The 103,775-nt window shown below is 39.7% G+C and overlaps 4 protein-coding genes and 3 long non-coding RNA genes across 13 annotated transcripts; 2 read left to right on the top strand and 5 right to left on the bottom strand.

The window, feature by feature from the left end:
• Positions 1-23,242: 23,242 nt before the first annotated feature.
• Positions 23,243-24,921, bottom strand: LOC148850016 (uncharacterized). The gene is made up of 3 exons (XM_088947156.1): positions 24,658-24,921; positions 24,388-24,517; positions 23,243-24,246 (listed from the first exon to the last, which is right to left on the bottom strand). The coding sequence occupies exons 1-3, from the start codon at positions 24,791-24,793 to the stop codon at positions 23,406-23,408; spliced, it is 1,107 nt and encodes a 368-aa protein (XP_088803282.1). The 5' UTR covers positions 24,794-24,921; the 3' UTR covers positions 23,243-23,405.
• Positions 24,922-29,636: 4,715 nt separating this feature from the next.
• On the bottom strand, positions 29,637-41,527 carry LOC148850015 (uncharacterized). 3 transcript variants are annotated; one of them, XR_016099958.1, is made up of 4 exons: positions 40,627-41,527; positions 38,812-40,444; positions 36,759-37,792; positions 29,637-30,154 (listed from the first exon to the last, which is right to left on the bottom strand). It is a non-coding gene; the product is annotated as an uncharacterized LOC148850015 (long non-coding RNA). The 3 variants fall into 3 exon arrangements; XR_016099957.1 differs by lacking the exon at positions 40,627-41,527 and having other exon boundaries at positions 38,812-40,596; XR_016099959.1 differs by lacking the exons at positions 36,759-37,792; positions 40,627-41,527 and having other exon boundaries at positions 38,812-40,614.
• Positions 41,528-45,632: 4,105 nt separating this feature from the next.
• Positions 45,633-51,274, bottom strand: LOC148850014 (branched-chain amino acid aminotransferase 2, chloroplastic-like). 4 transcript variants are annotated; one of them, XM_088947072.1, is made up of 11 exons: positions 51,068-51,274; positions 50,739-50,942; positions 49,968-50,029; positions 49,166-49,346; positions 48,730-48,906; positions 48,446-48,577; positions 48,267-48,365; positions 47,913-48,029; positions 47,115-47,210; positions 46,438-46,550; positions 45,633-45,949 (listed from the first exon to the last, which is right to left on the bottom strand). In XM_088947072.1, the coding sequence occupies exons 2-11, from the start codon at positions 50,805-50,807 to the stop codon at positions 45,823-45,825; spliced, it is 1,173 nt and encodes a 390-aa protein (XP_088803198.1). In that variant the 5' UTR covers positions 50,808-50,942; positions 51,068-51,274; the 3' UTR covers positions 45,633-45,822. The 4 variants fall into 4 exon arrangements, with proteins under 4 accessions (XP_088803198.1, XP_088803199.1, XP_088803197.1 ...); XM_088947073.1 differs by having other exon boundaries at positions 50,575-51,274; XM_088947071.1 differs by having other exon boundaries at positions 50,739-51,274.
• LOC148850013 (uncharacterized) lies at positions 51,266-53,429 on the top strand. Its single transcript, XR_016099718.1, has 2 exons — positions 51,266-51,540; positions 53,241-53,429. It is a non-coding gene; the product is annotated as an uncharacterized LOC148850013 (long non-coding RNA).
• Positions 53,430-60,782: 7,353 nt separating this feature from the next.
• On the top strand, positions 60,783-64,934 carry LOC148850012 (uncharacterized). The gene is made up of 3 exons (XR_016098913.1): positions 60,783-61,976; positions 62,046-62,110; positions 62,180-64,934. It is a non-coding gene; the product is annotated as an uncharacterized LOC148850012 (long non-coding RNA).
• A 1,946-nt stretch (positions 64,935-66,880) lies between these two features.
• On the bottom strand, positions 66,881-67,369 carry LOC148850011 (pathogenesis-related protein 1A-like). The gene has a single exon (XM_088944134.1). It carries the CDS (start codon positions 67,367-67,369, stop codon positions 66,881-66,883), a length of 489 nt encoding a protein of 162 aa, XP_088800260.1.
• Positions 67,370-68,883: 1,514 nt separating this feature from the next.
• On the bottom strand, positions 68,884-89,524 carry LOC148850010 (Serine carboxypeptidase S28 family protein). Of its 2 annotated transcripts, XM_088944977.1 has the most exons (10): positions 88,557-89,524; positions 88,242-88,428; positions 88,014-88,147; positions 87,813-87,925; positions 87,531-87,654; positions 85,424-85,579; positions 85,144-85,299; positions 82,385-82,464; positions 82,244-82,293; positions 68,884-69,270 (listed from the first exon to the last, which is right to left on the bottom strand). In XM_088944977.1, the coding sequence occupies exons 1-10, from the start codon at positions 88,971-88,973 to the stop codon at positions 69,128-69,130; spliced, it is 1,560 nt and encodes a 519-aa protein (XP_088801103.1). In that variant the 5' UTR covers positions 88,974-89,524; the 3' UTR covers positions 68,884-69,127. The 2 variants fall into 2 exon arrangements, with proteins under 2 accessions (XP_088801103.1, XP_088801104.1); XM_088944978.1 differs by lacking the exons at positions 82,244-82,293; positions 82,385-82,464.
• Positions 89,525-103,775: the final 14,251 nt, after the last annotated feature.

Here is a 103,775-nt window from a genome sequence, read left to right as displayed (position 1 = left end):
ATGCTGATGATGGTGGGGAGATGAGGGATGGGAATTCAATGGGGATGGATGATTCAATTGAGCTCTTTATGCATGGTGAAAGCAAATCGAAAGGAGACGCAGGGAGAGATTTCTTACTACTCGATTGGCTGCTGCAGGAACTTGATGTCCTGATGGTCAGAGGCTTAGTTGGAACTGCAGATAGCTTGTGGGCCTCTCAGATTCAAAAGTTCAAAGCCAAAAACTTTTTCAGCCACGGAAGAAGATCCGAGTGGAGAAACAAAAATAAAGCACATTTCCCAAATGGGGCACACACTAATGACCAACCCGATACTCTTCCTCTACATCCACATCTCAAAGACTCAAGTTGACGTAAGGATGAAGGTCACAAGTTCGCGGAAATCTAGTTCAAGGAACAAAGAAATGACCAATGGTTTCCCTACTTGGTCCCCATGATGCAGAAGCAAAGATGATAAACAAGAGTACATCATAAAAGATCCATCATCAAACAAACCAAAATATTACAGAATCTACCTGCAACTTTCTTCCAGTTCAGGCATAAGGATAAAAGAGAGAACCCTTCACTTCAGCAGTCTTACAAAACTATTCTCTCTTTCTCCGTCTCTCTCTCTCTCTAGTGAAACTGTAAAATTTCTAGGGACAGGGAATCTAATTCCCGGGCTCGATCCATTAGTATTTGAAATATAAAATAATGAAGCAGTGCTTGGAAACGAGTAGCAGAGGGGTAAGAAGATGTAGTCTTGAGTTTTGTGGGAGCCAGAGAGGCAGCCATGGATAAAATTGTTTTGGATGAGACTGCATTGTTTTCAGAAAACATCGTTTCGACTTTTGAATCACGACTGGGGCTTGAGTTATTTGAAAATCACTTCAAAATTAATTCAAATAGTGAAACACCTCTCTCTCTCTTTCTCTCAATCCATCTGAATCAATCACTTACGGATAAGAATACCGTAAGTGAAACGGAGCAGGATTAAATTAAATGAGTTCAATCCCGAGGTTGTTAAGGGGAATGGAAAGAAGAGAGATCAGGGGAGAGAGATAAAAATGTGAAAGAATCTGAGGTGGTAGAGGGGATTATCGCCGGTCCGCCGCTGCTATTAGTGTTTTGTGAGATAGAGAAAGACGAATAGTGTTTTTCTTGTCCAAATAGTTATTACAAAGGTAATATGGGGATTAAAATATATTGTAACGACATTTTTAGACAGAAGACTAACCAAAAGGGTCTTTGTCTGGCAGTGATAGTACATGGGGTCTTTGTTGCAAAACAAAGTACAATAATAGGGAGGGGTCTTTATAATTTACTCTAAAATAATATATATATATATATATATATATATATGTATATTATATATCAATAAATGGCCCTAGGTTTCTATTCCACAACCAAAGAGTATCCAACACGTGAGACAAATGCTGCTTGCTGCACTGTGATATTTACAGAAATAAAATTAATAAGCAGAAAAAAAGGAACAAATTAATAAGCAGCACAGTGAGATATTCTAATGCTTTTTTTTTTTTGGATTTATCGTCTATTTTGAGTTCTTAAAAAGCCTTTCCTTTTTAGTCAACAAGATATGAGCCAACCAAAAAGTTGAAAGATCATCAGATCCCACCTCCACAGTCTGAAACACAAGTCTTTTCCTTTGTTTAGAGCATTTCTCCATATCCCCAAAAAGGCATTGTATACCACCTGCAACAGGTACAATTTATTATTTTCATTGTCATTCTTATATTACAACTCTCATCATATTTTCTATATTCTTATCTGCTTAGCATTGTGAAACTCATTTCATCGAACATCCGGGGGCTAATGACCAAAAAATATATATATATCAGAGATCTTACAAAATTGCGTAAACAAGAAAAGCCAGATCTATTATTCCTATCACAAACGAAACTCTCCTCAAATAAAAGCTCCTCCCTGGCTAGGAAGCTGGGATTTACCCAGTTTGTCCTTCACGAAGCTTCTGCGCAATATGGAGGTATTCTTTGTTCCTGGCTAAATTCTATAAATGTAAATATCCTTCAAGTGGACAGTCATGATTTAGTTAGAAATAGTAAATTATCCTCCGGATAACACGTGGCAACTGTTACTGTTCTATGCCCATCCTGTTCATCACCTGCGCAATTAGATGACAAATATTAATTTACCATAGCTTCTAATGGGTGATATCAATGATATCTATAAATTAGATGACAATAGATCCTTTAGGAATACTAAGCCTTTTCTCTCCAAACATATGCAAAACTTCATAAATAACTACAACCTGATTGACTTCGATTTTGTTGGGCCTCCTTTCACATGGACTAATGGTCAACAGGGTGTAGCAGAAAAACTGCAAGCAAATATTAATTTACCATAGCTTCTAATGCGTGATATCAATAATATCTATAAATTAGATGACCATAGGTCCTTTAGGAATACTAAGCCTTTTCTCTCCAAGCATATGCAAAACTTCATAAATAACTACAACCTATTGACTTCGATTTTGTTGGGCCTCATTTCACATGGACTAATGGTCAATAGGGTGTAGCAGAAGTCTTGGAAAGACTGAATAGAGATTTAATTGTCCCATCTTGGTATCAGCTATTTCCAAACTCCCTGCTTCGGCATTTCCCAATAACTACCTCAGACCATGGTGCTATCTCAATTAACACTGCACCAGCTCCACCCCAAAGGAAGCCCTATTTTCACTTCTTGCACTTCTAGGCAGATCACCCCAATATAAGCAAATTGTCTTTGATTCCTCGAGCCAATAAATACAAGGATCTCTCTCACCAAATCATTACTAAGCTGAAGTCCTACAAATCCGCCCTCAAATCCTGGAATAAAATCCAGTTTGGTCAAATACAAAATCACATCCACAAATTCTTTGACCAAATTTCATCTCTACAAATGAATGCCACAAACAACAAGCTCCAAAAATAACTCCAATCTCTCACAAAGCAATACCATTATTGGCTCTTAAAACAAAAACAATTGTGGAGAGTTAAATCACGTTAGTTGTGGCTATAGGAGGGGAAATCTCAAAAACACAAAAAGCAATATAGACTGTTAAAAACTTTAGACGGCTCTTAGACATCAAATTGTGTCTCCATTGTTCAATCATCTAAACAATCAATTTTAGATATCGAAGGCCAACAAGAGGCTTTTGATCCAAACATATTTCTGATATTTTACTTCCTACCTTATCCCCATCAAAGTGGGACTCTTTGCTACTTCCACCTACATTTGAAGAACTACTTGCAGTAGTCAAACAGTTGCACCCACACAAAGCCCCTAGACCTAATGGGTTTACCCCATATTTCTACCAACACTTCTAAGATCTTATTGGAACAGATATCTTTGATATGGTACTGAAATTCTTCAACACAGAGTTCATGCTGAAGGAAATTAACAATACAAATTTGGTCTTTGTGCTCAAAAACAATCAGCCAGTGGATACTTCAAGTTACCGTCCCATCAGTCTATGCAATGTACTTTATAAAATAGTAACCAAATGGATGGCTCTTTGTCTCCAGCCTGCTCTCCAAGAACTGATATTTCCTTTCCAGTCAAGGTTTCTCAAAGGAAGGCAAATCTCAAATAGTATCCTATTGGTAAAAGAGATTCTACACAAATTGAAACTCCAACAAAAGGAAAGGGTTTCATTGCCCTTAAATTGGACATGCCCAATGCATTTGATAGAATGGGGTGGTTGTTCTTATTTCATGTTCTTCAAAAGATGGAATTTCCCATGAAATGGTGTAACATGGTACATCAATGCATATCCACCGTTACTTTCTCAATCAAAATTGTAGATGAATCCCATGATCACTTCAAACTGAATCGTGGAGTCCAAAAAGGTAATCCCATCTTCCCATATCTATTTATTATAGGCATGGAAATTCTTACCCAACTGCTAAGCCAAGATTCTATCTCAGGGTAGATCGATAGAGTCAAAATTATCGAAAGGGTACCCCAAGTACTCATCTCCTTTTTGCAGATTATTGCACTCTCTTCTGCAAAACTGATTCGTCAATATCCTCCAAACTTTTGAATCCATGTCTGGCCAAAAAATAAACTACTCCAAGTCAAGCATCTATTTCAGTAGGAATGTTCCCCGCCAGCATCGTAAGTTTTTCTCTCATATTCTTCAAGTCAAAAAGTCATTAATAGGCACCAAGTACCTTGCGTTCAAGTGGGAACAAACGCCCGCCTCTGTTGTTTCCACAAAGAGGTTATTGATAGAATGTACTAAAAAATAACTTCTTAGAGTTCCAAACTATTATCACAAGTCGGTAGAACTACTTTAGTCAAATTGGTCCTACAAGCTATACCTACCTACTCCATGTCAACATTGACTTTCCCAAAGTCAACAACCTCCAAACTCGACAAAATGGCCAGAACCTTTTGGTGGGGTGATTCTTATAAAGCTTCCAAACACACTATTCCTTGGAGTAAATTATGTCAGCTCAAAAACCAAGGAGGTCTAGGCTTTAGGTCATATGGTATTATGAATCAAGCAATGTTTGATAAACAAGTCTGGAGATTGTTAACAGATAGACAAGAGCTTTGGAGTGTGCAAACAAAGTCCAAGTACTTCCCTCACAAATCCTTGTCTGCTGCAAAAAATAAAAAAAAGGTGAACGTAGTTTACAAATGGTGGCAACAAGCCCATCAGATGTTACTAATGCTACACTCAAACATGTTGTAGTCAATCAAGGATGGCACGGAAGTCTCAACAATTTCAGACCCTTGGATTCCATCATTACCAGGTCACATACCACTTCTGAATACATCAGCCCTTCAACTTCAAGGGCCTGACCTAAAAGTTTAGGTTCTTGAAACCTCTCAAAGTTACAACAGGTGTTTCAAGCTTCCACCATCCAACATGTTCTTATAGTGACTCCGAAGCCAAGTCAATCCACTGACCTACTAATATGGAAATACAACGCTTCAGGTATTTACTCAGTTAAACCAGTTTATCATTTCCTATCCTCATTGGGGGCATCAAAATCGAGCACCTATTTCAACTAGAAGCTAATATGGAAGCACAAGGTACCATTCAATTTTCAAGTCTTCCTTTGGAAGACTCCTTGGGATGGTTTACTTACAAAAAGTAAGTGTTCAATATGGTTGAGTGAGCCAGATTGGCTTTGTGTCTTCTGTAAGCTTCAAGAAGAAGCGATGTACCACCTATTCTTTCAATGCCTGTTCACGCGGGCTGTATGGTGTGGAGCCCAGATTGGTTTGAACCCTTCCTCCATATCTTAACATCCCATGCATACTATCATCATGAACTGGTTTACTTTTTTAACTACAAATCTGGGCAAGCAACAAGCTCTACTGAGTCTCAGTAAATTCACTTTAATCATTTATTATATATGGGAAACAAGAAATAAGCAGCTATTTGAGAATATCAACCAAGAACCTCTGCAAGTGGTAAATTCAGCACTGAATTTCCAATTGGAATACCCATCATCTCAGCCAACGCAACCTCGTCTTCAACTGTTATGTTTCAATAATATTCTCTCGTTGTTTATTGATGGCTCTTTTGATCTAGATTCAGGTAATGCAGGACAAGGTTTCATCCTCCAACACACCATCGAACAATATACAATTGCAGAAGATAGGCCTTCTTGGGCTCTCACCAGCTATGATGCTGAAATTTGAGCCTTGTTAAGAGGATTACATGTGGCCCTCTCTAATGGCACAACACATCTTTTGGTACATTCAGATAATGCTGCCCTAGTAGATTTTGCAAATATAGACCGAGTAACTCACTGGTTCGAGCAGCTGCATATAAGTCATCTGAGATGACTAATAGACTCATTTGAATCTATATATTTTGTACATATCTTAAGACAATATAATCAGACAGCCCATCTTTTTGCTTACATATCCTATAAGGGGCAGATCAACTTACACTATAACTCCAAACACTCCCCACATGTAACATTTTCTATATGAATAGAGTTACCTTTTTTGTCTTAAAAGAAATACCATGCACCCTTGTCATCAAAACACCAATCTCAAGCTCTTTCCTCTTACTTTTCCATCGACCTTGGCAACCATCTAGTTCCTTTCCTCAATTTCATAGGCTGTGTTTGGTAAGAGTACAAATGCTGAATCAAAGCGAATTTGCACTATGAAGGTAAATGTAAATGTAGAAACAAAGCAAATGCAGCACCTGCAAATTTGCAGGTGTTTGATAAGAATGCATTTTTTTTCTTTTTTGCACTAAATTAAAGTGAAAAGAGTATATTTGTTTTTCTTCAACCATTTTTATGAAGAGTTCTAATACAAATATATATATATATATATATATATATATATATATACTTATAAATACCGTATTTAAGATTTTACGTTGTATATATTTATATTTATACTCTCCCAAATTGAACATATTTGAAAAAAGTATATATACAAATATACACAGTGCAAACACAACGGTTTAGAAATATTATATATAAAGTTTTGCAATCAACACTTTTGTATTTTTCCAAACTGAGCCTTCAACATTATGTTTAGTTTCTTTTTTTTTTTGTTTCTAATATGTAGAGATTTTAAGTTTTAATTTATTGTCTTTACTCTCCAATAACTCGTGTTATTGAATACCTACTCTATCGTAATACAGTAAGGGGGTATTGAAAAACTTGTAATGATAATACACTCTAAATCTAAATTTCTAATCATAATGAAATAAATATTATCAATATCTCTAAAATGGTCAAGCTAAGGGCCTGTTTGATTCAGCGGAATAGGGTCTGGAGTCGGAATCAGAATGGGCCATTAGTATCTCCTTCCCAATCCTGATGGAATGTCATTCCTCCATTTAAGAGAATGACTACTCCCTCCCCCTTTTTTGGGAATGAATCTCATTACAGTTGATTCCAACTTCTATGTTGATTTCCGTCTTAACCAAATAAATTATAAAAATAGATCATTTCTGATGATGAAGGAAGATTTGGTCCGACCTCGTAACCACTCAACACGTGGAAAGGTAACAGCTCGGCACAGTAGCACGCCCAAGGCGTGAACTCCGAAAAAAGGAACCTGCGGTCCGAACTCCCCGCAAGCAGCACGAGCTCCTCCTTGGACCCCGAGCCTTACAAAAGGCAACAACCCGAACTGGCCCACCCCATGGCAGTTCGGGCCACATCTCTATCCGAACTCAAGACTTCACCTCGCACACCACTCCAGCACTTCACCTCCGGGATGCCGAACTAAACTACCGCATCGTACCTAACACCGAAGGAGTCCGTATCTAGAGGCGACGCACCTAACTGACTTGGGACCTGACGCTTGACAGTCGCACTTCAACAACCACCTGCCACTGCCATCTCCAGTTACAAAGACGGCTTCGACAAAGAGAGCGGTGGTGGTTCTTCCCTAGCAGAGGTGAGGACACCCGAACTGGCAGAAGCGCAGGTAATCATACCCAAACTGGCAGAAGCGCAGGAAATCATACCCGAACTGGCAGAAGCGCAGGTAATCATACCCGACCTGACAGAAGTTTAGGAGTGAGTAAGCAAAGTGGTTATAAAAGGCTCTCTACCTCCCCAAGAACGAGGCATGTGAACTTTGCGCCATCTGGTTTATCATCTTGCCTTTGAGAATACTAACTTGAGCTTCGGAGCATTCTCACCGGGTCCCTCCCCAGAGATACTCACTTTCTTCCCTGTTTCAGGCACCTTCTGCTCCAGCCAGAGGCAAGATCATTGATAGCTAGGACCAACCAAATTGCGCTCCATCAATTGGCGCCGTCTATGGGAAAACGCTTCTAAAAGCCTCCCTCTAAAACTCTCATAACCTCTCCTTTTCCAAGAAACCCCAACACTCATGGCCTCTTCCAGCAATGTCGAACATAGCATAGAGATGAACGCCCCAGGGGAACAACTTCAAGCCCCCGTGGTGTGCATCGGACAGTTCACCATCCCCCTTCCAGTGGATGGGATCCCCAGCCTGAATGCGCCACGAACAGTGGCGCCGGTGAACCTACCCGACGTGAACGTCCCCCTTCCTCTCCCTGTTGAGACAACCTTTACCAAACCAACTGTTGTCCCCCTGGCAACTAGCCAGAGCCAGTTTGACGACCTGGTGCAGTGCATGCGGGCAATGCAAGCCCAAATGCAGTAGTTCCAGCAGCATTAGCTCCAGCAGCACCAAGTACTGCACCATCTCTCTCAATATCACTATCAGTAGCAGTTCCCCCAACTACCTATGAACCAACGACAGCTTCCACCCTGGCACCCTGCTCCAAATCCGGTTAAGGCTTTCCCTCAGGGTGGAGGCCGTCACCGAGGAGAAGCCTCCCAACTTCAAAACCCCCCTAACAGCCATGCCTCATCCCTGGGCCGAAGGGAAAGAAAAACCACCCCCGCCTCTCAGTTCGCAGGCGGGTCAGGAACCTCGCCCGCAAAGTCAGCACCTCGGCGCTCCAAGCCTGAGCTCCCTCTCACAGAGAATCGATTCAGCATCCTAGCAGCGGACTACAAACATTCCAGGCCCATCGAGCTCGGCAACACAAAAGCCAGTAGCGCCAGTACCATGACCACTCAGCAACGAAGGCGCCAGCAAAGTCGCTGAACTGCCACCCGTGTCCTGCCCGAGCTTAGAGGCAAAGAAGAAACAAGCTCGGACGAGGTAAAAGCTGCCCTTATTCTCTCAGTTTCTTCCCCCCTCTCATCAGAACTCCTTGCAGTCCCCATGCCCAAAGACTTCAAACTCCCCCATTTAGACAAGTATGATGGGTCCTTCAACCCCAACAACCACGTCGATGCCTTCCAAACTCAAATGCACCTAGCAAGGGCTAGTGAGTCGTACATGTGCGTGGCCTTCACCACCACCTTCAGGGGGTGGCCCGCACCTGGTACAGGAACCTGGCCCCGGGGTCAATAAGAAGCTGGACCCAGTTTGTGCAGATCTTCACCGCACACTTCGTTACCAGCAAGCGATGCCCCAGAACCGAGGAAAGCATCTTCGGAGTAGTCCAGAGGGAAAGAGAGTCCATCCAGGGCTACATCAAGCAGTTCAACTACGCGTGCTTACAAATACTGCGACTGGACCCCGCAGTACAACTCACGGCGGCCAAGAGAGGAGTAACACACAAGGAGTTCAAATGGCACATGGTAGCCAGCCAGCCCGCGACCGTGGCCGAGTTCCTCAAGCTCGCGGATAAGTTCATGAGAACAGAGGAAGAGATCAGCCAAAGGACCGAAGGCAGGGTTGAGAAAAGGAAAAGAGAAGGCGAGCCCTCCAACCCAGATGACAGAAGAAAAAACCCATCCCAGGAAGCGAAGCCAAGCCAGCCATCCCGAGCTCCCTTAGCAACTCAGACGAACTACACACCCTTAAACACGAGGCAGACTGAGATCTTGATGATGATCAAAGACGCCCCATACGTAAAATGGCCACCTGGCCTAAAAGGGAACCCAAACGAGAGAAATAAAAATTTGTACTGTAGTTTCCATAGAGATCACGGTCATAGTACCGAACAGTGTAATAATATTCGGGACGAGATAGAGGGACTCATCCGTCGCAGGCACTTGAGAAATTTTGTACATAATAATAATAATAATAATAATAATAATAATAATAATAATAATAATAAGACAGGTCAACAAGGGGAGCACGGAAGAGATGCCCCTGAATCCAGCAGCAGGCCAACCGAACCATCGCAAAGACAGCCTCTAGAAGAGAGGCCAGTTCAGGGAACCATCCACGTAATAGTGGGAGGTTCAGTGGTAGCAGGTTGTACTTCGACAACGGCCCAGATGTCAGTTCGCGAAGTGGCCCGAGAAGAACAAAACCCTCCAAAGAGGTCGAAGGCAGAAGAACCAATCTTCTTCATGTAAGATGATGCGCGAGGTGTCCACTACCCCCACGATGACGCGCTTGTCATAAAACTAAGGATCAACGACTTTGAAGTCAGGCACGTGCTTGTGGATTCAGGTTGTTCGGTAGACATCCTCTTCAAGTTGGCATTTGACCAGCTTCAGTTGTAGAGGAGCAAGTTGAAGCCCGTGAACACTCCTCTGGTGGGCTTCAGCGGAGAGGAAGTCAAGCCCCTTGGGAAAATAACAGTACCTATGGAAGTCAGCGCATAGCCTTGTGCGGTCAGACTCAACCACGATTTCCTAGTGGTCGCGACCCCCTCCCCATACAATGCCATAATAGGGCGGCCAATCACGCATGTCCTATGGGCAGTGGTCTCCACCTACTATTTGGCAATAAAGTTCCCCATAGACTTCGGTGTGGGGGTAGCGCGGGGCGACCAGCTTGAGTCCCGCAAGTGTTATGTTGCCGCTCTGAAGGGAAAAACCAAGGCAGCCAACGACCTCAAACTGGAGCGGCCTACGGAGCAGGGCGAGGAACGAGCTTTGCCCACAGAGGAAACAGATGCAATCCCAACTTCGATTACAGACCCGACCCGAACACTACAGATCGGTGCTTCCATCAAGGAGCCTCTATGAATTGATCTGGTGAGTTTCTTACTTCAAAATTTAGACATTTTTGCATGGTTTGCGGCCGATATGCCCAGTATTGACATTAGCCTTATAACTCACAAGCTTAATATTGACCCTGTAGTCAGACCCATTAGACAAAAGAAACGCAACTTAGCCCCGGAGCGTTGGAGGGCGGTCGACGAGGACGTCGAGAAACTCCTTGCAGCGAACTTCATAAGGAAAGTTCATTACCGGAGTTGGGTAGCCAACCCAGTGCTGGTGAAAAAGGCAAATGACAAGTAGCGCATGTGCGCCGACTACACCGACCTGAACCGAGCCTGCCTAAAAGATTGCTTCCCCCTCCCCATAATTGACCGCCTAGTGGACGCAACCTCGAGACATGAGTTGCTAAGCTTCTTGGACGCCTACTCAAGCTACAACCAAATCAGGATGGACCAGTCCGATGAGGAAAAAACCAGTTTCATAACCGAGTTCGGCCTGTACTGCTACAAGGTCATGCCCTTCGGGCTGAAGAACGCTGGGGCAACCTTCCAAAGACTTGTGAATAAGCTATTTCGACCCTTAATTGGCACGAAAATAGAATGTTATGTAGACGACATGGTCGTCAAGACACAATTTTCACAGGAATTAATACAAGACTTAGGTTCTGCCTTCCAAATTCTGCGTCGATTTAGCATGAAACTAAACCCAAACAAATGTGTCATCGGTGTCACCTCGGGTAAGTTCCTAGGGTACATTGTCAACCGGCATGGTATTGAGGCCAACCCAGACAAGATAAAATCCATCCTAGATATGAGACCACCCCGAAAAGTAAAAGAGGTTCATAGGCTAAATGGCCGCATAGCCGCTCTGAGCCGCTTCATGTCCAAATCGGCAAACCGCTGTCTGCCTTTCTTTAAGGCAATCAAAGGCAAAGGGTTCGAACGGACCCGAGACTGCCAGCTCGCGTTCGATGAGCTAAAAGGCTACCTCGCTAGTGTGTCGATCTTAGCCAGGCCCGAGGAAGGCGAGGTCTTAGAACTGTACCTCTCGGCAAGCGACGAGGTGATCAGTTCTGTACTAATAAAAGAAGTAGATCGGGTCCAGCGGCCCATCTATTATGTTAGTAAAATTCTGCAGGGAGTAGAGACGAGATACCCGCAGATAGAAAAGCTAACGTACGCACTGGTAATCGCAGCTCAGAAACTCCGCTCATATTTCCAAGTTCACACTATCATCGTCTTGACTGAAAAACCACTAAGGCAAGTTTTACTCAAGCCTGAGGTTTCCGGTCGGCTAACGAAGTGAGCCATCGAGCTCAACGAGTACGTCCTTCAGTATAAGCCACGAACTACTATTATGGCCCAAGCCTTGGCAGATTTTATCGCTGAGTGCACATTCAGCCTCGAAGTCCCTAGGCCGGTTGAGCCCGAGATCCCCAGTTCGGGTGAGCCCAGAGCTCCCAAGCCAATAGAGTCGGAACCTTGTGAAGTAGCAACCAGTGCAACATCTCTCCTAATTAGGACAAACGCGAACTGGGATGAGGAGCCCTGGATCCTTCACGTAGATGGCTCTTCGAACCAACCCGAGCAGTACAAAATTGGAATATGCACTACGCTTTGAGTTCGCAGCATCCAACAACGAGGCGAAGTATGAGACATTGATAGCCAGGCTGAACCTAGCACAAAAGGTAAGAGCAAAACACAAAGTTATCTGCAGCGATTCCTAGCTTGTGGTCAACCAGGTCACGGGCGAATACGAAGCATGCGAGCTGACTCTTATCGCCTACTTGACAAAAGTAAAGGAGGCTTTGCTCAACTTCCAGTCACACTTCATCAAGCAAATCTCGAGGTCAGAGAACACTGAGGCCAACGCCCTGTCCCGGTTAGCCAGCACGAGTCACAACACCATGAGAACCATGTACATAGAGGACTTGCCTCGACCTAGCATTCTTGGTTGGGCAGAGGAGGTCACTCCCGTCCTTGAAGTAGAGTCGAGCTAGATCGACCCACTCGCGGGCTTCTTGATAGATGGAACCCTCCCCTGGACCGCAATGCAGCCAGGAGAGTGCAGCGTCAGGCAACCAAATACGTCATAATAGATGAACAATTGTACCGATGGTCCTACACGCTCCTCTACCTGCACTGCTTGCGACCTGCTGAAGCTGAGCTCGTACTCCATGACACTCATGAAAGTCTATGCGGCGGACACTTGGGAGGCAGGGCCCTCGTCCAAAAGGCACTTCGACAAGGGTACTACTGGCCAACGATGAAGGCAAAGGTCGTCGAGCTCGTCAGAAAATGCGACAAGTGTCAGAAGCATGCCAATATCCACCATCAGCCTGCCACCGACCTCAAGTACCTCACCAGTCCATGGCCCTTTGTGCAATAGGGCATCGACCTCCTGGGGCCATTCCCGCCAGCAACAGGCGGGAGGAAGTTCCTAGTGGTGGCGGTAGATTACTTTACGAAATGGATAGAAGCCGAACTTCTGGCAACAGTTACAGCCCGAAACGTACAAAACTTCTTTTGGAAGAACATAGTATGTCGCTTCGGGTTACCTCGGTCACACACCCGTAGGCAAACGGTCAAACATAAGTAATGAACAGAGCTATCCTCCACGGACTGAAAGCGCGACTAGACCGAGCTAAAGGGTTGTGGGCAGACAAGCTACCAAGTGTTCTATGGGCTCACCAAACTACGAAAAAAACCGCCACGGGAGAAACCCCCACTAACCTCACCTACAACACCGAAGCGGTAATCCCGATGGAGATCGAAATACCTACACTGCGACTAGAAGCATACGACCATCAGTCAAACGGAGATGAGTTACGTACCAACCTCGATCTACTTGATGAGGTAAGAGACCTTGCATACATCCAGACCATAGCTTACTAGCAAAGAGTAGCTTGGTACTACAAAGCCAGAGTAAAAAAGCGGAACTTCCACCTCGGCGACCTGGTCCTCCGTAAGATCATGGCACCGAGCCCGGCGTGGGCAAAATTGGACCAAATTGGAAAGGGCCCTACCGAGTAAAGAGTGCGCTCGGGGGGGCATACGAGCTCGAAACCTTAGAGGGCAAACAAGTACCTCGAGCTTGGAATGCCGCTAACTTGAAACGATACTTCCTATAGATCACCAAGCGAAGTGGAGTACCAAGCAAAGTGCCAACGACGAACTGATAGGTGCATCAACATATGGTCAGTTCAGCAATATGGTCAGTTCGGAAGAAAGAGCGAAAACAAACAGCTACCAAATCCTAAGGGCTAGGATGCCAAGGACCTCGGCATGGGCAAAGTGCCAACAACGAACTAATAGGGGCATCGATATATGGTCAGTTCGGCAATATGGTCAGTTCGGAAGAAAGAGTGACAACAACACTTAACCAAAAGAAGAGCATTCCATTGCAAGATACTTTGTTTACATTCCCAAAAAAAGAAAAAAAAAAGCGAGCTCACAGGCCCGGAGGCACTTCTTCACCATCAGAAGGCACTTCGACGACACCCGAAGGTCCCACCTCGTCCTCAGAATCCGGCTCATCGTCAGCAGCATTGGCCATCTCCTGAGTAATGCGCGAAGTGGTTATGGCACTAATATCAAGCTCAGGGTACGTATTCCGGATCATCCACCGGCTCAGTTTAAAGCCCCGTCTATACAAGCCCACCATTAGGTCATCAAAGCGCAGCAAGGTGATATATTCATCGACGGTCTTCTTCTTGGCATCCTCGATGCCCTGAGAAAAGATCTCCGTCCTCTCCCTAATATCATCTTGAAGGTATTAAACTTGATGCTGCAAGTCCAGCCTCAGGTCCGCCATGTGCTTCACCACAACTCCCATGGCCTCGATATCTCTCTGAGATCTCGCTAGCCTGGCCTGTGCAGCGCGAGAAGCTGCCTCAGCAGCGCGCGAAGCCGCCTCAGCAGCTCGGGTAGTCGCCTCGGCAGCATGGGAAGCCTCTTCGGTAGTTCGCGCCTGCCTCGAGCTCCTTTTCACTTGGGCCGCCAAGGCGTAGATAGAAGAATTCACCTACCAAAAGGAAAAATAACAAATGATCAAAAGAACGATAACAAGAAAGAAAAGCAAAGAGCTCGATAGGAAATCACTGACTTACCACAATGGCGTGAGTGGCAGCACGACAAGCCACTTGGTTCAAAGGAAGCTCGACCCATGCTGCGACCTCCTCAAGATAAATGGCCTCCCTACTCTTCTGAAGAGTGTGGTTCGGTGACAACATGCTCCTGAACTCACCTTGGTTTCCCAAGCCTGAGGGCCCAGCTCGCGTATAAGCAGACCTAGAGTAAGCGGGAGCCCCCGTGTAAGTAGCCTCAGCATAAGGGGCCCCTGCCGCTTCTTGCATTGGAGGGGCCATCTCAGGCTCCATGGGCGGATCCACTGACAGGAAGTCTGGTGCATCGGGCTTTGCGTCTCGGGGCAGCTCGGCACGAGTCTGTTTGGCGACTCGCTTCCTCCTCTTCATGGCATGAAACAGGTTCCCACCACGAGTCTTCTCTGAGTCCATCACACCTGCAAAAGAGCTCGACATCAGAGGAAACAAAAGAACAGAGCAAAAACAAAAGACAGCCTCTAAGGAACCTACTCGAACTCAGACCGGCCGTGATGAGCTTGGCCTCCATCAGATACTGGTGGCATTTTAGCCCAAGCCGTGCCCATTTCCGGAGGCGCTTCTCCGTCTCCTTGTCAAGCGTAACACCGGCATCAGGGGTAGCCACCCCCCACCTGGTTTGGAACGACCACCCCAATGCACTTCGCACCCCGATGTAGTCCCGTTTCCACGCCGAGACCATGTTGGAAAGATCGTGTAAAAGCTTAAAACCCGGGCGAGGAGACAAGTAATACACCCGCCTACACCCGAGAAGGGGACCCACTTGCTTCTTAAGCATCAGAATGGAAGAAAAAATCTCTAAGTCTAAGGGCAAAATCTATTCGCAAAATTGGGAGATTGCCCCCACCAAGTTACGAATAGAATTTGGGTGAACCTAGCCGATAGTAATGCCGAAGTGGTTCATGACCTCGACTATAAGAGGGTGGAAAGGCAGGTGCAAACCAGCAGCGAGCTACTCCTGGAATATCACGATCTCATCAGGACCGTGTTCCCAAGGGAAACTGCTCGAAGGTATAAAATAGGTATACTCCCAGGCAAGTTGAACTGGGTAATAAGGGAGTGGAGCCCCTCAGGCATCATGGTCGAAGGCCCAAACTTGTCCAATGTCCAACCTCGACGGGAGGAGGACGCCAAACCACCCGAGGCGACTCGGCCTATTGGTTCGAACCCTTCCTCGAGTTCTACCTTTGGTTTACTAGGACTGTCGGGGGATGCAACTCGGTTCGTAGAACCTGCATCTGACCCCCTTGAACTGTCTAAGCTATCCGAGCTAGACATCGGAAGGAGAAGGATCCCAGGAAAGTACTCACCCAGAAAAAAGAAAACAAACTATGGGAACGTGAACACAAGCTAAAGGCTTGAACGCGAGCTGAAGGCTTGAATGCGAACCGAAACTTGGACGCGAGCTCAAGAAGCCAAAACGTAGGATAATGACGACGACTGGGGTCCCCCACTATTTATACCCACAGTAGCCAAAAATCAACGGCTCTGATCAAAGCCAATCCAATGGCCTGTAGTCACGCTGACCACACGTCTCCTTAGACCGAGACGTGATTGGTCGCACGTCATTTAAAACTGAAAAGAGCGCCAGTGCACGTCTCCTCGCATTAAAGGCGGCAGCGGCACATTTTTTTAATTTGAAAAGATGCCCACCGTCACGTCCAGTGGTGCGCTTTTCAAATTTTTGAAATAAGCGCACGCTGTCACGTCTGTCAGCATTTATGGACAGATTGACGCATTTTCCCATCTTTTCGACACTCGAAAAACTCGAAAAAATCCTGACGAACACGCACTTCGCGCTTGCAGTCAACCAGTTTGGAGTACGGGACAAATCCACCCACCACCTCGCAAACTCCCCGCGCCAGGGCAAGTCCCTTAGCGCAAGGAGTGGGGGGCAATTGATGAAGGAAGATTTGGCCCGACCTTGTAACCACTCAACACGTGGAAAGGTAACAGCTCGGCACAGCAGCACGCCCAAGGCACGAACTCCGAAAAGAGGAACCTGCGTTCTGAACTCCCCACAAGGAGCACGAGCTCCCCCTTAGACCCCAAGCCTTACAAAAGGCAACAACCCAAACTGGCCCGCCCCATGGTAGTTCGGGCCACATCTCTATCCGAACTCAAGACTTCACCTCGCACACCATTCCAGCACTTCGCCTCCGAGACGCCGAACTAAACAACCACACCGTACCTGACACCGAAGGAGTCCGTATCTAGAGGCGGCGCTCTTGATTGACTTGGGACCTAACGCTTGATAGCCGCACTTCAATGGCCACCTGCCACCACCACCTGCCACCGCCATCTCCAGTTACAGAGATGGCTCCGACAAAGAGAGCAGTGGCGATTCTGCCTTAGTAGAGGTGAGGACACCCGAACTGGCAGAAGCGTAGGAAATCATACCCAAACTAGAAGAAGCGCAGGTAATCATACCCGACTTGACAGAAGCTTAGGAGTGAGTGCGCGAAGTGGTTATAAAAGACTCTCTACCCCCCCCCCCCCAAGAACGAGGTATGTGAACTTTATGCCACCTGGTTTATCATCTTGCCTTTGAGAATACTAACTTGAGCTTTGGAGCATTCTCACCGGGTCCCTCCCCGGAGATACTCGCTTTCTTCCCCGTTTCAGGCACCTTCTGCTCCAGCCAGAGGCAAGATTGTTGATAGTTAGGACCAACTGGATTGCGCTCCATCAATTTTGATTTCGATTTTGACTTTGACTCTGATTCTAACTATGAACCAAATGGACTTTAATTGAGGAATTCGCACCTGCACCTCATAGAAAGTGCCCTACAAACACTTTATAGCATATTTAAACTGTGTATTGAAAACATCTTCCACTGACAACTTTAGAAAATATTTCCAATGCACACTGAGATGTTTCCAATCTCCTAATTGAGCTGGCGAGTCTCAATAATTTTCGAATTCTGGGATGGTAGGGAATATTGGCTTGCTCAGTAGTCGGTACTGTTGTTTGCTGACAAAAAACGGTACCAAATCTAGCTAATTATTTGTGTTTCTAAATCGACTTAATTTCCTAGGGCTCAGTTTGGAAGGAGTACAAATTCAAGTTTGTACAATACAAATACATACAAAATAATACAAAATACAAAATTTTACACTCTACAAATTTGCATTTATACTCCTTCCAAACTGAGCCTAGAATTTTGAATACAAGCTAAGTCTAATGTTCCTTCCCCGTGACATGCAAACAAAAGAAAAATGTTCTCTCTCTCTTTCACACACACAAGTCACCGGAGAAGATAAGTGGAAAGAAACAAAAAGGACAGACGATCTTATTTATAACTTTATATACTTTGTGCAATTGTCGGGACGTGACCGATTAAATTCATCTTCACACATCACAACATTATCAGAACTCAGAGATATGTTCACATAACATATACAACCCAATAGTTAACAAATATAATAAAACCCAAACACATGACCTATAGAAACTTAAATATTCCATGAAACTAGATTTCCTAATCCCTTTATCCTTCTTTTTCACTACCAAACGAAAGCCACCGACTCCTATTCTTCTTCGTCAATTATTATTAATTAACAAATGCATTAATAATTATAGCCAATCATCTTTATTGGTAATCCCAGTTGTTCAATATATGGAATAATAAGGACAGGACAGGACAAATTTAATTAACTAATTAATTAAACAGAATTCTCATCTTAGTGAGTGCCAATGTCATTAATTAATTGAAAAGGTAATTAAAGGGTGTGATATTGGATTAGTGGTGCGGGGATGAATTAATGGAAAAGTAGGGCATATGGTCGTCGGTTTTCTGTTGGCAGGGCTAAGGCACTCGCCACCCTTGACTCTATTCTATATAATTTATAGATTAGTGGCTGTTTATTATGGTCATCAAGTTGACAGAATGTATTAATAGGCCAGTTTAATTAATTCAAAAGGTTTTGGTGCTTTGCTTGGGGCTCCTTCTTGATAAGGGATATACCCATCGCAGCTTCTCGCTTTTTATACATAGGAATAGGAATTAATTTAGTTAATTAAGCAATTGATGTGTAATCTTTTCAATCATCAACAATAATTAAGGGATTGTTATTTGTAGTTTTGTACTTAACTTCTTATATTATTTTCTTCTCTCACATGCATATAAGCACGAGGATTTTATTTATATAATATAAAATACAGATCTGGAAAGAGGGAGAACAAAAATTAAAACAGCTGCATTATTCAAAAGGGGCTGAAGGCTAATGTAATGTGGTTCCCATTATGGAATGCAGACCTTTGCTGTATGCATGGTAATATGGTATTTCTCAAAAGGATGCGTTTCTCAATCTGGGCTTTCGTGGCGGGTAGAGGTCAATGGGGTCCACATTGACATGCCACCTGTCCTATATTTCAAAAGCGGGATCGAACCTCGTTGTTATTATTTATTTTTGCTTTAAGGGGTATTCTTTTTTCAAATTTTGAGAGGGGGAATCCCATTGACCAAGAATCTCATTTTTTCTTTTCAAATTTATGTGGGGATGAGGGAAAGTTTATTTTCCTGATACCCATCTCCTTGGTGGGTAAATAACTTCCCCACCTAGGGGAAAGATGCCAACACTTGAATGGGACAAAAATACCCTTTTTAATAATGGATTTTTATGGCTAAAATGGCCGTTGCTTTATTTACATGCGAAATAAAAGAATATGGGTAAATGCAATTATCCGGGTAAGTGTTTCCCAAGAAAAATTTACCCAGATAAATAACTTACCGAAAAACGAACGAGGCCTAAGAGATATAGAATGGGTGGTAGTCAATTTCCCAAATCCATAACCCCCCACCAATTTGATCAGGTGGGATTCGGTCCCAAATCTCAATTACAATCAATAGAAAACCTTACCAACCAGCTGATTGTCACTTTGCACCCTAAGACAATTTGTAACTTATTATTATTAATTAATGGTTATTAGTGGACGATTAGTGAACTAGATAGTCATTGATTTGGTTTTCTTTTCATTGTTGTCATCACTGACGTGATAGTTGTTATCCTTCATTAGTGACTAACTTTCTTGAATTAGGGTTTATTTTTGTCAATGATCCAAAATCAGAACATGAAGATTTTGGGTTGGATTCTGAAGGACCAGGTAGTTAATTTGAATTGTAAAAGAAACAAAGTCACCCCTTTTCTTTATATTTGTTTATGTTTGTTGGGATGATAGGAGTCATCGGACCACCTAGTCCGTTTAGCTTTCTGAAATATATACATATCTGTCTCTAAGCTTTTATGCCTTTAAAACCGACTCTTTTCTTCCATTCATACAGAATGTGAAGATCCAACGGCATTATTCTATACGTCAGACAAAGAGAGAGAGACACTCGGTCCATTTTTTTTCTTGGGTGACTTCTAGACCTTGAACTTTAGCTATCCGGTTCTGTACATGTTTTACCTATTTGCAGACAGTTTCTACTTATTTCCCCCTCACTTTCATTTCTAACTTGCCGAGGCAGAAGACTTGGTCTCAACAATCACTTCCTCTGTTTGTTTTGATGCTTTTGTTAATCCTCTTTTAGAACATATCTGAAAGTTACATTTATAAAATTTTACAATACTTAAGCCCCATCATACGAATACTAACTTTTACAAAGTCATTTTTTGAAGGAAAAAAAAAAAACTTTTACAATTAAAGTCATTTTTGGTAATCCAGGTGAATCCAAAGAACCAATAATATACCCACCATATATAATTATTTTAAACTAAATGTGTTCTTGTTGAACATGTAGTCAGACTGAATCAATCATGAGTATCGCAGTAAGATTTTGCAAATTTGACTGAATTGGAGTTGAGAGAGAGTGTCAAAGTTTTGGCTTAATTTGTGATGGATTACATTGATTTCAGAGACTTTGTTTAATTTGTTTATTTGATTTTTTTTGGGGAAAATGACTGATTAGCCCAGCTCAAAATTCTTTAACCCCACACCGTGGGGGATGAATCATGACTGTGAATTGAACTGATGCTAAATCCATAGTTTCCAATTTACCAGAAGAGGCACCAACCCAGGTCCATGGTGCGTATTTACTCATGATTACAAATGTAACAGGTCGATTCCAAGTCATGAAAATAGAACACAAGAAACTCCGATCTCTAGTCGTAGAAAATTAATTGTGAATACAGTGAGAAATAATATATTTGGAAGGCGGTTAACTTTCACTACCCAGGGAAACCACAAATCTCAAATAACGATCAATGACAATTCAGATTTTAAAATTTTACACTATGGAAAAATGTAATCCGCTTTAGTGATCGATGGAAATTGGGATCGGTTGATTTTGAAAATTTACATCAATCATGTTTGGTTTTTTATAGTGTAAATTTTCAAACTGGGTCTCAACGGAAATTGGGTCTGGATGGTAAAAGGTGAAGCAATGCTTATGCAGTGAATCTTACACAATGCTTTAATGCGTACATTGGCAGGATTTGTGCTGATACACTGCTCGCTGCTGTTGGAACTCTGATACGCCGAAATTAGGTCTGGACCGAACTCTGATACGGCAGAGTTGGTTCACTCTCTTCTTCGGCCGAACTCTGATACACCACCGCCGCTCACCACTCACTGATACTCTCTTCTTCGACCGAACTCTGATATGCTAACTGCTCACTGATATGCCGGAGCTGGTTCACTCTCTGGACAGAACTCTGACACGTCGTTGCAGTCGCATTAGTTCACTCTCTTCTCCAATCGAACAAAGAGATGCAGCCATTGGATAGAGGAGACGCAAGGTAATCGTTGGACAGAGGAAGAGGAAGGTAAAGATGTACATCAATTTTATCTATGTAAACTTTCTACTGATTTTTAATGAATATACTAACAAGAATGGACTTTTACACCCATTAATGAGGTACCAAATGCTTGCAAAATCGAATTCGGGTACAAAATTTATCTCAGCTCTCGTTTACACTTCTACCAAACGCAGCCTAAAAAGAAATTCTAGTACCCGGATAAGTTGAAGAATTATATATTAAGCATGAAGAAAGAAATTAAAAAATAATTAACCAACTCCTAATTTTTTTTCTTGTTTATGTAATTAAGAAAGCAGCTGGAGGCCGGATAAAGGATGCGTAAGTAAGATCACAAGTTATTCTCAGAAGTAGAAGCCCTCTGATCTATAGACGGAAGTTAATATAAGAATTATAAAGAATTCCAAGCTACAAGCTACTCGGAAGAAACAAATTTATATATAGCCTAGCTAATAGCTAGATAAACGATTGTTCGACTTGCTTGTTGCCCATGGGGAGGAGTGCGGCTTAAATAGTGTATTCGGTTCATATACTTGTTTTGGTTTGGATGGGAAGAATATAATTGTATCTCAACTCAAGCAGTCTTATTCGTTCTTTTCTTTTTCTCTTTTAATTTCCCTGTAAAACAAAAACGCAGCATCTCCAAACTTTTGGGTCTTGTACATACAGCATATTAATGGTTTGCAATTAGAAAAAGTACAAGCTAGCTTTGGGATGACAGAGTGGTGGTCTAATCTCGGGAGTACGACCGATATAATATATAGTTGATGGTATATATCAATAATCATGCATCAACAGAATTAAAGAACATTGATAATATACCTAATTAATGGTTGATACTTGAGACATGGATCCAAATCTATTAAATCCGTTCCCGCCGATAAGCTAATTTCAGCTGCACAGTAATTAATGCGATGACGGTTATGTGGAAAGTAATAAAGGGCGCGAAGAAAGAAGGGAATCCAAAGGGGATGAGCTAGCTAGCTATGATTTGATACGATATGATCTAAATCTAAGTAAGTAGAGTACCACTTGTGTTTTCATCTGCAACTACAAAATTAACGCCCATCAGGTGTCCGGCCTATTTTTTTACCGGAAAAATGGAAGGGAATGCAGCAAATCGTTTTCGCACATGCTCGAGTTTCTCCCCTTGTGATTGGAACTACGTGAGATGTGACTGATGAGATGTGCTTTCAGTGCTCCTATTGCCACTGCAGACATGGGAATAACAATAAGAGAATGCAGCCACTTTTGGATACCCTACTTGCTAGAGCCGAGCGAGTTGTAGCCAAAATGTCAAAGCACCTTTTTCTACCTTTTCATGGGGATGGCCGGATGGGGGAGGGGGGGTGGTTCCGAGGAACTCACTCACTGCACACCAACATGTATGATGCATCCACCCATGCCATGTGTTAACTGTTCAACAAATTAACACGTACCATTTCTGTCTGTGACTCTGTGGATGTGAGAGAATACGATAAAAATACTCAAAAGTTGTTCCTATATATCGCTCCGCCCAATCATCTTCATTCTTCACCCAGAGATAAACTCCACTCGAAAAATACAATATTACACCCAAATAGGAGCAGGAGGACCTCTCACCTCGCTCAAAGTGGAGTGATTCTGATTTCTGAGGTGGAATCAATTGCAGTCAACATTGTCAGATGTTTAGCTTTCTTTCATGTTCCTAATTTTTCCCTATATACTATATATTCGACATTGATCGAGCTTAAGAAATTTAGACCCACCCGTAAGGCTCAGTTTGGAAGGAGTATAAATATAAATATGTAAAGTGCAAAACCTTATATTTTTGTATGTATATATATATACTGTAATTTATACTCTTTCCAAACTCAACCTAATGAGAACACATTGCACGGCCAGTAGCTAGCTGCTAGCAGATTGGAGAACAACAACATTCCACAAAGAAAATAATAATATGAGAACTACGTACCATTAATTCAATGGGAAAAAAAAAAAAAGAAGCTCCACCTCTGAATGAGTTTATTAGGGTTCTTTTGAGAAACAACCAACCTCCTAGTACTTACTGGTACACATTAAATTTACACCATCCATGTACAGTGCTGCGATTACTGCGGACCGATATACCTTGACTCCTCAAGAGGACATTCTTGTAGTTGTAGCACCGCTTGCTCCCTACTCTCGTAGTTGTGGGTAACTAGATGAGGATAAACCAGAGAGTTTATATCACCCCAGCTAGAGCTCTCCGCCGAGCTTGTCCAAATGCTGTCATTAACCATGACACCAGCTCCATTGTAAAATTCTAAGCCTTCTAATCTTTGAGTTTGAGAGTTATGATGATAGACAATCTGATCGAGCTCCACTACTGGGAAAGTAGTACTGTTGAGTCCTTGCAAAATGTGCATGCTTGCCACGTCCATGCCATACTGGTTCTGGGCGTCCGTCCATTGACAAGTAGTATTGTTACTTAGGGATGGAGCTTGATCATGACAAGGTAGCAAATTGATGGAATTCTCATAAAGCTGTTGTTGGGTGGAGGGAATATCAAGTGGGCACTGAAAGTTCATGCCCTCGTCGCTTGGTTGTTGATGATGACCATCTCCATCTGAAAACCTTCCTCCTGCTCCAAGCTTATTGATTAGCAATTTCCTGAGGGATGCGTTATCGCTGATGATCAGATGGGGATCTTGGTTCTGACAAGGCATGAATACAGGCATAGGCAAATCTGGCCAGTAAGGGTTCAGCAGCTGGTTGCTGCTTTCGGCTGCTGATACCGCTATGAGGTTATTACCATTTCCTTTCTTCATCTCTTGCTTTAGGCTATTAACTCTACGAGCGGTTTGTTCCTTCCGCTGCTTACCCAGAAGTTTCTTCTTCAGCCTTGTGTTCCAATAGTTCTTTATATCGTTATCGGTTCGTCCGGGTAGTTGTGCTGCGATAATAGACCACCTGTTCATGCACACAAACAAACTAAATTGTTATGTTGTAACCTAGCTTGGAACCAATGAAGGGCATGACGAGATCGATTGAGGATATGGAAACCCATTACAATACAATTTTTTTTTCTTTCATCAATATTAATTTACGTACCTGCTTCCGATGCTTATGTAGAGGCTGCAAATTATGTTATCTTCTTCCTCAGAGAATCCTCCATGCTTGATGTTTGGACGGAGATAGTTCAACCATCTGAGTCGGCAGCTTTTCCCACATCGTTTAAGGCCTAAATTAACCAACAAAATCCCACACGGACAGAAGAACATATGTAAGTAATCCTGGTTCGTTTTGCTTGGATAAAAAGAGAATAAGATCAAATAAAGTAACAGAAAAAGAGCTAGCGCTAAAGTTTTTCGTAGTACATACCGATCTTCTGCGGCAAGGCTATCCAGTTGCCGCCGGTGCCGTTCTGTTCGATATAAGCCTTGAGTTTGGCATCTTCTTCAGGTGACCATGGTCCTTTCTTAACGTTGGCTTTGTCACAACAAGGAGCTCTCCCCATTCTTTCTCTGTGTTTTATGAGCTTGCAGCTAGCTTGTATTTCTCTTTTATGGATGGTAATGGCATATTATACAGAGAGAGAGAGAGAGAGAGAGAGAGAGATTATAATAGCTGGAAAAGTTGAGACATGGTTACTAGAACAGCCATGACTACTTTTAAAAGGGGTCGTGGTTTAAAATTTGCCTTAATGGAGGAATTAAAAATGCCAGAATAGAAGACCAGGTTTTTTCTCCTTGTCTTTCTTATTCCAGAATCTATATAATGTAAACGTCACCCTCCTGGACTTCCTCCTCCCTCTAAAGCATCAAAGACTTTTGAACATTATTTGAATGTGGTAATGCTATAATTGGTATTGTATACCATACAGTATGGTCTGCAATACTCCATTATATATTTATATACAAGCGCATGCTAGCTAGTTACACATTAAAATTCTCATCAACAGATCGAGACCATCCATTTAGGGGACCCAACCCATATATATATAAAGCATCCTAACATCAGAAGAACAGCTCAATTGGAAAATCTCAACCATCCATCACTAGCTTAATTTCTAGGCGATTGCTTAGACGAGAAGCCAAAAAGCTTCCAATGGCAATAAAGGCCAAAGGACAAAACATATCAAATAGTTTTAGAATCCGGATCCCAACAGAGATTGAGAGATCATGTAGAAAGAAGGGGATTTTCCTTTTTGTTAGGTGACCAAATGGCCAACGAAAAAAGAACCCCCACGACTCCATGAGAAGTGAGACAAATATTTGGTAATGGATTGAATTAGCCAAGAAATTTTGAGGGGAGACATTTATTTATTAACAAATTGGATGCAGCTAGCCATGGTTTTAAATTCAATCAGCTGAGACCAAAACCCCACACAACCGGATTCAATATTTTTCAACTTATATATTTATTTATTTATGCGAAATTACAAGTAGTGAGAGTGTCATTGTATGAGAAAACATTTTATTATTGTCCACACAGTATTTGGTCAGACAAGCTCACGGAGTCACCAACCATTGATCAGCCATCCTTTCTGACAATACATGTATATATGTGTTGAAAAAGGTTCACTAGTCCCGTCAAGTAGAGAGCTTTCCTGTACATCTCTGCCACTTGGGAGGATGATGTGGCAGATGAAAACAGTCCCACTACGTTCAGGAGCCTTTTTATTGGCCAGGCGTTCAATCTTCAATCCCAAATCAGCCCTGAATTATATTAATGTCTGGTTACCCTTCCTAGAATATTGATTTCCTGCCAAAAGTTTCTATTGTGAACACTTGGGTTTTATTATTTTAGGCTGAAACTTGTTTCATGAATAAAGATGCTAATTAAGGAAATATACCGACATGTCCCACTAAAACTAAATTGCCACGTGAAATTAATCCTAACTAGGTTGTCCAGGGAAGTGCACTAAACGACCCGACTAGACTAGTATGTAGTAATGTAGACCCGCTCCAATATATTATTTATGCATACGAGAAGGATAAATAAAATAAAAACAATCGAGTTCATTTCTTTCCTGATTCCAGTACAGTAAAATCTAAAAAGTATTAATGCATTCATCTCTTCTCAATGGTTGTGGGGAAAAACCGAAAAAGGTTACATAATGCAAAATCACTAAAAATAGTAAAATACTGGCTGCGACTGCGAAACATGGGACTGTGTGTATGGTTGGTTTTTTGTGATATATAATTTCTGAGGTGGTGGTGGGTCCTACTCCTCCTGGAAAGAGACACGTGGTGAGTGATGGACCCCCTCCCACGCCCACCCACAAGAATCCATTTCCAAGTGAAATTAATGGGGGAACGAAAGAGCAAATGAAATATGGTAACGGCTCTGGTTGGTCTGGTCAGCTGCAACTCCCTAGTCCCCCTCCATACGGCGTATCCCAGTGGAAGGGGAAAATGACAAACGTAAGAAAAAGACATAAAATATCATACTCAGGTAAAAAACGAGTCGTAAAGTGACACATGTCAAATAAACCCACACAGTGGGTACAATGTACTGACGATATTAAAAATAAAGAGAGGAGGGCTAAGCTATAAAGTCACGTCAGATGTCGTCATCAATTTGACCAACTTCCGTCTGTCGTGGTTCCGTGAGTAGGTTCCTCCACCCACCTTTCTTTAGCCTTTTTATCCATCCCTTCTTTTTTCACAACTTTAATTTCAATTTTCAACCCACCCAGCCTCTCCTTTTTCTTCCTTCACCCCTTCAACTTCAATTTTCTTTTCCCATTCCACTCTCTTCCTTAATTGTTTGTAATATTTATTACTGGTTTACTCATGGTTCAAAGAATCGATATGATATGTCCCGATCAGGTATATCGTATTGTATTTTTTGAAAATGATACAATCTGAAACACCCGATCCCCAATTTTTTTTAATAATAAAAAACAGGTTATAAGCTTTCCAAAATAACCAAACTTAAAAAAAAAAAAAACTAAAAAAGGAAATAGAGTTTCGGCCATTTCTAAGTGCCGATACAATACGGTCGAAACTCATATCGTATCGATACTTTGAACCTTGGTTATAGTGTTGGGAAAAGAAATATTACAAACGATGGAACGGTGTATGTTTCCCAACACATAACACATATTTACACTCTTTCGGTGTAAATTTTCACTCTGATCCATATTTGTTGGTATTTGTTGATATTTTTACATTGAAAACCGATATAAATTTTATTTATATTGAAAATTTGCATCTATAATTGATGTGAATAATAAAAACAACATCAATAAAATCAATGTATTATTTAGTATTTACATTGATAATTATAATCATTCATTTTCCCTTTATAATAATTCACTCATTTAAACCAGATCGATGTTACAGTCAATTAATGTACTTTTATATCAATAAATATTTACACCGAAAACAAATGCATGCAGCCCAAAAGAAAATGATTTTCATCTCACTAGTGTCTACTTCTCACAAGAATTGAGTATATACAAATTCTTCAACACGGCAATCAAGTTTCCTCTCTCTAGAGCTCTCTTTTATGAGTTTATCTCTACACATATTTTTCCGAACTTGGACCTACATGTTTGAAATGAACTTGTCTAGAACTGTAAGTACAGCTCATACCAACTTTCTTCTCTCAAGGTTCATTTTACAAGGATGGGTTGGTGTATGAAAGATGCCACCTTTTCAATAAAGACACAAACGCAATATAATACGATCCCTTTAGTAGTCGTCTTTGAATTTAAAATTGGATTCATCCTCTTCTATGACCTAATTAATACCAAGTGTCCACATGCTAATGGATTTAACTCTACACAAAACATGAATGCGTGCATCTTTTTATTTAATTTAATGAAGACTTGTGTACATACAAGGCTATAAAGATTGAACATGAATATGGGGTTGGGGCCTTGGCATGGCATAAATGTGTGAGTGTGACCATTGACCACAGACGACACAGTTCTCATAATTAAAATGTTAAAATATTGCTTTGATCTCAAAGCTTTAGAGTACACTGCTAACTGATCGATGAAGACAGGAGCTCGGGCTGGAAAATCAGGGCCCCACGTTTTCTGCTTGTGTTCCTCTTAGTCTGCTACTATATATATGCAGTACCCTTCCACGCACCTACGTACAGAGATCTTCATAATTGAACCCCCCCTTAGCTTATTAATACACGATTTGAAAACTCGACTGCTGATTGGGGGCCCAGTACGTGTTCTGTCGTGTAAGATCGATCCACCCCTGGGTCATCCATTATTATATTCCTTGAAGATTTCTATTTTTTTTTGTTAGATCTATATATTACCGATACTTGATACATATATAATTGGGTAGGCTAAAAATGAAAAACTAATCCAAATTAAATACAGAAACAAAATGACATATATATCAAATAGAAAGGTGCATCAAGAAACAAAAAAAAAAGGGTTCTTTACTTCTTTTTCTCCCCTTCCCCCCCTGAAGATTTGTAGACAACCTCGTTTTTAGAACTTCACAAAAGACTGAGAAAAAGTATGAAAAAGTGAGGCCGGCAGAGGCAGAGGCAGAGGCAGAGCAGTTCGGTTAATAATAAAAAGCTTTATTAACATACTTTACAAGCGCCATGGCTATAAAGTTTGAAAGGATATAGGTGGGAAAGAGAGTCAGAAAAGGGGAAGGATCTTACAAATCTTGGAAAGTTGTAGGTATTGTTGTTTATAGAGGTATAAAGGCCTGGCCTTCACAGTTCACACTTCACACAATCACCACCCACCAGAAAAAAAAAAAAAAAAAGGGGGAAAAGCTTTTAGTCCTTCACATTTCTTTTCCTAGAAAGGTTCATTCTGTTCGCAGAGTTAGCCAGCTATCCACAGTTAATTTCCTTGTCTTTCTTAGGTGCCTAATCGACAAAGCAAAACAAATGGAAACGAAGACTAGGCTTAGGATTAGGAGCAGTCTAAACGCAGCATGGGTTATGATACCAGCAGCTGATTGGCTAAGTGTTTTCCGTAATCATGGTCAAACCCATAAATAAAGTAGAATGGGAAGGCTAAGTCCTGTGGTCCTTGTGTCTAGGACCAGCCCAAACCATACTGACCCAATACGAGATCTTTGGTCTGGTTGTGCTGGCTTTTCATGATGCAGGACTGCACAGTCTGCACTTGGGCTTTGAATTTATGCCTTGGAGTCTTGGACAAATATATATGATTGGGGCGGTAAATGTAGCAACAATTTGAATGTTTTTCTATTACTATCAACAATCTAAAAGTTGGTTGGTTTGCTAACGAAAATATCAATCTCTTATAACCCTTTTTTTTGGTAAATAACTGAAGTTAATCCATTAAATCTGAAAAGGAGTTCTGGATACATCAGGGTAAATTAAACTGAGAAAGCAACCCCTGTAGTTAAACAGGAGGAGAGAAGAACCACTCCCCTCTAGTACAGTTTCTGCTAACTAGAAAATGAGCAATAGAGTTGCTTGAGCGCGTAACAAAATTCCACCTAAGAGATTAAAAACTTCTCAGTTCATCTTTGATCTCTTGAAACAGAGGATAGCATTCATTGGATGCATAGTCCAGCCCAAGATTTACAGTTGACCAGCTGTTGACAATCACAAAAAAGTTTTTTAAGTTTTGGAAACCCAACTGCTTGGTGAGACAAATCGCATGCAAGATTGCTGCGGCTTCAAAGAAAAGAGCTGAGCAAGGCAAAACACCATCAGCTTCAGCAGCCAGAAATTCACCATTTTAGTTCAAAATCAAGATAGCAACTCCTGCATAGGATCCATTGATGAAGCTGCCATCAGTCCAAATGTAGGCAAAACTTGCAAGGTGAGCTCGGGGGCCAGGGCTGGGTCTATTTTTCGAGATCTTCAATGGGGCCAATGCTGGGACTTGCTGTTGTAAGAGATTTGAATCCTGCATGATTTTATTCATATACAAAAGAGTCAGTACAGGACTCTCCAAACAATTTTCAAAAACTAGTTTGCTTCTTCTCAACCAAATGCACCAGCAAATGGTAGCAGAAAAAGAAGTTCAAATCATTCTTAGATAGAGAGCTACTCTGAGCCCAAGATAGCAGCCAATCTTTGAAAGATAGATCGGAAGCCTGATCCATTCAAAGCCCCAAGCACGAAGCGTACAAAATGAGTTCAACATCTGGGCAGAATAATAGAGCATGACAAATGGTTTCCGGGCCTGAATGGCACAGAGGACAACTGTCATCAACAAGCTGTACCCTCTTAGCAATTAGGTTATTGACAGGCAGGCCATTGTTTGCAGGCTTCCACATGAAGGCTTTGATTTTTGGGTACAGCTTAGCATTCCAAACCAACTTCCGTAGTTTACTCCCAGCTCCAGAACCTACGTCGTCACGTCATTCTGAGATTTTGCAACCCAATAAGCGCTTTTAACAGAGAACTCACCAGATTTTGAGAACAACCAACTTATCCTGTCTTGACAGTGGAGAGAGGGGAGATAAATCCTGAGAATTTCACAAGAAACTTGAGTAGGAAAGATATTTCTCAGCACCAAAATCTTCCAGGATTTTGTATTGGGATCAATAAGGTCACTGACTTTTGAAATTTGGCAGCCTTCAGGCTTTGCAATAGGGATTTTGAAGTCACTTAGAGTGGGAACCCAAGGGTCAGATCACACGTCAAAGCTCTTTCCATCTCCAATCCTCCAAACACACCCTTTTTTAAGAATTTCCTTCCCAACCAACCCCAAGATGAATTTTTTGGGATATGAGCAGAGAGAAAAGTCTCTTTTTGGAAGTATTTTGCTTTAAACACTTGGCTTAGCATAGAGTTTGGATTTCTGAGGATCTTCCATGCCTGTCTAGCCAGAAATGCTTTGTTAAAAGCACAAGGGTCCCTAAATCCCAGCCCACCATCACTTTTATTTTTGCTAAGGGTGTTCCAGTTAATCCAATGGATTTTTTTTCCTTCGAGTAGAATCTCCCCAATAGAAATCTCTCTGCAGTTTTGCCACATTATGACAGATTGTCTTTGGTAAAAGAAAACAAGACATGGAGTAGGCAGGAAGAGCTGAAGATACTGACTTGATTAAAATTTCCTTGTCAGCCGGGGAGAAAATTTGATTTTTCCAACCTTGCAACTTCTTAGCCACCCTATCTATAATGAAGCCAAAAGAATTATGTTTCGATCTTTAGAATTCAGAAGGAAGCCCAAGATAAAATCTGGGATGGCTGACTCTTTTCATGCTTAATCTTCTAGTTATCATCCTCTAGAATCTTTCAGGGTATTCTTGCTGAAATAAACTTCAGATTTGTGCATATTAATTTTTTGACCAGATGCCTTTTCATAAAGATCAAGAGCACTTAATATCTCATTTGCTTCTTCAAGGCTAGCATTGAAGAAAAGGAAACCATTATCGGCAAATAGGAGGTGGGATATTGTAGGAGCATGATTATTCACTTTAATGCCAGATAGTGTTTTGTCATTGACCTTGCGAATAAGAATAGCTGAGAGAGAGACTCTGAAACTAGAAAAAATAAGTAAGGTGAAAGCGGATCACCCTGCCTCAACCCTCTAGTAGGGCGGATAACCTTTCCGGGGGAGCCATTGATCAACACTCTATAGGAGACTGTACTAATGCACTGAATCACCCACCTCCTCCAAGTACTGCCAAATCTCATCTTGCACATGACTGATTCTAGGAATTGCCACTCAACTCTATCATAGGCTTTCATCATGTCTAATTTCATTGCCATGGTTATTTTCTTTGATTTGGAATTTTTCATGAAGTGCAATAGCTCATGGCATAGTAGAATATTATCTGAGATTTGTCTATTGGAGATGAAAGCGCTTTGGTTTGGACTAATGAGCTTATCAATTACTAACTATAGCCTATTGGAGAGAACCTTGGCAATGATTTTGTAAGGGGTATTTGTAGAGACTAATGGGTCTTGTGAATAAACCCTAGTTGTTTCTAGGTCAAAGTAGAGAAGAATAAAGAAGAAAGAAAAGAGAAAGAAGGAGAGGAGAAAAGTGTTCAGCCAGACTAGAAGAGAGGATGTACAAAAGTACCTCTCCTAGCCGACCCACTTAACTTTTATTCATGAAAAACTTGAGTTACAAGAAAGATAATTTTGTCCCTCATAGAAGATGGGACACATAACTTAAACTCAGATACAATAGACATTTCACTTTCAATAAGATACACCAGAATGACAAAAATACCCCTGACTCGAGCATTCTAACACTCCCCCTCAAGCTGGAGAGTATATATCATATAGTCCCAGCTTGTTACAAATGTAATCTATTCTTCCTCGAGACAATCCTTTTGTGAAGATATCTGCCCACTGATTTCCTGAGCTCATATGAGATGTAGTTATTACCCCACTTATCACTTTCTCTCTCACAAAGTGACAATCCACCTGAATATGTTTAATTCTTTCATGGAAGACAGGATTGGATGAGATGTGAACAGCAGCTTGGTTATCACAGTATAGTTTCATGGGTTTGTCAATTGAGAAACCCATCTCTTGTAGTAGGTTCTTCAGCCATACTAGTTCACATGTGGTATGGGCCATAGCCCTGTACTCTGCTTCCGCACTACTTCTTACCACCACGGCTTACTTCTTGCCACCACGGCTTGCTTCTTTCTCTTCCAAGTTACAAGATTGCCACCCAGGAAGGTACAATACCCTATGGTTGACCTCCTGTCTGATATAGAGCCAGCCCAATCAGCATCTGTGTACCCTACTAACAGACAAGGTTAAAAGGGAACTTAGAACATATAAAACAAATGCTAAAGACAATGAGGAGAGATCAACATCACCAACACCACAAATAGGAGATGTAGAACCATTAGCAAGTGTAACTGTCTGAGATGTGGAGGTGCGAGAAAGGGAAGAAAATACATCAGGAGTCCCAGACATATAGTCCGAGGCGCCAGAATCAATGATCCAGGGTGAAGCTTTGGAAGCTAAACAAGTCATACCTAAATGGGCAAGTGTAGCTGTGTTCTGCTGAATTGTTTGAAGGAACTGCTCATATATTGCCCGTGGTACACTCACAATTTCTTGTTCGGAAGCACAAGTGGGTGTGGAGGGGGTTGGTGCAGTTTGCTGGCTTTCAGTAATTGTGCTACTACTCTTAGATGTAACGTGGTTAGCCCAAGTGTTGGGTGGACCACGCAAATCATAGAAGAAATTAACTGCGTGCCCCTCTAAGCCACAATGTGTACATTTTCTCTGAGCATTCCCCTTCCTTTTCCATGGCCTCCCCCTGACTCACGGCCTCCATTCCGACCACTGGCCCGGTTAAACATGTGCCCACCACGGTTGCTTGGAGGGCCACTGCTGCCACCACCACTTCTGCTTCCATGACTATTCCCTTTAGTCACTACCAAACCAGATCTATCAGAGAAAGAAGAATGTTCCACTGGCTCAATGGATGTCTTCTTAAGACGGGCAAAAACTCTTTCAAGTGAGGGGAGAGCTGATCCCCCCAATATATGTGCTCTGACAGGCTCATACTCAGCCTTCAAGCCCACAAGAAACCTAGTCACATCAAGCTGTTCACGTTACTGTTGTTGGATCTAGACATCTGATGTGAGAGGGTGATACACATTTAGCTCATTGCGGATGTTTATCAAACTTGCATAATACTCTTCTAAGCTTTGACTTCCTTGCTTCAAATTGAAGTACTCTTGGTATAACTGATATACCCTAGTTGTATTGTCTTGTCCAGAGTACAACTTTTTAGCATGATCCCATATCTCTTTGTTGTATCTAGGAACATGAAGTTCACACTAATCTTTGGTTCCATGCTGTTCCAAAGCCATGTCATTATCTGTGCATCATCTTGTTCCCAATCACTGAACCCAGGAGAATCAGAGGAAGGTTTCTCCTCCCTCACATGTTTTACTTTCCTCTTGGCCTTCAAGAACACCTCCACAAATTTTGCCCATAGTACATCGTTCTCACCATTCAACTTGATGGATGTCATTTGAACACTTAGATAATCTGAAGAGAGCATGATGCCTGTTTTGTTGTCATTCCCAACTACAGTTGAAGCCATTTCAATTATGTCTCCTTTGAATATACACCACAATCTCACACTTGTCACAAGACTTATCTCACTTACAATACCACCAACCCACTTTCTTCAACTGCACATTACACACTACACTCTAAAGCTGAAATCATCCAGTCAACACATCAAACACTTGGACTGCACACTACAGGACCATTTACCACCAACACACCACTACTGAAATTAATCAGTCATTTCATCGAACACTTGTTCTGTAAACTGCAGAACTGATTACACACAAGGTCTAGGGGTTCACTTTTAAGCATTTAAAAACATAGATATGTCAGCCACCACAACACAATCAACACTACACCACTGCTGTCGTGGACATCAGCAGTCTACCACTCTTCTTTCAGCACACATGTGAGCAAGAAAACATACAAAAAAACATGACTGATATGTGTATCAGTTTCACCCAACACCACAACAACTAACTTTCGAAGCACACAAAAAAAAATCAGCATTCACAGTCCATTTTTGAACACACGACAGCAGTGTCCATACCTGTATACGACCAGCCCTCTTCGTACACTGAATAGAGGGTCTAGTAATACCACTTCAACAACCACCACAGCACTAACCAGAGGCATTCTCACCTCCAGGCCTTCAAAACGACAACTCTTTTTCAGCCCTTTATCGAGTCTTCAATCAAATCAGTTGTAGGATGATGAAACCTACTGTGAATCTGGCGGCGAACCCAGGAAGAAGACAACAACAAAAAAGCGAACACCAAACCTTAATGCTCTGATACCATGTGAATAAACCCTAGTTGTTTCTAGGTCGAAGTAGAGAAGAATAAAGAAGAAAGAAAAGAGAAAGAAGGAGAGGAGAAAAGCGTTCGGCCAGACTAGAAGAGAGGATGTACAAAAGTACCTCTCCTAACCGACCCACTTAACTTTTGTTCATGAAAAACTTGAGTTACAAGAAAGACAATTTTGTCCCTCATAGAAGATGGGACACATAACTTAAACTCAGATACAATAGACATTTCACTTTCAATAAGATACACCAGAATGACCAAAATACCCCTGACTCAAGCATTCTAACAGGTCTGAACTGTGAAGGCTAACTCTGGGTTGTTGATTTTTGGGATGAGTGTGATAAATGTATTATTATTAAGCTCCCTTAGCATTCTGCCAGAGTTAAAAAAACTTATGGATTGCAACAAGCACATCCAAGCCTACAATGGTCCAATATTTTTGGAAAAAAAAAATTCGGTAATCCATCAGGCCCTAGAGCTTTAGAGGGAGACATTTGTTTTAGGGCAGCAAGGATTTCTTCATCTGAAATTGACTGGTCTAGTAATCTGCTCTCTTCCTCAGATAGGTGAGAAGTGATATTATTAAGAACCTCCTCAACATTATGTAACCCAACACTAGAGAATAAACCACTGAAGAAAACATGGAATTGATTTGCAATTTCATCAAAATTTGCAATCCATCTCCCAGAATCATTTCTTATACCATGAATGAAATTCCTACGCCTTCTTTGAATGGTTGAAGCATAAAAAAAAATTGTGTTTTTATCTCCCCAGTTCAACAAATTAATTCTAGATTTTTGCTTCCAGAGGATTTCTTCCTTTTGCAGTTCATCACCAAGGCGCCTCTCAAGGTTTTTGATAAAGTTTTCATCTTGACTTCTTACAGGGTCATTTTGGGCACTCCATAGGGCCTTTTCAGGCTTGTGAATATTTTTACCAATGTCTCCAAAAGTGTTTTTGTTCCAAAGCTTTCATTACTGGTTCTGGATTTTTTATTTTCCTTGCCAATTTAAACATTCTAGATCCATCATGAGGGTCGTTCCAAGTAGACTCTATCACTATTTTGCAATCAGCATGCGAACACCAAGCTTCCTCAAACCTGAAAGGTCGTGGTCTCCAATGTCTTCAAACATTAGTGTCTAAAAGGATGGGGTTGTGAACAGATTTTGATTTCACAAGATAGACCACTGTTGTATTGTCAAATTTTAGGGACCAATTCGGGCTAGCATAGGCCCTATCCAACCTTCCTCTAACCATCTCACCATTCCTAAGGCCATTCCAAGTATAGGGAAAACCCTGAAAACCTAAATCTTGGAGATAACAGTAATCCAGAAAAGAGTTAGCTTCCATTATCATATTATCACTGAGGACTCTACCTCCCTCTTTGTCATCATTGATGGCCAAGAAGTTCCAGTCACCTATACACAACCAAGGACTTTGGATTGTATCTGCCCACCTCCTCATTTGATCAAAGAAAATTTGTCTTCTTCTAAGGTCTGGTCCGCCATAAACAAAGGAACAAAACCATTCAAAGCCATCACCATCCTTGATTACTACATGGATAGCAAAGACTGTAACTCTAAGCACAACTAAAATGATGCTTGGGTCCTGATGTAACCGTTTTCGGCCACGTACCAATGTTTTGTGATGTAAAATTTTTTGGCAAAGTACCTCGTTATTCGACCTGGTGGTGGCGTACCTTAGTGACGAGCTACTTGGTGGCGAACTGCCTGGTGGCGAACTCCCTGGTGGCGAACTGCCTTGGTGGCGAACTGCCTTGGGGGCGAACTGCCTTGGTGGCGAACTGCCTGGTGGCGAACTGCCTGGGGGCGAACTGCCTGGTGGCGAACTCCCTGGTGGCGAACTGCCTGGGGGCGAACTGCCTTGGTGGCGAACTGCCTTGGGAGCGAACAGCCTTGGGGCGAACTGCCTTGGTGGCGAACTGCCTGGGGGCGAACTCCCTGGTGGCGAACTGCCTGGGGGCGAACTCCCTGGTGGCGAACTGCCTGGGGGCGAACTCCCTACTAGGCGGTCGATGCATTAGAGAATGTTGGAGCTCCCTGGTGCGGCGCAATCCGACTGCCCTCAGCATGAGGCAGTCTTCTTTCCTTTGTAGGCTGCGGGAGATGAGGGACCTGCAAGAACTTCATCTTTTCCTCCTCTTTGTAGGTGGCGGGAGCTGAGAGACCTGCGAGAACTCCATCTTTTCCTCCTCTTTGTAGGTGGCGGGAGCTAAGGGACCTCCGAGAACTCCATCTTTTCCTCCTCCTTGTAGGTGGCGAGAGTTGAGGGACCTCCGAGAACTCCATCTCTTCCTCCTTGTAGGTGGGGGGAGCTGAGGGACTTCCGAGAACTACATCTTTTCCTCCTCTTCATAGGCGGCGGGAGCTAAAGGACCTGCGAGAACTGAATCAGAGGTCCCGGGGGTACTTTCCCGGTGGGGGCTCTCCGATGCTTAAGTTAGCACTCTTATTGTAGAGAGCTTTGAAGATAATATGAGAGAGCTAGAGAGCAGGGTTACTTCCCTTTCCTTTCCATCCCCTTCCCCTTTGGGGGGTGAGGTCTTTATATACCGGAGTCCTCGCGGGTTAGGTGGGTGAAAAGCCTCCAAACGGTAATACTCGTCGCATCCAGTCAGAACCGGGGTACGGTGGTGAACTCCTCGAGGTTGTCAGGCTGGCGCTTGTGTCAGGCGGCCAGGTCGGCGCCTGGGCCGGGTTGTCAAAGGGGTGCCTGCGTCAGTTGGCGGGTTAGTGTTTAGGCCAGGTCGTCAGGTCGGCGCCTGTGTCAGTCGGCGGGACAGTGCCTAGATCAGGTCGTCAAGCTGGTGCCTGTGTCAGTCGGCGGGTCAGTGTCTAGATCAGGCCGTCAAGCTGGCGCCTTGGCCGGATCATGCGCTAGGCTGGTCCAGGTCGGCCAGGTCGCGCAGGCCGTGCACAGTTCGCGCAGGCCGCGCGCTAGGCCGTGCGCAGGTCGCGCAAGCGCGTGTCAGGCCGCGCGCAAGTCACGCCAGGCCGGCCAGACAGGTGCCCGGGTGGGTCACCAACTTCGTAAGTTTGTTGGCCGGGTGTTTTCCTGGTTGTCACGAGGTGCCACGTGTCACAATTTTACTGGAGGGCCAAATCTGCCCTCATCATGTCCCAAGCCAAATGCAGACCCCCAGATCTCCTAAAAGAATCAGATCAATCGAAGTCCCAATTCTTAAGAAAAGAAAGTTTTTTTCTAGCTGCTGAAAATTCCATCATGGTTTCAGCGAGGAAAATGATATTTGGATTGTGGGAATTTGAGAGATTTTTAATGAGACGAACTGCACAAACTGCACGAGGATCCCTCATTCCTCTGCAGTTCCAGCTCAATATCTTCATTGATTCAGGAGGAGCTGTTGAGGGACAACCACCTGAACCCTTAGATTAAAAGTGCATGCTTGATACCGTGACTCACAGCAAATCTATTTTTGGAGAACAAACATCTGATACAACATTTATCAGCATAGTGATTGCAGAAATTACCTTTAGGGCATGCCTTTAAGGTCTTATATTTTGAAAATCTGGAGCATTGAATACCCCCTTTGGATTTAAAAGACTTATTTTTATGTTTGTAGGAGGCAAGTTTTGTTGATTTTCCCAAGACTGGTAGAAACAAGGGGATTTTTCTTTTCTTCTTTTCTTTCGATGATTGTAGATTACAATCAATGGGGCGAAGTTTTCCAGAAAGTAAGCAGAGTTAGCAGGTTCAGAAGATAAAGAAGGTACCTGGACATCATGATCATGGTTCTGATTATCAATTTTCCCCAATCCTGTCGATCTCTGTGTGAGGTTTTCTACTTCACTAAGTTTGACCCGCTTCGGTTCTGAGAGTTTTGCTCTAGCTTCGTCTCCAGTGAATGTGAGGGGCCGTTTTGCACGAGCTAGACTCTTTGGATTTACTTCTTGTTTTTGCTGGGCTTTCTTTTTTTGGGGTGAGTCCATCAAATGCATAGGGCTTGGGCTGTCTCCGAATATGGCCTTAATCACGCTTTGTAGGCCCATAAGCCCATTGGCATCTACAATATTATTAAACGAGTCCGCGTTCTCTGCACTGGTCGAGTGCATCCGCCGATCACCTTCGGCCACGTCAAACTCGACGCTGAATGTGTAAATGGTAAAGTTTGGAGGTCCGTCAATAATTCCATCCGGTTCAACTTGACGCAAAAAGACAAAAACCGTTCATCTGTTTTCACGAGTTTTCATTTCGAAACGCTAGCACCTCCATGCTCACCGGCACCTACAACTCCAACCGACGCCACGGTAACCGACGAAGCCACCGGCAATGATGGACAAATCGTCCGAACAAGCATCTGTACGTCTTCCTCTTCTTCTTCCTCTCCCTCCTTTTCATATGCTCTGCATGTCCGGACTTGAGATGCCCTTTCCATTCCTTCTGGCTAAAAAACCCTTTGTTCTCCCTGTTGTTCCTGCCATACTTCCATTTAGCACGGGATGTCGATGGCCGGCAGAGTTCGTCTTCCACCATGCTCGTTTTGTGCACCCATGGTGCATTGGACGAGTGCACCCACCAATAAGAGGCGAATACCTCATCTCATCAATCTTAACCGCGAATTAATGGAGACTTTCTCCGTTATCAGTGATTCGGCTGGTTGAACCGGCTTCAAAACACGATTTGGCCTTCCCTCTCATGTTAGAACTCAACTCAAACCCCCTCTGTCTTCTAAACCTAGCCTTGTTACCAGATCATCAGCAACCAATACCATCCGACGCCAACAAAAAAGGATCAACCGATGATCAACGGTAAGATGTTGCTCTTCCTCCTTCCCTACAAACTCAGTGAAGAAGAGTAACTTATCATACAACATATGAACTCCCAGTTGCAGATTTAAACTGCTCTCTCCCATTTCAATGGTGATTCCCTATGTCCACCATGGGTGCATTGGACGCGTGGACCCGCTAATCACAGGCGACCACGTTGATATTTTGAAAAATATCAACTTTTAGCTCAATAAACCCGATTCAACAACCCGCAAAAACACAAAACTCAAAAAGTAGGGTTTTTTTTTAAGTTTAAGATCATTCGAACTCTTCCCTCCCCATTTCTTGTCTTCATCTCTTCATCTCGTTCGAGCCTTAACCCAAGCATCCCACCGGCCATCTTTAGAAGCCCATTCCAGACCCCATCCCACCACCTATACCACCACAGCTCCTCCCAGCAAGAACACCATGTACGTCAGTCCTATCCCGTGATCCCCAACCAGAACATTGCATTTGTTCAACACCCTAGAAAGCTCTCGTAAATTCACCATCTGATTAGGCGAAAGCTCTAATCACATGGTACCCCAATCCTTCTACCACCCTCACCAGATTGTCTTCATTCACAAATGTTCTTGTTCTTCTGAGTGAAACAATGACCATATTCAATGTTGTGGTGTGTTGAACACTAAAAAAAAAAAGTTGTGCAGCTCGTAGATGAACAAACTAAAACTTTTAAGCAACTTTTCAAATGAAAATTAAATTAATTAAAACTTGCCTTTTCTTTCTTAAATTTTACAAAAGAAATGCATTTCGCACACAAACCTGCATTGCTTGAACGTCTTCACCTTCTGATCCCATTCTCAATGATCGAACTTCCTTCTTTTCCTTCTTTTCCTCCTTTTTGTTCTCTTTGTTGCTCTCGAGCATCCTAACTTCCTCAACAATCGTCTCCTTCACCTTCTCGCTACCAATCCCAATAGCATTGGCATCAGTCTTGAACCACTCTTGGCAATTCGATTTTGCTTTGGCAAATTCAGCTAGCAGCCATCAATGCCTATAGGAGTGATGCAATGTTGGCAACTGTCTTCCACATTAAAGCTCCTTGCAGAGAATTCTAGCATTCTAGGACTTGAATTTGTAGTTTCAACTCAGAGATTTCTCGAAAGAGCGCTTCTTGTTCCGAATTCCAGCGCGATTCTTTACGAATCCATTGTTGCTCTTCGCAGAGCCACCGTTACTCTTCTCTGAACCATCTTATTTCTTCTCTATCCCAATCCAACGAATTTGAAGACGATGAAAAAACAAAAGCTGAAAACCTCTTGAGACTGAGTGAGAAGAACTTGCGAACTTGAAACGGGGTGAATTTGAGGTTTGGAGGGTTTCAAAGCCCGTAAAATAATATCAGAGGTGGCTGAAGAAGATGGAATCAGAAAGGATGGAAGACGCCATAGAAAGCCGAATGAATTCCAGAGAGGAACGAACTTGAAACGGGATGAATTTTTGCATCCAGTTCGACCGGACACGTCCGGATAATGGCTAAAGTCCCGTTAACGTTTAAATCTCCTAGCCCCATCGACGTGTCTTTATCTAGTTGACAGTTTCACACGTTTGAATCTACAGTCCCGTTAACGGGTGCACAGAACGCGGGCTCCGTAGTTCCGATTTCCGGTAGCGGTGCTCGAAGAACAGCTGAAGTGAAACTGACAACGGTAAAAGTTATGCATCAACTGCAATATAACGTGTAGAAGGCTAGGATATCACATTGGCGCCTCACGTACACATCTCACCGTGAATTGAGACTGAGACATCTCCCACATGTTACAATTCACGGGTGAGAGGTCCTGTGGGGCCCCGATCTTATCTCGAAGGCTAGAAGCCGATGAACATGGAGTTGGAACTTGGAGCGCGCGCGGGAACAAACCCTCGTAAGTCGTAACTAATTCCTGATGTGCGGTGCGGATAGTGTATTGTGGGTACACTGGCCTACTGGGTACCGTGTACGTATCGTCTTTTGACTCTTTGTGGAATTGTGGGTAATCTGAGTTTAGGCTGTGTTTGGTTGTAGTGCAATTTTATTTGTATTAGTACAAATACATAAGAGTGTAAATGAAAAAAATATATAAATTCTCATTTAATTTTATTTTATTCTGATTTATGTCTTAATTAACTTCATTTGCACTGAAATCAAACAAAATAAACTAAAATTTAAAACAAAAATAGGTTACATTTGAATTATTTGCACTACCATAATTTTGCATCAGTGCAAATTATTTGCATTGCAACCAAACACAACCTTATGGATTCAACTGCATCTAAATCCAATCTCATTGGCATTATTAAATTCTCAAATTTAATCAATACGCATTACTAAAAAAAATTAATCAATACGATACATACCAAAAAGAACTGGTATGGGTGGAATTGCACAGATATTCCAGTGTGTTCAAACACACCTGGAAGATAATGCGTGGATCGGTGGATGTTATACAACCAAATGAATTTATATAATTGGCATTGTTTGAATGTCCCTAATCATACATTTATGTCCGGCAATAGGTTGCCCATACCGGCCCAAATCCATCTTGGGCCACATGTCCCTTATACCACCCCCTATGCTAAGCCCGGCCCAACCCAACAAACTGTTTAACTGCCACAGCTAGTAGGGGGTGTACATAGACCGGCCTTGGGTCGGCCCCTTCAAACCTGTGCAACAAATGAACCCTGCCTGAAATTAGACCCATGGTTATCATTTTATTTTAGGTCACGCTCCTTGAGTTGGAGGTTTGAAGGAAGCTCCTCATTCCTGAATCTCAACTGTATTTATTACTTTAGGTCACCCTCCTTGTCTTGATTAGTTTGTACTCTCTCTCTCTCTTCCAAGTTCCAAGTCAAGTTTTTCAATCTTATTGAAGCAATCTTCTTCAAATCTTATATACCCTTATGACCGAAATTAACGAGAAGGTCAACTAGCTGGTTTGCCTCTCTAGCATGTTATGACTGCACTCGTTCATCTCCCCGCTATTCTCCACTAGTCTCCAAATGTCTACAACGATGCCTTCGATGATAACTCCTGGAGTCTTCTTGATCTTCTTGTTAATGTCCTGAATGATGAGTTTTGAATTTTCTTCAAGCAGCAAGTGGGAATGGGATCCGATCCATCACTCTTTAAACATTTTTCTAATCAAATATCACTCCTAGTCCTAGCTAATTAAAATTTTCACTGTGATATTAAACTTAATCCACGGATATATGATAATATGAACATTGGCATTGGGATATTCACAGTGAGGCATCCATGAGCATGACTCATGATCACACCAATCCACTTTTATCAAAGGTTAAAGTTTGGAGAAAGTAGCAGCAGTCAAGCCTGGAACACGCAGCCTACTGCCTACCCTACTTTTAGGCTTTAGGGTTTGATTGGGCCCAAAAACTAGGCTTTTTAAGGTCATGCCCAAAAGACAAAATCTGCGTTGGGCTTGTTAAATTTTCAAAGGCCTTTTTAGAGTTCAGTCCAGTCCACTTCATAATTGTTTTATTAGTTTTCCAAAAATGTATTTATGCCCACGGGGCACCGGCACCGCCCTCCCCGGCTCCCCCTTAAACACCATCCCCGTGGGCCATGACCATGAATTCATGGAATCTTTCCCCCTTGTACTGACCCGAACTGTATGTACGACCGCATAATTCTGAGCCTCTGAGCCTGAGGTGAACTGAATTCAAATTAGGTTAAGCCTTCAAATTTTAAGAAAACCAAAAGCAGACATTCTAGACTCTAGTCTACATTGAATTGAATTACTGATGAGCCAACGCCCTTGGGGCTTGGGCAACCGCTACAAGGCTCTCTGGGCCACAGAGTCTCTCAACTATCCAGGTGGAGGATTTCCGTGTAATCTGGAGTTTGTTTTCAATACGGATAGTCCCGCCAAACAAACTAGGAGGGGAAAGACTGCCGCGGTACATGTGGCAGCTGAAACAATAGGTCTGTCTCATTCACGGCCAGCCAGACAATTTTAAGTGTAATTATCGAAGCATCAACCTCACCTCACTGGTCACAACCCTTTGTGAGGTTGACGACACGGGTATTTCCACCCATCAGACAACACGTGTTATTGAGATACATTCCGTTCTGTAGTGCCGTAGGAAACTTGAAATTTTAATTCCGGACAAATACATTGCCGTCCACTACAAAATTCTGAAAATACAGCCCCATGGTCTATTAGTAGCCTCTATAAATCGCATCCTGCTTGTGAATTCGATATCAATTCAGGGACAAGATTCATCCTGTTGGAGTCAACGATGCTCGCCGTCGTCGTCGTCAGTTGGTGGGTATCTTGACGTAAACCAATAATTAAACAGCCGGAGCAGGTGCAGGAGCGGGAGGGTTACATTGAAAGCTGAGCCAATCAAATGATCAATGACTAAGACAGACAGGTAGTTGGTAGCGGACTTGGAACCTAGTCATCATCCCTGATCCATGCCGTGTCGTCCTAATCAGAACCTTTATTGCACATGACAAAAGTAGAGTGGATGACTGCCATGCCAGCCGGTTGACAGTGAGAGCATTTGTCAACAAACACGTGGCCGGGGGCTTCCTCTCTCTCTAAAAAAATTAAGGTGGAGCTTCCCATCTCTGTTCCTTGTTTTTGGTTGCTTATCTGATGAGGACAAAAACATAACCGGAGAAACGTTGTTGAGATAAGTAAGCAAGATGGGCGTTCGCCTTAGATAAGGCTATTTGAGATCATCCACATTCTTCTTGCATACATTGATAATTGTGCAACAATATGTATCTATCACTTTGGAAATTTCTCCACATTGACTGGGACTATTCTGTCTGTGTGCCCGCCCGACTGCAGTAATTAGCAAGGAACCTGCCACTAAATTACAAAGCTTCAGCTTCTTAATATGATTATTTTATCTATGGAACTCATAGACTCTTGGCAGCCGGAATGTTTCTTGGTATGCCTAATTCTTAGAAATGTTTTACCTGGCTGAAGTCATCCCAAATACATGTCAAAGATATAATCAAGGACCATTTATCATCTTTAATTTTGTCCATTTCTTCTTAAGTTGAACAGTACTTGAACGCATGACTGGACAGAAGAAGGGGCTGACTCATGACTGAATTTCCTTCATGTTTGCAAAATTTTAATTGAATCAGTCCTCCATGCTTTGTTTCTGTGTAACCATACTAAACTTGTCTGGTTTGGTTCGAATTTCAATTACAGAACAGACCAGGTTGCTTCTTTTGCTTTGTATTAGCCCAAACAGCTATTGTTTTATGGATTGTCTAGAAAGGTAGAAACAGACTTGTTTTTGAAAATATCTTGCCTGATCCAAGAACTTTCATTATTCTTTGTAACAGTTACTGGAAGGAGAGGAGGACTATTTTGCTGAACAAATGGCAAAATTCTTCACAAGTGCTTGTAGATAATAGCTCGGAGTCTATTTGGAAGCATTCTCAGGAAAATATTTTGAAAGTTAATGTAGATGGAAGTTCCGTTAAAGAGGGACTAGCTGCTTTTGGAGTGGTTGTAAGGAATCATTTTGGTTGGGTCAGGGCTGTTTACTTTGGATTGTGTAATTGCACCTCTCCTATTCAGACAGAAGCTTTGGCTTGCTTAAAAGGTGTCCAACTAGCCAAAGAATCCGGGACCGCTGCAACTTTCAACAGAAAACCGGGGCCTCATTGAATAGCCCCGGTGAAATAACTTGGAAATCAGGGGTTTTTTTATCAGATGGGTTTTATTTTAAAGTTTTGATAAATAATAAAGGGCAAATTTGACATTTCATTTCCTTCCATTAACACTTATAGACGATGACAATTGTTAAAAAACTTAAGGATACCGCAGAACAATAACTAAACAGTAGGGATACCACGTGTCATTATGCTGAACAGTAGGGGTAGTGTAAAACATTTACCCTATAAGTAAAAGACAGTCATTTTAACCTTTACATTCTGTATAATGTGAACCACATTTTTCGTTTTTCTCATTTTTCCTTTTTATTATCAACTCAAGAGAAGGCTCCATCAACCTCAATAGTCCAACCCTTCTTGTCCTCAACAAGACCCATTTGAATGCCTGTAAGGTTTGAGTACAGTCTCTGTGACACTGTCCCAACTCCAGTTTTGTACACAAATCTGCACAAAAATTGAACGAATGCTCAAAAAAGTTAGTTATAGATTATTAAGATATGAAGCATCAAACAGACTACTCAATCTATTCAAGTATCAGTCTTTTAACTTTTATTTATTTGATAGGCGCATGGAGACATTTTTTGGGAAATTCATTGTTGATCAGCAACCAATTTAGAAAATTCATGTCATAGCTCCAATGGAGCAGTTATTTCTATAACTTGAAGCTACAAATTTTGTTTCCTTTTGAAAATTATTTATGTCCTAAAAACCATAATATAAAAGGGCCACTACCCAGTGTTGGTACTAGCTATCCAGGCCCTTGGAAATGGTGGCTGGATATGAACCCAATCCTTGGCAATGTTCGCACAAAGTAGCTGGCTCTTAGACTCAAACCCAAGTTCTCACAATTGTCATCTTGAGACTTTACCATTGCATGAATCAATTCAATGGATGATCCTCTCCTAAGAACCACAATCTATATGATTGTTTACCTTTTTCCCTGATATGCAATGCTCCCTACTTGAGCAACAACAACTGCAGTTCCCGTGCAGAAAACTTCATCAGCATCAATCAACTCATCAACTGGAACAGAACGTTCTTCAACCTGATCAAGTTCATAAAGATTGTATAAAGTTCTATTGAATAGCCACATAAAATCGAGCTAGACCTCTTTCAAGGAACAAGGAAAAAAATATATGAAGGTTCTTCTAGGATAAATGATTTGAACTTCCAGCAAATTCTTTATCAGAAAAACAAGACCACATGTTGTGAAACTCCTTGCTTTGTAATATTTTGAGAAATTGACACTGATTGCTTCAGCACTGAAGCTCAATTTCATCTTCTAGAAATACCTCTTACAGTTGGGAGTAAACCACCCTAATATGCTTCTAAGGTTTATCCTTCCTAATCATTTCAAGAATTGCAATTCAATTCTCTGGCACCCATAGACTATACAAAAATGTTCTGGCATTCATACTTGTTCTCATACCACCCCTCCCCCTTGTGCAACTCACAGGCATATGCAGTTTGTAAATATGCAATGCAAGGGATCAGCACCATGATGAAGAAAACTGAAACACCAAGGCTCCAGTAAAAGAAATTGTATTGATAAATTTAAGCAGTCAGAATAATAAAAAGATAAGCATTCTGTGATAACAGGATGGGTTACCTGGTATCCATAATCACGAGCAATTTCAATGATGCTTTTCCGAGTGATACCAGACAGAACAGTTCCATGTGTAGCTGGAGTTGAAATAACACTACCCTGTAAAGATAGAAAATAAAGACCTAAGAACTAGTTTGTGTAAACATGATCCACCAGTAAGAGGTTTAGTGAAAAATAGTTATTGGAAAAGAAACAAATAAATGCCAAGTAGATCATTGGTGACCTGCAGATAGTACAGAAATCATTTCTCTCTCCAAGGCTACTTGTTTTTACCCTTTCCACAACCTTCTAATCAAGATTCCCTACACTACCATGTCATAGAAATTTTCTCCAATAATTTGTCTCCCTCAACTCCCAAAATCTACATTAGAGGAAATAAAAGGACCAAGTAAAAATGCATATATGGATTGCCCTAAATCCATGGAAACTTGCATATCCCACATATAAAAATGTAGAAGTTAAACAGAGATTACACAAAAGATTTGGAACTTGATCAAAGTCCAAGTCACTGAAATCTAACTAGGGTATTTTTTGAGTGTTGTCACATTGAGAACATGTAATTATATAATGGCAATCATATTGGGTACAACCAATTTGATGACAAGTAACCCAGTCTGGTTCTGATATGAGAAGTTTGCATACAAAACGTTCTCAGTTCTAGAGAAATGAGATGCAAAGCATAACTTATGGTAATCACATTATGCATGAATTATGATGTTTAAGGAACAACTTTAATATGACATGAGAAAAGATGGAAAAAGTAACATGAAATAAAACCACTGGCTATTCAATTATCAATACCTTCACAATGAAAATGTTACAAGAAGAGACCTCCTCAAGATTTTTCTTCTTCACTGCATCAATGAAAAGGACATCAGAGAACCCTTTTGCCTTTGCTCGAGTTTGTGCCTTCAGAACCTAGACATGAGAAAAAGGGCCTTAAAATATTCATTCTCCATAACCAGGAAAATACATGCTCTTTCCCACCCCCCCCATGTAAAATTCCCTTGGTAAAGTGTAAGAGATGCTAAGAATCTTCACTGTTTAATGAAAGAAAAAAAAAATCAAAGTTAAAGATATGATTAGCAGCCAACTGTCCTCTATACTGTCATTTGTCATGCCTTACTGGTAAGTCGGTTACTGGATCTTACTTACAGGTCCATAGTTTGTGATCGTTTTCACCCCTCCAGTTCCACCAGGCGTAGCACGATGGAACTCATCATCAACCACCAAATTCAAAGGTGACAAACCCTCCTATACATAGAACAATGAAGGTTACTGACACTTATATGTTTCTTAGTCAAAGCTTAACTAAACGAAAAACTGAACCCCACTTTGAAATAGTTGCCAACTGGTGAAGCATATATTAGAAACGCATAATCAGGTGCTGGGGCCAAACCCAGAACAGGTCCACTTCCTATGAGCAAAGGCCGAATATACAAAGACCCTTTCCCTGGAGGAGGCACCTGGTTTCAATCAAAAACTAAAATTACAAATAGAAAAATGAAGAAATTTCAACTGCAGATATGCACAATAAAAAATTATTTTGGAAACAAATACTGAAAACCCAAGAGGTTTCTGCTTAAAGAAAACAACATGTAAAATGGAGAGGAGTTACCCAGCGTTTGTTTGCAATAACAGTTTGCTTTACAGCATCAACAAACTGATCAACTGAGGGGGATGGCATGCACATTCTTTCAGCACCCATCTTCATGCGCAAAGCATTTTGCTCAGGGCGGAAGAGGAAGAGTTGGCCATCTTCTCTCCTGTATGCTTTTAGACCTTCAAACAGTCCCTATTTTGGAGTTTACATTTTAGAATTGGCAACAAGTTTGTAGTATCGCGTAGGCTCTATGTTAAAGTTTATGCAAAACATATTTTGTATCAAGTCTATATGTCATCTTTAAACAAGAAATTCCCCACATTTATGGGTGGCCTGATTACTGAGCAGGGAAGGACTTCCATGGAGCAACATTTTGTTCGTAACTCATGCATGGAGAAGAACTAAATCCATGCCTATTTGAATTTCAAAAGGGAAGCCAGCATTTACTGACCTGTCCATAATTTAAAACTCCAGATGATGGGCTCAATTCAATGTTTCCATAGCGATTGAGTTCACCACGTGAGAAATTCTCATTAAGAGAACATTTCATGATGTACATGTAGTCAGTTGGCACAAGGCCAAAGCCAAGTTCATCCCAATTCACATTTGCATACTTGTCTTCTCCCCTATCACTGTTATTTTTTCAAGAAGAAAGATTAGTTCCACTAGAAAAGTTTTAAAAAACCAAGTGCTGATGGAAAAGAATAGAAGACAAACAACTTGGACATGAGTCTCTGGTAGAAACTGCATTCCAGGCCAATTCATAGGCAATGGACTCAAACAGACTATCTGAATCATTGGCATGATTGATTGAAACTTAATTCTGCTAGTTCTAATCAGGATGACAATTAGGCAATACAAGAATGTAAAAGTGAATGAACAAAGAAACAGGGCCTCAAGAAACCCCATCTAATTCAAGTATCATTATGAGTAGAAAATTCAGGAAATCTTTTAAAAGTACAGAGTGAGTAATCTAGTTTAAGAAGTTCCAAGAAAACAAGGTAATAATGAAAGTCACAAATCACAATGTCTTTCTGTAAATATTTAGGATTAACAATAAAAATTTGACAGCGGAAACATCGTAACATGCATTCAACATAATACGAAGTAAACAAACAAAACAAACCAAAAATTATTTTTATTTTTGAGCTTCCCTTTCCATATGTAAAACCAAGACGAAGGTTTCTAGCTACAAGTGATTACAGCATTGATAACTTATTGTTTAGCATGGTATTTCATAACAGTACACTTACCTGAAAGTAGCGGGTTCACTTACTGGTGAAGCCTGAGATGTGAAAGATGAATAAGCTCCAAGCTGCAAAGATACACAAAAGAGATCAATTGGGTTCTTTTGTTCACAAAGACCTTATCCTTCATCTGGTCCTGATTTATAATCGAAAAGATGACAGGAATGCTGCCAAAAAGACCAACATCATGGAATGGATCAAGTCTGGACTGTTGAATCACAACAGCGTAAAATTTCTAGCATAGATTTTTGAGAAGAACACCAATTATCTATTTATCTATCTAACATATTGTTTTTCATGAATTTGAAATAAACGACTGAACCAGCGTGACTTTTCACTGGGAGCATTTTATAAATCCTTTTCCCTCCTCTATTGGGAATATTCCACTGAGTCTTTTTTTTTTTCTTCAATGGAGCAACTTCTAGTGACCAGTTTTACCCGGTGGGTGGGGAGTGGGAGTAGAAAGTAGAAAGTGTAAAGGCATTGAAGCTATATTAGATTCAGCGCGCGTGGGATCACTGCACAAGTTAAAGAAATGAAAGAAAAGACTCGTGAAGCACTGAAGCTGTAGCACGCAAAACAGGATCAAAACGCCAAATAAGAGAAAGTGTACCTTTTGTGGGATCAGATTCCATATCAAACTCGGACGATTGAAGATATTAAATTCAACAAAACCCAGAAAGAAGAAGACAAATGAATAAAACTAATGTTTGAAACAGAGAAGTCTTTAGGGCATTCCAAGATAATATAGAAGTTTCCAATCCAAAATTAACCCACCTTCGAATAAGTCGAAGCAAATCTGGAGAAGTTTATCAAACTGCGGAGGGCCATACTACTTGGAACCATGAATTCTCCGTTTTACTGCTGTTGCAGTTCCCACCAAAATTCAAAATTTCAAGATAGGCAGAGAGAGAGAGCCCGTGAGGGTATGTCGCTCCAGAGGATGTAAAGAAACCAGCACGTGAAGAGAAGAAAACCAAACTTTGGTGCAGGAAGAACAAGAAAATAAGAGGAGGAAAGCTACAAGGCATTGATAAATAATAGAAGATGACGCCGGTGGCGGCTAACATTTTGACGATGTATGAAAGAGTTGGTTGAGTGAGCACCGTTTGTGAGGACTGAATCGGAATTCCAGCACATCCACGACACAACTCATCTAAGTCTTACGGCTCTCCCGCCCGACTTTCCACGTCAGAGTCAGATTCAGATAAACGGCTGAGCAAGTGAGTCGGAGTCGTGGGCTATCAGGGTCTCTCTCCTCGTCCTTCCCTGACTTCTCGCTTTCTTCTCTGATAATAAAAAGAGATTAGGCCATTTTCTTCCTAGTTCTTAGTAACTAAATACCAACGGAGTTGGAATCTCTTTCAGGCCTCATCCACCACTCACCACTTGGCTATTGTGTGGGAGATAAGTGGTGGAGGAGATGGATGCTAACACGTTCGCGTCAACCACCACGTTGGATCCGGGAGAAAACGTTACCTTCGCAAATCGCAATCCAATAACAAAGGGTGTTCTATAGCATATATGAGAAATTTGGTGGTGCACTCCAATCAATCCACGCCACAGGGCATTCTACAAGGTGTGCATTTCAGTGTTTGATTCTATGTTTTTCAACTATAACATTTAAGATAATTTATGTAATTAATCATTAAAAAATAATATTTTATTTTTTGTAATATATATAATATAATAATAATAATAATAATAATATATATAATTTAATAATTAATATTAATAATATTAAATAACACATAATAATATTAATATTAATAATAAATGAGAAGTAAAATTAATGATATTTTATAATATTAACAACAATATTAATAACATTTAATAATAAGTAATAATATCAATAACAATTAATATCAATAAAAGTAATATTCAAAACTTAATAATTATATAATAATATTAATATTATTTAATAATAAATAATATTTTTGCAAAAAATATTTGAAATTTGCAGAAATTACAAGAAAATCAGAAAAAATGCAGAAATTTGCATGAAATTTGCAGAAAAATACATGAAATTTGCCGAAAAAATGCAGAACATTGCAAGAAAATCAGAAAATTGCAGAAAATTGCAAGGAAATCAGAAAATGCATGAAAATTGCATGAAATCTGCAAAAAAAAATGCATGGAATTTGCAGGAGGTTGCAGAAAAATGCATGAAAATGCAAGAAAATCTGAGTAAGGAACAAAAGGTTCTGTGTCCATAAACCCAAAACCTAAGTACCCAAAAATTCTTCTTTTTTGCCATCACAAGATCATGTTTTGGCCTTTGGGCTGAGCCCATATATCAAATCTTCAATCCAAGCCCGCAGAAGTTGCACATCCCTGTTGAGTGTTGGTCTGTATGCAGATTAGGCTGTGCTTGGATGAGAATCAGGATAAAAACCCAATTTTAGGCTTTAGGAATTTTTACCAAATACTCAACATAAAGGCAAAAACTTATCCAAATAGCTACCTTCAAGGCTTTAGGAAATTATCCAAATTTAAGTTTTTTTTTTTCTTTTCTACCCATGATAATTTTATATGATGAATCTGTACATTTGAATGCTACAGTGCCAGTATCAAATGATTTCACTTCATGCTGGTGTTCAGGTGTCCTTATATTGCTTCCAAGCGTCCATTAAGTGGGCCCCTGTATCACCTTTATGAATTAGATTATCCAAATAGTGATGACTCCTGGGAAAAGGTTTCCTAGTAGATTCCCTACACGACCAACTCTATTTCTGCAATGTGGGTGGATGGTGCAGTTGGTCATCCAAACTCTGCACCCTCTAAAGTTGCCACATGTTTAATCCTCTAACCACATCACCCTTGCACTCCACTCTGTATTGATATGCACTCAAAGTTCTTAACTTCTTTTTTCTCTCTCTTATTTTCTATCACACCAGACATAGCCTAAACATCTTGACTAGAAAACCAGTTTCCATATTTCATTGTCTCAGATCAAGTGTTTTTGCAACATTCTTTATGAACTTTGACTAGAATAATAATGTTTATAATTAGAAAAACAAACTTGAGTAATGTTTCTAAGGTTGCATTTGACTCTCCCGAAAATAAGGCTTTTTCTCCTTGGTTGGGCAGAATACAAGGAGAAAAGGCTGGTTACTGGTTATTATCCGGATAGATGGGTAAAAGTTATAGATAAAAACTCCTTTTCTCTTATCCCTGTGAGTATGGGTCAATGGCTCAGATTTGTAATTGTTGCCGGTAAAGAAAGAAGTCAGAGCTCTTATATCTTATTTTTGACTCTTTTACCTATTTATTTGTCAGGGAGATCAAAATTCTCCAGGTATTATACCATTGGCCACCAAGGATGTATTCAGCATAGTCTAAGATGTAAGTGGATCTATGAAGTTTGTAAAATTGATGTCCACCATGCTTTGAAGGTTGAAGTATGTGCATAAACTGCTTGTCTTCACCAAATTATCTTGTTGGTTTATGTCAAGAGACCCACATTTTTCTTTCTATTTCTTATCATTTTTCCATCTGGTCTCTCTCTCTCTCTCTAGGTGGCTTTCCAGCTTTCAGTATGAGACTTTTAAGCCTTTATATATATGGCTAATTGGTTTTTTTTCTATGGGATTTATCTGTTTGCTAAAATGATTTTTGTTTTGTTTGTTTATGTATATTCTGTAATGTTTTTTTCCCCTCTAGCTATTGGCCATTTATATAAGGGAGAAGTACCAATCAGCCCATATCAGAATTTTTTAGGCCCAAATTACAGGGGGAATGCATCCTGACTGTGTATTGATGTCAAATTCACGGGCAGGATGTGGTTTATAGGGGAGAGGGCTAGTTGTAAGGGGGGCTGGAATTCAGAATTCTGCATTGTGTGTATCTGTACTTTTCCGTTTATATAAAACCAGTCTTAAGAGTTTTTTTTTTTTTTTTGTCTTTTCTAATGATATTTGATAGAAAATAATTCCAACAAACCCAACTTTCCACAAAACTGAACAGTAGGGAAAGGCATGGAATATAATTTGGATGACAGTACAGTCACATCTTATCCTATAATATTACAATGAAAACCCCTGTATCCCCAAACTAAGAATTCCCTATTGACCCCTGACTCTTAGAGTTACTATTTCTGTTTAATGCTTTTGTGAAGATTAAAAACTATTTGTTTGAAGAAAAACAACTGCATAAAACTTGGGATCCTGGTGAATCATAAAACATGTTTTAATTATATATCCAAACAACAAATTCCATTACACAACGATCAAGATCATGCTGATTTTTTTTCATTGTTTTTCATTCCCAAAATTTTTACCAAGTCAGCAACCCAAATTTATTTTATAATTAATATTAGAAAACAGATATTCATTCAAGATCATGCTGATTTTTTTCATTGTAATAACTATTCCATGAGGCTCAATCTTTGGTCCAAAGGGGCGGGAAAAGTTAAGAAAAACAAAAAAGTAGAATACGAACACCAACGTATGTTTGTAGAAAAAGAATACAAAAGAAAGAAAAAAAAAAAAAAAGAAGCCAAGGGTAGCTGGAGAAGGAGCACTTACCGCTGGCAGTTTGATGCAGCAAGGTTGAAGTTGCAGAAGCAAGTGAGCACTGATGGTCGGAGTTGCAGCGGCAAGCAGCGGCGAGCGGTATACTACAACGGTAAAAAAAAGGGTTACATAAATAAAATTTATAGGTGAAACACAGGATCAATGAATGAGAGTTGCGTGGATTAATCCACGAGAAAAATCCGTTGAAGAGATTTTAGCCCGTGGTGTGGATCAATCCATGATCGCAGGATTGAATAACAACGTACATGTTCCTCCTCGAGAATGACCCCCGTATTTGGCCTTGTATCTTTGTTTTTAATTTGATTTATGATATTAAATGAGATTTTGTTCATAAATAATAACCTATTTATATTTGGTATTTATTATTTATCTTATAAATTATTTATTTTTAAAAATTAAATTAAGTTAATTACTAAGAGTTAAATCAAGTTTGTAATTAATAAAGTATTTCATTTAAAAGAATGAAAATCATACCATTAAAAGTCTTGTTAAGTAATATATATGCATCTCCAACTTTGTCCCCGTCGGCCATGGGATTGAATATACCATGGCTACGCAACTTCCTACCCATGGACCTTAAAAGATCATAAGAGTCATGAAATTTACAAGATAGTGTCATTAATTTATACAAACGGACCTTAAAAAAACCCATGAGAATTATGTTAATATCCATTTTTGCACATTGATTGGTTTTGATATATTATTTAATGTTTTGGGAGGGTGAATTTTTTTAGAAGAAAACTTATATTAAACTTTTAAACATGGTTACATTCATACCATTATGGGGGAATTGGAACCGCCTACATATTCTCTCCTTACACACTTTATAAACTTAACTATTATGAACCAGATCATTTGCCTTTCTATTTACAAAATATATATTACATTGATCAAAACATTTTCAATAAGCTGAAGTGGAGTTATACTTTCACTCAACTTTTATCTTGTATATAGGTAGATGAGGAGGTCAGCTAGAATAAAAAAAATTTAAGTGACTAATATTGATAGCATATGCATGTACATCACTTTTTGGAGCTCTATTTATAAAGAACATTACATGATAAATTGGGTGCTCCAAAATAATAGGGAACAGCTTCCTCCTACCTAGAATCAGACACATGTTCCTGTAGGTGAGATATTTTCTCTCAATCAATAACCACTCTCGGTGGGTATTTCAAAGGAGATAAATTAAAACAAAATTTTATTTATAATAATTAATTAATAAAAGAAAGTGTTGATGGTGTGTGCATGTTGTCTACATAACATAAATATTATATCCTATCGAACGGGGTTATTATTCCCGTTGGCCTACGAATAGTCTTATATATCGAGAGAATCATATCAAAGATCATAGACCACTTGGGACAAAAAGGAATCTATCCTCCCCAGATTTTTCTTATTATGTCATGGCTTATTTGGGCATGGATTAAACTGGTGGACGAGGTGGGTTATATCCTCCTGTCCTGATCAATATTTATTTTTGGTTTGATAATGGCTAATAAAGTTTTAAGATATTCATCGTCGAGTAAAGTTTGGAGCTAAAAAAAAATGTTCCACGTGTACACTTTCTACTTTGGTTAGTCTTAATTTGTAATAGTTCCCGTGGAGAAAACACATGTTAAAGTGATTTGGGTCCTGTTCTAGATTTAAAAGTTTGTTTCTGACATCTATTCAGACACGTTGCCTATAACGATATGGGCGTTGTGCATCTGGTCTCTGAACATCTGCTCAGATGTAATCTCCCCTCTCGATTCCGAAATGATTTGAACCGAGTCCGCGTGCACCCGTGGGTGCAACGGACTAGTACACTCACCAATCACGTTCGGCCACGTCGAACGAGCGTAGACTGTGTAATGGTTACGTGGGTTTGATTGTCAATCGATTCCGTCCGGTTCAACCGGACGCAAAAGACAAAATCTTTCATTTCCTCTTCACACGAGATCTATTTCCCACACCTACAACAGTGAGAAATTCACCGAAACCGCTATGAACGATGAAGCCACCGGCGGCCAGGGATAAATCATCCGGCCTCTAATCCATACGTCTTCTTCCTCTTCCTCTCCCTCTTTTTTTTACTCTCTCTGTGAAGAAGGGTAGGTTGTAGGCAGTTGTAACAATCTTTTGTTTGCTGCCCTCGGATTCATGTCTCCACCTTCTCGTGGGACGCTCGTCACACGAATGTTGTTTATTGGAGATAATATTGGTAGGGGTGTCCATAAGAAATCGAAAAACCGATCCAAAAAATTAAGTTAATCAAATTAATCGGTTTGGTTTCGGTTTGTTTTTTAAAAAAACCAAAGGATCGGTTCGTTTTTTAGTTAACCTATCAAAAAAACGGTGGTTAATCAAACTGATCGGTTTTTATAGATTATATATACTTTTTATATTTCCCTGACCTAGCAGCCTAGCCCCCGCGCCCCTCTAAGGCTCTAACCCTCTCTCTCTCGGCCCAAGCCCACAAAAATGATTTCCTTTCATTCATTCGAACCCCAAAAGGCCAAGACAACAAACCCCTCTTTCTTTCTTCTTCTTTGAACTTTGAAGAGAGAAGTTACCCACAAGTCACCATAAACCCTAGCAACTAAGACGTCGGCCACCGCTCCTCTTCCGTCACCTCTTCTTTCTTCTCCGACGTCACTGTCGTCGTCGTCTGGTACACCGGTTTTCTTTCTATTTCTCCCCCGTCGTTGTCGTTTGTGGGATGTGGTTTCTTCTCCTCAGACAAAATTAGAATACCAAAGCATTTCTCCTCTCTAGTCGAATAAATCAACCCAGAACAAGTCCGGCTCTGTGGTAGAGGCCGAAGAAGAGGACAACAAAATTTTCAAAATTTCAATCCTCAGCAAAACTTCAATCAATCTCAGTTTTTCAATGGTGGCCAAGTTAAGGCACCTCCTATTATTTGTCATATTTACAACAAACCAAGACTTGGTGCGCTAAACTACAGAAAAGCAAAAATGTCTTTGCAAACAACAATGAGCCAACTTATGAACTAGCAGCTTACAGCAATAGTCTTACCACTCCCTTTCTCAACAACAATAATATGTTGTTTGATCCTATGTGGTATCCAGATTCTGGAGCAACCCACCATATGACATATGATGCTGACAACATTCAAAATCGGTCAGAATACATGGATTCAGATTAGGTCAGAGTGGGTAATGGCCAAGGTTTGCAAATAAAACATATTGGTTCTTCTTCTCTACTCTTTAATCGGCATTCTTTTACACTAAATGATATATGCCATGTTCCTGAAATCTGCAAAAATCTGCTATCAATTAGTAAGTTTACAAAAGACAATGATATATTTTTTGAGTCCTGGGGCTAAGGTAACTCAAGTGGGAGAGTCGTGTTATGGGTGACCTTATTGCACGGTTCAGAGAACTTGTGTATGTGATGCAAGTGAACGTGTACGAAAAAGTTGTCGTAAAGTTTCGTTGTTCGTTCCGTCGCCGACCCTATCTATGTTTCCACGATGGCCCAAGAACTTTTGAATTGCGAGGTACCATTACGAGCTCAATATATACGAGTGTCATTCCGTGAAATAACTCGAATTTCAAATCATTCAATTGCTTCAACTACTCATGCTATGGATGTGGGAGCATCAACTCCATCCCTGTGGGCTTTTGAGGAGCGAGAGAAATTGTTTGAATTCCATGAAAGAGTCCCAGGAGCCAAGATGCATGCCAGTTTCATATGACCAGGTGGAGTGGCACAAGATCTACCACAAAGATTGTTGTTTTGTGAAGGATTATACGGGGAACATCCTACTTCGAGGAGTCAATAGAGGAGGGTTATACTACTTCCCATCAACAACCGCCATTTCATAGAGTTCAACAGCTGCACCATCTGCTCTTGTGGGTGAACGGGTGTCTCTTCAAGGTTGGCATCAACTTCTTGGTCATGTAGCACTTCGTATTGTTCAACAATTTATTTCTCAGTATGGTTTACCTTATTCAGGTCAAAACTCTAATTCTTTAGTCTATGAATCTTGTCAAATGGGTAAAAGTCATAGGTTGTCTTTACTGTCTTCTTCACATAAGTCTCAGCGTCCATTGGAGTTAATTTTTTATGATGTGTGGGGGCCTTCCCCAGTTAAGCCTAATAAAGGGTATTCTTATTATGTGTTATTTCTTGATGATTATTCTAAATTTTCCTGGATATATCCCTTAGAACAAAAATCGAATGTCTTTGATATATATATTTTTTTAATTTAAGAGGCATGTTGAATTATTTTTCAATACCAAAATTCATTCTTTCCAATCTGATTGGGGAGGAGAGTATTGCAAGCTCTCTTCCTATCTTGGCTCTCAAGGCATCTTTCATCGCTTGTCATGCCCGCACACGCATGAGCAAAATGGTACAATTGAACGGCTGCACTAGCACATTATTGAATCGACCCTCGCTCTACTGGCTGCCTCCAAGCTCCCCTTCTCCTTCTAGGCCGATGCAACTGAGACGACCGTTTACTTAATCAATTGACTTTCCTCTCCTACTTGCAAGGTTCTTCGCTATTTCAAAAACTATTTCAAAGGGGCCCATATTATTCTATGTTGAGGTGTTTTGATTGCGCTTGTTACCTCTTGTTGCGACCATACAATGCACATAAGTTCCAGTTCCGTTCATTATAGTGCATCTTTATTGGCTATAGTCACTCTCATAAAGGGTACAGATGCGTTCATACATCAATAGGACATAGAGTTTATTGTGCAACATGTGGTTTTTGATGAGGACTTGTTTCCCGACATTCCTACTTCTCCATTGCTCTCATCTTCAGATAATTTTGGGTTCTACTTGCATGTTCCTCCACATGTTCATGATCCTCTTCCTATAGTTCCACCTCCATAGGCCATATCTCCAAGTTCAACCTAATAGTCTTCTACTTCACTGGTTTTAGCTCCAATACGCAAACAACCTCGCTTTCCTACTATGGATGATCTATTAGCTAACACACCAGTAGTACCTCCGCCCACCTAGCAACATTCCATGACTACACGTTCTATGGATGGCATTCTTCGTGTTCGCTCTCATCTCACCACACGGTATCCCATACCAGCTGCGCTACTCAGCTTTCTTTCTTCAGAAATAGAGCCCAAATCTTATGCCAAAGCAACAAAATCTCCTCAGTGGAGATCGACCATGCAGTTAGAGTTCGATGCTTTATTAAATGATGGCACATGGGACCTCGTGCCCTACCATTCATCCATGAACGTAGTAGGTACTAAGTGAGTGTACAAGATTAAAATAAAATCAGATGGTTCTCTGGAGCGATACAAGGCCCAACTTGTCGCTCAAGGTTTTCATCAGGTTCCCGATGTAGATTTCTCTGATACTTTTAGTTCGGTGGTAATGCTAGTCACAGTCCATACCATGTTAGCTCTTGCAACAGCTCACCGGTGGCCTATTCGGTAATTGGATATCAATAATGTGTTTCTCCATGGTCTTATCGCCGAAGATATCTATGTTTGTCAAGCCAAGGGGTTCGAACACCCTGACTACCCAAACTATGTCTACAAATTACAGAAAAACCCTATATGGACTTCGACAAGCCCCTCGTGCTTGGTTCCCTCAACTAACTTCATCTCTTCTTCATTTGGGTTTTCGAAACTCTGTGGCTGATCCCTCATTACTTATCTACAAGAGTAATTCCACTCTCTTGTACATATTGGTGTATGTTGATGACATCAACATTATCGGGAACTCTCCTTTTGCTATTACCTCTCTGCTTCAGAGGCTCTATGCAGTTTTTCTTGTCAAAGATCTTGGTCCTTTACACTATTTCCTTGGGATCGAAGCTCAATTTAATTCTGATGGTCTTCATCTATCTCGAAATGATACATCCTCGATTTATTGCATTGAACCAAACTAGAAGGAGCCAAGCCTTGTAGCTCTCCAATGGCGGCATTAGCGCAATTAAGTCAAGCATTTGGTACACCTTTCCTCGATCCAACTAAATATCAAAGTGTTGTTGGTGCCCTACAATATGTCACTCTCACTAAACCCGATATTTCCTTCTCAATTAACAAGGTTTTTCAATTCCTTCAGTCACCAACCGATGAACATTGGTCCGCTGTCAAACACATCCTACGTTATCTGAAAGGCACACTTGATCACAGTCTACATTTCCCTTCTTCCTCTACTTCTCTCCATCTGAATGCCTTCACAAATGCCGATTGGGCCAGTTGTTCGGATAACCGTCAATCTACAGGAGGTTTTGCAGTTTACTTAGGCAGACATCTCATCAGTTGGAGCTCCAAAAAGCAACAAACTGTTGTTTGCTCTAGTACAAAATCAGAATTCAGATCTCTTGCTAACATCGTAACAGAAGTTTTATGGATTCAGTCTCTTTTGGCTAATTTAGGCTTCCCTATCTCGAAGCCAGCAATATGGTGTGACAACCTAGGTGCTACATATCTTGTTCCGCATCCGGTGTTCTATACCCGCACCAAGCATGTTGAAGTTGACTTCCACTTCCTCCGAGATCTCTGCTTGGCCAACAAATTATCTATACAGTACATTTGTTCTGAAGATCAAGTTGCTGGCATCTTCACGAAGCCTCTAACTACACCACGTTTTGGTCTTCTACGGTCCAAGCTTGACATCCTGTCATTCAATTTGAGGGGGCATATTGGAGATAATGTTGGAGATAACCATATTCGATCCAGATCTAGTCTCGATTCTAGGATAGATAAGGATAAGAGTTATCTTATCAATTGTAAACTAGGATCAACATGAGCTTTCTAACTGTACTCTATCAAGGACTCTCACTGTTTTATCTTATCTGTATATGACCTATATAAAGCCAAACTCTAAAGAAGTTCTATAAATACTTAGAACTTCAGTGATCCAAGACACTGAAGTCGATCATTCTTATATTCTTCTTCTTGTTATTTTCAAGTATTTTATAGTTCAAACTCTATTCTTCTACATGGTGCTTGAATTGCTGCTGGTTATGTTGCTGTTCGACTTTAGAGGACAAATGGGTGCGGTGATTACATAGGATGGGTTTCTGTTTCATGGCGTGTTTCCTGCTTCATCCCTAGTATTGCTTTCCTGATACTAACCACTCTCAATTTCCTTCATTCTACTCTGGTTCTGCATCTCAGTATGCCTTACTCTTGTGGGTGACTGGGTGGGTATCTTGGGGCCAAAGCACAGTACCCAGTTCGGACCAATCAGATCATCAAATCCCTTGGGAAATTCCATCTCAGAAATACCCATCTTGGCTAGAGTTCAAATCTGCGCCCCACCCAGTTTTTCCCCCACAAACGCCCCACACGCTCACCATCCGCCACCTGTCCCTTCACACGAGAGACGCTAAACAGCGCATGCGAGGCTAACGGAACGTCCGTTACCCCTCAAAAGTCCCATTTACTTGTTCAAACCCTTCATTCGACAGCTCCGCCTGACCCTGAATGCTTCTCCCTCACCAGAGCATCTTCTCCTTCTCCGGCACCGGCACCGACAACAGCAACCGGCGGTACTCTCTGGCCCATCTTTTCACCTCATTTTTTATTTTTTATTTTTTTCTGATATTTTCGTTTTCCAGATACCAGAGAAACTGGCGGCAGTCTTCTCCTCCTCTGGCACCGGCACCTACAACGGCAACCGGCGGTACTCTCCATCCCACCTTTCACCTCATTGTTTATTTTTCTTCTTTTCTTCTGATGTTTTCGTTTTCAGATATCAGAGAAACTGGTCTCCTTCTCCGGCACCGGCACCAAGATTCCCAGTACGAAACCAACCCCTTTAAGGAGGGAAAATGTCGAAGGCGGTCTGGGAGACGATGGGTTGGAGACCTGAAATAGTCGGCGGCTTTTGGTTGTCACCGTAGTCTTGCATTGGAGCTTGGAACTGTTGTCGTGCGAAGATGGTGGTGGCACAGTAGACGCTGCGGTCGTTCGGCACCGCAAGCTGGGGCTTGAAATTGGTTCTGATTGCAAGCGCGGGGTGGAGGGATTGGACTTCAAGCGCGGCCTTGAGGGATTGCTACCGCCGGACAGAAAAAGGGCTAACTTTGTACAGCTTCTGGGACTAGGGTTGGGGCTGGTAGTGCGGGCTTGTTGCTGCTTGTCTGCAACTGTGTTTTCTGTGTCTCGAGGGATGGAAGTACAGAAGGCTCTCCGCCAACCAGTACCCATTTTGAGAGGTATAGGCCAAAGAAAGAAACAACGACTGAAGGGGAGATGGTGCTATTCTTCTTCCTCTGTAATGTTTGTGTATTCCGCCCTCTGTTTTTGGGGATTTGTAATTCTAAAGAACAGTTTTGTTGTATTGGCACTGCAGTTGCAAAAGGCAAAAGGGTAGGATTGGGTAGAGCCAGAGGAACATAGATGGATAGAGAATGGAGACAAGAAGGGGATGATTGGAGAGATTGCAGCCTGGCAAGGAGACGTTTATCTTCTTCTTCTTCTTGCTTGCTTGCTTCTGATGTTTTGGGCGGTGTTTTTTATTCTTTCTTTGCTAACACTCCCTAAAAGGATCACTGCAGCAAAAGCTTTCCCCGTTTTACCAAAAATATTTAAAAGATGGATGGCATGGAAGCCTGCATGCATGTATGCCTGAATTATTAATTGGATGGCATGGAAGCCTGCATGGCGGTGTCGAAGAAGGAGACCAGTTTCTCTGATATCTGAAAACGAAAACATCAGAAAAAAAAGAAGAAAAAATAAACAATAAGGTGAAAGGTGGGATGGAGAGTACCGCCGGTTGCCGTTGTAGATGCCGGTGCTGGAAAAGGAGAAGATGACTGCCGCCGGTTTCTCTAATATCTGGAAAACGAAAATATCAGAAAAAAAAAAGAAAAAATAAAAAGAGGTGAAAAGAAGGGTTGGAGAGTACCGCCGGTTGCCGTTGTAGTGCCGGTGCCGGAGAAGGAGAAAATGCTCTGGCGAGGGAGAAGCAGTCAGGATGAGGCACTCGAGAGGGAGGAAAGGGAGAAGAGGGTTTTGAGAAGTGGGAAAAACCAATGGGTTGGTTGGGGGTAATGGAAGGGGCTAACGGGGCCCTGCACGCGCTGTTTAGCGTCTCTCGTGTCAAAGTATAGGTGGCGGATGATGTGCGTGTGGGGCGTTTGTGGGAAAAGACTGGGTGGGCCGCAGATTTGAACTCTCCTAGCTATTAGTCGTAGGAGCTGGAACCCTCCCAGTCGTTACCCTCTTCATTGAATTCTTCCTTATAATGTCTAGCATTTGGGTGGGACATGTTTACTATGTTTTTGGCTTCCTGTTCATCGTTTTGATCCTTCTTATTGTGGTCCGACACGTGAAGAAGAGATGGAGGGACGTTCGAAGCCCCTGTGAAGAAGAGTAGGTTGTTACTGTGCTCCGACAACGTCCGGCGCCTACCGAAGGCGACGAGATGGAGGGATGTGACGATGGCCAAAACCGAGACGGAGACCACCGTCGCTCTCTCTCTCTCTGATCGACTTAGTGAGATGAACGGCGGGATCTGCTTATGTTGATGATGACCTTCGTTTTCACTCGCTCCCTGCTTTTCGCCTTTTCTGCAGTTTTGCTTTATTTTTGGGGAGGTGGGGGAGGGATTCGAGTCCCAGGCCATCGGAGGGTAAAGCCTCGTGGACTCGTAGAGGCAAGCTTTCAACAATGGCAAGTTTTTCAGAGCTTCGTAATCCAACAATTTCCGCTCGTCGATGCCAAGTGCCGTGACTACTTCCTTCACAACATCTTTCTCAGTATTGGGGTGTCGGGAAAGCGACGAGAAGAGCCACGTCATTGCCGCTGATGTTGTGTCCCTTCCCGCCATTATGAAGCTTATAACCATGTCTCTCATCACATCATCGTCGTACCCGGCTGAATCCCCAGTTGGTTGCCTCCAGCGACAGTTGGTGTTGGTTGCCGATGAAAGGAAAAGCTAAATCGTGTTTTGTGATCGGTTCAATCAGCCGAACGACTGGTAACAGAGAAGAGAAAGACTCCGGATCTCCTGCACACGCCAGAAAGTGTCCGTTAATTCGTGATCAAGATGAATGAGATGACGTGTTCGCCTCTCATTCGAGTGCGCACTCGTAACGCACTCATTTGAACCTACTCTGTGATCTGACTCAAACGGTTAAACCTCTTTGGCGTTGGCGTTGCATATGTATTGACTATTAAGAGAGGTTACCTATAGCGGCATTGGCTTTGCTTTAAATAGCGACATTGGACCATTACCACCTGGTCATTACTAATATTAGTGTATATCCCTTTGGTTTTATTAATTGTCGTTTATTAGAAAATTGGCATCAGTTCAGTGTCAAATAAGCATTTTTTAATTAATGGAGTTTGACTTTAAAAAAATGTTTTTCTTGAGTTGTGTAAGATTTTTTTGCTGTTTGGCTTATGTAGTGTTTAATGGTGTAAAAATAAATATTTTGTCCCGATTTTCAGAAGAAAATTCATATAAAACATTTTACTATAAACAGCAATTGAAAACAGCCTCTACATTTGCAGTGGTAAAATGGTAACCATCCTTCAAATGGTGATTCATAATTGAAATATTACAAGGCTTTTGAAGCCAAAACCTATCGAAACTTTCAGCTTGCCAATAACCATGATGGCATCAAAATCATTATATGCTTGACATGTCAAGGAGCTCCAACTCTCTATTGGCCTCAGATGGACAATTGGGGAAGGGCAGAGTGCTGAAATCCGGCCAGAAGTGAAGCGGGATCTTTGTCGCAAAACAAAGTTAATCTGGGGACTATCATACCCCCCTAGTCAAGACCCAGACCCATGCGATGCTTCTCCAATATATGTTGTGAGAAATTGAGCTAGGAGTCTTATGCCATTCGTAATTGGGTTAAGTCAGATTAAATCCATTTCAAGCATTCTTCTTGTGTTATGTATTGTTTGATAAGGTTGTATTAATTTTCATTGAATTTTTTAATAATATTTATTAAGTTTCATTATTTTTAGATAAATTTGCATTCTTTTTGTTATTTTTAAATTAAATTTAAATGAATATTAACGTTTTAGTTATTGTTTGTAATGCATGAACTTTGTTAAGTGAAATTAAAGTAAAGCCTTAAGACATTTGGACAATTGGACTTAGGGAGAGTTGGTCTAGGTCCAATGCAAATATTATTTTTGGGTTATGTATTGTTACATAAATTTGTATTATTTTAGATGGATTTTAAATTTAAAAGTAGTATTGAAATTATTATTTTTATCACTTTTAAATGGAATCTAAACTGTATTTAAAAAAATAAAGTTAAAATAATAACTTTTCAATTTTTAATATTTTATATTATTTTAAGTGAAATGTAGGTAGAATGAGTCAATTAAGTTAAGTTATTAAAATTAAATAAATTCAATCCATTAAATAAGTTAAGTCAATTAAGTCAATTGTCCATGCTAAATTAATTAGGTTAATTAAGTCAAATTAGTTAATTATGTTAAAGTTGAATCATTAGTTTAATTAAGTCATTTAAGTTAATTTACTTATTAGGTGAATTAAGTTAATTTGTATTAATAATTAAGTCAATTAAATAGATTAAGTTAAGTGAATTATGTCCATCAAGGGATGTCAATGGATTGGGTTAAATGGTAAATTCATGGTTTTAAAAAACGATCTGGAAATGAAACCATTCTAGCCACCGGTTTCCAAGTCGACGGTTTGAATGGACGGCCCATTCTGAGTCAATGGATCATTAACTGATTCAACGGTTTTTGGCCAAAGACCAAGTTTGGGATAAAACAAAACTTGGCCAAAGACCAAGTTTGGGATCATTAACTGATTCAACGTTCACCAGCGCAACAACTCCGGCGATGAGTCCTCACTCCTCTCTCTCTCTCTCTCTCTCTCTCTCTCTCTCTGATGCGAACTGATCACTGTTAAACTTAAAATCACAGGTCGCAGGCTCACAGCTCACAGACCATAGTCATCGTGAACTCAGTTTCGGCAAACACATTCACCGGCGAACGCAATCGGGCTTCGGGCTCGGGCTCGGGCTCGGACTTCAAGCTTTTTATCAGGGCCGAACTCGGGCCCAAATTGTAGGCCCGTTGGTTGGGCCGGGCTTGGGCTCGGGCCTAACAAATTTTCATGAAGAGTAAAAGCCCACCCGGCCTGAATCCGGCCCGGCCCAGCCCATGAACAGGTCTAGCGATGAGAAATAATCACTCACAGAAAGAGTATAAATATATTAAAAGATTGTGATTTGACGATATACGTACCCATGTCATGAATTGATGAATGGTGGGTGTTATCAGGAAATGGTTGAATTCAGAACCCACAGAACCCAATTCAGTTAATTAAAGGGTCGATTCAAATCCAACCCTGGGCCTGACGAAGCCTAGTAAGGGTTCATAAGATCATTGAACGGAGGTTCGTAGTTACAGATTATAAAAACACTGTCGTCTGGGCACGTTGATCGAGCACAACCTACGCGCTCGGTATCACTAACACAAGCTGGACAAAATGCCTGCATTCGTGTCCACCAATGCAAGAACTGCTGTCATAATCGTAGTATTTTTTCTCGTCTTCCCAAGCTTTCACGGCAGTTGCAGCATTTACGTTGGCAAGACCTTTAGCACAGTAGATATTCTCCCCATAGGGTCCATCAGAATGAACCACTTTACAGTTTCTTGATACCTGCAACGCGTAATTCTGAGCGTATTCTTCTAACTTGGGATCCCATCTCAGGGGGTCGACCCCGACTTTTGCACGGGCAGTATTCTGGAGTTTCAGGAAATCTACGGAAGAAGTTTGACCTAGGGACACATGGACTTGAGCTAAGCCAACCACAAACAACAATGCTTTGATTAACAGTAGGGCCGACGACGATTGCATCACTGCAACTTGCTTTATTACTCCATCTGCTTTCTGTCTCTTGTACACATATATAGTTTTGTCTACACCAAACACCAACATTCTTTGCCCTTCAATATATAATGACAAACCATTGTAGACGTTGGCGCTTTCCAATCTTCTTCATGAAGACACCAGAGAGGTTGAGAGGGTCAAATCAAAATCGAAATTTATTCAATAAATAAGAAAGATAAAAAGAAACCCATACTTTTAGGACTGTCCAAACTGAATAATAGGGTCTGGATCTGCAATTGTATGTCCCAATTAAGCAGGTTGGGATAAGTTGGTCGTTGCATGTACTTTCCTTCTCATGATATTCTTGTAATTTGTGATAGGGATAATTAGTTCCAAAAATTATTGATATATAACTAGTTGATCTTTCAAAAGTTTAAGATAAAACTTAAAAGGATCAAAGTGTCCTTAAATTTTTAAAATATGCCTTTCTTTCTCCGCTTTTTCTTCCCTTCCCTCTGCTACTACGAACACCACTAAATGACAATGGTGGTGTTTTTAAATCAATAACAGATGTCCTCTGAAACTAAAATGAAAAGAGCTAATGAACCACGTTTTTCTTTGAAGAGTGGTGTTGAGCCTTTCCCCTAAAATCAATTGAATCGTTTGCCCCTGTTTGCCCCTTGTAAAAATTCGCAGGGAACTAAAGAGGAAGAAAGAAGAGAGAGAAAGAGAGAGAAAGATCGAGGAGGGAACGTGCAGAGAAGGAAATGGCATGGGAAAAAAACAAAAAGAGATGAAGAAAGATGATGACAAGGATAAAATTGAGATTATGAAAAATTTAGTGGGCATATGAAACGGGACTAAATGTTTTCTTTAATAGATAGCCCATTTGTAATTTTTAGAACTACAGGGGGCATATATATTTAGTTTCTTCAAACCTTAGTGTTTACATAACTAAATAACTAATTAACCCTTTGTCATATTAAATGTTCAAATCTGTTAGTTCAACAAATAAAGCTAAGTTTGGGAGTGCTAATTCAAATAAACACTTATTTGTGTTTGGGAAATAAGTCTGAATAAGTACTCATACTTAAAAATAAGCACTTATTCATGAAACCCAAATTTTGATATTATTTTAAGCACTTATTCAGTAAGTGCTTATTTCCTTTTTAACCCATCTTGGTCCGTTACATCATTTTGAAAATACCTATACCACCCCTATTTGAAATAAGTGCTTTTTCACCAAACACTCATGAACGCTTATTAGGATATGCACTTATTTGTCAAATAAGCAATCTCATACATGGACTAAATATGTTTATCATCAATCTCTCTTAAAAGTATAGCCATCATGCAAGGTGCCAACTGGTTGGTTGGTAAGGTTTCTGGCTGGTTGCAGCAGAGACTTGGGATCGAATTATGGGATTTATGGGAATGGGCTACCCCCCCGAAGGGGGAAAGGTTTGGTTGTCTAGCCTAACCTGTACTGTATGCAGGGCTTTCCTAACAGTGCTGGAGGCATGACTGTGTGGACTAACGTCACGTGGGGAAACCTATGGAGAGCACAGGCTATCAAAATCTATTGGGTTTAAATTTGGTGGGTGAGAGAACACGTTGATCAATTTGGTGCTAATGAGAAACTGAAGACTGATTATACTGATGGTACGCATAGGCCATGTGCAATTGAGCATCCTCCCTATAACAATTTCTACTCGACCTTCAGTCAAAGCTTTTCTGAAGGAATGTCATTTTGCTAAGTCAGTAAGAATTCCCAAAGCTCATCCAAGGAACAATACCTCCATCTGATGAAGGGAGAGAAGAAAATGCAGACTGGGTACATATATATGGATCCAGGGCTATTTGCCTCTATATGCTGCTGAATAATACAGACCTCTCTTGATAATACTTATTTATCCACCCTGTAATCAACTTGACTTCTGATGCCCTCTGCTCAACCAGCCAATCTGGATCCTCATTAATTGAAGGACGCAAATCTATGTGATGTGCACCTGATAAACAAAGGAAAAGTTCATTTAATTAAAGAACAATTTGGCAATTGGATGCATTAAAAGGAAATTAGACCAGTATCTGGAAGCAATAAATTAGAAGCTACTCAAGCTAGAGTTTCAGTATTTTATAGAGTCATGGGCTGTCTAGTTACCCTTTATTTCCTTCCTAATGAGAAGCACCACGTTATACATAGTAGATGCCACTGAATTTCAGCTATTTCATAAAAGATAATGCAGGATTAAGGAAAAAAAATAATGGTACATTAACAACTTTTACCCTTCATGTGGCAGAGAAGGCCATGAATAACATGAAAAACATACCGGAAGCACTGAGATAAGCGTGCCTACTTCACATTCCCCACTACCCCAAAAATAATAAAACAACAAAAACAAAGCACTTAGCTAGAGGTACAATTATGAAGACCTTGAAATATACACCACTTAGAAAGCATGCCGATTCATGTACTACAATTCTACTGGACGACAGGTGAGGAGGGAAAAATTCTGAACAGGTATTCCACACAACAAAGGCTGCACAGCTGGTATTTCAATAAGATTTATTGGTCAAAACTCCAAACCATCAATTTGATGGTAAACAACTTAAACAAGTCTTATCTCAAAAAAGGTTATCAACAGTGACAATTTAGCTGCCAAGCAGAGTTCGGACCGTGCAACCTCTACTGGGGTCAAGCCATACATCATAGAATCACAGATAACAAAGTGTGGCTGCACTAGATCTAAACTAACTTGAAAATATTATGCCACTTCATGCTGCTATTAGCTCTAATCTGGGCATTGGTGAAAATCCCTTACCCAGAGTATTCTATACTCTCTTCTCAATTACCTCCTGTATGCTGATTGAAATTGAATAATCAACATGATGCAGAAAAGAGCATACTCAACTCAATTCAGCTTTAATTCCAACTATTTGAGGTCAGGCTGGTTGGCTACATGATACCTGTCCTGCCATGGTGCTCTATCAAGAGCCATGTTTTTGTCAAAACAAAAGAGCATGCAATGAGTTTTCTTTGTATCTTCATAAACTACCTCCAACAATGGAGATACTATAATATGGAAGATATTTACTGAGATATACTGCTGGTAATCAATTCATTCAGTAGACTTTGCTATGATGGGCCGCAACAATCCAGAAATTATAAGCGTACATTCTTAACTGTCTTAGAATTCTGGATTTCTTTAGCAAGTTTGTGGCTAAGCTACATCTTAGACACACATCAGTTAAATGGTTTGATAAATCAGAGAAAAAAAATAACAAGGCAATGTCTTTAATTTTCCTAAAATATCATAAGTTTCTGTTGACTTGACATTTTGAACTGGAATGGACATTTTTCACATCTCTGAAATTTCAGTTTATGTTTAGCCCTGAAACTATTAAAAGATGAAAAAAGATGAAATATCTTGGTTCATACAATACTGAAAGATTTCGAAACATGAGTAAGAAAGGCAAGGCTTTTAAAAGGCGGCGACTAGCCAGTCAGTAAAGATCTTTATTTTTTATTGTTATTATTATGTTATTTTAGGGAGGGGTTGTTTCATGCCAGACCTGGGCAGGTCAGGTTCGATGTAGGCCAACCCAAGGTACTTCTGGCCCAAGTACAGTGTGGATGGAGCCCAGCTGTGTTGATTGGTTGGGTTAGGTGATCAGGCTTGGATGGAGCCCAGCTGACAAGTTCAAGCAATAACAGAAAATAGGACTTCAATTGAGACTAATAAAACTTGAAAAGGTTGGAGAGGGCAAGTGATGTCACAAGTCAGGTTGCATGAGATTTCTCAAGGAACCAAATAAAGCCCATACAAAAATGAAATCCAGTTTTTTATTTTATTTATGACTAAAAGCTGAAGTCCAGTTGGGGTTTTCAGGTCCATGCCCAACCCCAACCAAGGTCATAAGGAGCAAGTCAACTCAACCTAAAACTCAAATTGGGTTTATCTCTCTGTGTTTTGTATTCCGCAAGCTGTTGGAAAGAAATTAGAGAAAATAGTGAGGGATTTCTTGTGGGAACCAGGGGAGAAGAAAAAAGATCATTTAGTGAGGTGGGAAGTAGTGACTAGAAGCAAGGAGCTTGGAGGTCTGGGATTAGGAAGATTGAAGGAAAGGAATGAGGCTCTACTAGGCAAATGGCTTTGGAGATTCCCGCGTGAGACAGACAGGCTTTGGCACAAAGTTGTGATCAGCATACATGGGCTCTCAGAGAACAGTTGGGATGCTGGAGTATTTAGCGGGGTATCCAGTGCCTCACCTTGGAAAGTGATTCACAAGCTTCTACCTTTGGTGCTCAATCATGCAAGGCTTGACCTCAATTCAGGAAACAAAATCAATTTTTGGGAAGATGTGCGGGTGGGTGAGTCCTCCTTAAGAACACTGTTCCCCGTGATTTTTGCCCTTTCCTCCCTCAAAGGCAAGCCGGTTGCTGAATTTTTAACCCCTTCCCCCTCTCTGTCTGGTATTGCTTGGAATTTGGGCCTTTGCAGAAATATGAGGGACTCTGAATTGGATTCCTTGTCTTCTCTCCAGCTACTTGATGAGGTGTTTCTGGATACTTCTAAGCAAGACACTAGGCTTTGGCTCTTCATCCATCTGGAGTCTTCAGTTGTGTTTCCTTCAAATCCTTGCTCCGAATGTACCTAGGGTACCCTTTCCAGTGAAAGAAGTTTGGTGTCGCCCTATTCCCTTAAAGTGGGTGCTTTCTCTTGGGAGGTCTACCATGGTGCAATCAACACCTGTGATCTGATGCAGAGGAAGAGACATGGCTGGTGTCTTTCACCTAATTGGTGTTGTTTGTGGAATCGAGTGGTGAGACTGCTTTTCATATTCTCATCTCCTGTCCTGTTGCTAACAGTGTTTGGATTTGGTTAGTCAATCTTTTTGGTTGCAGTTGGAATCCCCCGATGAATTTGGATAAGCTATTTGACTCCTCTACCTTCAGCTGGCCAAAAAAAAGAGGGAGCGCATTGTGGAGATGCACAAGGGCAGCAGTGCTTTGGGTGCTGTGAGAGGAAAGAAATTCAAGAATTTTTTAAGACGAGAGAAGAAGGAAGAGCTGGTAGATAGAATTATGATAATGGTGACCTCGCGGGTAAAATCTCTGGGACTGTTCTCAGATTTCAGTGGGGATGACATAATCAGGAATTGGAGAACAGGTTCTGAGGAATTGGGACCCCCCCAATTCAGGCTTTCTCAAATAAAATTTTGATGGAAGTAGTTTTGGTAACCCATGAAGGTTTGGAATTGGAGTGTGTTAAGGAATGACAAGGGGATTGTAGTGGGGATGTACACGGGCCCTATTGGAGTGGGAGGTTCTACTACAGCTGAACTAAAGGCAGTGACCTATGGGAGACAAAAAGCAATGGAGATGGGGGTGAGGAAGCTAGTTGTAGAAAGTGATTCTAAGGTGGTTATAGGCTGGCTAAAGCAAAATGAAAAAAAAAAAAAAACCCTGGTTATTCAGAAACGAAATCAAGAAGGTTAAAAGCATATCCAAGCACATGCAACTGTCATTTCAATGGACTCCAAGAGCAGCAAATAGATTTGCAGACCAGTTAGCTAAACAAGGGGCTAATAGGGAATTTTGTTTCTGGGCTCAGTTGTAAGGCTGAAAAATCAAAGTTGTAATTTGATTTAATTTCTAATGGGGTACCCAAGGCTACCCATTTCCTGTAACTCTTATCTGATCTTAATGAATTCATTCTTTATTGATAAAAAATAAATAAAAAATTTGTTTGGATTGGCTCAACCCAAGTTGCAGGCAAGAACAAAACAGGTCTTCAGCGTTCTAAAAACCAACTGCTACCCACTTAGCCATCTCAACCCCCCTTCCCCCAAAGGAAATAGAAGAACGGTAGGTAAGGGTAATACTGGGATGAATATAAAACAAAATGAATATTACATATCAAAATATAATAAATAAAAAATATACAACAAGTTACTTCTCCAAAATAACCATAATATTGGATAATTTTGTTTAACCATTCCCTGAACAAACAAAAAAATCTGCTTGGATGAAACAACATAGGGGTTACCATTTCAAGCCCGACTTGGCCTAAAATATATAAATATATTTTATATATAATATTTTAAGTTATAGTATTTTAAGTATTAATATAAATTAATATCATCATCATCATCCATGCCTTATCCCAACTATATGGGGTTTGGCTACACGAATTCTATTTCACCAATCTATTCTATTTAAAGCCATATCCACTGTTAAACTATTAGTGCTTAAATCATTTCTTACTACTTCTACCCATGTCCATTTTGGTCTACCCCTAGCTCTTCTAGCCCCTTCCACTTGTAACAAATCACTTCTTTTAACTGGAGCTGTTGGTAGTCTTCTGTGCACATGACCAAACCATCTTAGTCTACTCTCTCTCATTTTATCACTTATTGGAGCTACCCCTAAGTTTCTAGGGATGACTTCATTCCTAATCCTATCGTTTCTAGTTTTTTCACTCATCCATCTTAGCATTCTCATTTCTGCCACTCATTTTCCGAACATGTTGCTTCTTGACTGCCCACACTTGCTTCATAGAACACAGTTGGCCATACAACTGCTTTATAGAATTTTCCTTATAATGAAAGTGGTATTCTCCTATCAAACAAAAGTCCAGATACACTCCCTCCATTTTTCCCAACCTGCTCTAATTCTTTGGGTAACATCTTCCTCAATCTCTCCCTTGTTATGAATTATTGAACCAAGGTACTGAAAATGGTCACATTGAATTATCTCTTGGTCTTCAATCCTGAGTGTATCCTAATTTACACTCCTATTACTACTAAATTTACATGGCATATACTTTCCTGTTTCAAAAAGAATTACATGACATACTTTACCTGTTTCAAAAAGAATTACATGTCATATACTCTGTTTTAGTCCAACTTATTTTAAAACCTTTTGTTTCTAGGGCATTTGTCCATAAGCTTAATTTTTCATCTAATCCTTCATTAGTTTCACCAATTAAAACAATGTCATTTGCAAGCAACATGGACCATGGAACTTCTTCCTGAATATGTTTAGTCAGTTCATCTACGATCAAGGCAAATAGATAAAGGCTAAGTGCTAAACCTTGGTGAGGTTCCATTGTAACTGTAAAATCTGAAATCTCTACCACTGGTGTTCTAACATTGGTTGTTGCCCCCTTGCACATATCCTTAATTAGGTCTATATACCTATTTTGAACCCCTTTTATTTTCCAATACCCACCATATTATCTCTCTAGGAATTCTATCATAAGCCCTTTCTAGATCAATGAACACCACATGAAGATCTTTCTCTTTCTCTCTAAACTTTTCTATCAATCGTCTCAAAAGAAATATAGCTTTCGTGGTTGATCCCCTTGGCATAAATTGGTTCTCTGATACACCTCTTTCAAGTCGTAATCTTTGTTCAATTAGTCTCTCCCAAAGTTTTAAAGTGTAGCTCATGAGTTTAATCCATCAATAGTTAATACAACTTTGTCTATCACCTTTGTTCTTAAATATAGGCACTATGCTACTATTTCTCCAATCAACAAGCATCCTCGTTTCTTTTACTATCTTATTAAATAGCTTAGTTAGCCATAAAGCACATACCTCTCCCATACCTTTCCACACTGCTATTGGAATCTCATCAAGTCCTAACACCTTTCCCTTTTTTTTTTTTTTTGATCAATAGCACTTTCATTAAATCATCAATAGAAGATTTACAAGAGGAAGACAAACACACTTATCTTCCAAGAGCAACAAAGAACCTCAAGAAAAGGAAAAAACGGAAAAAACACTAAAGTTACAGCTTAGCCCAAAACAGTGAATCCCTTTCTACCCCTTGTTTAGCTAAACCGTCAGCTAGGGAATTAGCCGATCTTTTAACCCAACATATCTTAACTTCCATCTCCCGCACCAGCCACTTGAATTTCCTCCTCTCATTGTTGTACTTCCATAAGCCATTGTTATCTTTAATCAGCCACCCTATCACCACCTCTGAATCCCCTTCAATTATGAGTTTCATGATGTTCAACTCCTTAGCTTTCTGGACTCCTTCCATAACTGCAAAGATCTCAACTCTAAGGGAGTCACCCACTCCAATTGGGCCTAAGAACATGGCAGAAATGACCCCATTATCATCCCTAAAAACACCCCCAATCCCCATTTGTCCCGGATTTCCCCTACTACACCCATCAAAGTTTAATTTCAAGAATCCACCAGGTGGAGGGGTCCAAGACACACTCATTACTGACTTGGTCTGTATGCAATTTGCAAATTCACCCCACTTCCTCAACATGTCATCCACAGTGTAATCTGTGAATAGCTCCAAAGATTTCAGCCACTGTACAACCCTAATATGTATGATAGCCCTCAAATCTGCTGCTCCTCTCTCAGCTTCTGAGAATATCCTGGAGTTTCTTTCTTCCCAAAGTGTCCAACATACTGCAGCCCTTAATCCTCTCCACATAGTCCTTCCCCTTTTTATCCGCCACCTGAAAAAAGAAGGGGAAAAAAGGCCCTGCAAGTCTGATGGAGGATTTCAGCTACATCCAAATAGGGAGAAAGCCCAATCCCAAATTGACCTCGCAAAATGGCAAGACACCAGTAGGTGAAAACCAGTCTCCCCATCCGTTTTACAAAGAACACACCAATGAAGTGACAAGCAAGTATTGGGTCTCTTCTTTTGGAGTAGATCACCAGTGTTGATTCTTTCCAGATAGGCTTCCCAACAAAAACTACCAACCCTATGAGGTATTGCTCTGCACCAAACCTCATCAACAGGGAAAGGGGGGAAAGTAGGACTGGTGGACTGACTTAAGACTTTGAAGAAAGAAACACAAGAAAAGATGCCATTGGGGGTAGGTGTCCAAATTCTAGAATCCACCCTAGTGGGGTCTAAGACAACGCTATCAAGAATTGCAACAAGGCTCGAAATACTATCGAAGTCTAAGTCCCTCAAATCCCTTCTTAGACCCAAGTTTCACCCAATCTCAGAAGTGGAAGAGGACGGGGTGGTGAGAGATGAGATTGACTCATTTTTCAAATCATAAAGAGCATACAAAGAAGGAAATTGATCCTTTAGAGGGGCACTCCCCACCCAGGTTTGTTCCCAAAATTTTATGGAGTTACCGGAATTCAAATCATACCTGATATTAGGGGAGAAAACTGGTTGCAGGTCATGAATGGCTTTCCAAGGAGAATTGCTTGTGATCCTAGCTCTGATTCCAGCGTCCCATCCATTGTGCTCTAGCCCATGTATACTTGCCACTATTCTAGCCCATAGCTTTTCCTTCTCCATAAGGAACCTCCACAACCACTTTCTCAAAAGAGTCATATTCCTTCTCCTAATACTCCCAAGCCCCAAACCACCACAAGTCTTACTCCTACACACTATCTCCTAGCTAACTCTATGGTCCCTCTTCTCCTCTCCCGGCTCCCACAGGAAATCTCTCATTAACTTCTCCAATCTGTTAGAAACCTTCACTGGGATTTTAAACACCGACAGGAAAAAGATGGGTAAGTTAGCAAGCATGACCTTAATTAGTGTAATTCTGTTATGTGCCTTAGGAGAACTCACCCCTAAAAGCTAGTTGTTAGAGGGAGGGAACCAAGCACATATATACCCCACAACGGTATCCTATTCTACCGATGTGGGATACCTCACATTAGCATCCCATACTACTAACATGGGACAAATGGATCGTAACATCCTACCACGCTTCTGTAGTCCCGACGCCCACACAGGCTGGCTTTGCACTAGTCCACCTAGTCCTGGTCAAACATTGCAATACCAACGTCACCACCTGCGCCGCACGATTGCAACTGTGAGGCATAGTGTAGGCTCTGATACCATTTGTTATGTGCCTTAGGAGAACTCACCCCTAAAAGCTAGCTGTTAGAGGGAGGGAACCAAGCACATATATACCCCACAACAGTATCCTATTCTATCGATGTGGGATACCTCACATTAGCATCCCATACTACTAACATGGGACAAATGGATAGTAACAAATTCTCCCACCAAGAGAGAGGTAGTTCTTTTTCCAGGATACCAATCTTTTTTTAAACCTTTCCACCACCGGGTTCCAAAATCTCTCTCTCATAGGGTTATCACCTAATGGCAACCCTAAGTAGTTCAAAGGCTACCCCGAGACTTCACACCCCAGCACTTCAGCACTCTCCCTGATCTCTCCCTCCTCCAAATTCACCCCCACTACACAGCTTTTCCCAAGGTTAACCTTTAAGTTGGACATTTGCTCAAACAGTTGTATCACCGACTTCAAGCTCCTGATAAAGCTCACATTACCGCCTTCACAAAACATAATCGTGTCATCAGCAAACTGTAAGTGAGTGAGGGGGATTCCCACCCTCCCAACTCTCCAGCCTCTAATGAGCCCCCTAGAATCGGCTCTGTGAATCAATTTCCCCAATACCTCCGCAATTAGAATGAACAAAAAAGGAGAAAGGGGGTCTCCTTGTCTTATACCCCTACTGGATGGAAAGAAATCTACCATTGTCCCATTCACTAGCACTGAATAATGACAATTCCGGACACAACCCATGATCCATTTACACCATCTAGCCCCAAACCCAAATTTAGTCAAAACTTTCCTCAAGAAATCCCAGTCCACCAAGTCATAAGCCTTTTCCAAGTCCAACTTACAGACCACTCCCTTCTTCTTATCCCTCTTAAAGTTCTCCACACTCTCATTAGCAATTAAAATCTGATCAGTAATTTGTCTTCCACTCACAAAAGCTCCTTGATAATGTGCAATAATATTTGACAATACCTCCTTCGGCCTCAAAGACAACACTTTTGCAATGATCTTATACAAGCTATTAACCAAGCTAATTGGCCTAAAATCCTTCGGGTGGGATGCATCTTTCTTTTTTGGAATTAAGGCTATAAATGTAGAGTTCACACCCGAATTGGCAATTCCTCTCCTGAAAAACTCCTCAAATACCCGCAAAAGATCATCTTTCAAAATATCCCAATAGTCCTGATAAAAAGCCATTGTGAACCCATCCGACCCTGGAGCTTCTGTTCTATCCATAGAAAACACAGCCTCCTTGATCTCTTCCAAATTAAAGCTTCTTTCCAACCTTCTCCTATGCTCCACCCCTACATCTGGCCAATCAAATCCTTCTACCCACACTCTTCTACTCACAGGCCTTCTTAGAATAGATTTGAAGTGCTCCACACAGGCCCCGGCTATCTCCTCTTGTTGTATTAACTCAACTCCATCTACTACCAATTTGGAGATAAAGCTCTTCCTTCTCCTGCCATCTGCTAGAGAGTGGAAATACCTACTGTTTCTGTCTCCCTCTTGCAACCATTTACACTGAGATTTTTGCCTCCAGCTAATTTCCTCCTTGTACAGGCAGTCCTCTAACTGTCTTCTCAAATCTCTCCTGAGTTCATTGTCTTCCTCTCCAAATTCTCCCCTTTCTTCTTTAGAGTCAAGGCTTTCAATTTTATCCATCAGATCTCCCTTTCTTTCTTCTATCCTCCCAAACTCTACCAAATTCCACTCCTTGATTTTTGCTTTCAAGAATTGTAATTTCTTATGGAATCTCATCCCCTCCCATTCCACCAAAGGGTTCGCTCATACCACCACTCCCTCACTTTGTTAGTAAACCCTAGATGAAGTAACCACATATTTTCAAATCTAAAGGGGGTAGGACCTCCACACCTTCTTTCCTCCTTACATAACACTATGGGCCAATGATCCGAGGTCACCCTTGGGAGAGCTCTAGAAGCCAAGGTTCCCCAATGTTCTTTCCAATCCAAAAAGAATAGGAATCTATCCAGCTTAGAGCAAATAGGTCTAGATTGGAGATTTGACCATGTAAATGTCTTATGGGCTAGGGGAATCTCTTTAAGCTCAAAGGCATCCCACAAAACTGTTAAACTTCCTCATGCTTTTTGTCACCCTCTAATTAACCTTATTGGATTCCTCCGAGAATCTAATCACATTGAAATCCCCACCCATGCACCAGGGCCCATCCCACAACCCTCTAACATCAGCCAATTCCTCCCACAACTCCTTTCTCTCTCTGTAGTCATTTGGTCCGTATACATTTGTGAGCACCCACATATAATCATCCTCTTGCTGCTTAAACTTCATGGAAACCGAGTACTTTCCGACCAACACGTCCAAACCTTCAACCACATCCCTCTTCCACATTGTTACAATCCCCCCAGAAGCACCCCATGAGGGAGCAGCTACCCAGCTAATCCCCTTGGCTTTCCATACACTCCTTGCCCATTTGTTATTAAACTCCATTCTCTTAGACTCTTGCAACAGCACAATGTCTGGGTCATACCTCCTTATTACCTCTTTTATTGTCGCTCTCTTCCTTGCACTCCCAATTCCCCTCACATTCCAACTAAGAATCTTCATTCCACTTCTTTTTTAAACCCCTTTCCACCTACCCACTACTTTCCCCCTTTCCTTCTATCTCCTTTTACACCGAGCTTCGTGTCTCCTTCTACATCTCTCTTCAGTCTTTCTACTTCACTCAATTTCTTCTTCTTTGTTCTGATCTCCTTCTTCCTCTTCTGTAAGCTTTCTTTCAACACATTCAAATCTTCCAACCTACAACCCAACTTCCCTACAAATTCTGCTATCATGTCTTTTCTCACCAAGTCCTCCACCCCTACCCTTCCTACAAAATCCCCCCCCCCATCTATGTCCACCTGCCCTTTCATCCTCTCCTCTGGTCCCACCTCTGTTCTTTCCTCTCCATCCATCCTCCCTCTCCTGTTACCTCCCTCCTTCCCTGTTCTCTCCCCGTAATCCTCTCCATCTCTACCCTCATTCCCTTCTCTCCTCTCCACTAACCCCTCCCCTCTTCCTTCCTCCCCTTCTCTCCTCCAAATCAACTTTCCTTCCACTTCCTTAAACACTCTTTCAATGATTTCCCACACTTTTTCACTCCTATACCTTCCTTCCTGCACCTTCCCCTCTCCCCCTCCTCGGAGAGCCCGCCTACTAGCTCGGTTGCATATTCATGGGATACAAGACAAGGAACAGAAACGGAATCTGGAACCAAAGACACAGGAGACACATTAGTAGCACAAACTGAATTCACTTGGTTACCTGGGACTGATGGACATGCTAGAAAAGAACTGCTCCAAGCCTCCCTCTCTTGTTCCAAAGGTTGGTAAACATTTATCTCCCTGAGTTGATTGGAAAGTACTTCTGTCCTTTGGTCATCCTAGTGATCTTTCCACTCTACCCCTGGTTCACCCCTAGATGGTGTGTTCCTGCTCTGCTTCTGGTTCTCCCGATTTGCCCCTTTTGATATTCCTTGCACACTCTGTAGTCTTGGGAATGAGTTAAACCGATTACAATCTTCACCCTGAAATAAGCTTGCAATATTCCACCCATCCATGTCACCTCCAACACAACTACCTTCGTCATTTACACTGCCCACGCTAGTACCATCAACAGAAAAGTCCTCCGATTCTTCATCTTCTTCACTGCACTGCACCTAACCTTCATCCTTCTCTTCCCTCTCTTCAGTTCTTTCCCTAGCGTATCTTGGATTCGACCTCCACAAAGGTATGTATTATTTTTAACACCGTTAGTATTGCTAGCTTCTCTTCCATTAACACCCTCTCCCGGTTGTACATTTAATAATTTTTCAAAATAGTTTTTCCATCTTTGTTTGATTTCCTCATTTTTTACCAAGACTCTTTGATCTTCATCTTTAATGCATCTAACATGGTTTAAATTTCTGCCTTTCCTTTCTCTCATCTTTGCTAGTTTATGCATTCCTTTATATTCCTCTTTAGTGACTGATTTATGGTAAACTAATTATTAATTTAATATAAAATAAAACATGATAATATTTAATATCCTAGGCCTATAAGCCTAGTATGGGTTGTGTTGGGCCCAGGCCTGGACTATACTATGCCCCTTTTATAAGTGCGAAGACCATTCCTACCCAGCCCATGATCACCCCTAGAATAGGTGCCTAGAATCAGAATCAGAATGGCCTATTTCATTTCCAACCATTTATTTTGTTGGAATGGCCATTCTATCCTTCTAGGCTCCCCCCGAGGGAATGGGATTCCCATTCCACATTTTGTCACAAAGTAAAGAACTCGGGACAAAAATCCCCCAAACCTGAATATTAATAAAATATTAGTAAAATAATAATAAAATGTTAATAAATTAATAATAAAAAACATAGATAATAATAATAAAGTATAAATAAAATATTAATACAATATAATTAAAGTAATAATAAACTAATAATAATACAATATTAACAAAAAAATCATGAAATAATAAAGTTTTAATTAATAAAATATAAAATCATTAATAAATATAATACAAATATTACTAAAGTTTTAATTAAGTACAAATAAAATATTAATATAATATAATTACGTAATAATAAAATACTAACATATTAATTATTAAATAATAATAAAACAAAAAATAATATAATATTAATAAACTAATAAGAAAATAATAAAATAGTAATAAAATATTCATATATTCATAAAGTATTAATAAAGTAATAATAAAATAATAAATAGACTAATACAAAATTGAAAATTTTCAGTTGATTCAGATTCCAACTCCAAATGAACCAAATAGGCGTCAGGAATAGGTGATTTTGATTCCGATTCCTAAGGATATCGATTCCAATCCTGTCCATAAACCAAATGGACCCTAGGTAAATTGGCTTCATTCATTACTCATTCCATACAAATGGCTATGATAAACTCACAAACCACATACAAGTAAGATAACAGATAAGGAAATTGTGTATAGGGTAATATATTGAAATTTGAAAACACCAATACATTCAGCTGGTTTAAGCATGGATTGGAGGATCTGAAGCTGATGCAAATTAATGGTTTGTTGTGTCATCACTTTTCTTTATAAAAGATATCATTTAGAAAGGATGTTAGAGATGTGAATAAGAGATGATTTAGCAACTGTTGAGCCAATTCTTGTGGAACATTACCTTCTTTTGTAACAAGAGCGGTGATAGTTTCAGACACATTCTGAAGAACGCTGAAAGAGATAATATCAACAGCTATCAATTGTTATATGAAGAATCTGTGAGAACATTTTATCAAGGCATTACATCTGGAATAAAGCTCACCCGCCACCACTCCAAGGATCCAATAGCCCATTTGAGAATATTATGTTACTTCCAAACGTCTTTAAGTCAGTCAATAAATTCTTGACAAGGAAACAAAGATGGATTAGAATGAGAAAGGGACATCCAATGCTTTCCATATCATGCATGCAGCATGCTAAAATGTTTCAGTGGAGAAGGGAACATTCCATCATTGTTTCCAACCAGTTCCTAATGGAAGCAACAAGCAAGAATAGACAAAAGTTTCATTGAAGACCATAAATGGTGCACCATGTGAAGATAGAATATAAATCTGATCATGGTAGTAAGACATGATTAGCGATGTATAATAGATCAAATCCACCCAATCAAATAAATAGTAAGTAGGAAGACAAGAAAGATAATAAAAGGAAAGAAGAAAGAAACAAGTTTTTTTTTCTTTTTTTTTTATAATAAGGAAACAAGTTGGATCTCCCAAATTATTGTATTTAGAAGGAAATAAAGATGGTAAAATTGATCTGATCAAGAAAGAAGCATATTGTTCAAAATATTCCTAGTGCTTCCTCTATAAACATTTCTTATCGTTTGCAGAACAATCCGAGGTTCAAAATATTGACACAATATGCCTGATATAGGGCGTATTATATATTGCACATTTAAGGCTCAAACTGTCTGGACAAACAAAGAACTATATGAATCAAATAGGAAATATCGAGATACTGTAATAGGTATGCTTCTCTTTGTCTCCCTTTTTGTCTTTAGCCATCTTCTCTTCTTTATATATGTCAATTATTTGCCATTTTAACTTTTATCTTTATTGTTATTATATGTTTTGATTAGATTGAGAATACTTTTTTTTAGTTATATGCACTTTCCTTTTTCTTTTGAATTATAGTGACTTAGGAATCATATCAAAGTAGTAAACCAATTACCTAATCACCAATTCCCTGTTGGTTCTTTTAGGAAAATTTATTTAAAAAATTATGATGGTAACAAAATATTGAAAAAAATATAATATTCTAAAATTTTAAATTTTGAATATATAGATCAATGAAATCTGAAATATTGTTGACATGTCGGAAAAATATCGGGGATATTTGGATAAAAAAGATTCTTGGAAGAATTCAAATCGCCACCTAGCAAATGGGGATATTTCGAGGATATATTGCCAAATACTGTTGATATTGCAAACCATGGAAAGAACTATAAGATAAATTTATCAATGATCTATCACACTCATTATTTTAACAATTTAATGTGTTTTATAAAGAGTTTTTAGTAGACTGGAAACTCAAACTTGTTTGATGTATTATTAGTAAATTTATTGTATGATATCTACATATTCTAGACTCTCAGTAATGTTGATTGCAATGCATCTCTTCATAAATTATTAGTGTGCATCACTTGTGTGTTTATACCTCATTCATAGTTATTTTAACCTTAGATTTAATGTTAGTGATGTATTTGTAGGATTTATAAGAGTTTCCCCAATGTATTTAAGTATTTCCATATATTTGTAGGATTTATAAGAGTTTCCCCAATGTATTTAAGTATTTCCATATATTTCCACTATATCCATGCATATCCAAAGCGAATCTGTATACGTATGACATATCCATGTCCAAGCTTCTTGATACAATATGCGACACCAATATTTTGAACCTTGGAACAACTCAAGCAGAAACGGACCTACTAGAGGATGACATGGCCACACATGAAAAGAACTGACTAGCCATCCCTCTAATCTCATCATTTCTACAAAGTATTTATAATTTACTGTCCATTGTAGGTAAGTCGGATCAAACCAACAACCTCATTGGTCATGAAAGTTATCATTTTCATTTTTTGACAAGAAAGGTTTTACTGTCCATTTTCATTTTCAATTTCAGCTTTGACCAAACTAAAATTGAACTTTGATATGGCAGTTCGTTGGGCAATCCAGGAAGAGCAGGCATAGGGGGTGTATTCAGAAACAACGGAGGAGAGGCAGTGGCCTTGTATTCAGGTCCAATTGGCTTTGGAGATTCAGTTCAGGCTGAAATATGGGTGTTCAGCTTCGGTCAGGGCAACGCCTGTTCGAACAGCCTTTACAGCCTTGCATTGGGAATATCTCCGTACTTATGTGCTTTATTTCATGGGGAGATATTCCCGATGCAAGGTTGCAAGAGGCTGTTGGCACGGTGTGAGGATGGGCTTGCCCTGACTGAAGCCGATCTCGAAATATGGTCTCTGCTACAAGGAATGAGACTTGCAGTACAACTTGAAATTAGGGAATTGGAAACTGAAGGAGGCTCACAATTAGTCACCGCTTGGACAAAGAAAATCAATTCCGCCCCTTGGAAATGCAGACAGGATTTCAAGGAAATTGATACCCTAGCAAAGAGGTCCAATTCTACTTTCAGCTGGGTAAGGACTGCTGTTGGGATGACAGATGTATTGGCAAAACAAGGCGTTGACAGGCCTCTTCCATTTTGGGCAGAGTTGTAATATGATGTAATTTGAGATGGGAAAATGCTTTAATGACTGTACTAAATTTATAAGTTATGAAAGCTTTTTACTGATAAAAAAAGGTTTTAAAGATAAGGATTGCTTACAAACATGCATACCATTAAAGTAAAATAGACACTAATATATTTATAGGTATTTTAGTCTGGTAAAGCATAATGTGTTCAGGATCTAGATTAAAAAAAAAAGACATTATAAAGACTAATGAAACATATAAACTAATTCATGTTTATTGATTGAAAGAAGCAAATAAATTTAGATACCCATTATTATCTTACATGTCCACCAAATTCAGTGGTTATCCATCGAGGCCTTGGCTTGATACCAAAATGCTTAAAGCACTCGTCTTGATAAGAAGAATAATTGAAATCGTATGCCGTAAACATGCTGGTGCTTTGGCTGCTTGACATTGGCATAACCATCTCCGTGCAAGCCTATATATTTCAAGGAAAACTCAATTAGATATAACAATACTTCCAGGAAAATTTTAACGCGAGTTATTTGGATATAATAAACGTCGAAAAGCTTTATAATCAATAAGATAAAGGAAGAGTAGACCTGCCAATCCCATCCATCGGCTCCCAAATCCTGATTACTATCCCCCAGGTCAAAGCAGTCAACTACTCCAGTATAATTGTAATAGACACTTACTCCTGCAAATATACGCTCTAAAGTACTAGTCCCATCAGGAAAACTGTCAATCTTTCTGCACACCTAGAAAGACAGACATAAATAAGTATATACACACATATATAAGCTTCTCAGTGAAGGTTAATTGTTTGACATTCTGTACCCCATATGAGGCTTTGGTTGAGTCTCAGTTTATATACCAGATATAAATAACAAGTTTTAATGAGAAAAGATCTTATGATTAAAATGATAAATACAAATAATTCAGTTCTACATAATGGATATCCAGAGGCTTAATAGGCACTCAAAGAAAGGTGCTAAACCACCAACATGTGATGTCAAAAAACCTATCTACCCAAGATGACATAAAGACTCTGATACAGGAAATGTGGAAATACTTCCTTGTTTCTCAAATATTTATGTATACTTCATGGTGTAAACCTTTTTAAAACATTAAAATGGTATGGTTAAGAAATCACATAATAAGAATGTATATACTATAGAAATTTAATTGAATTTGACATGATATGCATATTGAGAAGTGAAATCTAACTTAAAAAATTAGAAATGAAAGAAACTTTTAAGCATATTAAATGGGATACCACACACAAACATGCTCAGGATCTTAGGAAATCTTGAGTTGTATCCCAGTTTCTCATATCCATGTCCATGTCTGTATCCTTGTTTGAGCAACACAGAGCCAACTACATAGAACAGCTGCAAAAATCCTGTTCCGGCATTCCACTCTAGCATGCACTTGGAAAATAGGATCGCTTTTTTTTTACCATTAACAATTATCAGAGGCATATTATTGATTGAAGCAAGAGAAATCATGACCCCTAAAGGTTCTTTCTGTCTTGTAGCTTCTGATCTTGTTACCCTTATGGCTTTTCTTGTAATCCTTTTTATATGAATGAAATTCATTCTGTTATTTATCAAAAAAGTCATGACCCCTAAAGTCCAAGAGATCAAATTATATTGAACTAGTACAACAGCTCATAGCTTCCATGTCAAAAACAGTTTACACAGAAGCCCTTTACACATACAGCCTGTCTTGTGCCGCCATTCCAAATTAGACATTACAACTGCAGCTCTTGCCAAAGCATCAGGTACGCTTTTGGCTGAGGAAGAACTAAAATCAGACATTACTACCATGACCTCACTGCTAGGTTCCAATTCTCAGATCTAATAATATTCATGCATTTAAAAGGGGAAAAAGGAGTACAATGCCTTTCATAGAAAGATAAATTCCCTTGGAAAACAAGAAAATAAAATCACAAAATACCCGAGCATCTAGAATATTATTTAATTGGTATTATCTCTTAGGATATTTTTTGAAGATATTCTTCTTCTAGTTTCTTCCACCCTAGGCCTGCCAATCTGCCATAATGAACTTGACCACCTTAGGTTTGTAGGTAAAATGAATTGGGCTGCAAGTCATGGTCCAAGAATATTGAGCTTGTAAACAAAGAACCTACTGTAGTTAATGGGCACAAGAGCATTAACAAAGCCATCTAGGATGAACCTATATCCACGTGAGTATGGCCTATTAGTGCTGCATTGGTTTCTCTTTTGAACATTTGCAGAATCAATTGGAAGATTTAATATAATTCTGGTTTTGATGGCCAAAGAGGTATACTTGCATAATTCATGGTTTTAACTCATCGACCATGTAAGGATTCTCTATCTAGGTAAGCCTTCCAATTTTACCACATAGAGAAATGCAATATATATGCATACACCATTTATCAAAAAATAAAAAGAAAGAAACAAAAAACCGTCATGTTATTTAGCACAACCTCTACTGATAATGGTGAGCCTCAACACACCGTATATGTTTTTGTCCCAACAAACTCAGCAGACTACTGTGTATTATACACAGTTAATACACAGTTAAGTGGCTTTCAGGGTATAGTACTTTCACAATTTTGTGAAAAGAAAAAAGACAGAGATAAGACCAAGAAACTACATACCATAGCAGCTATCCAACATTGGCCAAGAGATTATTTCAATTATGTTGTAAATTGTATCTTACCTCTTTTATTGGATTTCCTGGCAAAGGCATCATAAAATCAGAAGGATATGGGTAATCCACCATTGCCAAATAACTATAAGCAGATTCCAACCAATCTTCAAGATCTTGTGTGCTTCTCAGGTTCCTTCCATTCATGATGTATGATAAATTAAGTTTCGAAAATATGATTAAAAAGGGAAAAAATATTCAATATATTCAAAACGAAAGCATCAACATAATACCATATTGCTAAAACATATTGGGGCCTAGATATTGAATCCAGACAATGCATCCTATCCTTACCGGCAAAGGTGGAATTCCTTGGTCAGGCGAAGCAAGCCTTCTTCTGTTTGCCCCTCAGCTTCTATTGCATCCCATGACTTTTTTATGGTGTTAAAGCAGCTGACACTTTCACGCTGCATACATAAGAGGATAAAAATCTGCAACTCAAAGTGTACAAAGACATATATTTATAAAGGTGCCAGTGAGTTATAAGAGACAGACCCTGAAATCATTGGAGACAATGTCGTAAAATGTTTCTGGTGGCACAATATTTTCAAATTGCAGAATGGGCGCTGAGGAAGCGAGTGCCCCGATAGCAATATGTGGATACTTGAGCCTCATCCATGCTGCCAACACTGTTTTGGTAATAAAAAGAAAGATTATTTATAACTAGTAAAGCTCACAATCTCAACTAACAAGAAATAACAAAACAAATCAGAGAGAGCTAACTTCCGCCGTAAGATCCACCGAATAAAACAACCGGGCAAGCCTCAGCAGACATATTCCGCTTCAGGTCAGTAATCAAAGCTGCGAAGTCTGCAAGAGCTTGTTCAGCAGTGAGATACGACAAAGAAGCAGCATTCTTATACGCTGAATCTCTACTTCCAAAGGGCATAGACTTGCCATAGTACCGGTGCTGCCGTGTAACCACGAAAATTAAACAAAAAAAAAACCAAAAAACTCAACTCTAAGCTTAAATTCAGTAAAGTTACTTCTACAATACAAACAAAGGGCAAATTAGAGCTGGCGAGATGGAGTGGTGACCTCAGGGAAGACAACCATGGCGTTGAATAGAGGAGCAATCTCCCAAACAAAGCCAGTATTAACGGCGAACCATTCGATGTCGCCTTCATTACCGCAATAGAGGAAAATGGGGGCCATCCTATTGGGGCCGAGCCAGTGGTCAGTGTTGATGAGGTACCTCTGCTGAAATGTTGGAAGCCTGGAGAAGCTGAAGTGATCGAGGACTTGTGTGAAATATCGGGTTTCATATTGGATTTTGAGCGACTTGTGTGTTTGTAAGTTGTTAAGGTCTGCATTTGCTGCAAATCCCCCGAAGAAACGAGGAGCAAATCTGAAGGAGCCAAGCTTTGATACTTCAGCTGTGATTAAAGGGGGAAACGATGAGAACAAGACGAAGAGGAAGGAGAGTAATAGGTTCGCGGTGCTTGTTTTTCCCATCTGTTTGGACTTTGGAGTTAAGAGGCACGTTGACGATGGATCAGTCTAGGCTCTAGACTCTAATAAGGTGAATTGTTGCGAGTTCGGAATAATAAAAATCTAAAACCATCTATCTTGATTATTTTTTTCCAAAAAGAAAAACAGCCAGCCCTTCATTAAGTTAAACCAAACAGCTAGTGTATGAGGTTATAGTTTCTGTTTATATGTACAAACTGTAATTGTTCAAAACTAGATAAAAGTCTTGATAATTGTGTTGAATGTAACCAGTATATCCATCTCTTTGGTTGACTTTTATTCAGTCTATCACCTGTGATGAATCGCTATATATGATGATCTTGAATATCTCGAGTTGGCTGGATGCTTTAAGCCCTTGAATTAGGGCCCATAGTTCTGCATCATAACTGTCGATTGCCTAACACGATTCTCCTTCAGCAAGAACTGTGCCTCTGCCTATGCATGGATGATGAAAGGTGTTCCTTCTCTCGTTGTAGGGGAGGTAGTCCTTATATTTTTGAAACACTAGTCTTAAGAGCATTGATACTTCCACACTCGAGAAATAATGTCCTTTGGGTTGGTGTTCTTATGGTAAAAAATGAGGTCATTTCTGGCTCTCCATATGAGATATAGTAAAGTGCAACCCTTCCCCACTAGATGTATGGCCTCTTGTGGCGATAAGTTCTTTTTTAATTTTTCCCACCACTTTATGATAGAGACATAAACTTCCTCTTCCTCTTTGATGTCATTCAGATTCAGCCCTACCTAAGCTTCACACCAAACTACTCTTGTGAAAGGGCATGTAAAGAGGAGATGTGAGGTTGTTTCCTTTTGATATTTACAGAAAGGGTAGTCTGTTTCGGAGGGGTGGAGCCATTTTGTACATTTACTTTGGGTTAGGAAGCCATTCCAAACCACTTTCCAAATGAAGAATATGTGTCAGGTGTAATTTGATGGGAAATGTGCTTTGGAGGATGACGGTTTATGGTTTTCAAAAACCTTGTATGCTGACTTCATTGTATATGTTCCAGAGGTGTTGCGTTTCCACAAAATATTATCTTGGCTTGACTCTATGTCAAGTGTAATTTGAAGGATATGAGAGCATGTTTGTTCATAAAAAATTTGGGCTAGAATATGGCGGTTCCAACTTTGGTCTGGGTTCAATAGTGATGAAACATGTTGGTTACCATGAGTTTCAAAGGTTGTATTGAAAGGATAAGATATCCATCACATGGATGCCCAAAGATTGCGGAATAAGGGGGCAATTTTCAAAAATTTTTCTCTCCCTTCAACTGGGAATCGAATTCCCTATTTAAAAAATCATATTTTCAATGATCATTCTTGAACCATGAACTGAACCAGATCTAAACTAAAAGAAGTAGGAAGAGATTATACCTGATACGGAGAAACAGTACCTCCCAATGGAGGTGTTCACGCCCAAGGAAAGATCCAAAATCTGCTCCCACTAAAGATGGCGCAGTGCAGGGTGGAGCAGAATCAGTAGTATTCTTCTAAAAAAACTTGACCCTTCACAAGAATCAACTGGGTATCAAGATTGAATCTTAATTACTCCTGTAGAGAGGAGGAGATCGAACTGCTGGAGGCGGCGGCTACAGGAAGGAGGTGGCAAGAGAATATTCACAAGATGCAGAATTCTCTCTTCTTGTGATTTCAGCTCTGAAGACATGAGTTGTGTATTGCATGTCTAAAGGCTGCTGCCCCCTCCTCCTTTTATAATCTTAAAGGGATCGGCTCCTAATCCCATTAAGAGTTGTTAATCCAAATCATATTTGGATAAGAAGTCCATTTAAGTGATAAGGGATAACCCTTATCTTATCTGCAGATCGGATCAGCCATCTCATAATCTAATTAGGAGGCTTCCAAATCTAAATCTTATTTAGATCTTGGACTCTCCAAGTGGATAGGGTCTGGGTCCAATCCTATCAACTGATCCATCTCAGAAATCGCCCCTTTAAATGATTGATCAAATCAACCCAGTTTGAAATGGGCTTAAGGCCCATTAATGTTATGTATTCATTTAGCCTTCTAAACTGCTGCCCAGTTGGGCTTCCTTATATGGCATGGGACCCAAACATTGATCTACACATCAGCCACATGGGTTCGGCCCAGCCTTTGTTACAAGGCCTGGCCGAATACACTGTTATGGACAATGCACCCCCTGAAACCCATCTTATGGGCTCTATGGGCCCAACACTTACCCTAAGTGGTCCCTGGGCCAAGCCACCTTATAACACCTAGGGACTGTGGGCAAATGCAAGATTAGCCCATCAGGTATTATCCTCAATGGTCTTACACTTAACCTCTCAGCCCATAATGATCATACACTGCCCGACAAGAGAGGACCTCTCCCTCGGCTGCAAGGAACAGTGTTGCACTCTCTACTTATATGGATCCCGGGAATTAAAACATTTTACAAATCATTTCGAAACCATAATATATATACTTTTATATCTCATATAAAATATATTTTGCAAAACAAATCTCAACGATTGAAATCGGCTGCCGGTAGTCTTGGTTTCCATCAGTGAGAGTGCATCCCCGATCATTACCTTTGTCCGACAAAGGGGTTGATCTGCTATGATCACCCACTCAGATGAATTCTCAGACTATCCCAACATACCCAGGTTTTGACCCCCGCTAAGGATCTCACCGAATGGTACATCAAAGACAGCCCAATCTGACACCTAGTGCAGTATCATAATCGAGTCTAGGGGTCAGGTATAACTTTCCAGTTTTGCCCATCAATCTCCAAGGTCCAGGGCAATACTGGAAATCTGGCCCAGTTCAAATATTCAATTAATCCTACACTGTATGTGCCTAGGGTCTCACCCCGGTAGTTGAGACAAGCCACCCCAACCGACTTGGTGGCACCACAGTGTCAGCCTTGTTAGGATAGGTCTCCCCAGACCGACCCACTGGCTGTGAACATTCTAAACTAACAAGAGTCTCATTAAGTGTCCAATTTAAGGGTATTACACAGAAACATACCAAGGGAACATGAATCAAATATGCACTTTTATTCATTTACAATAAACTCATAAAGTACATCATCTTGATTGAAACTAAGGGCATACAAAACTATCTAACAGGTTGTATCTCTTGGATGTGGGATACCCCCTATAATGTTGGAACCCATGGGTCCGAGAAGGCTGAAATGTTCCTACCCGAACTGACTTGCCATATTATGTTTGGCTTCAGTTCTTTTAGAAATTTGTGTGTGCAACGCCACCGTAGTGATGAAGCGCGAGTGACTTTGGCCTGAAATGGGCTTTGAGTTGGGAAGTACCTTTGTTTGATGATTTGACTCCACAATGTGTTGAGAGGGAATATCATTCTCCGTACCTGTTTCCCCAAAACTACCTTGTTCATGTCTTGACTTTTTTTTCTGAATCCCAAACCTCCATTTTATTTTGATTGGTCTGTTATTCTCCACTGTATTGTGTGTTTAGACTTGGTATCACCCATATGCCACCAGAAGTCCCTCATCAACTTGTTTAGTTTGGAGAGTGTCCCATTTGGGAGAAGAGGCGTTTGCATGGAGTAGACTGGCATGGCTTGGAGGACTGATTGAATCAGAGTGGTGTGCCCTACTTGGGATAGAAATCTAGAGTTCCAAGATGTTATTTTTGATATCACTTGATCCACTAAGGGCAGATGTGTTGCTATCCTATTGTCTTGAACTCCTAGTCTGGTGCCCAGGTACTTTGTGCCTTGTAGAGGTTTTTCTAACCTTGAGTATGTGAGAGATAAAATTTCTATGGTGTCTTGCGACATTGCTGCTAAACATGATGGAGGATTTCTCATAATTTGCCTTTTGTCCCAAAAGTTGCTAAAAAATATATAAGATTTGGCTCAAAACTTTAACATGTGACACATCCGCCTTGCAGAAAATGATGCAATCATCTGCAAATAGCAAATGAGTAACAGACATGCCATTCCTGCAAATTTTGGCTCCATCAATGAGACCTTCACTTTCAGCACATGCTAGTAGTTGTGTTAGTATCTCCATACCTGTGTTAAATAAATATGGGGAGAGGGGATCTCCCTGTCTGAGGCCTTGTCTTAGTTTGAAATGGCCATAATATTTGCCATTTAGTTTTACTAAAAAGGTTGGGGTAGAGATACATTGATAGATCATTTGAGTTTATTTTCCTGGGTAAGTGATACCCATTTCCTAGGTGGGAGGGAAAAGTTGCTAACACTTGAATGAGACAAAAATACCCCTTTTAATAATGGATTTTTATGGCTAAAATGGCCATTACCTTATTTACCTAGGAAATAAAAGAACATAGATAAATATACTTACCCATGTAAGTATTTCTTATGAAAAACTTACCTAGATAATTATATTTACCTTGATAAATAACTTACCGAAAAACGAATAGGGCCAAATGATTCAAAATGTCATCCAATAAAATCATTTCACTTGTCAAACAATAATTATTAGGAGTTGTCCTTTTTTCATTGGTAATGCATATTGACAACATATAAGGAGGAGAAATCGTTTCAACGTGCGGCTAAGATATGGATAGCATCTTGTAAGTAGCCCATCCAGATTTTGATTAAGAGATTGTGAACAGGATCTTAAAATTTATGGACACAAAATGCTAATAATCATATTTTGTGTATAATATACCTAAGCGGCAAGGTTCTTAATCTTGCACCTCTCTCCATGTTCAAAAGAACCATTTCAGCAACTAGGTTGCCCTCATCACTTTTTAGTTTTGATGCTAACAAAGTGATGCCCTGTTGAATTAGATGATTGTCGAATGATATATGGCCGGTCACTCTATCTTGATCGAATTGACTCGGCTTGATTCGAAGTGGGGAATATCCCTTCCAAAAAGCATACGGGCCCATGAACTAGATTCAAGATTTTGTTTAGTGTTTCAAGCTTGGTTTGGCCAGATTTTTGCTCAGTGTAAGGATATGTTTGGGAGTGCTTAAAAAAAATAATTATTTAAAATAAATATTTATTTGGGTTATTAAGCACTTATTAGTATTTGAGAAATAAGCCTAAAATAAGTACTTATTTTAAAATAAGGGCTTATTTTTTAAGCCCAAATTTCTTGTTCTTTTTAAGTGCTTATACAATAAGCACTTATTATTATTTTTTTCTTTCAAAATTATCCCTAGTTGAATCTTAAAATACTACTTATAAAATTATCCCTATTTGAATTTTATAAAAGTACTTTTATGAAAACACTTGTACAAAAGCACTTTTATAAAAGTATTTTTGTGAAAGCATTTTTAAGAAAGTATTTTTACGAAAGTACTTTTATGAAAGCACTTTTATAAAAGTATTGCTTTCATAGAAGTACTTTCACAAATTCTTTCATAAGGGTACTTTCTTAAAAGTGCTTTTGTAAAAGTACTTTTATAAAGTGCTTTCATAAAAGTACTTTTATAAAAGTGCTTTCATAAAGTGTCTTTATAAAAGTACTTTCAAAAAAATGTTTTTATAAAACTAATTTAATAAAAGTTCTTTCAAAGAGTATATTTTGAAAAATTGAAAGAAAATGAAGGATAAAATAGTCACAAATGCTTATTTAAGTGCTTATTAGAGAAAAAGACTACCAAATGCCCAATATATTTAAAATAAGCACTTGAAAAAGTTGGGTGTCAAATGCAAATAAGTGCTTATTGGAATAAGCACCTGTTTTAAGCACTTTTTTAACTTAAGCACTCCCAAACACGGCCTAAGGTTAATAAATACAACACATACATATAATTATCCTATGTTGTCCGATTGTTATATAAGATTGTTTATTGCCATGTTTGGCATCAATGTCATTTTATAAGAAGTGCTTTTTGAGAGAACGGTGCTGCATTGGCATGTCGTTTTCTCAAAAAAATGTGTATGTGTGTTTTTTTTTTGTGTGGGATCATTATTGGTGCTGCCACGTAGGCATTTTTCAATGCCATGTTTGTAGCAATAATAAAAACAAGAAAACACCAAAAAGTACATTTTCTCATATCACACTTTTCCCAATTTCTAAGGTGTGGTTTGAGAATTTTTTTTAAAACCACATAAGCAAACGTCGAGATATGTCCAAAAACACGAATTTTAGACATGACACTGATGTGGCACCTTTTTTCAAGAAAATGACATCAGTTCCAAACACTAGTATAAAATTCTAATTCAAAATTTAATCAAATTGAATACAAATCTTAAAAGTGCTATGTGTCACGATCTCGGAGGCAAGTGTGAATTGCCCCAAGCTTATGAGAAGTTACTTGGGACAATTTCTGTATGAGTGATCGACTTGATCCAGACCTGGAAAGATGAAAGTTGTGAAGGTAAGGTGCATGGGAAGGGAGAGGTGGTAGAGAAGGAGTGTCGACGATTGCTTAGAGGTGTAAAACAGGTCATGCTCGTGGGTGGTCTGCACAAAATGAGGGTCGTGCCGTGTTGGTGCTGCCCTCCCTAGGGGTAACTTGGGGGGTCGGCTCAGCACAGCCCACGGCCCAAGCTCGTGTGGGTCCACACCATGCTATGGGCCTGGGTTAGGCTATAGGTTGGGCCTTGGCGTGGGCCGAATTGGGCCAAACTGGTTTTTTACCTTATTTTATTTTATTTTTTATTTTTTTGAAAAAAAATATTATTTTTATTTCTTTGTTAAGTAAAAGTGTAAAACTAAAATATTTAACTTTCCTTTAGCCTTTGGGAACTATTTGAAAAAAATAAGAAATGAGAAATCTAACAAATAAATGAAAAAAATACTTAACCAAATAAGAATGGAATAACAAATTGAAAGAAAAATATGAAAATTGGAAAATGGAATAAATTAATAAAATATAAAAATACAGTATAGTTATAAACTAAAAATACAAAATTACATTGTTAAAAAATAGCAAATAAATTAAATAAAATTTACAATAATTTGAAAAAAAATGCTATACAACTATTGTTCACGAATCGTGACTTTCATCATATGCTTTAGGTGAAATATCGAGTGTAGTGTCATGCCCTCCTTTGTCTTGTAATATGCCTTCAACATCCAGCCAATATTTAAAGCAAAGGCATATCTCTATACTTTCATCATTCATACAACTTCTCTTGTCGTCCAACACCCTAGTAATTGCACTAAAACAAGACTCCGATGGAATCGAAGGGGTTGGTAGATCATGTGCCATGGCAGTGAGAACTAGATAATTTTTTGAATGTTCACTCCACTAGGCTAAAATATCAAAATTATTTGTTCCTTCACCTAAAGTAGAAAAATTTGCTTGTAAATAAAAATTATGTTTCGTAAATGAACTTGTTGAGTTAGCAGATTTATGCCTTCTACTTATTAAATAAAAAAGTTTTTCTCTTTTACTATTGTGATCAAGTTCAGAAGTAGAAGATGCAGTTGTACAACTTGTAGAATCATTTCCTATTATTTCAGATTTATATAAACTATACATTTCAAATAATAAACTATTAATTTCATTCTTTTTTATTTCCAATTTCAATGTTCATATTTTCACAATTTGTGTTTGTGTTGTTTCTTTCTATTCTTTTTCTTATTTTTTCTCATGGATGAGCAATTGTCTGCCCAAATGGCCAGTGCCACCATTGCTACAATAGCTAAAGTCTTTCCTACATTTTTGGCAAATAACTCTTTTTCCCTTCCCCTCAACCTCCACTACTTTAAATATTTTCCAAACCAGGCTAATCAAGTTAGATGCCCTCTTTTTCTTTCCCCTAGTATCAATACTAGGGGCAGAAGTTCCATCAATACCAATAGCATCCATATCAGTGCTAACACTATCATGATGCAACCGAATATCGTCGACATTGAACATGTTGGGGAATTGGTTCCAGGAGGAGCCAGACATTTTTTTAATTCTAAAAAAATAAAAATTAATTTAATTGGAATTACCTAGATTATCGGTTTAGAATCCCAATGTACTGGCCCGTGGACTTCGAACCCTAGGTCTAGCATGACATAGACCATCATGCCGGGCTTGGCACGACCTGTGTGTCATTGTGCCGTATCGGGTCGAGTCGGTCCAAAGTTAGGCCGGGTTACAAGCGGGATGACTCGATTTACACCTATACGCCAATATGTTTTTAATGCCATTAGTTGGAAATGATTATTCCAAAATTGAAAATTAACAAAAGTAACAATATGATTAAAAATAAACTCAAATGCTTGTAGTAAATGAGCATTGCATTGCATGTGGAAATTTTACATTACAATAACAATTATTATTAAAATTTTTATTCCATTTTTTCCATAAATAAAAGCAAAATTTTATTTTTAACAAATTTTTATTTATTATGAGGAATATATAAAATTATAAATGTTCCCAAATGCGATAGAATTTTGTACTTTTTAATTGTTTGTGTTTTATCTTTTTTTTTAAATATTTATTATTCAATTATGACATCATGAGTTTCTTTGAAAAGTTGGATCATTGATCCACCATCTAAATAAGAAAATAGCTTTACTTTTAGATTTGTTTTAAATTATATATCATCTACATTATATAAATAATTTTTATTTATCATACTTAGTTTTTGTTTAACATAATTAATATATAATTTTTTATATATTCTTTTGATTACTTGTACTTTTTTATTTTTTAAGACTTATTATTTAACTATCATATCATCGGTTAATCCATTTGACCCAAACCACTAACTCACAAATCAAAAAGGAAAATAATTTGATTTATAGGTTGACACTAAATTTTATATTACATTTCCTTCATTGATAATGAATGTATAATATTAAAGATGTACCCAATATTTATTTTTATGAATATATAACATTAGATATGTGCCCAAATATTTTTTATTTATAAAAAATGTATTATTTGACTATGACATCATTTTATTTATAGGTTTATTTTAACTTTGGCATTCCATTTTCATCATTAATAAAATTACTTCTTACATTTTATATGCATTTTTATTTAGTATAATGAATATGAAATATTAGAGATATGTCCATTTATTTTTGTATTATATATTATATTTTTTATTATTTAGTTATGACATTGTTTATTAACCCATTTGACCCAAAATGAAGGGAAGAAAATATTTTTGTTTTCAAATTATTTTTCAAAATATTTATTTTTATTATATTAAAATTAATTTTGTGGATTTTATAAGAGAATATACCTTAATATGAGATTTAATGAGAGAGAGTAGAAAAACAATTTTATTTCTAATTGGTTTTAAATTTTATATTCTATTTCTAAAATTAATAAACACATTTCTTATTTATCATACTTATTATTTTTTAATATGTTGAATATATGATGTTAAAAATGTTCCCATTTTTTTTTTAATTTCTATTTTTGCATTGTATCTATTTTGAATTTTATTATTTAATTGTGACAACATGGATTAACCCATTTGACCTGAAATAGTTTAATTTCTTAACTCTACCTAGGATGAAAACACTATTTTTTAAGGTAGATTTTAAAAGTATGTTTTTATGTTATTAGAATTATTAATTTATTATGTATGAGTTTGATTAATAGAATTTAATGATGAGATGAAATAAAAATTCCTTAAATATATGATTCAATGAAGATGAATGCAAATTAATACCTTAAGTGTTGAATTTAATGAGAAGAAATTGAATGCATTGAATATCTTATAATTGTCTCTTTCCAACTCATTTAATATTAATAATTAATTACCCTTTTGCCCTCATTTTTTATCAAAAAAATTAAATATGGAAGGACAAATTTTGTCCTAAAAATTTTCATAAATATTACTGAGGCTATTTGTACTTTTTAAAATAGTATAAATTTTATTTATTGTAACGGATCAGTCAATGACATTAGAAATGTCATAGCCTTTCCATCATAGTTCGAGTTTTTAATTCCTTAGGGTCTAAAGTAATTTTTTAACAAAGCTCAAGGATTGTCTGAGGATTTGAGACAAAAACCCGTATTGGAAATGGTCCTAATTAACATTTTCATTTCTTCGAGGGGCGCTGACCAATCTGAATTATAGAATCTCACATGGACTAGATTGATATTTTTGGACCTAGGTCCAGATTGAGCCCAAAACACTTAAATCTTGGGGTTTAGTAGCCCTAGACTAACCCAATCCAACGCTGGGAATGCATGGAGATACCAAGACATAACTTCACAAATCTTATGGTAGAGTAGACAGTTGAATGATTTTAAAAATTGGAAAAAAAAATTCTATAATGCAGAAAGACATGATACCAGAAAGGCTTGGACCAATCAAAATCGTCTTGAATTTTGAATTTTGATGAAAGCCCAACAAATTATGATGTCAATTGATTTGTTATAAGTTTATCGGTATCATGTATTTCAAGCATCATAATCGAACTCTAAAAAATTATTCTTGGTAATGTTTGGAAATCTAATTATTCTTGCCTCGTGTTCTACTGTGGTTAAAAAACAAAAACAGAATAAAAGCAAAAACCACTACTTGATCTTCCAGCCATACTCCATGAATGAAATGAGAACCATATACCTGGGGAGAATGATTTTATGGTTGTTATTTTTAATTTTTGAAATCTCCAATACCGATTCATGAGTTTGGATTTCGTACCCACACTTGCGTACCCACATGACATCACATCCCCATGTTGCATTTGTATGTTATTATGCACGAAGAGATATTCTCAATTCATGGGTGTAATGTTTTGTGGATAAGGGTGGATAGAGTTCTTGTGGGCAAGAGATCGGGAATCGATTCCAGTAATCCTTACTGCATATCATATGAAGTAGCATGGGCACCCTATAGAATGCATCCAACACATGCCCCACAGCCCATTCCAACCGTGTATTAACAACATCTCTCCGTGTCCATGATAAGTATGAATCTTCCCAATGCACGCTGAGATACGCATGTGGGGCACCAATATGAGCTCGTGGCATGTTGTATCGTCACATAAGGGTTGTGAACATTGATTCCATTCGGGCCACATCTTAGGCCGTTTCAGATATGGGGTTGTGACTTGGGCAAGGTCTGACTGACCCAGCCCAAGTTATCTGCAATGGGATCATATCATGTGATCCATATATTGAGAACTTGGGCTGGGCCTGGAAAGGATTTGTTCTGCAATAGGTCCATGGTCTGCTCAAAGAAACAATTTATACATATAAACAACTGTCTGCTAACACGCACACTTATATCATTATCAAATTAATTAAGCAATGACATATGAATACAAATAAGCCTTTAGAGCTTGCGCCCTGAGAGTATACAAACGAATCAAAGGTCCAGATATTGTCGAAAGTGCAGAAAGCACTTTTGGATTGCAACGGTTTGAAAGGAAGCACGTGATGGTGTATGACTGGTCCAATCGATGGAGATTTACTTGTATATAGCCAGGAAACGTCCCAACGACAAGAAATGTGATAACTAGTGGTGGGAGAGTGATTATCCATGATATATAACATGTAGATTTGTCTGGGCTAATTTGAAGTTTTTATTTCTTTTTGGCTTATACCATGGAATTTATTCATTAAAATTAAGGAAGTGGCACATTAAAATTCCACAAATGTATTTGTTAGGTAGACAAGAATACAAATTTGTATGCGTTGGATTGCTCAATTTTATTATATACATTTCATGCAGAAATGGCAAATTTTGGGTGATTTTTTATTTTTATTTTTTAATTTTCCCACACTTGTCTTAACAATGTTCACTTGGGAAGAGTACATTAATTTCAAACTGAATATCATTCATACATGCATTATAATACTTGATCTGATTTTAATTCCTCTTCATTATCTTCATTCATATTAACAGGAAAAAAATGAAAAAGAAAATAATCTCATATTTAAAGAAGGTGTTTTAGCTAGCCTAGTGAAACATAAAAAAAAAAAGATGTTCTAGTGAAGCAAAAGGAAGTAAATTGTTGTTGGGTTTGACAATATTAACATAGGAAAAAATTATAGACCAATCAATTGGTATCATAAAAAAAGGTGATCAATCAGGTGGTATTCATTTCCGATACCATGTTTTTCCAGTATCATAGATTTTCCCTTGTTGCTAAAGATGAGTTAATCATGCAAAATTTCATACTACATTGGCTTCAAGAATTAGGATTCAACAAATTAATATATATATAAAATCAAAACTCTTCCGGTATCACTCCTTCTTGACTATAGCTGATTCAACCCATCATGAGACCACTATCGTTTTTGAAAACATAAGTATGACAATACTAGAATTCTAGAAAAATTGAGATTATATTTTAAAAAATTTGCAGAAAGTGTTCATAAGGGAAAATATATGCTGCCAGAAAGAGTCGAAGTCTAGTGAAAAAGGGATGGGCATGTAAGAGACGGAACAGATTACTTGAAATATCAGGCCCCAAATATCCTCCCTACCATTTTAAAAGAGAATCTATTCATATTGGCCATGTGCTGTTCAACAATTTCTGATGGGTCAACCTCTGTTTGGACCCAAAATTTTCAAATTAATGGTGTAGTCAGAGAATGAACTTGAATTATGATTTCCACGTGGCTTCTTCTAAGCTGTGATCACCATCCAACAAACAAATTGTTTTAAAGCTATCAGTCGGGTTCATGAACAAATTAATTTTCTATGGGTATATAATGGATATTTGGAAAACCTTCAGCCACTGGTCTAAATATATATAGGTTTAGATGTAAACCGAATGAAGCATTTAATAAATTTCATGGTTGATTTGAGACTGTCCACCATGACCAAAGTAATGTAATGTAGTTGGTGACGGTTGGAAAGCCCGTAGTTAATTGTTAGGACCACTTTTCAACTACTTTTTTTTAATTTCGTAATTGTCAACTTGCCACTGAGCGTGTTCTTCATGAGATGCAAATTGAACAAAGCAAAGTAAATTCTCTTTCTCTCTCTCTATACATCTTGATGAAATGCACTGCACTGGTGGAATGCAATGCAAACCAACACGGGGACCCCACTACAAATAACAATATGACAAGGTTAAGAGAAATAATATTCCCCCAAGCTTTGAATGTATCCCCACCTTGGTGCAACTGCAACAGCAAGCATCTCTTCCCTCCTTTTTCTTTTTTCTAACAAAAAAAAAAAAAAGTTTCTACATACATGATTGTCGTTGACTTCATTGAGGTGATGTTTAACAGAAGAAAAATAAATAAATAATAAAAGAGATCAAAGGTTGACGCCACTGGGCCCACCACAACGAGATGGGGATTCTGTTCTGTTGATCTACAAGTGATTCATCAGATGGAATTAATGTTCACATTCGGGGGATTGATATAATATGAATCGTATCTACGGCAGATAGATTATTTTTCATTTTCATCATTTCTTCTTCTTCTTTTATTTTATATTTAGTTGAAGAAGTCTCAATTGGGCATTGACTTTCTGAAGATAATATAATTAATAATTATGTAAAGAAAAAAAATGTAAATAATGAATATAGAATTTGTTTTGAGTTGAATTGGCTTTTGCATATCGACTCCTTCCTTCAGTCGTTATTCCATGGATTATTATTGGATTGGATTTGGATGAGTCACTTGTAAAGCCAAATGGAATAAGGGATATAACGTATAACGTTGGCTACTCCCACTCGACAATATGTCACATTTTGGACCTACATACAACAACTATTATTTTTATCAAAAAGGAGATGCGACCTTACACAATTAATTAAGCCCTCCCTTCACTTCAGTACTAGCTCCTTGGCCGGACTCTTTCACTTAGCCCTCGATCGGTCTAAGTCGAGCCGGACTAGGTAGGCGCAGGCCAGTAGCACTACTGCAACTTTGGCTATATTCCACCAATTCGATGTTATAGTTTGACTTGACCTGTTGCCACCTTAATTTACTAATACATCACTCATTGTCATCATCCCCATTATCAACGGCAAGAATTGAACGAATACATTCTCCCACTCTGGGGTCGGTCTATTTTCTGAATTATATATATAATTTTTCTTATGCTTTATCGATCTTGATGGAGCATTTCTTTTGGTAAAAGATAAATTGTCAAATCCTTTTCCAATACCTAATTTGGTGTCGTTTTTTATCTCTTCTTCCTTGTTGATGTCATTAGAGACTTTCAACTTGCAATAAACCAGCATTTAATTACATTCATTGACATTTGACAGTGCATATATATTTTAATTGCTTCCAAAAACTAATTACTAATGTAAAATTTGCAACACCTTCCTCATACCTCAAAAATTCTTTCATTTTAAGTGAGGGCCCGCAACATATTGCTTCAATTCCTATCTCACTCCCAAACATAGCCTTAACCTCCTCCTATCTTCAATATTAATCTTTTTCATATGAAGTGGGAACCACTTCATTTTTATTTCCTACTTTATTTAATTTGTCACAAACAAGAAGGAAAATGTCAAATCTGAAATAAAAGCAAAGCAGAACCTAGCGAAATGATGATGATGATAATAGAGTAGAGTAAATATATGGTAATTAGACAACTTTCCGTACTGGTACAATGAAATAAATCTTGAGAGCTAAAATTTTGCTCTGCCAATGAACAATTTAACACTATACTGCGCCATATCATGAGTACAATAATGGTTTTCCAAAACAAATGGGCTGCAACATCGATATATCATGGCATTCAAGTTTCATCATTTACAAGTTTGACGTCCATTTCGAGGTACTGGCACTCAAAAATGTGTTTCCATGCATGTAATAAATAGAATTATGATCATATCTTGACATTCATTTGTGAATTTTAATTAATTTGATGATCATTCTCTCGCTCTTAACGATGAAGTTTCAACATAAACTTTAATTTGTTCCATTCAGCTATTTCTATTTATAACAGAGACAAATAGTTTCAATTCACTAACCCACAAGTAA

This window comes from Nelumbo lutea, chromosome 5 (genome assembly GCF_056320005.1).
Source record: "Nelumbo lutea isolate HS-2025 chromosome 5, American lotus-T2T, whole genome shotgun sequence".
Taxonomy (NCBI): domain Eukaryota; kingdom Viridiplantae; phylum Streptophyta; class Magnoliopsida; order Proteales; family Nelumbonaceae; genus Nelumbo; species Nelumbo lutea.
This window is presented reverse-complemented; position numbering and strand designations above follow the sequence as displayed.

Coding starts and splice junctions, on each gene's coding strand:
- LOC148850014 (XM_088947071.1), bottom strand. CDS start 50,807: ATGGTTCCAAGTAGTATGGCCCTCCGCAGTTTGATAAACTTCTCCAGA. Junction 48,030..48,266: donor CGATCACAAACTATGGACCT/GTAAGTAAGATC, acceptor TCTCATGTCTAG/GTTCTGAAGGCACAAACTCG. Junction 45,950..46,437: donor ATTGCATATCAGGGAAAAAG/GTAAACAATCAT, acceptor ATTTTTGTGCAG/ATTTGTGTACAAAACTGGAG.
- LOC148850016 (XM_088947156.1), bottom strand. CDS start 24,793: ATGGGGAGAGCTCCTTGTTGTGACAAAGCCAACGTTAAGAAAGGACCA. Junction 24,518..24,657: donor AGCCTTGCCGCAGAAGATCG/GTATGTACTACG, acceptor TGGTTAATTTAG/GCCTTAAACGATGTGGGAAA. Junction 24,247..24,387: donor TACATAAGCATCGGAAGCAG/GTACGTAAATTA, acceptor GTGCATGAACAG/GTGGTCTATTATCGCAGCAC.
- LOC148850011 (XM_088944134.1), bottom strand. CDS start 67,369: ATGTTGGTGTTTGGTGTAGACAAAACTATATATGTGTACAAGAGACAG.
- LOC148850010 (XM_088944977.1), bottom strand. CDS start 88,973: ATGGGAAAAACAAGCACCGCGAACCTATTACTCTCCTTCCTCTTCGTC. Junction 87,926..88,013: donor TTGTCTCCAATGATTTCAGG/GTCTGTCTCTTA, acceptor TTATGTATGCAG/CGTGAAAGTGTCAGCTGCTT. Junction 87,655..87,812: donor AAGGAATTCCACCTTTGCCG/GTAAGGATAGGA, acceptor CATGAATGGAAG/GAACCTGAGAAGCACACAAG.